At 36.9% G+C, this 124,875-nt stretch overlaps 1 protein-coding gene across 3 annotated transcripts; it reads right to left on the bottom strand.

Annotated features, from left to right (window-relative positions):
* Positions 1 to 8,223: 8,223 nt before the first annotated feature.
* On the bottom strand, positions 8,224 to 108,228 carry LOC149804470 (E3 ubiquitin-protein ligase FANCL-like). 3 transcript variants are annotated; one of them, XM_089940684.1, is made up of 14 exons: positions 108,200 to 108,228; positions 87,684 to 87,828; positions 66,519 to 66,638; positions 60,175 to 60,231; positions 44,906 to 45,006; positions 44,478 to 44,574; positions 41,638 to 41,706; positions 30,599 to 30,749; positions 27,729 to 27,812; positions 22,922 to 22,967; positions 18,899 to 18,980; positions 16,567 to 16,683; positions 12,927 to 12,998; positions 8,224 to 8,526 (listed from the first exon to the last, which is right to left on the bottom strand). In XM_089940684.1, exons 2-14 carry the CDS (start codon positions 87,762 to 87,764, stop codon positions 8,497 to 8,499), a joined length of 1,107 nt encoding a protein of 368 aa, XP_089796810.1. In that variant the 5' UTR covers positions 87,765 to 87,828; positions 108,200 to 108,228; the 3' UTR covers positions 8,224 to 8,496. The 3 variants fall into 3 exon arrangements, with proteins under 3 accessions (XP_089796810.1, XP_089796809.1, XP_089796811.1); XM_089940683.1 differs by having other exon boundaries at positions 108,119 to 108,208; XM_089940685.1 differs by lacking the exon at positions 60,175 to 60,231 and having other exon boundaries at positions 108,119 to 108,208.
* Between the last annotated feature and the right edge of the window lie 16,647 nt (positions 108,229 to 124,875).

Here is a 124,875-nt window from a genome sequence, read left to right as displayed (position 1 = left end):
TATAAAAAAACAATCCGTCTGCAAATAAACAGAATTTATTACAATAGGAAGAGTCCATCAAGGGGATTGGTTCCATATTTCATGAGAAGTTCACTTCTTCCCTCCTTTCATTCTCAACTGCTGAATATGTAAGCTATCTCAGATATTCATGAGAAACTGCAACATACCAGTTTGTTAACAAAAATAGTTTCTTGTATGTTTCAGTTAACATGTTCACAAAATAAATACAGAAATTTTTTTTTATCATGGTCTTTGACATTGAACCTGATGTAGATAAAAGTCGGTAATCAATTTGCAGATACTGTGAAAAAACAGCAATTTATTGAGCAATATGGCTATATGCAAATATATTCAAAATTTGTGTTATCATACAAGCCATTACAGATATAAAAAAATCTGCAAACCATAGATCCCAAAATTACTGTGTAAGTACTAAAAGCTATAAATGCAGTCTTGTAAAATTTTAATTGTAAACTTGCGAAAAACTGTTAATAAACTTTGACTTGATGCCAAGGTCAAATGGGTTTGCTTTTCACACTTGTTCACAACAGCAGAGACATGTTGGTGGTTAGATCTGCACCATTTTCATTCGGGACCAAGTACATATTGTGTTTAGTGAAAAACTTTTTGTGACAGCCATTATGCTTGCCGTTGATTTGACCCCAAGTCAGATCTGGTTTTCATACTCCTTCACAATAATATAGCCATGGTGTTGGTCAGATCTGCATCATTTTCTTTCAAGACCAGTTATGTATTGCAAAAGGTGTTGATAGAAAACCTAATGTAAATTTCGACATTCCTTAAGAGACAGCAGTGATAACAATAGAAAACCCTATATCAATGCTGCCATTCCTTCATAGAGAGTAGTGATAACAATAGAAAACCCTATATCAATGCTGCTATTCCTTCATAGAGAGTAGTGATAACAATAGAAAACCCCATATCAATGCTGCCATTCCTTCATAGAGAGTAGTGATAACAATAGAAAACCCTATATCAATGCTGCTATTCCTTCATAGAGAGTAGTGATAACAATAGAAAACCCCATATCAATGCTGCCATTCCTTCACAGAGAGTAGTGATAACAACATATTTTAGACCGCCAGTATGCTTGCCTTTGACTTGATCCCAAGGTCGAGCAGGTCATACTCATTCACAATAACCTGGACCGGTCAGGGCAGCCATTTTAGCTAGACCATTTTATTACAGGACCAAGTACATACTACAAGATTTGCCTTAGTGCAACACCAACCTTGCAGTCACAAGGAGTAGTAAAATTATTGTTGGGAGATCATACCACACCCTTTTCTATTGGTACAAACTGGTTATTGCAAGAAGTATTTTAGTGAAACCCCATGTTGATATAATGTACCTGTTCTAGATGAGACGCAAGAACAAGATTTGAAAGGTGGCCATTGTGTGAGGTCAGGTTGTCTCCATTTTCATTTTGGAAAAACTGCATATAAAATCCAGGTTTCCAAGCTTGGATGAAAAGCAGAAATAAAATCATCTCCAATTCCAAATATATAAATGAACATCTAAATGACCACTTCTCCAATTGTGCTGAATATATCCAAATAAATAACCCCACACAAAGCTCTACAAAATTAGAAGATATTTTGGTTCCAAATTTCAGAACATCTTGAAAATAAACTAGAAATACAGTAGTCCCCCTCTTGAACGGACCCCCTGACCAGCAACCACCTGCTCCTTACGGCCAGAATCCGTTGGCACCGTCGAGTTTGTGTTCAGAAGTACCCCTCATCGAAAGGCCACCTGGCTAACGCAGCCAGCATATTAGTGCAATAATATAAAATTTACCCCTCACAAGCGGCCACATTTTATTTTAATATGTATCCATAACCAGTATTTTATTCATAACGTGTGTTAAGCAATCCGATTTTTCTGTTTCCCAATGTCAGGTTTTCGTTACTGAAAGAAGTGTTGACTAAAGTACATGTACCACTAAGGTTAATATTATGTCATTTACACCTCATGAGAAGCCAAATTTATTCTATAAAAACCGAGAAAGACTCAAATTTTAATCCATACAAAAGGGTAAGTACATGTAATCCAATTAGCCTTACTGCTGTGTTATCATAAGATGTCCGGTTTAGTCACTCTGATAATTATTAAGATTACAATTATTTAATAATTATTAAGATTACAATTATTTAACTGTAATAACAGCTGAGAAGTGGCAGCATCGATGTACAATACACAAGTCAGCAGGAAAATGGTTTGATAGCCTTTATGGCTTCCCTTAGTAAGATGTTGAGCTTGTTCACTTTGATAATTAGTGGCTATTACTACTGACAATAATTGTCAAAATTACAAATCCTAACGGCCACAAGGTCAAATCTGCATGATTATAATGGTACATATCGAAGCCGTTTTGGCTTCTCTCACTTACTGTATTTGGTTCGTACGGTCTTTGAGAGTTTGGGAAAAATGAGGTATCATTTTCAAGGCCTTGAAAGTTTGGGAAAATCGAGCATATTACCCTGAGGTCTTTAAAAGTCTTTGAAAATTGAAATAAACCTAAAAATTTGTAATTTCTTTCCAGAATCACAAATAAAATTATCCGAGGTTGTTAGATTCGGATGTAATCTAGTTATCGTGGTTATGTTCTTTTGATGACCCGTTCAGTTTCATTGCCGCCGCAATAACAAAAGAGGCTTTGTTTGGCCATCCAAAGTTGCCTCGGCGGCAACTTCAGTAACACATGCACTCTTCATCAAAGCAAGACGGCTACACACTTCATCAAAGGAAGTCAGAAATAAAATTGCCTAAGGTCATTAGCTTCGGATGTAGCTGGTTTTCCTGGCTTCTTTCTTTTGACGAATCGTTCAATTTGATTGGACGAGTCCATCAGCTTTGGCCAGTCAAAATGTTCATTACACTAATTCACTCTACGTAGAAAGTGTGCGAAAGTATTACGCTCGAGCATTCAAAATTTGTTCAATCGATTTACATCTTCAGTGTTTAAAAATGCCAGGTCTTTGCTCTTTCAATGATATCTGGCTTGAACAAGAGAAATACAAGGAATGGCTGCAAAAGGATAAATTATGTAAATGAAAGGTGTTTTGTACATTGTGTAAAAAGATGATAAACTTGGCTTCAATGGGAGAATGAGCCCTTATAAGTCATGCCAAAGGTAATTGCAAATTAGTAACTACATACTGTTCATTTAGTGGAACAAAGATGCAGAAGTATAAGCTATTGGTAGTTTTGGGAAAAATAATGGTAACTCATTACTTTTTGGGTATAAAATAAGATATTGTTTAGTTTGATGATTTGGGAGATATGGCAAAAGAGGGCCCGTTTAAATTTACTTATACCGTCGGTTTATTTAACACGTTTGAGGGACAAAAATCATTTTCGAAATTTTTTTTCTACATAATAATGTTCCTTGGTTTAATATAGAAACGTCCATTGTAATAAATTCAATTCACGGGTAAACAGTTTCAGAGTGCGCATGCGTACACTATAGTAGAGTTAAGCAAGAGTTGTTGTTCTTGAATTGCGAGTAAAAAAAAATGGCGTTAACATGTGCTGTGAAGCTTTAACTGTAGGAAGTCAAGTCATTTGATTAGGCAAATAAAAAAAAAGAATGAAAAAATGTGTTTCCAGTTGACGGAATGTCCCCGTTTCTCATTGCCAACCGTCGACCTTTTTCCCCAGTGGTATAAAAAATTTTTTAAAAAAAAATCACATTGCCGAAATTGATTTGTGTATCTATAGTCTGACTATACATCCCCGTTTGTTTGTACCCCTATATTTTATTTCACTTTTTCAGAAGCCATTTTTTAAATGGTAATTTGTGTCTAAATAGCGTTTCTTACTAGTATGTAAAACCGAATTAAAAATTACTTTCATACATCATGAAGTTATTTGTTTTCATTTAGATTCATTAAAATTCTAGCAATGATAATTAATTTTGTTTCGTTTCTAGGATATAAGCACCAACAAAATAAAAAATTTGCAGAACAAGTCGCACCAGAAAAAAAAGCAAATATAATAATGCATTTAAAGCAGTGCTGATGCCTGTTAAGAGAACAATTTATTTTGTATTAAATCTGACACATATGTTACATATTTCTGAAAAAATAACAAATGTTAACCTATCTTCCAGATCATTATAATGCTATTTTAGGAAATTAATTATAGTTTGACTTTAATCAGTAAACAGTATTGTAGTATTTGGCATTCATTGTTTTCTCGTATAACCTGAATACACAATGTTAGCAAAAATAGGTCTTGGAAATCTCTGTGGTCTTTGAAAGTTTGGGAAAAGTCTTTGAATTTATCATTCATAGTTCAGTATGAACCCTTTATGATAATTAATTTTGTTTCGTTTCTAGGATATAAGCACCAACAAAATAAAAAATCTGCAGAACAAGTAGCACCAGAAAAAAAAGCAAATATAATAATGCATTTAAAGCAGTGCTGATGTCTGTTAAGAGAACAATTTATTTTGTATTAAATCTGACAAGTATGTTACATATTTCTGAAAAAATAACAAATGTTAACCTATTTTCCAGATTATTATAATGCTATTTTAGGAAATTAATTATAGTTTGACTTTAATCAGTAAACAGTATTGTAGTATTTGGCATTCGTTGTTTTCTCATATAACCTGTATACACAATGTTAGCAAAAATAGGTCTTGGAAATCTCTGTTTGTGGTCTTTGAAAGTTTGGGAAAAGTCTTTGGATTTATCATTCATAGTTCAGTATGAACCCTGCTGTAAAGAAATGTAAAAAAAACAATAGGGTACCAGACTGCGACTAATGAATGACGTGACAAAATCACTTCCTTTAAAAACACACAGCAATTTGTATAGATGCATAAAAGATTGTTTTATCAGTATTGTACTTGGCAACATGAATAACTTACTGCAAAAAGATCAACATGTCATCGAGGAAAAGAAAAATTCTCAGTTTAGAAGAGAAAGTGAAAGTAATTAAACTGACCAACAGGTGGGGGGGGGGGTCGAGGATCCTTGCAGAAAACTATGTCAGAAAGACTCAGATAAACAATATCGTGAAAGATAAGGAATGAATTCTGCAAGTGGGAAGGTGAAATGGATGGAGAAAGGAAGATTGTTTGAGCCAGGAGATGTTTGTATCCTGATGTGAATGACAAGAAAAAGCAACAATTTTTTCAGTTGAATTGGGATATGACATCTTTACCGCAAGCAACGGATGGTTGCACAGATTTCAAGTGCGACACAATATTAAGTGTTCTGTCCTTAGTGGAGAATCAGCTGATGTTAATAATGTAATTATCGAAGATTGGAACAAAAGATTAAACGTTATATGCATGGGATATGACAGCAAGAATATTTTTAATTGTGATGAGTCTGGTTTGTTTTTTTAGACTGTTACCAACAAAGTGACAGATGATGTGATCTGTAACGTAATTATAAAGACAGTTTTAAAACTATATCAGTGATTATTCATAACATTCTTTTGAAAATGATGAAACAGTTTGTTTCACAACATGCGATTTTTTAATGATTAAATGTTTTAGAATTGAATGTACTTGTGACTTTCTTCATATGTATTTACTATTCACATTGTCATCCCCCTCTAGAAAGGCCACCCTCATTATAAGGCCACTTTCCTGCTGCAATAGGGGTGGCCTTATCAGAGGGGGGCTACTGTAACTGAAACAACCAATGAAAATGAAGTTTATGGCACCATCCTAATTAAGTAGGTTAGTCATACCAAAAGTGGAAACATCCTTGTCAACATTAGGTATTTCCAAAGAGTATGCACCAGAGTGCAACTTATACTAGTGAGACAAACATCTAGCTGGCAACTGACTTAAGGAATAGACGGCTTTTGCATTACTGGGGTCATTAATTTTTCCCACAAAATGCCCAATGATTTCTGTACCTTTTAACAACTGAGGCAATGTTGTAAATAATAGACTATTAATGTTATAATCTTCATTCAAAGAGACTTTGACCTTGTACATAGTGATGATGGTAGGTGGAAGATATTCAGACAGAGGCAGGATACATTAGATTTCTTCTGTTGGTGCCCTAAAGCTATAGTCTATCTATTCCTTATTGTCAGATGATTCATACATTCCATTTCATCCTTTTCATTTAGCTGGGGACTGTCCCCCATCTGTACACCTTGGGTTCATGGGTAAAGCATTCCATGTGGCAATGATGATGCCATATGATTGGCATGCATAATTTAGCCTACAGGATATGCCATTAAGGAGGGTGGTATACTAGAATGCCAGTTCAATGCAGCCCATAGGATATGCTATTAAGGGGGTGTATACTAAAATGCCGGTTGAATGCAGCCCATAAAATATGCCATTAAGGGTGGTGGTATAATAGAATGCTGGTTGAATGCAGCCCATAGGATATGCCATTAAGGAGGGTGGTATACTAGAATGCTGGTTGAATGCAGCCCATATGATATGCCATTAAGGGGGGGTGGTATACTAGAATGCTGGTTGAATGCAGCCCATAGGATATGCTATGGGGGTACTGGTTGAATGCAGCCCATATGATATGCCGTTAAGGGGGGTGGTATACTAGAATGCTGGTTGAATGCAGCCCATAGGATATGCTCTGGGGGGAGTATAGTAGAATGCTGGTTGAATGCAGCCCATAGAATATGCCATTAAGGGGGGGTGGTATACTAGAATGCTGGTTGAATGCAACCCATTGAATATGCCATTAAGAGGGGTGGTATACTAGAATGCTGGCTGAATGCAGCCCATAGGATATGCTATTAAGGGGGTGTATAATAGAATGCTGGTTGAATGCAGCCCATAGGATATGCTATTAAGGGGGGGGGTATAGTAGAATGACAATTCAATGCCAGATGACTCTACGAATAAAGTCAGTTTACTATGAAGAGGCATGGTGATGTTTGGTCTGGCTGTGTGGTACATTTAGCATAAGATACCACAGCTATTAGAACATGGATGGCTGGCTCACCAGTTTGAGATAACTGACTCATGACCACTGTAGTCGTATATCACGGCTATGTTTGTTGTTGTAGGGTTTAATGCCATTTTTCAGCACATGATAGGCTATACACAGTGGCCATTATTAATGGTGGAGGAAGAATCCGGGAAATCCCTGGAAAGAACCACCAACCCTTGAGAAGCTACTGGCAAGCTTTCTCATATACCCACATTGGCCAAATCCGAGACTCAAACCAATGCAGACAGAGGTGACATGGCAGTGATCTGTAACAGAGAGCGCTTTAGACCACTCGGCCACTTGGGGCCCCCTCACATGTCTGTAAAGCTGGACCAGTTAGTCAACAGTTGCCAAGGCCATCTTTTATTTTTTTATTTTCAATGGTCACCAACTTCATTTAGGACACAGACTTGTGTAAAGTTTCATGGCAATCCACCTTGTAGTTTAGGTGTATTGACGATAAAAAAAATCTTGTGCTAACATATGGATGGATAACAAATGACAGTATATAGCATTAGATCATATGGTATTTAAACAGCAGACTTAAAAACGCCACAACTGCTATGACTCCAAGAAATATGCATTTATACTAAACATGCCCATTATGTAACAAAATTGTAAAACACCCCAAAACTTCAAATGTCCTATTCTAAAAAAAAATATATAGATATGAGCCTAATTAATTATTTTGTTGTATTCATAAAGATCTGATTAGGTCATCTGAATGTGCACAGCAAATATATTTAACAAATTTCATTTCCCTCAGCCAAGTGATTTCTTTATATTCGTGCAAACAATGTTTCCAAAAAAGGCAAAGATTAATAAAAAAGATGCAGACACAGCTTAAATGGCATAAAGCTCGTGTCAGTTCATCTACATGGAAACATGCCTACCAGGTTAAACAGATGGAACAAATATTTTCTTGTTGTAGGAAGGTAGGCATAACAGTGAACAAACATTGTATATCATACAGGGAAGAATGGAGAAGGATTTTATTTGGTATTTCAACTGAAAAGTAAAACACATGCATTACTTAATGGTCTTCAATTTCGCTTTGCTCATTTAGGCCATAGAATTGTCAAATTCTATCAAACCTGCAGCTCTTCTTTTTTTTTTAAGAAAAAAAAAAGAACCTACTAAGGCAACATGTACACATGAATTATCATTTTAAAACTCTAAAATGTTGCATTCAGATATAACAAAAACTTAATGTCACGTGTGAAATTTAGGATTAACAACAGTTTAAACAATACAACAGTGCTCACTTGATTCAAATATATTTTAATAAACAAAAGGCAGCTGCTGTTTTTACATCACAGTTCATTTGCTGATACAATGATAAAATCTGCATTTCATTAAACAATGACAGATTTCTATTCTATTCTGTAAGAAAATGCATTCAGAACTGGCAACTAAACATTTCAGAACACCACTTGCATCCTGGAATGTTAACTAAAGAGCCTGATGTCAGATACGATACTGATATATCATCCTGAAGCAAGTCCCACTGAACCATGAACCTGTAACAGCTCTCTATTCACTTCATTGGCATCTTAACAGTAATTGGCTGAAATAAAAAAGTTATTTTTTAGTATCAACTGTCTTAGAAGACTACTTAAGAATTTGGAACATCATTTGTGTATAGATAACAATACAAAATTATGATATTAACAAAAGAGATACAAAAGAAATGTAGTAATCACCATTCTACTTATTTCAATTATTGAAACTGAATACACAAATGTAGTATAAAATCACAGTTTATATGGGATTTTTAACCCAGAATAAAAATCCAAGCTAAATTTAATTTTAAGCTGTCAGACCAAGCCACAAGGCCAAGTGAACTTGTGGCATGATCCAGACATGCCTACCCCCGAAAATGTTTTTGAGGGATGCCACCACCAAAAATGTTTTTGAGGGATGTCACGACCAAAAATGTTTTTGAGGGATGCCACTACCAAAAATGTTTTTGAAGGATGTCACCACCAAAAATGAGGGACAGAAAATGAAAATTAACACAAGTATGTTAGTGTGAATAAACAATAAATTCTTTAAAAACATCACTAAATACTGGCAATGCATGTTTACAAGATTTATATATATAACCCAATACACACCTATTTATAAGATATAAATAATTCAAGTCCAGGACTACTCAGTTCATCTTAAGGGACCTGTACCTCAAAGAATGTCATGAACTTGTAATTCATTCTGTATTGGATTGAATATTTCTTCACCTGTTGCAAAGCCTTCACAAACAGGGATTGAGAGAATGTCTGATGTTACTGTTGATGATTCTGGATCAACAGTTTTGATAACAAGAGAAAAGTTTCCTTAATCATTGCTTCCAGCTGTATAAACAGTGACTGTCCAATTCCCCATTCTTTCAACTAATTTTAATGTAGTATTGGCTGCTATGTCTTTAACGATAGCAGTCCTTTTTGATCTACTATACTGAAAATAGCTAGCAATGTCAGAGTCACTAAACATAACTTTAAAAGCCTTTGACAATGGATAAAGTGCACTCATAGGCAGATTGAGTTAAGTAATAATATCCACTAAATTGATCAGCTCTAATTACATCAGAATTAGGTATAACAGATGCAGTTGCACTAGTTCCAGCTGATGATGAAAAAAGGTCAACAATTTTCTAAGAGTATTTAACTTCTTTATCGAGGTCGGAATGCCTTTTTCCTGAAAATGTGTCTATGTATATTGAACACTGCTCCAGACTTTATTGAAAATTCACAATTACAGATGTTGCAGAAACCATTTGCATTTTTTCCTGGCTTTATGAATTCATACTTGTCAGTGTAATGTTTATGAAAACATAATCTGTGAATGTAGTCTTGTAGAGTAGAACTGCCATGGAACACAGACATGTTTGCAGTGGCTATTTAACCATTGTGCATGCGCAGAGTAGATAATTTCCTGTTCACCAGTCAGTGATCACATATTTTATGACGTGGTTTTTTATACCCACTTTAAGAACTTTCAATGCTAAAAGCATACTTGCAGGACACTAAGGTAAATTTGGGCATTTTGCAGGACTAATATGCAAAATGAGGAATGGTAGGCATGTCTGCCATGATCCTGCCATCAGTTGTGCATTGTAACCAGTTTGGAAGCCATATTTCTGATCTGAATTCGATTTAACTTGGAATCTGGGCTCACATTATCAAGATCCCTGAGAAGTTCTATAAGGAACAAAATATATGCATGTTAATGAAGTGTTCTTGCATCTTGCTGGCTGAATTTGTTACCACTCTGGTGTCCAGATTTCAAATCTGATTTTGATCAAAGCTGGAATATGGCTTACATGATCAGATCTTAAAATCAAGATCTTCAATGTGCTTGATAATAAGCAAAACTGACACATATTAATGTGATCTTGCATCTGATTGATGGAGCTTGCTACCACCCATAAGGCCATATTTCTCGGATGACTTTCATCAAACTTGGAATATAAGCTTATGTCGTCAAATTCATTGCTGGGTTTGATAATGAGCAAGATCACACACTAATGAGGTCATCTGATTTGTTGAGCTTGCACCATTCATGGGATTATATTTCTGGTCTGATTGTAATACAAAGACTTACATTATCAACATTACTACTTTTTGGATAAAAAATTCCAAAAGGAAAGAAAGTATAAATATAAATACATTTCATTATAATCCAAGTAAATACATGAAAAGCAGAACCTGTTTGATTGGACAAATTCAGTAAAACTTCAAAGGATCAATTTTCAAACCTTCCACTATGCTGTATATACCTAGATGTAGCATGTTCTTATATTTATTAAGTTATATATCTACATTTAACTTATTACTACTTCAAAACTCCTTTGTACTATTTAGTATTAAGTTGTGTATTTTTTCAATTATTTTTTCCATCAGAGAGAAGAGTTGTATGTGCTTTTCTTTTCTTTAATACAACAACTGTGTTCTCCTCTTTAAATGCAGTCATTATTATTATTATTATTGTTAATGATATCCAATTAGTTTAATTATATTTAATTATATTAAGGAGGCGATCTTACATCAGATTGGCTAAGCTTCTCAACACTCTTGAGATTTCTGACCCAATTTTGACCAAACTTGGTAAAAAGGCTAAAATCATCAAGGTGCTGGATACGGTTTATTATGAGTGAGATCTATGGATATTATTGATAAGGTTTATTATGAGTGAGATATTATTGAGGATTAGGTTTATTGGGAGTGAGATCTATTGATATTATTGAGGATAAGGTTTATTAGGAGTGAGATCTATGGATATTATTGAGGATAAGGTTTATTAGGAGTGAGATCAATGAATATTATTGCAGGTAAGGTTTATTATGAGTGTGATCTATTGATACTATTGAGGATAAGATTCATTATGAGTGAGATCTATGGATACTATTGAGACAAGTTCAAAAATGAGCAAGATCCATGCATATTAATGAAGCAATCTCGCATGTGATTGGATCAGCTTCCTACTTTTTTGAAAGCCATATTTCTGATCTAATTTTAATCAAACATAAGCTTATGTCATCAAGATTTTTGGATGAGTCTGATGAGTGAGATTCAAATATATCAATGAGGTGATCTTGAGGCCATGAGGCATCCGACTGACTGATGTTGGTACCTCTCTAAAGACTTTATTTCTGGTCCAGTATTGATCAAGCTTCATCAAAAGACTTTTATCATCCAGAGTGTTATTATAAGCATGATTTATACATATAAATGATGTGATCTTACATCTGACTGGCTGAGATATGCACCACTTAATACATGGTATTTCTGACCTGATTTTGATCAGACTTGATAAATAGGCTGGCTGATACCATCAAAATGTTAGATAACTTTAATGATGAGTAAGGTCTATGGACATAATTAGCGTGATGTCACATTTGATTAGCTGAACATGTTATAAATGGTGTCCTATGCATATAAAAAAAAGGATGACCTTGTATCTGATTGACAGATACTGCTATCTCTTTCTAATTGGATTTTAATAAAACCTGGTAATTGGCTTATATCATAAATATGTCCAATGAAATTATACATGACTGAGGTCTGTTCCTATTAACATGGTTTAACTGCATCTGATTCACACAACATGTGAGACATTATTTCTGACCCAATTTGCTCAAACTATGCAAACAGGCTAATAACATCAAGATGCTGGACGAGTTTTTCTTATGAGCGAGAAAAAAACACATGAACGAGTTAGCTGATGCACCTGATTAACCAAGCTTATGAAAACTGTAGAAACAAATTTTTTTGTACGATTTTGATCAAACTCAGTATTAAATAAGCTTATATCATCAAGATTTCAGATGAATACAGTATGAGCAAGATCCACACATATTAATGAGGTGATCATGCATCTGATTGATTGAGCTCATCAACACTCTAGCTACTCTATTTCCTAACAGATTTTGATGATTAATGTTAAATGGTTTCAGATGATCAAGATCTAGATGTGTCTGATTAAGAGTAAAATCTACAAATCTTTATGACATAATCTTGCATCTAATATACTCATCCTGTCATCACTCATGAAATGAAATTTCAAACAGATTCTGCCCACATTTGTAAATAGGTTAATCTGGTCTTAGATTGAGTTCGAGTAATGCAAGCTCTATGCATATTATGTTTTTAAAGAAATATTATGAGACTGTAGTAAAATGAGTAAAATCAATATAGGATTGTTGTGTTTTCACAATGCTACATAAAGCTTGCTTTTTTTAAATGGTCAGCTGTTAAGGTACAGTATTTCTGCCATCATAACAACTGTGTGCCAGAATAATAAATTTGTCAAAATTCTTTTTATCAAGCATGGGCCTATCATCAAGCATGGGCTTACCATGTGATAAATACAGTACATATACAGATAAGCAATATAAGGGCCACTTGGGACCCTTCTTAATTCTTGCATACATTTTAAACAAATCCTGAGGTGACTAATTAGAGGAATTACCTTTTCACAATATGGGCACTCTCCAAAAATTGTGTTGAAGCTTTGTCTACTTGATGGTAGAGCTCTCAGCCACTGAAACAAAATATAAAAGACAGCTGATTGTTAAAACATGTCCATTAATCCCACTAAGCATATCTTCCTAATTACTTAAGGCTAGCAGGAGTGCTATCTGTCAACACCTGGTGCAAATAATTACACAAGTATAGTAGGAGTGCCATCTGTCAACACCTGGTGCCAATAATTACATGAGGCTAGTAGGAGTGCTATCTGCCAACAAATGGTACAAGTAATTAGACAAGGCTAGTATGAGTGCTATCTATCAAACCTGGTGCAAATAACTACATAAGGCTAGCAGGAGTGCTATAAAGACCTGGTGCAAATAATTACATAAGGCTAGTAGGAGTGCTATCTATCAAGATCTGGTGCAAATAATTACATAAGGATAGCAGGAGTGCCATAAAGACCTGGTGCAAATAATTACATAAGGCTAGTAGGAGTGCTATCTATCAAGACCTGGTGCAAATAATTACATAAGGATAGTAGGAGTGCTATTTGTCATCAGCTGGGTGGATCAACTTGCAGAACTACTTCTATATTGACAAAAGAATTGTCGTACAGAATATAAGTAGCACTGAACTGAATAACTCAAAAAATATTGTTTAAATTTGCTAAAACTTGGAAGTTGCCTATCAAGGCATCAAACAAATTTCATAAATTTTGATCCACTGTAAAAGGTTTTGTAGTGCAAATGAACACAGTATGTTTTGGGATTTTTAATGTAGCCTCAACAGTGTTAGTCGTATTACTAAGATGTCTGCAATGAGCCAGTTTACAGTGATGTCTATCTCTAGGACATCATGCCAGAGACATGTAGCGTCATGTCCCACCCAGCCACATTATCCTGACACCAGGCTGACTAGTCCCAACACTAACCTCTTAATGCTGAGTGACAAGTGAGGCAGATGTCTGTACCATTTTCACAAGTCTCTGGTATGACTCAGTTTGGGATCAAACCCACGACCTCCAGCATCCAGGGCAGATACTCTAACCACATAGGCTACCAGAGTGGTACAAATAAAAACAGAAGTTTGGAGCACATTTAAAAAGAAAACAAAATGGTGGAAGAATACATATTTTTGGGAACACCAAGAAGTGTACTGCATCATGATTAAATTTTCCTGTCTGTAACATGAGAATACTTTGCAACTTAAGGTTACTTTATCACAAATCTTAAGACTGTCTACAACGATGCTATCAATATTTAAAGATGGCCACTGTGGTTGCCATGTGGACATTATAAGAAGTCATTTGATGATAACCCCAAGTTGATAAGACCATCCATTCAGGAGAAGTAGTAATAATAATTTCAAGATGGTCACTATGGCATCCATACTGGACATCAAATTGGCACCATTTTCAGGATCAGCACACACATCATAAGTTTTCTTGTGAAAACCTCATGTCAACATGACTTTTTGTTTAGGAAAAGTAATGGTAAGATTTACCAGGTTACCACTGTAAACTAATTGCCAATTAGATGTCATAAGAAGTCTTTTAGTGATAAACCTATGTTGATATGTCCATATGTTCAGGAGGAGTAGAGATAACAATAGTTTTAAAATGGCCACCATGTCAGCCATATGGCAAGTCAAAGTGGCACCATTTTCATTTAGGACCAACTAGACTATAGATGAATGTGTTTGTATAGTTTCATGGTAATCTTCCAAGTAGTTCAGGAGGAGTAGTGATAACAAACTTGAGCTTACAGACAGATGGATGACAGGCGATGGACAACTGGCCATCCCATAAGCTCATCTTGTCTACGATCAATAGAGCTAACAATCACACATCATATTTTTACAACCTAACCTTTATTTGTTGATTAAATCCCTCCAATATACAAATATTTCCATGCAGTTTTATATAGGGGGTGAATTTTCATGCAAAACTGTACTATGGCACATGTATCAATTTATTGCAGTTACAGCTGCGATAGTGTTTAATATTAATTATGGCATAATTGAAGGAGAGGTGGACAAGAATTCCTAAAGCTCAATTTGTCCATTACATATTCAATACCACAAATATTTACCCCAAATCCAGATACATGATGGGCTTAATGATTTACAGTAAATTATTTTCCAATTAATTTAACATCTGTGTAATTAATACACTAAACAAATAAAGAAATCATTTGAAAGTTCTGACATTTATTTTGTCTGCCTGTTGGAGTCTCCCCATGTGTAAATCATTTACAGGAGCTTTCTAGGCTCCCCTTCTCTTCACACTAAATTTATGTTTGCATGACTGGTATAGGCTTCTTTTTACAATTATACCAATTCTTCCTTGTGTCAACCTGCCAAGTTTCTCCCAGCTAGATTTTGGCAAGCATTTACAAGCAACTGTAATTCTGTTTATGCAATACCTGCAAGGCTTCACTCAGGATTTAGAAACTTAGAAACTGGTTTTTGGCTCCAAGAAAAGTGTGTTAATTTTTAGACAAACATATATGAATGTTAATAACACAATTTTTAATTCTAATGTAGGAATTCATTTTGTGTATACACTGTATAAAGAGTGCTGTGTATGATTTTATCTTGATGCTCAATGAAGAGACTTCATACTTTTTACAGAGATGTGATACTCAAAAAATTGACTTGGTACTCAGTAAAGTGACTTGGTATTCAGTAAAGTGACTTTATGCTCAGTAAAGAGACTTGGTACTCAGTAAAGTGACTTTGTGCTCAGTAAAGAGACTTGGTACTAAATACAGTAACTTAATAAAGGACAGGCTGCCCAAATTTTAGTACTCTAACTTGAGTTTTAAGCTGAAAGTATCTTATGAATACAGCTGTGGAGTTATTAAACTCCCTAAGCATTGCTATATCATCATGGTAACCATCAAAGACTAAATTAGTGTCACCTGGGCAATGTGATATTATCATGGTAGTGTCACCTGAGTAATGCTATATTATTATGGTAACCATCAAAGACTAAATTAGTGTCATTTGGACAATGCAATATCATTATCGTAACCATCAAAGACTACATCAGTGTCGCTTGGGCTATGCAATATTATTATGGTAACCATCAAAGACTAAATTAGTGTCGCTTGGGCTATGCAATATTATTATGGTAACCATCAAAGACCAGTGTATCCCCTAGGGGTGCAAGATTGGGGGTCAAAAATCCCATTGGTGTCAAAAATAGGGGTCAGACTGAGTAAATAACAAACTTTGATATCAAAACTGGGGGTTATTTAAAAAATCAAATTTGGGGGTCTCTGAAGCACAAATGAGGGTAAAGGGAAACACTGAAAGACTAAATTAGTGTCGCTTGGACAATGCAATATTATTATGGTAACCATCAAAGACTAAATTAATGTCGCTTGGGCTATGCAATATTATTACGGTAACCATCAAAGACTAAATTAATGTTGCTTGGGCTGTGCAATATTATTATGGTAACCATCAAAGACTAAATTAGTGTCGCTTTGACAATGCTATATCATGGTACCATCAAAGACTGAATTAGTGTCACCTGGCTAATGTTATATTATCATGGTAACCATCAAAGACTGACTAAGTGTCGAAACAAAAGGCACATAACAGCCTACAGAAGCAAAACTTTTCTCTCTTACCTCATATAAACAAGACTGATGGTAAGGCTGGCCACATCGTGTATCGTTGCAGACCTCATTTGGGATTTCCATCTCCAATCTGTAGGCATAACAAATGCCACATTCCACACTAAAGTCCTGAAAAGACAAAAAACTGCATCTGCAACATAATTAAATTTTAATGAGATGCAATAGAAAATGTACTTTATATGATTGTGAACTTGGATATCATCAACTCTAGACCAGATACATTTTTCATAATTTTCCTTATGCTGACCTTTATGAGACAAATGAAGGTCACTGGTACCATTTATACCCATGTACAAGTCTGATCCTGCTGCCAACGAAAGAGACCCAGACAGCCATTGCATAAAGCCCTGGAAGATCAGGTTTTTTTTATTTATTTTACTGATTACTCTGAACAAGCTGCATAGACCCAGATTTGTTAACGCATAATGCAATGGCCAATCTGGGTTTATGTAGTTTGCATTTGGATTTAATTTTTTATGTTCAGATATATACAGTGGCTATAATTTAAAGCAAGACTGGGTTATATACATAACAAATCTGATTCCAGACCCCTTTGTTTAAAGAGAACATATGTTAATCTCACAAATTTCATGTGCTGACTGTTTTAGCATTTAAAAGTTAGAATGGAAATTGATAATTCATTTTTTTACTAATATGCAAGGTAATGCAGAATATTGCTCTGTGAATGTGCTGCTTTCTCCAAAGACACAAACTGAAAGTGACACTAGAATGTAATTTAGAATACAACAAAATGGCTTCCACCATCATTATTACAAGTGTACATCAAAATAGCATCCATCATTATTACAAGTATACATAAACAATGGCATACACCATCATTATTACAAATATACATAAAAAATGGCATCCACCATCATTATTACAAGTATACATAAAAAATGGCATACACCATCATTATTACAAGTATACATAAAAAATGGCATACACCATCATTATTACAAGTATACATAAAAAATGGCATCCACCATCATTATTACAAGTGTACGTAAAAATGGCATCCACCATCATTATTACAAGTGTACATAAAAATGGCATACACCATCATTATTACAAGTATAAATAAAAATGGCATCCACCATCATTATTACAAGTGTACAACAAAATGGCATCCACCTTCATTATTACAAGTATAGAAATCTGAATTCTTAAACAATAATGAATAAACTACATTTGTGTCACGTTATAATGCACCAAACCATTACAAATTTACAGATAAACAAATATCTGCTCTTGATCTGTAAGCAAACATGAATACTGATAGAATACTTCACTATAAGACTTATTGCTATAAAGAACCATTGGTGGGGACCTTAAGTTATTTGTTCAGCATTTAACCACTGAATTGTCAGCTAATAAAATATTCAACAAGAATTATACAAAGGACAATATTTGGGACAACCTCAATGAAACTTGTGGTTGATGTGGTGAGCATGGGACACAGACCTTGCAGCTGATATGGTGAACATGGGACACATGGGCCTTGTGGTTAATGTGGTGAGCATGGGGCACATGGACCTTGCAGTTGATGTGGTGAGCATGGGACACATGGGCCTTGTGGTTAATGTGGTGAGTGGTGAGGATGGGACACATGGGCCTTGTGGTTGATGTGGTAAGCATGTGATACATGGACCTTGTGGTGGAGCATGGGACACATGGGCCTTGTTTTTGACGTAGTGAACATGGGACACATGGACCTTGTGGTTAATGTGGTGAGCATGGGGCACATGGACCTTATGGTTGATCTGCTTAAGCATGGGACACATGGGCCTTGTGGTTGATGTGATAAGCATGGGACACATGGGCCTTGTGGTTGATGTAAGCATGGGACACATGGGCCTTGTGGTAGAACATGGGACACATGGATCTTGTGGTTGAGCATGGGACACATGTACCTTGTCAATGATGTAGTGAGCATGGGACACATGGACCTTGTGGTTGATGTGGTGAGCATGGGACACATGGACCTTGTGGTTGATGTGGTGTGCATGGGACACATGGATCTTGTGGCTAAGCATGGATTACATGGATCTTGTGGTTGATGTGGTGAGCACAGGACACATGGGCCTTGTGGAAGAAGTGGTGAGCATGGGACTCATGGACCTTGTAGTTGAAAAAGGGACACATATCTGGTGGCTGATGTTATGACCATGGGACACATGGACCTTGTGGTTGATGTGGTGAGCATGGGACACATTAATGCTTTACAAAAAGAAAAATTTCTAATAAATATAAACAAATTTTGTGGAGAGCTTCCACTAGATGACCTTACTGGATTTTGAAATAATCAGACATGTCTACCTACCTCCTTTTTGGAATTTGAGGGTGAAGGAAAGGTTATGCCAAGCAACATCTGAAGATTGTCCAACAAACTTTTATCTTCATTCCTGATAAGGAAAGAAAAGCCATAAAAAACAAATTCTCTCTCCAACTGTGGCTTTCTTTAACCGTTATCCTCATCAAATAACATGTCCTATGTAAGAAGTTTCAATACATGTATAATATAACCATTATCATCATAAAGCACAAGCCTCATCTGAGAAATTTCTATATATGTATAATGCAACCATTATCCTGATCAAATAACATGTACTATGTGAGAAATGTCTATACATGTATAATGCAACAATTATGCTCATGAAATGCATGCCCTATGTGAGAAATGTCTATACATGTATAATGCAACCATTATGCTCATGAAATGCATGCCCTATGTGAGAAATGTCTATTCATGTACACCTCTTCCTCAATAACTCGTGCACATCAGGGTCCAAAAACAAAGACCACTCTATAAGTGAGGGTGCAAGTTACCGAGGGACCTCCAAAAAATCTGCAAGACATAAAGACAATGTGGGATTTGGGGGTGGGGAACTGGACTGTTTAATGACTGAATCCTTGTTTTATAATCGCATTGAGAATAATTGTCAATAAAGTGCTTTTTCTGATGAAGTTGTTAGTTATTCTGTATAAATTACATTTATTGTCAAAATGTCCAACATCTGAAAGAACAGGTAACATAATTACAAGTGGTTTCAACAACCAACAAAGTACGTGAAAACATTCATGTATTAGATCATGACTGTTTGTTTTGTTGATTAGTCTGGTTCCCAGAGTGGTATTTAATAGTATTTTGGCAAACAATGAGCCTACAAAGCAGGGAACCAGACTAACTGTTGATACACAACCAAACAAGATTCCTTTTTATAAAAATACCACACAACATTTCATTATACAATCATCTACGTCAAAACTCAATTACTGAATTGTTCAATTAGTAAAATATTGATGCCGTGATTTCATTGCAAGGAACAGTGAAACTTCTTATCATCCTGGAAGATATCTCTACGTGTGAATTCAGGAATTCTCTGAAACTCGTTTTCCCCACAATGGTCCATATCTGTGAAACAAAGCCCTTTATTTTACGAAGTACTCATTTCCTATGGTTGCCTTGCTATCTTTAATTAGTTATGATTGAGTAGGTTAATTTAAGGTAGTTTAATTAGATTACATACACAGTAACATTTATAACTGTTTGATTGGTCAACTGAAACGAGTTACCAGACATATGACTGGGGCCACTGGTTCTTAAGCATGTAGGATTTTTATGCCTTTTAACTTTTGTTTTGTTTATTCCACCTCCTTTATCTGATTCAAAAGACACAATTAACGTGATAATAGAAAAGGAGGCCAGATTTTTATTTAGTGCAACAATACAACAAATGCTTCCACTAGTCCAATATCAAAACATGGTCAGCACTTGGTTAGGTTCTCAGAGAAATGCTCGCTGGCATAGCTGTTATGGTAGATTGACACATTTTACGTTTAATTACAAGGACACGTTGCATTTATGATGATTACACTTGAAAGGAACTAAAAGATCGAACTAGAACACAAATTTCAACTGATACAAAAATTATTTAATTGGTATTTATTTATTAAAGTACTGCCTCCACTAGTCGTGACTTTTTTTTATCAAAATTTCCTTGAATATCATTAATAAAAGTGTACTTTGGGAAGAAAATGTAACAAATCTTATGACTTCTTTTTAAATTTGATATTTCCTAAAGTTTATTAAATTTTCCAGGTCCAATCTTCTGTTTTCGATGATAAAATGAGCGAGATATCAAATTTTCCATTACCAGTTTTGATTATGATCTTATTCAAGTTCAACAAATGGGGATCAAATTTATTTTCTGCTTTAAAAAATGGGATCTATGCCCAAACCTGCATTATAAGTGGGTTCATGAGTTATGAGGGCATGAGTTATTGAGGGAGTGGTGTATAATGTAACCATTATCCTCATGAAATACATGCCCTATGTGAGAAATGTCTATACATGTAAAATGCAACCATTATGCTCAGGAAATACATGCCCTATGTGAGAAATTTCTATACATGTATAATGCAACCATTAAGCTCAGGAAATACATGCCCTATGCAAGAAATTTATATACATGTATAATGCAACTTGCAAAATGTCTTGAAGAATGATCAATTAATAAGAACCAACACTATAAGATGTTCTTGGTAATTTCTTCTTTTTTCCATCATGCTTTTTAACAACAGGTTCAACAAACTTTGGTGACTACATAGTTAAAATCACTGCTTTGTTTGTCTGGGTTATTGTATATATCAACTTTTAAAAAACTTAAAATTTATGTGATTTTAGACAGGCAACTAAAATTCACAAATTTTATTCCTTAAGTCAACAAAATTAATAATATAATAATTATTCTGCCTATAAATAAGCTGCAAATTTCTCTGTTACACATATGCTGATTTTACAATATTCATTGCATTTATTACATGTGACCATCTAATAAGTACAGTATGTTACTGAAAATATTATTAAAGGATGAAAAAAATGATGACTGTGATATTTTTGGTTTCTGGGACGTTGCCACCTTTTAAACAATGATTTACTGTGAAAGTTGCAAATCTGTAATCTTCTTTGTATGACTAACTGCTTAATGAATAGGATTTCATGCAAAGTAGTAGACAATAGCTTTGTATGACTAACTGCTTAATGAATAGGTTTTCATGCAAAGTAGTAACCAATAGCATTGTATGACTAACTGCTTAATGAATAGGTTTTCATGCAAAGTAGTAGCCAACAGCTTTGTATGACTAATTGCTTAATGAATAGGATTTCATGAAAAGTAGTAGACAATAGCTTTGTATGACTAACTGCTTAATGATTAGGTTTTCATGCAAAGTAGTAACCAATAACTTTGTATGACTAACTGCTTAATGAATAGGTTTTCATGCAAAGTAGTAACCAATAGCTTTGTATGACTAACTGCTTAATGAATAGGATTTCATGAAAAGTAGTAGCCAATAGCTTTGTATGACTAACTACATAATGAATAGGTTTTCATGCAAAGTAGTAACCAATAGCTTTGTATGACTAACTGCTTAATGATAGGTTTTCATGCAAAGTAGTAGCCAATAGCTTTGTATGACTAATTGCTTAATGAATAGGTTTTCATGCAAAGCAGTAACCAATAGCTTTGTATGACTAACTGCTTAATGAATAGGATTTCATGAAAAGTAGTAGACAATAGCTTTGTATGACTAACTGCTTAATGAATAGGTTTTCATGCAAAGTAGTAGACAATAGCTTTGTATGACTAACTGCTTAATGAATAGGTTTTCATGCAAAGTAGTAGCCAACAGCTTTGTATGACTAACTGCTTAATAAATAGGATTTCATGCAAAGTAGTAGCCAATAGCTTTGTATGACTAATTACATAATGAATAGGATTTCATGCAAAGTAGTAACCAATAGCTTTGTATGACTAACTGCTTAATGAATATTATTTCATGAAAAGTAGTAGACAATAGCTTTGCATGACTAACTGCTTAATGACTAGGATTTCATGCAAAGTAGTAGCCAATAGCTTTGCATGACTAACTGCTTAACAAATAGGAATTCATGCAAAGTAGTAGCAAATAGCTTTGTATGACTAACTGCATAATGAATACGTTTTCATGCAAAGTAGTAGACAATAGCTTTGTATGACTAACTGCTTAATGAATAGGAATTCATACAAAGTAGTAGACAATAGCTTTGTATGACTAACTGCGTAATGAATAGGTTTTCATGCCAAGTGGAAGCCAATGGTCACTAGATTATGTCAGCAGAAAGGAAAATTGACTAACTAATGGACAAGTGTAGAAACCAAAAATATTGTACTCCATGGCTCCAGCACCTGAGTGTAGATCTGTGACAGTAATTAAGATGGCACCATCATAAAAGAATCTATCAGTGTGGAGATAGCCAGTATCGATGTTGGATTACAGGACTCACTGGTAGCTATTTACTCACCAAAACTGTATATTTTTATCCATGCTATCTCGCAGTGGAGACACAGCTGAAAAAAATTAACTCAGTTTCAGAAGGCAATAACAACATACTGAAAACTCATGTCTAGTACAAGGTTGCAAAACTTGAATATAGTTCATTAAGGAAAGCATTGTGACCTGAAACCTAAATGGTCCTTCTTTATGCATGCCAGTTTCTGGGTTTAAACAACTGACTGGACTAAGTTCTGTCAGAAAAGAAATCCACCAATCCATCACTGAATCAAACACCAGCATACAAAAATCAAAAGTGGAATGTAAACAGTAAATGTTGCATGCATGAATCAAAATAAATGAAACAGCAATGGATGTATTGATAAAATGTAACCTGAAAAAATGAGATTAGTGAAAAAAAACAAACAAAACAAAATCTGCATCAAATATTTTTAGCAGTGAACAAGAAAGTAAGTTATGCTAGGTATCATATTTACTGTGTAAGTAGGCTCACTGTACACTATAATTCAGGTCTCCCTGTTAAGTCTAACGGGCCCATACATTATAAAGTTTTTTTTTTACCTTTATCTTTTTTCATGCTGAAGAAATTTGAAAATATGCACATTCAAAATAAATAACATAACAACACTCATAATAGTTTATAACGGTTTCTTGACATGGTAATCAAACAAGAGCTGGTCACTGCTGTGTGACGTATGCTGATCTTGCCAATTTTGCTTTGACATTAGTGTCTGTAAGTGTTAGGTCACTGACAATTTTACATTTTTTGTGTCCCTATAAATCTTGGGACACAAAAAATAATTATTTTTTCCTGTCCCTATACTTACCTTCAAGCACAACTGACACTTGTGCTTGATGGTAAGCCATTGTGCTTGACTTACCATCAAGTCAGTTGTGCTCGACTTACCATCAAGTCACAACTGACAGTCACACGAGTCATGATATTACCCAGACAAGATAAAAGGAACCAAATACATTTTCTTATGGAATAAAATCACCAAGCAAATCCAACAAAAGTGCTAACCTACCAGACTGCACTCTAGTTTCTACAAATCTAAATCACAAAGATAAAAGCTTGAGCAATCAATTGCATCTATTAGGCCTTGGAACACCAAATTCCATTCCAATGCAAGGCTTGCAAAGTGATCTCCAATATTTTTAAGGCATACTTGAATTTCTGAATTCTCAAAATATATAAAATTTACCTTTAAGTGTTGTTTGGATTCATCCCTTTGCCAGCAATTGTTTCTTCACTGCAGCTGATACTGGTTTGGTCTAAGAGCAGGTGCTGACAGCAAGACAAGTTGAACAGACAGTTCTTGTGATGCCTGCTTAATATGCATTTCCTCAATTTTTCTGCCAAATAGTAACACATGCCAAAGGGTGCTGATTTGCAGGGCAAAGGCCTGATGTGGCTTAAGAGTGGACACCTGCAGACAGGCATCTTGTCTCATGAGATTCAAGTTAACCAAATACATCAGGGTATTAGCCATCATGCTATGTGTGGCCATGTTAATCACCTTGGTAATGATTCCCATGCATGATCATTTCTGATTTTCCATCCAGTCACAAAATTGCCACTGAATCAGTAGCAAACATGTTTTGTCCTAACCTGAAGGCTGCATATAATACATTTTGTTCCCCATTTTAAAACAGAGGGTTGGTAAAACTGAGGTTGCTCTCATCAGGCATTCTGTCATTATCAGAATAAAAGATTCTGAGGATAGGGATAAGGTTTTCCATCATCAGTCTAAAGTTTGATATAGGATAAGCCATAAAGATATGAGCCAGCAGATGCATCTGTGCCAGGGTTTGTCTTGCTAGTACAAAATATGTGTTGACAGGTCAGCTAACCAATCAGCTTTGGTCATTGCTGAAGAGTAAGCTCAATAACTGTCTAGGTGATCTGTCTGGTGAAATGGATGGATCACTATCCACGGTGTGGCCAGCCAGTACATGGCACAGATCACCAGAGACATATTCCTGGTCACAGCTAGACTGGCTGGTCAGCAGTCAAAAAGGTGATATACAGCCTGGAATGATAGTCAAATGGATCATCTGCCTCATGCTCCCCATCTTAAAGGTCCCAAGGTCAGACATGTAGGGGAAATTTCACTTATTGGGCAGCCTAGAAAATGGAGGAAAATCTAATATATGTCAAACCATCATTGGAGAAATAAGACCTGGTGGTGAATAAATTCACACAATGCTAGTAACCATGTCATCTTTTGTACTAGTTGTCACATCTGTGACTCTGACAATGCATGTGGAGAATGTATGGGTTCTTCCATTTTCAGCTGACTCGATGCAACAGTAGCAGTGGGCTTTTGCCAAGATGCATCAGTTTTGATGGGGGGACTATCAGTGTGATGGGGGGGACTATCAGTTTTGATGTGGGGACTATCAGTGTGGTTCCCACTATGCTGGTATGTGAGGACAGCTTCAGATGGAAACTTAGCACATCACAGTCCATCTCTCAGGACTTGTTCCATCTCAGTATTGTTGACTATGTTTTCTGACCATGACAATGCATGATGTTGTTGTTGTTGTTCTAGGATTTAACACCATTTTTCAGCACAAGATACGCTATACATGGTGGCCAGCATAACTGGTGGAGGAAGAACACTGGAAAACTCAGGGAAGAACCACCGACCCACAAGAAGCTACTGGCTGGCTTTCCCACGTACCCATGCTAGCCGAGCCTTGGACTCGAACCCACGCTGACAGAGGTGAGATGGCAGTGATCCGGAATGGTGAGCGCTCTAGACCACTCGGGGCCCTCGACAATGCATGAAGCATTTGATGAATATCTGGTACACACAAGGAAGGAACACATGTCAAGGTCATCAAACAAATTCTTTCCCCAACTTGGGAAAAAGTATCTGATGTGGTTTTACATTTATTACATATCCTCTTTTTAGTCATAAATTCTTTCAAATTTTGTAATATATACTTTTAAAAAAATGAATTATGCATTTGGCATTTTACTAAAGATATTTCACAACCCTGTGAAAAATCACCATGTGATGGAGGTAACAGGGGCTAGGCTTAGATATATATATTGTGCGGTTGTTTCATCAGTCTGCATCAATTATATGGTGATTTACTGTTCAACATTAATTATTCTTAATGTTGTATGGGGCATAAGAATGGATTTAAGCTGCAGTCACAGGAAAGTGAATTTTTCCTCACTTATCTAACAGAACCTAGGTTTTGGACCAGTATGTGACCCTTTTTCATACATTCTTCTTACTAAATACACACCATACTTCCAATTTCATGCAAATTTCAAAGAACAACAGTAACTAAATACATTCAATTTTATACAGAAAGCTCATTTATTTACAGTACATTCAACTCTCTATTATTATGTTTTCATTATAAGAAATTATTAATGAAATAAACTTAAAGGTAATAATTTAAACATATATTTTAACAAAATGAAGATTCAATCTCTTTCTATGAAGTGGAGTATATTTGTAATAATCATTTGGAAATTTTTCATAAAAAGAAAATTCCAAGCAATATTGTTTTTTTCTCTTTATTTCTACATGAACAGATGCAAGAACTCAAAGTGTAAACAAACATACAATTCCCTGCCAAGTGATGAAAAAGTCTCAATGACACTGCAACAAGACATTATTCTTCTAATTTAAATCATCATCAAAGCAGCTGCTGCCATCTGTGTCTACCTTTATTTGCAAATGTTGTCAGTTTTATCCTCAGATTTACTAAATAAATTTGATTTCTACGAAGTATTAATAGACAAATTTTAATTTCCCCCATTTCATCTAACTCATTTAAAAAAATATAAAAAATATAAATAAAAACCAAAGTCCACAAACCATATTTCTGAAACTCTGATGCTTAAATGGTTTTTGAATTTGGGTTTTTAGATGATTTACATTGTGAAATGTATCTTCTCTGTGTCATCCATGTTGCATCTGGGAACGAGATCAATGGGTGAATGGTTCAAAAAGTTTTTTCCTCCAATTTCTTAAACCTTTCTGTAGAAGGTTGTTGTGCCCAGAATTCAGCACTTTGTGGCAATTAGCAAACTGATCTGAAGATGAAATAATGTAACTTAAATCCCTTAATTATCTGTTTATACTGTGTTGTATCTCCATCATGTTTGGTGTCATTCTACACATCAGATTCATCTGAAAACTCACTGTCAAACATTTTGTACAAATACTGTTGTCAACCTCAACTAACTCTAATTTCTTTGTGGAAGATACCATGAAATGCCCACAAACTGGTCATGAAATGCCCATAAACTGGTCCTCTTTACTTAATGGTACCCCACCATTATCCCCAGTAGAAAAAAGCAGCCATATTCTTCCAATATGACTATATGCTTTACAATTATAAACATGTGCTGACATTTCTGAATAGTTTAAATCATTCCCAATATTTTACAAGCAGACTATTATTAAATATTTCAAGCTGTAATATTTCCAGGCTGGGTGTACGATATGGAATTTTAGGTGTTTGATATGGGATCACAGAATAAACATCTGTATCAAATGCCAGATCAGCCATGCAAGATTAAAAGGTAAGTAATAAAATGCATGTTGTATCGAACAAAAGCCACAAGTAAACATCCCAACCTACTGAGCAGAAGTGAATGGAGGTAAGTAGAGGAGTTTCTTCCCTTTGTCCATATGGCATATTTTCCATCTGTCCACGTTTGCTAGATTCAAGAGATAGTAGAGCTTCTTCCTAACATTAATTGAATCAGGGAGTATACTAAAAGGAGGAACATTTATTTTCAGTACCGATATTGTTGACAGCATTAATGCTTTCTTGACACAAACCTTGGTCAGCTCCCAGAAAGCGACACTCTGGTAAAACCCTCGGGTGCTTTGGGTCAACTGCAATCTGAAGTGAAGCACTGGAACCTACAAAAACAAAACCACAACAGATATTAATTTCAACATAATCCAATCCAGCCGCTATAAATTTGTTCTAACACAGTAAAGCTTTTCTAGTCTGGAAATCCCCAGGACAAGAAAATTTATTCAGGATTACTGTTACATCACATGACTGGAATACAGTGCACAACCACGAAACAGCAAAGACCCAGATCTGAAAATACATAATGCACTACCAGATCATGTAGGGCTACACTGTTACCTGAAATAATTGAACAACAGCATAACATCTGATCTTCCCAACTTTGAACAACATAAATCCAGACCTACAACACACAAAGTGCCTGCAAAACAGGGTCTATTATGTTCACTGGAAACCTTAGAACTAATATCATTCAAGTAGACTCAGATCTGGGACAGATCAGGCCCCTCCATCATAAAACTGTACTCGACTCTAAATTTTACCAAAATATATTCTGGCCATTCAAAAGGGTGCATTTGTATATTTTGAGTGTTCTCCTTGCCTGGAGTAAAATTTGTTATACAAAATTACTGAGTAATGTTTGATGACAGACGGGACTGAGTACATGTTGTCTGCAGTTGGGACTCATGGTAAAAACTAGAAACTACAATAATAGTAAGTCAACCAGAAGAATACATTATATGTCACAGGGAACCAAGTACATGTTGTCTGCAGTAGGGACTCATGGTAAAAACTAGAAACTACAATAATAATAAGTCAACCAGAAGAATTCATTATATGACACAGGGAACCAAGTACATGTTGTCTGCAGTAGGGACTCATGGTAAAAACTAGAAAATACAATAATAATAAGTCAACCAGAAGAATGTACATTATATGACACAGGGAACCAAGTACATGTTGTCTGCAGTCGGGCCTCATTGTATAAACTTGAAAACATAAAAAAATAAATCACTGAGAACAATGTCCTTCCTTATCATTTATGCCAGGCCATGAATTAGTGAAATTCTTTTTAGTAATTAGCAAAGAACATTTTATAAATATGGATTGAAAACAATGAACCCCTGGCATGAGACAGCTGGGGTGAAACTTCTGTTAATGTGATGAGGAGCATAATCAGTGTTCAAAATTGAGATTTTACAATTAAACATTGACTATCCACAAACCAATTATCCACCATCTGAATTCAACTGGAAGAACTAAACATCAAGTGGACACTAGTTTATATTCAAGGGTTGAAAATTTACTATCCCAACTTAAAATGGCAAGTGAAAATTTCAGTGATTCTGAATTTACTAATGTATTGCTTAAATGAAAAGAATGTTCAGCTGAGAATATTGCTACGTCAGTTCATTAAAAGTCCAAATTTTCTACTGGAAGTTTGTTTTCTGTTTGTTTCATTCAACCGTATGCAAGTATTTCACTCCCTGTCATTAATACTAATAAACACTTACCAGAGGGAGAGCAGACTGGTCTCAATTTGAAATTACAGTCAAAACAGTCCGAGCAGTCACCTGTTTACAGTCTATTCCCCCCCCACCCCGTCTATATAGATAACCCTGTATGTAATGGTAACCTGCCTTCTGCACTCAGCAGCGAGGTGTTTCCAAACTAAACAATCGTTTCTCCATACCTTGAACAGTCACTGAAGCATATCTACAGTGACCACTCAATCTATGCAAACTGAATTTTTGCTTTATGAGAAAATACTAACATTAATAACAATGATAAAATAACAACAATAATGATATTCAGTGCATGTGAACCTGTGTAGAGAGGTCACCTGTTTACAATGGCTAGTTTTGCCTTTAACCATGGTGGCAGACGTTGATAGGTTTGACTGTACTTACAGCTGGTGTCAGAAAAGTCACAGAATACATTCCAGAAAACAGGATTTATTCTTATCTTTTATGATACCAAGAGTTTTGAATTCCTTATCATCATTTATCTGGAGAATCATTTACCAGGACAAAATCCACATCTCACATCTGGATAATAAACCTTTGACTGTAGCAACAACAAGAAAACAAATTGTCAAAAATAAAGACTTAATTCCACTACATTAAGGATATTTTGGGTATAGAGCATGCCCCCTGCCCCCAAATTTCAAGTGTAGATTATCACCTCTGAGCCCTATAATTCAAGTGTAGAGTATGGCCTCCAATCCCCCTAATTTCAAATGTAGAGTATGACCCCCAAATCCTCTGATTTCAAGTCAGGAGTACAGCCACCAAGCGATCTAATTTCAAATGTAGAGTATGGCCTCCAATCCCCTGATATCAAGTGTAGAGTATGACACCCAAGCCCCCAATTTTAAGTGCAGAGTATGACCCCCAATTTTAAGTGCAGAGTATGATCCCCAAATCCCCAAATTTCATGTGTAGATTATGACCCCACAAATCCCCTAATTTCATGTGTAGATTATGACCCCCAAATCCCCTAATTTCATGTGTAGAGTATGACCCCAAGCCCTCTAATTTAATGTGTAGAGTATGAGCCTCAAATCCCCTAATTTCATGTGTATAATATGACCCCCAAATCCCCTAATTTCATGTGTAGAGTATGACCCCCAAGCCCTCTAATTTCAATTCTAGAGTATGACCCCCAAGCCTTCTAATTTCATGTGTAGAGTATGATCCCCAAATCCCCTAATTTCATGTGTGGAGTATGACCCCCAAGCCCTCTAATTTCAATTCTAGAGTATGACCCCAGAGCCTCCTAATTTTATGTGGATGCTTATCAACTGTTAATTTGTCAAATGTGCTTGATTTGTTTATTATAGTGATGAAAAAATAACTTTTTCAATAAGACAGTTGTAATTCCTGCATACTTATTGCCATCCTGCGATGAACAGCACTGTAGTTTGGTTTTTCTGGCTCCAGGACCCAAGTATTCCTGTCAATTTCTCCCATCATATCCCAGAATTCCTGGTAAAGGGAGACAATGTGCTGAAACTGACTGTAGATGTCCTGCAAATGGCTCTATAAAGTTAAAAGAAAAGTTTTCATTGTGTACATGTATTAAAAGTATAAATATTCAGTGGAACTTGGCATCTCACCTGCTTCTTTAACACCTTTATCTCACTCTCTGAAACTTTCAAACAAACCCTTACCACTGTTGATCATGATGCAACAAATTTTCTGCTAAACCCATTACCTCATAACGTGTATGGCTCTTTAGCCCTTCAATATACATGCAGCAAAGTTACCCAGTGCAGTACACTATAAACAGAACACCTGTTACCTATTCGACTCCATACACATAAGCCTGCCTGTTAACTATTAAGCAGTGTAGCATATGTTACATTTAACATCAATTTTAACCATTTTACATTTTTGGTACACATATATTATGTATATAAAGATTTGAGAGTAAAAATCAGATCGTTATAGCTGTATAATTAATTTTCAAAGATGATTTTTTATGTGCTTTAAAATCTTGAGAGAACTCGTTCACCATCAAGTCAGAGAAGCTGCGTGACCAACTGTAGCTGCCATTTCTCATACTCTAAATGTACAAGTTCTCTGTCTGCGTCTACATCACTAAATCATCTGAATTTTATAATTTATAAAAACTAATTGCTGCCTACATCAATATCAGAGCTTTTACCTAAGTTATTAAAGCTTTCATAGTTGTAATTCTAATCAAGAAAACTCAAGTAAATACTGAATGAAATTCGCGGCCTCCATTATGGAGAGTGGAGAATACAACCCAGTTACTTTAAATAGCAGATTTTGACCAAATCTTAAACAGCAATCACGTGATCTGACATAATGGTTTTTCACACCAATGAATGCAGTATCTAATAGGGGGTTTTCCCCGAAGGTGGCACTATCTTACAGCAGGCATCGAATGGTGCTTCCATAAGAATGGTGTAGAGGCATCAAAAGGCACTTCAAGGCAAATCAGGTAGAGGTGTCAAAAGGCACTTCCATGAGAATGGAGTAGAGGTGTCCAAAGGCACTTGCATGAGGTAAAGGTGTATGCTAGACATGCAAGCAGAGAATTCCTCATATATCAGCACATATATTTTAGACCTTCAGTAATATTATTACAAAGTTTTATTATATAGCAAACTGCCATACTTACTTGCTAATAAGATGAGTCCAACTGCAACTGCACAGACCCAGACCCAGACCTGCTGTTGCATAATGCATTGGCAGATGTGGGTCTATGCAGTTTGCAAGAAGAAATCAGTAGAACATCATAGACCTTGATCTGTCAGCACATTATGCTCTGGCAGATAAGGATCCAGTAGTTTGCAGTTCTGACTTGACTTATAAGCAAGAATATGCTGTATTTTAAAGATATATGACTTTCAAAGTTTTTTATACAAAACTTGAACATCATTCACAATGATGAAAAATATTTTCTGCTTCAGTAAGCAGGTGAGACAATCAAAATAGAATAGCACATCAGCATGTTCACTTTAGACCCTTAGTAATATTATCTTAAAGTTAAATGCAACCTCTGATGTAGAAGATATGTGACTTTCCAAAATATGTATGCAACACTTAACAAAGTTTACTATGATGTTTAAGCATGTCTGACAGGTAAGACAAGAACTCCTAGCATATCATGGACAGGTACACAAGTACTCCTTGCATATCATGGACATGCAAGAAATAACTCCTAGCCTATCAAGGACAGGCAAGACAGGAACTCTTAGCATATCATGGACAGGTAAGACAGGAACTCCTAGCATATCATGGTCAGGTAAGACAGGAACTCCTAGCATATCATGGACAGGTAAGACAGGAACTCCTAGCATATCATGGACAGGTAAGACAGGAACTCCTAGCATATCATGGACAGGTAAGACAGGAACTCATAGCATATCATGGACAGGTAAGACAGGAATTCATATCATATCATAGTATAAACAATAGGACTATAATGATATTATGCCAAAGTTTCACTTTAATGTAGCTTACGATGTAGAAAATATATGACTTTCATTTTAATGTATCATATGGTGCAGAAAATATATAACTTTCACTTTAATGTAGCATATGGTGTAGAAAATATGTAACTTCCATTGTAACGTAGCATATGGTGTAGAAAATATGACATTCACTTTAATGTAGCATATGGTGTAGAAAATACGTAACTTTCACTTTAATGCAGCATATGGTGACGAAAGCAAATTTTTTTTAGTAAATTATGTTTCTCCAAGAATACTTACCCAATCACATTGCATTAGGAATATTAGATTTCTACCTCGCGAAGCCACCACCTATAAAAGTCGAAAATCATCTTACCCTCTCTATTTTTAGACAAAATGCAGTAACTCTGTCCCATTACCTCCCCTTGATACCACCAGGTCACAGGTTTTTAGCTGAGTGAGACATTAATGCAAATGCTCACATAGCAGGGTGGTTGGGAGGGGTTTAAGTAATGTGATTGTGTAAGCATTCTCGGAGAAACATAATTTACTAAGAATTTTGCTTTCTCCTTCGAATACATTCTCCAATCACATTACGTTAGGCAAACAACTAATAGAAGGAGGGGATGCTGAGCATCCAGCCTCTACCTCAGGTATCCTTCTGGAGACGAGTGGCTGGATTCCCCATATGAAAGATAACCCGTTCTCCTAATGATCTTCTCATCCACCAAAATTTTCACTGGTGAATCCAGCAAAGCTAATGGGCTGTGTTGATTGCTCTAGTTGGGTCTGGAGGCCATCTGTGCTGCTGCCACTGGTCCTACCAGATCCAATGTTTGTCTCTACGGCGCTAAATCTCTGAGGTAAAAGCTCGAGGAAGTTGACTCTACATGCAAGCCAAGAGCTTCTATAATATCTCAGATTGAAACACTGCATTTGAAAGTGAGGCTCACAGAAATGACTCTAATCTTGTGAGCTGTAATCCTCATGAGATGACTCTGATCTTGAGAGATCTCAGGGTATGCTGAAGGTATAACCCACTTCAGCCACTAAGCAATCACCTCACGGGTGATGTCTTGTTTTCTGGCCTTGACCGGGAGGAAAAGTCATTTCTATGAGCCCCGACTTGTCTCTGTGCATCTCAAGTAGTACTTGAGAGCACGAGCAAGATCTTGCATGGATGCTGCTCTTGATTTGTCTATGGAAGAGAGAGGACGAATGACAATTTGCTGATTACCAACTGATGGCAACCAATTCTTGGCAATGAAACCTGTTTGTGTAAGGAGGGAGGGCTACCAAACCCATCCAGTCTGAACTGAAGATAGTTTGGGTAAACTGAAAGGTCATGTAGCTCACTGACCCTGCATGCAGAGGCTAAAGCTATCTGGAAACAGGTCTTGTATGATAGGAACTTTAGTGAAGCATGAGCGAGAGGTTCAAACTTACCTGAGTTAAGACAAGTTAGAACCCAGGACAAAGTCCGTTTGGAAATGATGTTGTGATTTTGATCGCTGGAGATCAAAATTAGCTCACAGATCTGAGAGATTTTTATCATGTCCAATGTCATATCTGCTGCAATGATGGAATATATCCAAGATCATGGATCAATAGCCTTTGATAGTGATCGAAGCCAACTGTTTCTCATGAAAGTGCCCCAGAAAAAAGTCAGCCAACTGAGGGACTGAGGCACACAAAGAGACAATGTGATGGGTTTGGCATCAGTACATAAACACATGCCACTTCCCCTCATAATCCTTCAGAGTAGAAGGCCTTCTTGCTCTTGAGATTCTTTCCACAATTGACGGTTTGAATTGTTTCACCTGGTGTTTGAGAGGGGCAATCAGAATCATCATCTGAGTGACAGTCCAGAGGCTGAGGTTGTGAAGAAATTTGTGTGAAACAGGGTTAATGGGGATGTGAAAGTATGCGACGGTCATATCGAGACTGACGGCATACTCGCACCACAGACGGAGAGGCAGATCAACCTTGTTGTCTCCATTTTGAACTTCGGGGAAGGATAAATCAATTGAGGTGACTCAAATCGATTATAGGCCTTAGTTTGCCCTTTGTTTTTCGAATCAGGAACAGCCTTGAGATAAAATTCCCAGTAATTGTGGTTTTTGCAATCTCCACTGCCTGCTTGGAGAGGAGCTACTTAATCTCCTGTTGAAGTAAGGAACCCCTCTCCCAATCTGCCAGAACTTCAGTGAAGATTGGAGAGAATGAGAGGAGAGGGGGTTGACAAAATGAAACCTGAAGCTCTTCTGAAATGATCTGGATCTGGAAAGTATGTCAATGTTTGCGGTTGGGAGTCTTGAAGGTGGGAAAGTCTGTAAAATTCCTGCTGCTGTATGAACATTTAATTGTAGATTGTTGCTTCCTGATACTGGTTTTAGACTGGTACTGGGGCATATCATGCTGGGAGAGACCCCTCGTCTCCAGGTCGCTGAGCATCCCTTCACATGGGTGGGGTCTGAGGGGTCCAAACACCTGTGCGGGGGAAGGGGGATAGCAGTAATTTGGAGGGGTAGCTCCTGAGCTGCCTGACTCAGAGGATCTTCAGTTCATCCTCCAACTATCAGAGGAGACCCTAAAGGGGTCATCAATAAAGCAAAGCAGTTTAAGTGGAGCCGACCACGGACAAACATCACAATGGATCAAGATTGGCCGAAGCCATCGCAGCATTGACCATAGTATGAGGACCAACTCGATTGAAGACATGCAATCCTAGCTGTCGCCTCCCATGGATGGCCATTGTCAGATCGTTTGGCAAGTTGAAAGATTGCCATTGAGGCCATGTCTAACATGGAGAATATAACCATTATGTTCTGAACCTGCTTCAACGTGGCATGGAACACATTCTTATCTACTTTGTAAAACAGCAGAGTTGACATGTGAATGGCTGCCTTATTCTTGTCCAACGCCAAAAGGTCCATAATGAAGACATTGGAGTGCATCTGATACCAGCATGAGGTGAAGTTCACTTGAACCTGGCTCTCCAAAAAGAACGCCTTTGAGTTGCCAGGGTCGTGAATTCTAACTTAAAGCCGGTCATTAACCTCCTTAATTTTTGTCAATTGGGGAAGAAGCCAGAAAGAGGGTGTTTTCACCTCTTCCGCAACATCGACCGATGCCTTGACTTTGTAATCTTGTGAGGCGGGAGGAGCACTCCGAAGTGGCCACCACCCTATAAATTTCCTCAATGGTAGCTTGAGAGCTGAATTCAGTCTGCTCCATAGATGAGTTGGCATAAGATGGGTTTGTCGGTGACTCATCACACTCACTTTGCGCCAGGTCCTCATCCTGCTCAGTTCCAAGCTTGGCGTAACACATGTGGGTGGCTCTGATGACTCCATTCAGTCATATCTCTCCAAAATATGAGCATTCCCTAGAGGATAAGCCATCGAGCATCATCGGAACTGTAGGCATTGTTGGCACTGCTGGCCTTTCTGGTACTTCTGGCTGGTGAAAGTGGTGTGAGGTCAAGCCGTTGACTTGCTGTATATATGTTGGCCCAGCCAGTACATGTGCTGTTCTCTCCAGGCCACGGCTGAATGAAATCGCCAGTGAAATAAAATATGTTGCCTGTTGCCCAGCTAGACAGATGGATCTATCACTGAACATGGTATATTTGGCCCATTTCTGCCAAGCAGTCTCCATGCTGGGGTGGCAGCTTCTAGTGTAGGCTGGACGTCTGGTGTCGGTGCAGCAGTATTATTATTTTAGTCCAGCTGATCTGTCATTAATCCCATGCACCCTAACTTATCAACCCAAAGACCATGCTCTGACATGTGGGAAGGCTTACCCCATCTGGGTTGCCTAAAACTGGGGGAATATTCTCCTAAAGTATCCATAATAGCAAAAGATGGGAAGAGAGGGATGATTTGCTCAGATTGATGGAGTTGTATAATCGTCTGCTGTTTCAAGTGACACATCTTATCCAGCGACGAGTATTCCCCTCCTGTATCCTCTCTGTCCCTAGCTGTATATATTGGTTCCGTGCGACGAAACTTAGCAGGGGGGAGGGTCCCAGCATCCCCACAAGGCTTGCCACGGAGGCTGATACGGGGTGGAGACTAAGGATGTCTGAGGTATCCTGCCCTGACCTCAACCATCTCTCTTTCACCTTTGCTGCTTTCTTAAGCACCGCAGTCTATTTGTTTTCCATCCCAACACTGCATATTTTGCATGTTCATTGAGACATGCATTTTGCACATGTAATGCAGGGGTCATGGTTGTCCTTCCTAGCTTTAAATCTCTTGCATTTCATGCACTAAGATATGGCCCTGAAACAACACAAGAAAAAAACAAAAACAAATTAATGGTTAACGTCTTAACAGACTTAACAGACATATAATAAAGGTGTCATGACGTTATTTAAGGCCCTAATGGGCTTAATGTAATTAATCACTAGACAATCAAAACCTGAGTGCAGAGTGTGTGTGTGTGTGTGTGTGTGTGTGTGTGTGTGTATGTGTGTGTGTGTGCAAGTGTGTTTGTGTGATTTGGATTTTTTAATGTAGCTTTAACAATTTTTCAGTCATATCGCTACGATGTCTGCAGTGTGACAGTTTATAGTGATGTCTAGCACTGGGGTATCATGCTGCAGACATGTAGCATGATGTCCCCCACCCAGTCACATTATCCTGACACCAGGCTGACCAGTCCTAACCCTAACCTCTTAATGCTAAGCGCTAAGCGAGGCAGCTGTTAGTACCATTTTGTAAGTCTTTGGTATGACTCGACTGGAGATTGAACCCATGACTTCCTGCATCCGAGGCGGACGCTCTAACCACTAGGTCATCAGAGGGGTACCTGAGTGTAGAAAAAATAATATGGTCATAAATTCAAGCAAACAGTAATGTGTGTAATTACTACAACACTAAAGCTAAACAGATTTTTTATATACAAAAGCCCTATTGACTGAATATTAGTTAACCACAAGCTATCAAAACAACGTGAAAATTAATAACATGACCGTACATATCAGGCAACATTTAACTATATGTTAAAGCTGCTCCGCAATGAACAGAGTGAACAAAAAAAGTCCAATTCATGCTCAACACTGAATGGCCTTGTGTAGGTCAAGGATAGGGTGGTGGGATGGGGTCGTAGACACAAAGACCCAATAAGTATAAAAACCAGTCAAATTTTGCCTGAATTTGTAAAAATAATATATACAACCTGCAAGATGTGAATAAATCCAAACGCTTGATGATGGGCCTCTAGGCAAGTTGAGAAAGGCTGGATTGTCAGAGGCTATAGCACTGCATGCTCAATGCATGACAGCAAAGCTAAAAATTGGCAACACCTGGTGGTATCAAGGGGAGGTAATGAGCAAGAGTTACTGCCCTTTATAAATCTAAAAATAGACAGAATAAGAAGATTTTTGTCTTTTGTAGGGCTGGTTTCGCAAGGTAGTAGGCTAATATTCCTAATGTAATCTGAATGGGAAATGTATTCGAAGGAAAAGATATGTGACTTTCTCTTTAATGTTGTATACGGTGTAGAAAATTATTATTCTGGCTTTTTAGATGTTCTTGGCTTATAGAGTTCTCTATTTTTATTCAAGGATGACATGTGATTAGTTACATTCCCTTTTGTATAAGTACACATACATTTATATCACTAATTGAATTCCTTTTCATGCCATATGATGCTCGTGTTTCTTTTGAAATTTATAATGTACTTAAAATTAATGTCTTGGTATTTTTATATGTACTTCTTTCTAATGAAAAAGAACATATTTGCACAAAATATCTATTAATGATTCTTGATTAAATCACCTAAGGATAAATGGACTCTGATGCATAGATCAACATTTGGACATCTCATCATAGGTTAACTGGACTCTGATGCATAGATCAACATTTGGATATCTCATCATAGGTTAACTGGACTCTGATGCATAGATCAACATTTGGACATCTCATCATAGGTTAACAGGACTCTGATGCACATATCAACATTTGGACATCTCATTATAGGTTAACTGGACTCTGATGCATAGATCAACATTTGGACATCTCATCATAGGTTAACAGGACTCTGATGCACATATCAACATTTGGACATCTCATTATAGGTTAACTGGACTCTGATGCATAGATCAACATTTGGACATCTCATTATAGGTTAACTGGACTCTGATGCATAGATCAACATATGGTCATCTTATTATCTACATGAACTCTGACACATAGCTCAGTATATGGCCATCTCAAAATGTAAGCCAAGATAAATGACATAGTTATATAAATAATGATTTTTCTGCTTTAAACCTCAAAAATATTGTTTCTGTCAGTCTAATTCATCAAAGTTGTACAAAACAAGGCTCTTTAAGGACACAAACCTTTCTTTAAAATTCACAGTATGACATTCCTGGGCACAAATCCTCAGACACGGTTATATGAAAGGCCAATGCAACACTCCTAGTCTTACAATCCTGCATATGGGATTACAATCCCACATAACCATTTCGGTAGCCTAAGTGGTTACAGCATCTGCCTTGGATGAGTAGGACATGATTCTACATGTCTGCAGCATGATGCCCAGTGCTAGACATCACTATAAACCACCACACTGCCGACATCATAGTGACATGACTAAAACTGTTCAAGCTACATTAAAATTCCAAATCACACACACACAGAATCCTATGTAAGGGCTTACAACCCTACACTTGTGCTGCTAGTGAGTGATACCAACTGACAAAAGTTGGTAGTCAAGACAGGTAGCTTGCCATAAGTAATGCAAGCAAATTTTATTTCACTCAAAGGAGTTTGTTGACCAAGACCTGTAAGCTTAGGTTAAGAGAACCTAGATACACAGTTAATTTACCTTCAATATCACCTGCTTCACAAGTATTTAGATCTACATGCCCCAATGTATTTACTTAATACAAATTTTCTAAGGCATTGAATGTTAATTCGTTAATCTACGAGGATCATGGTTTAAAATTTTTAAAAATGAAAGCCATTCAGTAGAACCTGTGCTCCATGAGAACATTACACAACACTATCTTTACTATACACAGCTCAGTCACTTACTGCAAACTGCACACAATGATCTTATCACTGTACACAGCCCAGTCACTAACTGTAAAACTGCACACAATGATCTTACAGCCCAGTCACTAACTGTAAAACTGCACACAATGATCTCATCACTATACACAGCCCAGTCACTAACTGTAAAACTGCACACAATGATCTTATCACTATACACAGCCTAGTCACATACTCAAACAGTACACAATGATCTCATCACTATACACAGCCCAGTCACTAACTGCAAACTGCACACAATGATCTCATCACTATACACAGCCCAGTCACTTACTCAAACAGTATACAATGACCTCATCATTATACACAGCATAGTCACTTACTCAAACAGAACACAATGATCTCATCATTATACACAGCATTGTCACTTACTCAAACAGAACACAATGATCTCATTATTATACACTTCCTAGTCGCTTACTCAAACAGCACACAATGATCTCATCACTATACACAGCCCAGTCACTAACTGCAAACCGCACACAATGTTATGATTACTATACAAAGCCTAGTCACTTATTCAAACAGCTCATGATGATATCAAAACTATATACAGCCCAGTCACTTACTCGAGCAGCACACAATATTATCATTACTATACAAAGCCCAGTCACTAACTGTCAACTTCACACAATGTTAGGATTAACATACACAGCCCAGTCACTTACTCAAACAGCACAAAATGTTGAAATTACTATACACAGCCAAGTCAATACTCTCAAACAGCTCAGGATGTTGTCAAAACTATACACAGGCCAGTCACTTCAACTGCACACAATGTTATCAAAACTATACACAGCCCAGTCACTTACTCAAACTGCACACAATGATCTCATCAATATGCACAGCCTAATCACTTACTCAAACAGCTCAGGATGTTATCACAACTATCCACAGCCCTGTCACTAACGGCAAACTGCACAAAATGCTATCATTACCAGTCACTTAATGCCAACAGGACACAATTTGCTATCATTACTATACACAGCTTAGTCACTTAAACTGCACCCAATTTTATCATTACTATACAAAGCCTAGTCACTTACTGCAAACAGCACACAATGTTATCATTACTATACACAGCCCAGTCACTTAAACTGCACACAATGTTATCATTACTATACACAGCCCAGTCACTTACTGCAAACAGTACACAAGGCTATCATTACTACACACAGCCCAGTCACTTACTGCAAACAGTACACAATGTTATCCTTACTACACATAGCCCAGTCATTTACTGCAAACAGTACACAATGCTATTATTACTACACACAGCCCAGTCACCTACTGCAAACAGTACACAATGCTATCCTTACTATACACATCCCAGTCATTTACTGCAAGCATCACACAATGCTATCCTTACTATACACAACCCAGTCACTTACTGCAAACAGTACACGATGCTATCTTTACTACACATAGCCCAGTCACTTACTGCAAACAGTACACAATGCTATCCTTACTATACACAGCCCAGTCATTTACTGCAAGGATCACACAATGCTATCCTTACTATACACAACCCAATCACTTACTGCAAACAGTACACGATGCTATCTTTTACTACACATAGCCCAGTCACTTACTGCAAACAGTACACAATGCTATCCTTACTATACACAGCCCAGTCACTTACGACAAACAGTAACAATGATATCCTTACTACACACATCCCAGTCACTTACTGCAAACAGTACACAATGCTATCCTTATTACACATAGCCCAGTCACTTATTGCAAACAGTACACAATGCTATCCGTACTATACACAGCCCAGTCCGGTGCTTTGATGGTAATATTCTTCAACAGACAAATTATTGTGTTTCTAACTCCTGAAACTGAGAGAGACATGCAAATGTCTACAGCAATAATTTTCAGTTTTACAGTGAATGGTAAGTAACTGTGACTTACACTGGCTGTCCAATGGACCTCAAACTTGGCTGGTAGCTCCGTCAAACATTTTGGTCTTTCCTTTGGATACTTTAAATTAAATGGAAAAAAAGTTTATGAGATATTTATTAAACTATCTTTAGCTTTGCAATTATAATGACATATATATATATAAAAATTATGTCTTGCAGAGTATCTAAGTTAACAACAAATTAACCTCCTTCTAAAAAACAAAACCTTATCAAATATACTGGTGTCAATTCAAGACATCTAGACGTCCTACCTATAACACTCATTATAAAGGGGTTATCTTACAGACATGTGTCTAAACATGCACAAGTGTGAGACCAGGCCTGCCTATCAAAACAATCTGGCACTTAATTGATCAATCATGAACTAATATAGAGATATAATCACTGGCCAAAGAGAAATTTGACATAGCCAAGTTAATCCTCCTTTTCTTAGCCACGCATCATCTTCAGAATCCTAGCATTACACTATGACTTGTGTGTATGGTGTTATTGTATATAAAATAAACAAGCATACAATTTAAATAAGCATGTCTACAGTTTAATTCACATTTAAATATAATGATGAAAAGATGATGTGTGTGCTATAAATGTAGACATCTATCCAGACAAGACAATTTGGGGGGAAATTGACATTACATATTAGTATCTACCATTGTACATGCACCAGGTTATGCTAACAAAAGGGTAGACAGTCCAGTGAAAGTTGCTGTAATGACTTCTGTGACTAACATTTTGTGTACAGTTTTATTTGAGTGCTGCTTAATGTCAGCAGCAATTATGCTATTTTCAGTTTAAAAATAATCTATTATTGGAATAAATAAATTAAACTTGCAGTTTTTATTAACATACTGTATATATAAATATATATACTTGTTAGATCTAGATCTGCTGTCACATTATGTACCAGCAGATCTGGGTCTATGTCAACCGTTAGGAGTAATCTGTGGGACCAACAACACTGACCCTAATCTGTTCATGCATTATATGATGGCAGATCAGGTTTGTCTCATTTGCAGCTGGACCCCCATTGTATACACAAGTATATACAATAAGTTTGCTTGCAGAACCAAAATACCAAAAGCATGCTGCTGGAGACTAACTGAAGATACCATAAAGTGAACCACGTAAAGAATCTGTGTATTTTTTTAAGAGCTGTAATTGGTTGTGACACCTCACTTGCAGTCTAAGTGTATTAAGTGTATTTTTGTAGAGTTGTGATTTGTTGTGTTGTGTATATTTAATTTGTATTTGTTTCTTAGTTTTATTCTCCACAATTATGTTATGTATAATTTTTTTAAAACTTGGGATCTTGTCCAAAATTAAATTCATTGTGTACCTGACCAACTTTTATTTTGTAAAGAAATAATACATAGTTAATATTTCTCTACAAGTGTGGATTACATATTAGGATCATTATCAATGGAAGTAAACATGTTTATCTTAACCTGAGTTAAAGACATTTGAATTCTTCCATGATAAACCTGGTCTAACTGCTGTTTCCCATGTTCTTTATTATAATTTTAGTAATAGACCTTATCTTGCTGACAACTAAGAGTGCTTTGGAAATGAACTTTTGACCCTCATCCTGGCTCAAGTTTTGTGTCTTAGCTTTTTTTAAATAATGTTGTTTACTTGAGAAATCACTCATTCCTGCATTTAATATCTGAGGCAGAATCAGTCTTATTGTTGTGTTCAGTATTTTATTTGGGTGGAAATATTTATTCAAATTATTATTCAATGGGAATATAAAGAGCTCATTCTTGGACTGGAACATTAAATTTGACTTATAGTGATGTCAGACAAGAACATTTTTGGATTATTTTATTGTGATATATCAAAAGACTGTTAGCACACTGCCACACTACAGGCCACTTGCACAAATAGCATATTCAATACTGTAAGCATGTAAACACTCTCAATATTGGAACTTATTTGGAATACGACTGGAATTCAATAGGATCATTACACATTCGGACTTGTGATAAATCTTTTAGATCTATTTGGAAATTAATTTGCATTACTATAAGTTCTTTTTAAATTTTCACTTTGTATTCAAGAGAAATAAATTATTTGTTGAATTTAACCAAATTTGTTGGGTTTTGCTCTGTTACTTAGTTTAAGAGAAAAGTCATAACATTTGTGATACCTCACTTCCAATCCATGTATATTTTGTACAGCTGCAATTTGTTGTGATACCTCACTTCCAATCTATGTGTATTTTTTGTAGAGTTGTGATTTGTTGTGGGATCTCACTTCCAATCTGTGTCTTTTTGTAGATTTGTGATTTGTTGTGATACCTTGCTTCCATTTCTATGTGTATTTATGTAGCACTGTGATACGTCACTTCCATTTCTATGTGTATTTATGTAGCACTGTGATAAATCACTTCCATTTCTATGTGCATTTATGTAGCACTGTGATACATCACTTCCATTTCTATGTGTATTTATGTAGCATTGTGATACATCACTTCCATTTCTATGTGCATTTATGTAGCACTGTGATACGTCACTTCCATTTCTATGTGTATTTATGTAGCACTGTGATACATCACTTCCATTTCTATGTGCATTTATGTAGCACTGTGATACATCACTTCCATTTCTATGTGTATTTATGTAGCATTGTGATACATCACTTCCATTTCTATGTGCATTTATGTAGCACTGTGATACTTCACTTCCATTTCTATGTGTATTTTTTTATAGTTATAATCTGTTGTGATACTTCACTTCCAGTCTATGTGTATTTTTTTATAGTTATAATCTGTTGTGATACTTCACTTCCAGTCTATGTGTATTTTTGTACAGTTGTGATCGATTGTGATACCTCACTTCCAAGCTGTACTTTGAGCACATGCTTTCTGTTCCCATCATCCATGAGCTGTAGATGAATTTCTTGGAAACTGGGATCGATGTAAACTAGCCTAGAAAAGATATGGATAAAGCTGACAATAAAACCATAGTTAACATTGTGCCTTGAATGTTTCGTTTACTAAATATTGTCAAACTCACACTCGGTAAATACCTGATTATTCAAATACCAATTTTCTATTCAAACATTCTCAAAACACACATTCTAATTCAAATGTTCAGGTAGTTGTTTCATCTTTACTGAGTTTACATAATTCAAATGTAGTTATCTTGTTATAGTGAAAAGTGATAGTTCCCTGGAATGGACCATGTTCATGCCTTTAGAAAAAAACAACTACAACATAGTGTAAGACTGGACTTTAACCTCCCTACTAGGGCACACACCTCTCCCATCCCAGTTGCTCCAAGTCAGCCAGGAGCTGTCCACATACCCGGAACAATCCAGTATGTCCTACATCACTCTCTTCTTGTTCCAATTGCCTCTCCTGAAATTATATAAAACACTTGTACATCTCTCTGGATTACTACTCAACAGTGACCTGATTTGATGACATCTGTAGTGATCTCGCTTGGTAGAAATAGAGGGCCTAGAGGTGTTCCCCACCTCAGCCTTCAGTGCCCTCTTCTTTGCCCTCACCACCCTTCTAGTATCCCCTACACTGCCCTCCATGAACCCTCCCCTCTACCTCTCCTGAGATCACTAAAACACATTCTTAAATCTGTGTTGTTTTCTATTTATCTCACGTATTATTCTGTTTATAGAATGTACAATAAATAAATGTATGTGTTACTTCCAAAAAGATTAAATGCTAAGTTTTATTATGGACATGATGCCATTTATCACCAAAAATAATAATTTCTTCAACAAAAGCTGCCCTCATATCTCCCCTCTGACTGAAATACTAATTTGCATTTGTATATAGTGTGTATCTATAATTTTACAAGCATAGTATCAATCCTTTTAGAAGCAGCTGAATACTGCTACAAACAACATTATTTACAATTAGTTGCATTGAACAAATCCTCCTTATGGCCCTCTATTTTACACATGATTCACACACACACAATATTTATATACAGACAAAATAAACAAAAAATTTAAATGATAATGCTCTAACTTGGTACACTGTGTGTATACAGTACAAAAGTAGTGAGACAACAAAGTGAATGGTTAGTGAACCTACACCTTAAGTTGTAATGTATCTCTCAAATTGAACGGGTTCCACTTTTTATCTACTGGATTAGATTCCAATTAAATGCATTTATATTTGCACTTTCTCTAATTTATTTTGGGATTCCATTCCAAATTAGTGATTCTGAATAGTGAAAACTTAAAGAGTTCTTTATTTCGTTTTGGGATGGAAAGGTGGTTAGCTAAAACTTAAATTGGGAGTGTTGCATTGTTTTCTAGCATGAAATATATCATTGAGATATAATGGGGTCATCTTGTTTGAAACTTTGCACATTCAGTCTAGCCTTTCTCAAAAATATTCGTTCATAAGGTGTGTTGCCTGCAAACTGTACTATACTGTAACCTAAATGTTTTGGACTTCAGCACAAAATTTCACACAGAATCTTGCACCAACTCTCACATTGCACCAACAATTCATGAACATATACACGACTGCATATCTTGAGCTGAGATGCATCGGCTCCATTCATAAATATCTTTCAGCTGATGCCACTAAAACATTTGTGTGTTCATTAGTACTTTCAAGACTGGACTACTGTAACTCAATTCTGTCTGGTTCATCTCAATATTTACTCCAGAAACTTCAAAAAGTTCAAAACACAGCTGCTCGGATCATACTTAGAGTACCACGATCAGAGCACACCTCCCCACTGCTCTGTACCCAACATTGGCTATCCATTCGATCCAGAATCAAACATAAAATTTGTTCTCCATGCTACATTTCACTGACGGACTCTAGTCCAACATACCCATCTGACCTCACCGATGTGTACACACCAACAAGATACTTACGCTGCTCTTCTGACAATCATATACTCATTATTCCCACTATGAAAATGAAGTCATATGGACAATGTTCTTTTGCATACCAGGGCCCAGCAATGTGGAATCAATTGCCCACTGACCTCAGACACAAAGACACAGTGATCCCATTCAAGAATGCTCTTAAAACTCACTTATTTCGACTGCAAGAACAAACTTAAAGACCTAATAATGTTTCCTACCTTAAATATTTCAGCAAGTTTTTTATGTTTTCTAATTTCATGGTGTTTGTTTTTTGTAATCATATCATTATTTATGTTTTTCATCTTATAGGTGTTGTCTAATATTGTAAAGCACTTAGAGCTTCTAAAGATTAGATGCTATACAAAGTCCTCATTATTATTATTATTATTATTATTATTATTATTATTATTATTATTATTATCTTAAAAAGTCATTTTCTAGGAGATACAGTAGGTAATCCTGTTTGTTATGGAAAACTTGAGTACAGTAGGATTTTGCTAGGTTGATTGGAATTTAGACATGGAGTCATCACTGACTGGAATTTAAACTTGGAATCACCAATGTTTGGAATTAAACTTAGAATAGTCACTGATGGGAATTTATACATGGAATCATCATTATCAACTCAAAATATTAAGTTTCAAAAAAGTTTCAAAACTGGGAATTTTGCATGACATTTTGTTCTAATTTTGGAATTGCAGACTATTTTATTTCTAAAAGGTGAGGGGGGAAACATCACTCTCAAAAACCCAACTCTTCCAAAGAAAATCCTTTTACAGTGAATCAATATTCTAGACTCACTGGCAGACACAGAAACAGACAGTATAATCAGTTGTCTGAAGAAATCCTGATAATTTAAAAAAAGATCTGTAATTTTAGATGCCTCAGTGTGAACTTGGGAAAGGCATATAGCTCACATTTCCTCAGTATCAAAAGACTGATCACATGCATATCAATACTAATTCAGACACCAGGTACTTCTATGATAGGGTGATGCACTTTTTTGGAATGCATTCATATATCCAGTTTGATATACATAATTGTATAAGCAACAGGGTTCAAGAAACTCAATTAAAAATCAAAGGTATACATAATTAGTTTAGTGTCTAAGTAAGTCACAGTGTCCTATGTTTGATATCACGCAAGTCTTCAGCATGCATGCACATATCACATTTCACTAAAGTACCAGCAACACTGTCCGAAAACCTTGACTGTACATAAAAAATAAACTGTCATTACAGCTTCAAAAGCAAGTCATGGTACCTAATTTTAGAGGTGGAGTACACCATGAAAATAAATTAAGCATGAAGTTTTACGATGTATAAGCAACACTGTCAGCAAACCTCACCTACCTACAAAGTGTACATTCTCAGTGAAGTATGAAAAGCCATGATAATGAACTTTATGTACAGAGCTGCAAAATGCCCACAGCATAAACCATGTACAAGTCATATGACTGTAAGCAAGTGTCACAAAAACTGACCTAATATAAAAGGTGTACATTATTACATGAAAGGCTGGTCAAAGTGACATCCTTCTGACATTTTCATGTATTACCCCTCAGGATGCAAGTTCATATTCATAAGTATTTTTGTGACCTTACAACCGTGTCCCACAAGCAAACCAAAACATATAAAGTGTAGTATCAAAATCAGGCTGTGACCTACTTTTGGCACAGCTTTGTAGAATTCCTGAGGATGTATGAATGCATACAGCTGTGTATCTGTTTTAATGTTTGTACAAGCATGTGTTCCAGAGATTGATCTAAACTAAATGTTTAAATCAGTTTCTGTGACAATGAAGCCTGAAAAGTTGTCACTGTGACCCACATTTGGTATATTGGTTTAGAAATCCCCATAATATATGTACATAAAAATTCCACAACTGCAAAGCATCAACTTCTAAGAAAGTGATAAAAAAAACAAAGGCTGACATCTGTAAATGCCTACACTACCAGGAATATGATGCCAGGGTACAACATAAACACGTGTGCTTTACTTCACATGAACCCAAAAATGAACAATTTAGAGACCATTGTGCAGTTATGTTCTAGTGATGCAAAACAAAAAATATGACAGCATGGTCATATAATAACTGCAAAACCCATTGATTGTACCATCGCAAGCTACCAAGAAAACTATATTGTGGAACATCCAGCAATCAACAATGATGCTGATCTCTTTCCAAATACAACAGCACCTTATTATTGCATACATACAGTAATCTATATGCATATTCATAACAGAATATTGTTGCATATGCCATTCCTCAAAAGCAATTTAATAACAACATTAATTAAATCAACAATGTCAACAGGATTTATCACTCAATATTTACTGTGTCTTGGTGAGATGTTTATCTTTTGCCCATAACGTTTTAAAGTGATTTATGGATGTCATATTGCTCCCTAAAATGTTGGAATAGCAAAAAAGAGATTTATGTGATCTGTTAATGTCAAAATGGACTAAATAACCCCATAAAAAGGCAGAATTGATCAAAAGAACACTCAAAACCTACCAGCAATGTTTAATTGAAAGCTCATAAACTTTAATAAAACACTGCACTCAGAATGTTTCAATCCTGACCTTACAAAAAACATATTTTCTACATTAACAATGCATACCAATGGATCAGTGACTCAAAGGTTATCCAATATTTGATACTATGTGCAATTTCAACTGTTCCTTCTCTAAGTATGGTGAAGATGCAACCAAATATGATCTGTATTCCATAATTTACTGGAAGATCACAGTCTATATTATCTCAAACCATAGAACAAACAGTACAGACCCTGATCTGACCACACAGATGCTTATCTGGGTCTGAACCACACAGATGCTTATCTTGGTCTAGACCATTTGATGCAAGTTATACATAAGAAAATATCCTAATGTAGAGAGTCTGCTCCAGTTGCATTACAGAACCAGTTACCATATATACTAGCTTATAAGTCAGATAAACTGCAAACAACAGACCCTGCTCTGCTGACACATTATGCAATGGCAGATCTGGGTCTTTTCAGTTTGCAGTTGGACTCATAAGTGAGTATATAGAGTATCATACGATAAATACCTATTATTGATTCTTTGAGGTTTATTTTGAGCAGAAGGACAAGTTAATGCATAATTCAAGGTACATGTTATGTCTACTACTAACAAAAATTTTAAAAATTTAAAATTATTAACAACGTTATGTTTTCCATGAGGCAAATAGTGCAGAGCCTCTAAGTTTCAACATGTCACATCAATTTTATTTCATTCTACCAACATAGTAAATACATTTGAAAATTCTCAAGAAAAACAAAAATGCAGTGAAAACTGACTTTAAACACATGTAATAAATTTGTTTAAAATGTAGCAACACAATTTTAGCTTTAGAATTGATTATACCGAAGACTGAGTGAAAGCAAAGTTAATGGAATCACATGTCTGTCACTCAGTGAAATCTGTATGTACTAGATGCAACTGATTAAGAAGGCAATATCTTAATGTGTTATACTTTATCCATAAATGGAAATAGAAATCTTTCTAATGTGACCTTTCCAGCCAAGAGCTATGGGTGTCCTTCCAATACACAAGAAATGAATTCTTGTAATCAATAATTGTATACAATAACAAAACCACTGTCCCAATATCATTTTAAAGTCTGGGGTTGAAGGGTTGATTTTTGATGTGGTTTTACTGTAATGGTAACATAAAATCAATTGATTATACTGTCGCTTAATGCGAGAGCACAAAAGATCTGACTGATAGCATTGGTTTACATCTCGTCAATAGATTTACTCTCGCTCTTAAGTGGTCCCAAACATATCAGCAATCAGAATTGGTCTCTCATTAAGTGGTGCAAAAAGTATTCTAGTGTGCGTAGGATGCCTGAGGTTATTTACTGAAAATGTGCACTACTGATTTGATGAATGTATAATGATGTGGGATTTTCATGTTAAGTATTAGCACAAGGATTTCCATTATTACAAAAAGAACCCTTGCTGTGTTAGAATGGCATTGTTTTTCTTTGCGTGGGAGTAATCTAAATAGAACCAGGCAATCTACAAACTGCCGTGTTAAAATGGTATTGTGTTTCTTTGCGTGGGAGTAATCTAAATAGAACCAGACAATTTACAATTTGCCATGTCAGAATGGTACTGGTCTACTTTGCATAGGAAAGATCTATATATTTCCAGGGAGTGTTATGATGATTATTACATGCCTATTAATAACATAAAAGGTATGAAAAGTAATACAAACTTTGTTTTAGAAGCAAAATTAATTTGTAAAAGACACATGGTACTCCCACACTATAAGGCACTTCTGTAAAAGCCAGTCCCTTTTATAATGCCAGTATGTCCATGGATCTCATATCATTATTTAATGAAAATATGATGAATAAAATACCTCAATATAAAGTGAAAGCACCTATAAGCCAGTCCTGTTTATAATGCCAGTATGTCCATGGAGCTCATGTTATTATTTAATAAAAAATATCATGAATCAAATACCTCAATATAAAGTGAAGGTCAGTCCCTGTTTATAAGGCCATTATGTCCATGGATCTCATGTTATTATTTAATAAAAATATCATGAATCAAATACCTCCATATAAAGTAAAGGTCAGTCCCTCTTTATAAGGCCATTATGTCCATGGATCTCATGTCATTATTTAATAAAAATATCATGAATCAAATACCTCAATATAAAGTGAAGGTCAGTCCCTGTTTATAAGGCCATTATGTCCATGGATCTCATGTTATTAATTAATAAAAATATCATGAATCAAATACCTCAATATAAAGTGAAGGTCAGTCCCTTTTTATAAGGCCATTATGTCCATGGATCTCATGTTATTATTTAATAAAAATATCATGAATCAAATACCTCAATATAAAGTGAAGGTCAGTCCCTTTTTATAAGGCCAGTATGTCCATGGATCTCATGTTATTATTTAATAAAAAATATAATGAATCAAATACCTCAATATAAAGTAAAGGTCAGTCCCTTTTTATAAGGCCATTATATCCAGGGATCTCATGTTATTATTTAATAAAAAATATAATGAATCAAATACCTCAATATAAAGTAAAGGTCAGTCCCTTTTTATAAGGCTAGTATGTATATCCATGGATCCCATCTAATAATGTAACTGTTATACTGTGTTTAATATAGCTCAGTACATGGTGATATTGTAGTGACAAATTTTTATATATATTTCATGTTGTATTGCAGAGTGTAATATATACCAGTAAAAGATAATTTTCAAGAGCCAAATTTTGTTAATTGATATTGTACTGTTGTGTTAAATATATCTCAATATAAGGCATTACTGTAGTGCCAAATTTTGTTATTTCATGCTATTAACCTATTGTATGTCTGCATTTACCATTCATTTTTTTAATTTATTTTTTTATATCAATTTATTCTTAGCTCACCCTCACCTTACTGGGGATTGTTGCAATTAGTTGCGGAAGACCACTGAAACAAAATAAACCATTACATGTGGGAATACCACATTGCTGGCAGGAATAATACATTTTTGGTCAGAATAATACATTATTGGACAAAATATTACATTCAGAAGTTTGCAATAAATCACTTACATAAAATTTTCGTATATTCTATTGCAAATTAAATTTATAAATGAGTAAGTGGATGTATACTACAAGGGTAATACATTAGCACTTTGTAAAACTAAACTTCTCTGGGGGCATAATCAGGTCATTTCAATTCAAATTTGGGAAAATAAGTTTTGGATTGTGAATGGGTCCCATATCTGGCCCCAAAAACTGACCTAGGAAAACTTTTGCCTATAGAAATACAAAATCTGCCTGAAATGTCACCTACAGGCACAAATAATTTAGGTTTCTCAGACTTTATTATTATGTAAAGAAACCTCTTTCCTGCAACCACCTGTATTAAAACATCATTTTTCTTACATCATACAGGTGGCTGCTTACATCAGCTAGGACTGTAATAAAAAAAATAAGGTGTGAAAGTTAACTTCATACTGGGTTTTCTCAAAACCAATATCCAACAAATCTGTTGCTAAATAAGCAAGAAACTTTAATTTAAAAAAAATGTATTTATCCTGAAATAAGCATTAGAAGTACTGATTGTTTAAAAATTCGAAGATCACACATTTTTGTGAGTTCAAAAATTCTAAAACTTTATGAGATCATACATTTTTGTAAAAGTTCTAAAACTTAGTGAGATCATACACTTTTGTAAAATGCATACACAAAAAAAATAAAACATTAAAATTCAGTAAATTTTGATGAATATAGTATGAACAGATAATTTGTGCAAGGCTCCAGTAAAACTGATCTGACCTTGATCTCTATTCATATACCCCTCACCCTGGAGACAGCCCTGCCCTTTTTTTAAGAGGATATGAAAAGAAAAAGCATGCATTAGATAAAAATAAGACTCGGGTGAATATTGTTGATCAACTGGGATGATGGAATACTTTGAAGGGCAAACATGGGTTGAAGACAAACCCAGCTGTTGCAGACTTCCATGCTAATTGGTAAGCATATGACACAGACATGCAAAACACAATGTACATCAGGTACACCTTTGAAGAATAAATACTTGTAAATGCTAGGTCTAATACTGCATCATATCAAGTGCAAAAATTACATGTATATTTATTATTGACTATTTAGATTCCTGTAACATAAATGGGCAATTCAAACAGACAACCCTGTTTAGATTACTGCTATACAATATGGGGTGCTCCAAATGATACAACTCTACCTATATTACTGCAATAATTTAAATCATACAACCCTAATTAATGTAATACAGTATGGGGTAATTCAGATGATACAACTCTATTTAGATACTGCAATACAATATGGAGTAATTCAAATGATACAACTCTTTAGATTACTGCAATACCATATGGGGTAATTTCATTCATACAACCCTATTTAGATGAAGGTAATACAATATGGATTACAGTCGAACTCACTTATCTCGACCTCGGTTAACTCGCCAACCCTATTAAGTCGACGTTTTTGAAGTGGAACCGCAAAATTCTCTCTTTGTCTTAGCATTTTCTCATCGGTTATGTCGATTCTTTTATGTCGCCGAACCCTAATATCTCAAGCACAAAAGAGGGCCAAATTTGCCACTTAACGTCGGTTATCTCGATCCCCATGACCAATCGCCGGCTTTTGAAAATGTTAGTTATCGATGCCACTTCACCATCTCACTACCGTATTTTCGAGTATATAAGATGCGTCTTATACAAAGTTTTATGTACCCCTCACCCAGGGTGCGTCTTATACTAGTGGGCGTCTTATCCAACCAATGGACCAGGGGATAATCCAAGTGCTTAAGGTGTACTACAGGAAAATGTTGATGCGCCAATACCTGCTCCATGATGAAAAGAAGGCACAGTACACCCCTTCCCTTCTAGATGCAATGAACTTCCTGAGATCAGCCTGGAATGACGTGAAGAAGGAAACAATCTCAAACTGCTGGATGCACTGCGTCATTCAGGATATTTCCGATGATGAGTTTCAGGCACAGTGCCGTGCAGCCACAGAAGAACTCATGGAAGTGGCGGAAAAATCAAGCCTTACAGATGCTATCTTGGAAGAGGAGGCACAGGAGTTAGCCATCACTGTCCAGGAATTCCGAGATTACATAGAAATCGACAAAGACGTCGTTACTGATGGCGTGATCACCGATGAAGACATTGTATCAAGTGTGCAGTCAGCACAGGCAAGCACATCTGCATGCGGCAATGACAAAGAAGATGAAGAAGATGCGGCCGAAGATTTGGAACCAATTCCCTCAGCTGGTGAGGTGGTAGAAATGCTACAGAAAATTTGACGGTATGGTTCTTTTGTAGGAGATGAAACTGTTTTAGACAGCATAAATAATATTGAAGCATTTGTTTTCAAGCAGACTGTTAAAGGCAAAAAGCAACAAAGCATTTTAGACTTTGTAAAGAAACCATAGTAACCGCGTGTACGATACTTTTCAGAGCTGTGTCAGAGTGAAATGACTCGCGAATTTAATTTTGACACTGGTTAGCTTTTTGTAAAAACGAACTACACCCTGCACGTTTTTTGTGATTTTGTGAGCGATCTTTGTGTTTGCAATGTTGGGGAATATAATAAAGGTTTGTATCGAGAATCGACGGTGGTTTGTATTGTATACTGGTAAATCTCTGCTGTTAGTTGGTGCACATATGCCTTTTGTTGTTAGCAAACATGTATGTACATTTTTATAGCATGCCGATCGCTTCATCAAACAAATCGCGGCAACGCTGTTGTGTAAGAAAACCTCCAAAAACACGTGCATCTACATTCTCATTTATTAACGCACATCATGTACATAAAGAAATTTCAAGCACATGTTAATATATTGCTGCCATATTGGTTTTCGTTTATCTCGATCATTGGTTATCTCGACGCTTTTTGGCAAACCCCTAGGCCGGCGACATAACCGGGTTCAACTGTAATTCAAATAATACAACCCTACTTAGATTACTGCAATACAGTATGGGGTAATTCAAATGATACAACCTTATTTAGACTACTGTAATACAGTATTGTGTAATTTAAATCATACAAATATAATGGGAGTTCATGATTTTCATCACAGATAAAAAACAAATCTTGACAGTGATAAACTATGTCTAATACGGAAGTATATAAATTTGTAAATGGTCTGTCATGATTGAATATTTTATCAGTAGAAACTGTTAATTCAAGTCTATAGCTTCTCAGAAGGATAAGACATTTTCTCCCAGAAAAGAGCTAGCCTCCCACAGCAGTAAACATGTGGGTTCGGAGCAAGCAGAATATCTATAAAAAAAACGGCTTGGATGACAACTATTTTCAACTGCATCAGCCTGTTTAGTACACACTGTTTTGCAGAATTATCATATAGGAAAAGAGCTTGTGTTTGCACTGTGAGCATCATATGGTGTCAAAAATGACATTCGGACATGAAAATTGCAGGTATAAATTTTGGGTTTAGGTGCAAAAACTACGTGTTATGAACTGCCATTGACTTCTCTGGTCAAGTGGATAATATTCTTATGCTTTGTTTTAATATAGCTATCCCAAAATATGGACCTTTTTGACCTGACTTGTGTTTTATTAATTTTTATGATATTTTTATACTAGGCTGGTGAATGCAGCATTAAATTTGTTCATAAAAACTGTCCCCTGTCCCCTAACAATATGTTAGTAAGGTTATAACAATGATCCTTTGATGACTGCATACATTAATTCCCCTTGTAATGCCAAGACTATGCAAAGCATGATTAACATTTTCATGAGCCAGACATGATTGTCATCAATTATGTATGATTGTCATCAGCTATGCATGATTGTCATTGTCATTAACTATCCATGATTGTCATCAGCTATGCCTTAAAATATCGAAAGCAAGAGATCCACTGAGGGAAATCTGACATATTGTGGTGTTAAAAACAATAAGAAAAAAACGAGAGAAAAAATAAACTAAATTAACTAGTGCAGATTATATCTTAACCCTAAGTAGGGCAAATTAGCGTGCCCTTATCATGAATCTGCACCTGATAGAAACTGTTGGTGATCATTTATCTATTAAGATAAGGTACATTCATTTTGTGGTACAAGTGTTTTTCAGCAATTTTTAATAAATGCTGGAAATTATATCACAGTACCCCAGATTTAGTGCTGTGATGCATATCTATATTATGCTGAACTTTTGTCCATGATTGTAGATAGTAACAATCATATGTAACTAAAATATTACATAGTTACATTTTGTCCATGATTGCAGATTATATTTTAAGATAATGATCATTTGGAAGTAACATGTTTACTTGGACTGGAGTTCAAAACATTGATTTTTCCCCTGGAAAAATATATGGTTTATCTAATTTTTGTCAGGCTAATTCGCTAAAATTTAAGTAGCCAGACCTGACCTTGTTCAGCTTTCTTTTTCAGAAAAGGGTATTGCAGCATAGGCCAATATGGGATGTATATAATGTTGTTTACATCAAAAAATTTAATTCCCATCTTAACATCAGTCTTTGTGGAATCGATTATAGTTATGATCAGTTATAATTTTAAAGGAAATATTTATCTAAATTAGTCATTGGAATTACAAAGTGCTTATTCATATTTAGGATAAAATAAAAATTTGGGATTATAGCGAATTCCTTCAAAGACATTCTGGATTATATCGCTGTGATATATCTCAAGAATACTGGCACATCAGCACATTCAAGATTTAAATTGATTCAGAACACCACTGGAATTCATTTGGAACAGTATACCTTTGTACATGTGATAGAGCTTTTTGGATTGTGATTTAATTCACAATATTGTTTCTTTAAGAAGTTCACCTTGTATTCTTGGGAAATAAATTATCTGTTATGAAACTCTTTGGTTTTGCTTTTTCTGTTACTTAATTTAAGACCACAGATGTTTAACACAGTACACAATGTATGTTCATCTGCATTTACACTGCAACTTTGTAGCTATAGATTGAAAGTTATTTTGAATTAAATTCTAAACACAATACTGATGAACCCTTGGAAAAGAAGATCAAAGGAAGGGACTTGCTTTAAGTGTAGGTGTGCAACACATCTTTCAGAGATATGGACATGTTCATGGACAAAGAGAGGCATGGGCACATACATGGACAAAGAGAGGTATGGACATGTACAGGGAGAAAGAGAGGTATGGACATGTGCAGGGAGAAATAGAGGTATGGACATGTGCATGGACAAAGAGACGAATGGACATGTGCATGGACAAAGAGAGGCATGGACATGTGCATGGACAAAGAGAGGTATGTTGTTGTTGTTCTAGGGTTTAACGCCATTTTTCAGCACAAGATAGGCTATACATGGCAGCCAGTATTAATGGTGGAGGAAGAACCCTGGAAAACCCAGGGAAGAACCACCGACCAGCAAGAAGCTACTGGCAGGCTTTCCCATGTACCCATGCTAGCCGAGCCTTGGACTCGAACCCACGCAGACAGAGCTGAGATGGCAGTGATCTGTAACGGTGAGCGCTTTAGACCACTCGGCCACTCGGGGCCCCCAAAGAGATGTATGGACATGTGCATGGACAAAGAGAGGCATGGATATGTGCAGGGAGAAAGAGAGGTATGGACATGTGCAAGGATAAAGGGTGGCATGGACATGTGCAGGGAGAAAGAGAGGTATGGACATGTGCATGGACAATGAGAGGCATGGAAATGTGCATTGACAAAGAGAGACATGGACATGTACATGGATAAAGAGAAGCATGGACATGTGCATGGTCAAGAAAGGCATGGAAATGTGCATGGACAAAGAGAGGTATGGACATGTGCATGGACAAAGAGAGGTATGGACATGTGCATGGACAAAGAGAGGCATGGACATGTGCATGGACAAAGAGAGGCATGGACATGTGCATGGATAAAGTGAGGCATGGGCATGTGTATGGACAAAAAGAGGCATGGTCTTGTGCAAGGACAAAGAGAGGTATGGACATGTGCAGGGAGAAAGAGAGGTATGGACATGTGCATGGACAAAGAGAGGTATGGACTTGTGCATGGACAAAGAGATTCACTGACATGTACATGGATAAAGGGAGGCATGGGCATGTGCATGGATAAAGGTAGGCATGGGCATGTGCAGGGAGAAAGAGAGGCATAGACATGTACATGGACATAAGAGTGGCATGGCCATGTACATGGAGATAAGAGAGGCATGGCCATTTGCATGGACAAAGAGAGGCATGGAAATGTGCAGGGAGAAAGAGAGACATGGACATGTACAGAGAGAAACATAGGCATGGACATGTGCAAAGACAAAGAGAAGCATGGAAATGTGCAGGTAGAAAGGGAGGCATGGACATGTGCATGGACAAAGAGAGGCATGCACATGTGCATGGATGATGAGGCATGGACATGTGCACATATGATGAGAGGCATGAACACATACATGGACATAAGAGAGGCATGGACATGTGCATGGATAAAGAGAGGTATGGACATGTGCATGGACAAAGAGAGGCATAGACATGTCCATGGACAAAGAGAGGTATGGACATGTGCACGGATAAAGAGAGGCATGGACATGTACATGGACAAAGAGAGGTATAAACATGTGCATTGACAAAGAGAGGCAAGGACATGTGCATGAATGATGAGAGGCATGGACATGTGCATGGATGATGAGAGCCATGAACATGTACATGGACATAGGAGAGGCATAGACATGTGCATGGATAAAGAGCGGTATGGACATGTACATGGACATAGGAGAGGCATGGACATGTGCATGGATAAAGAGAGGTATGGACATGTACATGGACACAGGAGAGGCATGGACATGTGCATGGATAAAGAGAGGTATGGACATGTGCATGGACAAAGAGAGGCATGGACATGTGCATGGACAAAGAGAGGCAGAGACGTGCATGGGCAAAGAGAGGCATAGACATGTGCATGGACAAAGAGAGGCATGGACATGTGCATGGGCAAAGAGAGGCATAGACATGTGCATGGACAAAGAGAGGTATGGACATGTGCAGGGAGAAAGAGAGGCATGGGCATGTGCATGGATTAAGAAATGCATGGGCATATGCAGGGAGAAAAGAGGCATAGAATTGTGCATGGACAAAGAAAGGCAGTGACGTGTGCATGGACAAAGAGAGGCATAGAATTGTGCAGGGGGAAAGAGAGGCATTGACATGTACTAGAATAAATGGAGGCATGGGCATGTGTATGGATAAAGGGAGGCATGGGCATGTGCAGGGAGAAAGAGAGGCATAGACAGGTACATGGACATAAGAGAGGCATGGACATGTGCATGGACATAGAGGGGCATGGACATGTGCATGGACAAAGAGATGCATGGATATGTGCATGGACAAAGAGAGGCATAGAAATGTGCATGGACAAAGAGAGGCATGGACATGTGCATTGATAAAGTGAGGCATGGGCATGTGTATGGACAAAGAGAAGCATGGACATAGGCAGGGAGAAAGAGAGGTATGGACATGTGTATGGACAATGAGAGGCATGGACATTTACATGGACAAAGAGAGGTATGGACATGTGCATGGACAAATAGAGGCATGGACATGTGCAGGGACAAAGAGAGGTATGGACATGTGCAGGGAGAAAGAGAGGTATGGTCATGTGCACAGAGAAAGAGAGGTATGGACATGTACATGGACAAAGAGAGGCATGGACATGTGCACGGAGAAAAAGAGGTATGGACATGTGCATAGATAAAGTGAGGCATATGCATGTGTATGGAAGAAAAGAGGCATGGAAATATGCATGGACAAAGCGAGGCATGGACATGTGCAATGACAAACAGATATGAACATGTACAGGGAGAGTGTGTTGCAAAAGTGTTCACTATGTTGAGCTTTTGCTAAGGCAGGCTTATAAACATAATGTTGATGTAAATATTGTCCAGTGATAGTGCCAATGGCAAAGTAAATCACATGTAAATATGTTCAATATTAGTGCTAATAACAAAGGGAATCACATGTAAATATTGTCATATTGGTGCTAATGACAAAGTAAATCACATGTAAATATTGTCAATATTAGTACTACTGACAAAGGGAATCACATCTGTCAATATTAGTACCAGAAAATGAAAGCTTAAATACTTAATAAAGCAGCAGACAGAATATACCAAGCCAGATAAAAATACTCACAATAATACTCCGTAGTTCTATGAGGAAGTCACATAATGTTGCACACTGTTGCAGACGCTGGAAAGAAAATGCACTTTTACAGAATCTAGCTGGTTCCAGATGGTAAATAGTGTCACATATACTCATGGAAAGCATACACCCAACTGCAAACTGAGAGTGTAGACACAAATCTGCCAAAGCTAGAATACACTTGCTCTTTCACAATCGGCATTAAAGAAAGTGCTTGCCTTATGCAGTTCTTCAGGGTCATAACACACCTTGCTATAACGTGATTCTGGATATAAAGTGATATATTTATAGAGTAACATGAGTAAAATCATACTAATGTATGAAAAGAAGGGTTGAAAGAAAAACAAGGTGAAACGCGATCTTGTAGCTCCATTTCCTTTTTAAAACACCATTTTTTAACAAATTTTGACAGTACTCTCTTTGTAATGATTTGATATATTACATTATTTTCAATATACTGCAGTTCTGTACATAACATGTAGTCTCCATACATGTACATGAAATCTACTTAAGAGAGATCCATACGTGTTCAGTCTCTTTCCAGACATGTTCAGTCTCTTTCCATACATGTACAGTCTCTTTCCAGACATGTTCAGTCTCTTTCCAGACATGTACATGAAATCTACTTAAGAGAGATCCATACATGTTCAGTTTCTTTCCAGACATGTTCAGTCTCTTTCCATACATGTACATGAAATCTACTTAAGAGAGATCCATGTGTTCAGTTTCTTTCCAGACATGTTTAGTCTCTTTCCATACATGTACATGAAATCTACTTAAGAGAGATCCATACATGTTCAGTCTCTTTCCATACATGTACAGTCTCCAGACATGTTCAATCTCTTTCCATACATGTACGTGAAATCTACTTGAGAGAGATCCATACATGTTCAGTTTCTTTCCATACATGTACAGTCTCTTTCCATACATGTTCAGTCTCTTTCCATACATGTACATGAAATCTTCTTAAGAGATCCATATATGTTCAGTCTCTTTCCATACATGTACATGAAATCTACTTAAGAGAGATCCATACATGTTCAGTCTCTTTCCATACATGTACATGAAATCTACTTAAGAAAGATCCATATACGTTCAGTCTCTTTCCATACATGTTCAGTCTCTTTCCTTACATGTACATGAAATCTGACAGATCCATACACATTCAGTCTCTTTCCATACATGTGCAATCTCTTTCCATACATGTTCAATCTCTTTCCATACATGTACATGACATTTACTTAAGAGAGATCCATACATGTTCAGTCTCTTTCCATACATGTACAGTCTCTTTCCATACATGTACAGTCTCTTTCCATACATGTACATGAAATCTACTTAAAAGAGATCCATACATGTTCAGTCTCTTTCCATACATGTACATTAAATCTACTTAAGAAAGATCCATATATGTTCAGTCTCTTTCCATACATGTACATGAAATCTACTTAAGATCCGTACATGTACTGTCTCTTTCCATACATTTACATAAAATCTATGTAAGAGAGATCCATACATGTACAGTCTCTTTCTATACATGTACAGTCTCTTTCCATACATGTGAAACTGATCAAGATCAAGAGTGATGATCACATAATAATAATGAAGCAAGAAAGGTGCACACCTGACTTACAGTTGAATAAAAAATGAGAAGTGGTTTATGACAAATCAGCACAGAGTTCTGTAAAGTATGCATTTCTGAGGAGATTGCATGAAATATGGAGGTAATGATATATGCAAGTGGTATAGTTACAGATACAGCTTACAAAATTCCAGTGTTGACTGACAGGTAAAACATCTTCCTTAAATTCTGACCTAAATACAACATACAAAGTACATACTGAACATGCAATTCAATATGATATTAATCCTCATCCTGTCACATGACTTTTTTTTTGTATTGAAAGTTAGTCTACATGTATTATTCATCTTTAAAAGAGTCCTCTCCTATTTTTATTGCTGATTTTAGTTTGTTTTAATTTTCCTTAATATTCTGTTGGCAATTTGCATGTTCCCTTACTTCATTTTAAAAACTTTTTATATCATTTTACCAGCTGTAATTAACATATACCAGATGTACTCACTTATAAGCCAATCTTTTGCTAAATAAATGTAACAATGCAAAGTAGAGGTCATCTAATAAGTAAGATATAAAAAGATAAAACATAACTTTACCCTCTTAGCTTGTAAAGGCAAAGTTGCATTGTTTTCAATTCAAAATATTTTGATATCACTGCTAATTAGATACATATGACCTTAATCCTTTAGCATGTTAGAGAGGCACTGCTTTATTGTCCCCAGTGGACAATTGTCTGAGTGTGCGATAAATTTGTTCATTGCCATGTTGAGTCCCTCTGATCGTACCATGCAACTGACACATGTTCAGTTGCCGCAATCCTTTGATGAGATTTCAAAGACTGTATGATCAAATTATCTCTTACAGACCCTAAACTCTACCTCTACATAAATAACGGTCCAACTTTATGAATAGTCCATGGTTCATCAATACGTTGTACCTTGTCACTTACATCGTGAATTGCTAAACTTAGGTACTTTCACCAAAGTTGGGAAAAGAAAATGGAATGCATGGAGCATTCAAGTTAAAGCTTACAGACTTTGCAGAGTTGATGTTGCTGTTGTAGAGTTTAACGCCATTTTTCAACACAAGATAGGATATACATGGCAGCCAGTATAAATGGTAGAGGAAGAACCCGGGAAAACCCTGTAAAAAACCACCAACCCACGAGAAGCTACCGGCAAACTTTCTCACATACCCACACTGGCCGAGCCAGAGACTGGAACCCACACAGACAGAGGTGAGATGGCAGTGATATGTAATGGTAAGCACTTTAGACCACTCAGCCACTCAGGGCCCCATTTTGCAGAGAAAAAACAACAATATATACTTCATATGTGCATTTGGTGTCTTGGAGAAACAGCTGCATGACTGGCAAAAGAAAAAGTCAGTTCTAGTTGACAATGCCAGACATATAAAGAAAATTTGAGCAATGGAATGCCTCTTTGCTGATTGGGAGTTTAGTTTGAACAAATGGGTTCTGGAGGATCACAAACTCTTCAATGATTTCATTTTGAGATTGATTTAGATAATCAGATGAGGAATCTGAGTAGGATGATGTTTACGATGACCAAATGACAGTGGAGGAAATCAGAACTTTATTTGGTAACTCTGATAATGAAGATAATTTAATCTGCTTTGAACCAGATGATATGAGACAGTGACATTTACAGGATACAGTAAATCACAAAATTGTGTACTTTACTTTGTTTAAAATAATACTTTTGGAATTATAATATTACGTGATAAAACGAATAATCATTCTGGATTGCCATTTTTATTCCTGTTTATGACATACAAATCAATACATGGATTTATTATATAAATGGAGTAAAAATGTTAAGCATTGTGGATTTAATTACATAAAGATGGACAAAATGTAAGTCTTTAATTTATTTGTACATATTCAACTTAATCATACAAATGTATTTATTCTACACTGTCTTGTCTTTATTTGTCTTATCTCTATGTCTATCTATCTACCCAGTTTAACTTGTATAATTTTTTCCCAAGTCTAACTCCAACTCACTAACCACATGTCACCCATTGCTGATGGATTTGACTTGCAAAACAAACCTCGACTTAGGAGGGTAATAGAGAAATTTGCTTTTTGCAGCCCTAATATTAATGTGGGGACTAAATTTGTAGTTGAATCGACTTATAAAAAGAGTATATACGATATTCATTTCATTCAAAGAAGTATGAAAATACTGTGATTGTACAATATCAATAAACCTGATGATTTTGTGTGATAAAGTGTCTCCTTATTAATATGATGAAATCTTCAGGAAAGAACCCAAAGAAATGAATTAGCAATATGAATTTTAAACAATATTTTAAAACATATAAAGAAATACTGCAAACAAATTTCATATTTCTCCATAAAATAAAGTCTAGCTTGTCTCCCCCCAACCAACTGGAGGTTTTGCCCCCTCCAACCACTCAGAGTACTTGCTAATTAATTTCTTATTGACACAGCTGCCCCCATATTTATAAAAGCCCTGCATTTTCAAATTGAGAGAGGATTTGGAAAATCCATACTTTTCAAAAGTGGAATGGGGGATTTGGAAAATCCCTACTTTTTCAAATGGAGAGGGGGATTTCCTGGTTATATATTAAGTCCAAAATAGACCATGAACAGAACATGAATCTGAGTCCCATTATACACCCAGTAAATGAAACTCCATTTATTAAAGCATTCAAAGTATTAATTCCTTGAAGTCAAGACTTCTTCATCAATTATTATAACTTCACATAATGCCTTGAAGCTAGGACTTCTTCATCAATTGTTATAACTTTATATAATGCCTTCAAGCCAGGACTTCTTCATCAATTGTTACAACTTCATATAATGCCTTCAAACCAGGACTTCTTCATCAATTGTCATAACTTCACATAATGCCTTCAAGCCAGGACTTCTTCATCAATTATTATAACTTCACATAATGCCTTAAAGCTAGGACTTCTTCATCAATTGTTATAACTTTAGATAATGCCTTCAATCCAGGACTTCTTCATCAATTGTTATAACTTCACATAATGCATTCAAGCCAGGACTTCTTCATCAATTATTATAACTTCACATAATGCCTTGAAGCTAAGACTTCATCAATTGTTATAACTTCACATAATGCCTTCAAGCCAGGACCACTTCATCAATTGTTATAAATTCACTTAAATTAATGCCTTGAAGCCAGGACATCTTCATCAATTATTATAACTTCACATAATGCCTTCAAGCCAAGACTTCTTCATCAATTATTATAACTTCATATAATGCCTTGAAACCAAGACTACTTCATGAGTTGTTATATCTTCACATAATGCCTTAAAGCCAGGACTACTTCATGAATTGTTATAAGTTATAACTTCACATGTCTTCAAGCCAGAACTTCTTTATCAATTGTTATAACTTCACATGCCTTCAAGCCAGAACTTCTTTATCAATTGTTATAACTTCACATAATGCATTCAAGCCAGGACTTCTTCATCAATTGTTATAACTTGACATAAAAATGGTTAAAATTATACAGTTCCCAATAACATTATCTTGAGGAAACCAAACTGCTGAAAGAATTTCCTCTGGGTGTATAAACAGCTGTACTTATAAACAATTCTGGTTTTAAAAAATATAAATATACATGATGAACATCCATATTATACAGTCTACCATGTTGAGCAAAATTGGTTCATGATGATTATTTTGCTGTGCAAATCATAATGATAACCAGTACAGATTATTATTACAAGTGACAATACATGAATTAATGAACATAAAGTATCATCCTGTTACCTTGACAATAAAGTCAAAGTATGATAAAGCAAGTTAGGTCTTGTGGCCCAGTCATTGCATCTAATCGGCCTTGTTTGGCTCAGTAGTAAAAACCAACATGTCTCACTCCCTGGGGTGGTGTGATGGGGGACAACATAACGATAAATTTTGAAATGCAGCTTATACTGAAAACCTAATATCTGTGCATGTGTGTGTTGGATTTTTAATGTACTTGAACAATGTTTCAGTCATATCACTACAATGTCTGCAGTGTGGCAGTTTATAGTGATGTCAAGCACTGGGGCATCATATCACAGACATATAGCATGATGTCCCACCCAGTCACATTATCCTGACACCAGGCCGACCAGTCCTAACACTAACCTCTTAATCCTGAGCGCCTAGAGAGGCAGCTGTAAGTACCATTTTTTTAAGTCTTTTGTATGACTTGTCCTGGGTTTGAACCCATGACCTTCAGCATCTGAGGCGGACACTCTAACTACTAGGCCATCGGTGTGGTCTCCTAATATATGTAAGCTGGGCCAGTGCAAGCTATGTGCAAGCAGTGTGCTTGCACAGGAAGACGTTTTCAGAGAGGTACCAACTCATAGATGAAACGGGATGAAAAATCAGACAAAGGAGCTAAAATGAAACAAATCTTTGTTCTTTTCTTCATCTGGAAATCTTTTTATCTAGTCGTAACTTACATCAATTTCTTACGAGCTTTCTTATTGGCAAATATTTTAATGATGGGGGTGGGGGCACAAAATGTCTTATAGGATTATATATGGTCATAGTAGGAAGTAGTGAGACACCAAAAGCTTTAGTACTATTTAGGTAAATGTAATACAAATATAATTAATGTAGAACTAGGTTACAGTGAAATGTAATAAATTAAGGAAAGAATGCATTAATATTCTTTCTGACCTATTTAATGACATGTTCATATCTTTCAACTTACTGAATTATATGTTCATATCTTCTTACCTGTTTAATGATATGTTCATATCTTTTCAAGATCTGTTGTAGCTTCCAGTCACAACTGACACTGGCTTCAGAAAGCTGACCTGGTCCATGGAGATTAATCCGTATACGGTAATGTTGGTTCTGTGGTCAAAAACAAAGGGAAAAAGGTGAAAATTTCAGCCATAAATCTACAGCAAATCAACACTTGGGTTTATTTTGTAATTATCCATTGTATCCTTAAAGTTCCATTACATTCAGTACTACACACCTCAACCCTAATATGGAGGGTGAAATAAAGTACTTAATCATTATCCATACTGAGTATAATAAAGCACCAAACCGTTATCCATACTGGGTATTTATAATAACATTTATAATAAAGTACTAAACCATTATCCATACTGGGTATAATAAAGATCTAAACCATTATCCATACTGGGTATAATAAAATACTAAACCATTATCCATACTGGGTATTTATAATAACATTTATAATAGAGTACTAAACCATTATCCATACTGGGTATAATTAAGTACTAAATCATTATACATACTGGGTATAATAAAGTACTAAACCATTATCCATACTGGGTATTTATAATAACATTCATAATAGAGTACTAAACCATTATCCATACTGGGTATAATTAAGTACTAAATCATTATACATACTGGGTATAATTAAGTACTAAACCATTATCCATACCGAGTATAATAAAGTACTTAACATTATGCATACTGGGTATTTATAATAACATTTATAATAAAGTACTAAACCATTATCCATACTGGGTATAATAAAATACTAAACCATTATCCATACTGGGTATAATAAAATACTAAACCACTATCCATACTGGGTATAATAAAATACTAAACCATTATCCAAACTGGGTATAATAAAACACTAAACCATTATACATACTGGGTACTTACATTCATTACACTACATGTATAATTCAAAGTTTGAAGTCTCAATCTCTCTCATCTTGTGTACAAGAACGTACGTATCAATAAAACTGCATGGAAAAATGCACCTTTCACATAACTGCCATACATTCTTTGAAATGTCTGGGTATGGTCAAATACTCTATTTCCATTACAGTCCAGGTCATTTTATCCAATCACATACAGACAGAAAAACAATACTTGATCTTTTAGATGAAAATGACTTTAAACATAAATCTGCCATACATACAATCAAAAGCTTGAATCTGCCTTCCAATACAGAGCTTGAACTTCTATATATACAGTAAAACAGTGAATAACATGATTTTGGAATGTAAAGCATGTATTTGTCATGTGTGTGGGCAATATACTGGGATAAATATTTCCAATATTCTACGTCCATCCAATCAGCTCTATATCATTTTTGCAGCATACTTATGATTGACAGTATATAATGTCATGTGGGCAATACCAGCATTCCTCTGACTGTCAATATGTCATGTGGGCAATACCAGCATTCCTCAGACTGTCAATATGTCATGTGGGCAATACCAGCATTCCTCTGACTGTCAATATGTATCATGCAGGCAATATCAGCATTCCTTTGACTGACAACATATAATGTCATGAAGGCAATATCGGCATTCCTTTGACTGACAATATATGTCATGAAAGCAATATCAGCATATTTGTGTGTGTGTGTGTGTGTGTCTGTGATTTGGATTTTTAAAATAGCTTTAAAAAAAATTCAGTCATATTGCTACAATGTCTGTGGTGTGGCAGTTTACATTAATGCCTAGCACTGGAGCATTCAGCTACAGACATGAAGTATCCTCTCCCACCCAGTCACATTAACCCGACACCAGGCCTACCAGTCCTAACCTCTTAATGCTGAGTGCCAAGCAAGGCAGCTGCAAGTACAGTACCATTTTTGCAAGTCTCTGGTTTGACTTGGCTGGTGTTTGAACCAAAGACCTCTCCCATCAGAGGCAGATGTTATAACCACATAGACCACATCATACTTATGACTGACAATATATAATGTCCTGTGTACAATATACCATGGCAAGTATTTCCCGTATTCTATGTCTATCCAATCGGCTTTATATCATTTCCTCAGTATACTTATGTGATACAAAATTAAGGATATACTGACTTCAATAAAACTGCAAATATGGCACGGCTATTAAAATTTTCTGAAGAGTTCTAGATACACAGCACATCTGCATCTTTTATGCAAATAACAAAACAAAACATATATCTGTTCAAATTATCCAAAACTATTTAATATTAAAGCAATGAGTCTAAAGTTTTCAGAATAAAGTTCATGCCATATGCAAAGTCCAGGTTTAATGAAGGCACATTCAATCAAAATAAACAATAATATTAGGAAATGTTCTGATATTCCATGCAAATTCTAAATAATAGCACTTGATAACTGAGAGGACTCACTCAAATGGAGGTATAATATTAAACAATGTGAGCTGAATTAGTCTGGAAAACCAAATTGCTAGAACCATTCTAAAACCTGAATTATACTATACCAACAAGTTGTTGGAACCATTCTAAAACCTGAATTAGTCCAGACCACCAGTTGTTGGAACCATTCTAAAACATGGATTACTGGTAGTGTGTGTGCGTGAATAATGAAGATATTAAGCATTGGCAATTCAAAGTTTATACATAATGAAGATCATAACCATTGGCAATTCAAAGTTTATACATAATGAAGATCATAACCATTGGCAATTCAAAGTTTATACATAATGAAGATCATAACCATTGGCAATTCAAAGTTTATACATAATGAAGATCATAACCATTGGCAATTCAAAGTTTATACATAATGAAGATCATAACCATTGGCAATTCAAAGTTTATACATAACGAAGATCATAACCATTGGCAATTCAAAGTTTATACATAACGAAGATCATAACCATTGGCAATTCAAAGTTTATACATAATGAAGATCATAATCATTGGCAATTCAAAGTTTATACATAACGAAGATCATAACCATTGGCAATTCAAAGTTTATACATAATGAAGATCATAATCATTGGCAATTCAAAGTTTATACATAATGAAGATCATAATCCTTGGTAATTCAAAGTTTATATATAATGAAGATCATAACCATTGGCAATTCAAAGTTTATACATAACGAAGATCATAACCATTGGCAATTCAAAGTTTATACATAATGAAGATCATAATCATTGGCAATTCAAAGTTTATACATAACGAAGATCATAACCATTGGCAATTCAAAGTTTATACATAACGAAGATCATAACCATTGGCAATTCAAAGTTTATACATAATGAAGATCATAACCATTGGCAATTCAAAGTTTATACATAACGAAGATCATAACCATTGGCAATTCAAAGTTTATACATAACGAAGATCATAACCATTGGCAATTCAAAGTTTATATGTAATGAAAATCTTAAGCATTGGCAATTCAAAGTTTATACATAATGAAGATCATAACCATTGGCAATTCAAAGTTTATACATAATGAAGATCATAACCATTGGCAATTCAAAGTATGTACATAATGAAGATCATAATCCTTGGTAATTCAAAGTTTATATATAATGAAGATCTTAAGTATTGGCAATTCAATGTTCATACATAATGAAGATCATAACCATTGGCAATTCAAAGTTTATATATAATTAAGATCATAAGCAAAGTCTAAGTCAGCTGGATTGTTAATTTCCCAATATATTTGTTAATTTCCCCTTCCAATCTAATTCTAGTCCATTCCTAAACTTCACACATACTTGACATGTGAGTCTTGATGCAACTTTGCAATGACATTTTAGTCTTAACACAACTTTGATATCACATGTGATTCTTGATACAATTTTACTATGAGTCTTGATACAACTTTGTTATGACATGAGTGTTGATGCAACTTTGCTATGACACATGCCTTGATACAACTTTACTATGACATTTTAGTCCTAATACAACTCTGCTATGACATGCAAGTCTTGATGCAACTTTGCTATAACATATGAGTCTTGATACAACCTTGCTTTGACATGTAACTCTTCATATAGGTTTTCTATGATGTGAGTCTTGATACAACTTTGTTATGACACGAGTCTTGATGCAACTTTGCCATGACATGTCAGACTTGATGCAAATTTGCTATGAAATGTTAGTCTTGACACAACTTTGCTATCACTTGTGAGTCTTGACACAACTTTGCTATGATATGTGAGTATTGATATGGCTTTGCTATGATATGAGTCTTGATACAACTTTGCTATGGCATGTGTCTTGATACAACTTTGCAATGACATTTTTTGTCTTGACACAACTTTGCTATGACATGTGAGTATTGATACAGCTTTGCTACGATGTGAGTCTTGATACAACTTTGCTATGATGTGAGTCTTGATACAAACATGCTTTGACATGTAAGTCTTGATGCAACTATGTCAAGACCATGAATCCTGCCACAACTTTGCTATGTAATACAAACAAGCATTGATGCAATATCGTTATAATATACCCTCTAAATTCTACTAAAAGATTTATCAGAGAAATGCAATTGCAAGCTTACATATTCTTCTTTCCTCCTGGAAATTTTAATTCTTGTAATTCACCATGAACACCAAAATTTGGTAGATCTGATGGTGTACCACTATAGTTCACACTGAATACCAAACTTTGATAAATCTCTTACACCAATTTTTGGTAAACCTCATGGTAAACCATCATAATTCACACTTAATACCAAACGTTGGTAAATCTCATGGCAAACCATCATAATTAATGCTGAATACCAAATTTTGGTGTGAGTGTATGTGTGTGATTAAGATTTTTAACGTAGCTTTAACAATTTTTCAGACATATCACTATGATGTCTGCAGTGTGGCAGTTTATAGCAATGTCTAGCACTGGGGCATCATATCACAGACATGTAGCATGATGTCCCATCCAGTGACATTATCATGACACCAGGCCGACTAGTCCTAACACTAACCTCTTAATGCTGAGCACCTAGCAAGGCAGCTGTTAGTACCATTTTTGTAAGTCTTTGGTATGACTCAGCCAGGGTTTGAACCCATGACCTCCCGCTTCTGAGGCAGATGCTCGAAAAACTAGGCTACTGAAGCAGTCTCAAATTTTGGTAAATCACATGATAAACCATCATAATTCACACTGAACACCAAAGAAACTTTGATAAATCTCATAATTCAAGCTGAATACCAAACTTTGGTGAATCTCATGGTGAACCATCATAATTCACACTGAACACCAAACTTTGGTAAATCACATGGCAAACCATCATAATTCACACTGAACACCAAACTTTGGTAAATCACATGGTAAACCATCATAATTCACACTGAACACCAAACTTTGGTAGATCTAATGGTGTAACACTATAGTTCACACTGAATACCAAACATTGGTAAATCACATAGCAAAACGTCATAGTTAACACATTAACCCCTGGGTTTTTTGGTCGTTTTTGCCTGAAATTCGAGTAGGAAACACATTTTGAAAGTTATTTCTGAATACATCCTAATACATCAACTTCCAGGTGATTTTCCCAATAACCTAATGCCTATGGTTTTCACTGGCTATTTGGATCGCGCATGAGCAAAAGGGTAAAAGTTAGAATTTTAAATTTTTTTTTTTCTTAATGGCCCCTTTTTTTTTTTTTTTGCTTAATGAACCCATTTTTTTTATATCGAGACCACTCCTTATTCCAAATGCCTATCTTATCCTACTTTCTGCAAAGGTTCATCTGTCTGTTTGCAGTTCATACCGGTCTGCCTTAGATCTGAAACCAAACTTTGGTGAATCTCATGGTAAACCATCATAATTCACACTGAACACCAATCTTTGGTAAATCTCATAATTCACACTGGATGCGAAACTTTGGTAAATCTCATGATGTACCATCATAATTCACACTGAATACCAAACTTTGGTAAATCTCATAATTCAAGCTGAATACCAAACTTTGGTAAATCTCATGATGTACCATCATAATTCACACTGAACACCAATCTTTGGTAAATCTCATAATTCACACTGAATACCAAACTTTGGTATATCTCATGATGTACCATCATAATTCACACTGAATACTAAACTTTGGTAAATCTCATGGTATACCAACTTAATTCACACTGAATGCCAAACTTTGGTAAATCTCAAGGTGTACCATCATAACTCACACTGAACACCAAACTCTGGTAAATCTCATAATTCATGCTGAGTACTAAACTTTGGTAAATCCCATGGTAAACCATCACTGTTCACACTAAACACCAAACTTTGCTAAATCCCATGTTAAACCATCATAATTCAAGCTGAATATAAAACTTTGGTATACCATCATAGTTCACAATGAACACCAAACTTTGCTAAATCTCATAATTCTAGCTGAATATCAAACTCTGTAGACCATCAAGCTGAATACCTAACTAAACCATCATAATTCATGCTCAATACAAAACTTTGGTAAATCTCTTGGTAAACCATTATAATTCACACTGAATACCATGCTTTGGTAAATCTCATGGTGTACCATCATAATTGAAACTGAAAATCAAACTTTGGTAAATCTCATTGTGTCATTGTGTACCATCATAATTCACATTGAACACCAAACTTTGGTAAATCTCATGGTAAACCATCATAATTCACACTGAACACCAAACTTTGATAGATCTAATGGTGTAACACTATAGTTCACACTGAATACCAAACACTGGTTAATCACATAGTAAAACATCATAGTTAACACATTAACCCCTGGGTTTTTTGGGTCATTTTTGCCTGAAATTCGAGTAGGAAACACATTTTGAAAGTTATTTCTGAATACATCCTAATACATCAACTTCCAGGCGATTTTCCCAATAACCTAATGCCTATCGTTAGAAATTTTTTTAATTTTTTTTTTTGCTTAACGGACTTTTTTTTTTTTTGCTTAATGAACTCATTATTTTCATTTCGAGACCACTCCTTATTCCAAATGCCCATCTTATCCTACTTTTTGCAAATGTTCATCTGTCTGTTTGCAGTTCATACCGGTCTGCCTTAGATCTGAAACCAAAAAGTCTAAAATCTGGACACAAAATCGGATTCTGGCCATGGGTGAATTTCGGGTGGAACAAAAAATTGGGTCCCAAAAATAAGGTTTTTCCCTCTGTATTTTGTAGTGCAGCTAGAACTTCCAGATTATTTGGCATCAATGTAGAATTACATCTGTCTACCTTTCTAAATACCACCCACTTTAGTGTATCATACATGACCTTGATGCTACAGAGCTCGGCAGTAGGCTACTACCTCCTGCCACATAAACTCGTTGCCAGGGGTTAATGTGTTAACACTGAATACAAAACTTTGGTGCATCTCATGGTAAACCATCATAATTCACACTGAACACCAAACTTTGGTAAATCTCATAATTCACACTGGATGCGAAACTTTGGTATATCTCATGATGTACCATCATAATTCACACTGAATACTAAACTTTGGTAAATCTCATGGTATACCATCATAATTCACACTGAATACCAAACTTTGGTAAATCTCAAGGTGTACCATCATAATTCACACTGAATACTAAACTTTGGTATATCTCATGATGTACCATCATAATTCACACTGAATACTAAACTTTGGTAAATCTCATGGTATACCATTATAATTCACACTGAATACTAAACTTTGGTAAATCTCATGATGTACCATCATAATTCACACTGAATACCAAACTTTGGTATATCTCATGATGTACCATCATAATTCACACTGAATACTAAACTTTGGTATATCTCATGATGTACCATCATAATTCACACTGAATACTAAACTTTGGTAAATCTCATGGTATACCGTCATAATTCACACTGAATACCAAACTTTGGTAAATCTCATGGTATACCATCATAATTCACACTGAATGCCAAACTTTCGTAAATCTCAAGGTGTACCATCATAATTCACACTGAACACCAAACTTTGGTAAATCTCATAATTCACGCTGAGTACTAAACTTTGGTAAATCCCATGGTAAACCATCATTGTTCACACTGAACACCAAACTTTGCTAAATCTCATAATTCTAGCTGAATATCAAACTTTGGTAAATCCCATGGTAAACCATCATAATTCAAGCTGAATATAAAACTTTGGTAAATCTCAGAGTGTACCATCATAATACCAAACTAAACCATCATAATCCACACTCAATACAAAACTTTGGTAAATCTCTTGGTAGACCATCATAATTCACACTAAATACCAAACTTCGGTAAATCTCATGTTCTACCATCATAATTGAAACTGAACACCAAACTTTGGTAGATCTAATGGTGTACCACTATAGTTCACAGTGAATATTAAACTTCAGTAATTCTCACTGTGTACCATCACAATTCACACTGAATACCAGACTTTGGTAAACCTCATGGTGTACCATCATAATTCACACTGAATACCAAACTTTGGTAAACCTCATGGTGTACCATCACAATTCACACTGAATACCAAACTTTGGTAAACTTCATGGTGTACAATCATAATTCACACTGAATACCAAAGCAAAGGAGAAAGAATGGCCAACAATATACAAAATGTGTAAATATGTCCATTCATTGGATCAGATGGGGAGCTAAACAACTCTCAACCTCTTTCACCAAACTTTATGACACATAAAACAAGTATTGTTCTGATTCTCTTTTGTTAGTTTAGTGCTTTACTTGGAAGTATGACAAGCCACATTGTTGTTTACTCTAAAAACAAGAGTCCCTCAATGAGACTGATGGTGTACTGGCTGAAAAGAATTTAAAGGAACTGAAGATATGACCATTTCTTCATTTTAACTGCTGAGCACTGAAACCAACTTTTTCATTCTTAAGATAGAATTTTAGAACCAACTAAACATGGAAGAGGTCTTCTGGTGAAAATCCAATACTAATATGATCATCCATCCTGGAGTAGAAAAATAAGATTTTCAAAATGGCCATCCTGGTGGCCATGGTGGAGATCAGATCATCACCATTTTAATTTAGGACTAACCAAATGTATGTACCATAAGAAGTCTTCTGGAGGAAACTCCATGTCATTATGACTTCCAACTGAGGAGCAGTGATAATAAGATTCTCAAAATAGCAGCCATTGTGGACATTAGGACCAACTAGACAACTAGTCTTCTTGTGAACGTCACATGTCAATACGATATTCCATTCAGGAGGCATATCAATATGGCTTTCCATTCAGGACACATCACAACAATATTTTGAAGATGTCTGCAGTGCCAGTATATTGCACACAAGTTTTATCATTGTGATAGTGTTATGTATATTTAATTTGTCTTTCATGATTAACATTTGTCCATAAATGAGAGAGTTTGGGCTTACATGAATGGTTTGTAGGGCAAATATGTTTAATTGGTTTTAAGTTCTAGATACAGCCTTGATTCTGACCCTAGAAGATTCCAGAAACAAATTTTGTTTACAGTTTGATGGAAATTTCCATTAAGATTACTCTCATCCTGGTCTTCTTATTGTGACTTAGGTTTTTACATTAGAGTTGTTTGTATTAGAATTACTTATTCCTACTTTAAGACCTGACTAGTAGAATCATTTTTTTTTAGTTGTGTGCAGTTTTAATTTGAGGGTTTATTTAAATTATTCACTGGAACTACAAAGTGCTCAATAATACTTTCAGACCTTATCACTATTTTGGGATTATTGTGAATTCATTTCAAGGCATTCTGGATTATATTATTGTGATACATCCAGTATGTAAGCACATCAACACTATTCCAAGCTACTGGTACATAGGTACTTTTAAGATCTGAATTTATTCAAAACACAACTGGAATTCATTCAGAATATTCAATACTTCTGGACTTATGATAGAACTTTTGGGACTATTTGGGATTTAATTCATAATACTGTAAGTTCTTTTAAAATTTTCACTTCGTGTTCAAGAGAAATAATCTATTTGTTGAATTTTACAAAACTTTTGGTTTCACTCTTTTCTGTTACTTAGTTTAAAGCCACAGAGTCATAACAATATGATCTTCCGTTCTCTGTTCATCAAAAGTTGCAGTAACAAGATTTTCAAGATGGCTGCTATACTGGACTTCATATCAGTTTAAAAGAAAGTTTAAAGAAGTTTATTTCTCATCAATTTTAGCAGTGAGTTTTGATCAAAACAATGTCTGACGACTCAGCAGAAGCTACTTCTGACTTGGATGATTAAACTTCAAAAATAGCAAAAGCATGAGTAGGGTATTGTCTGCATCAATGGTTTATTCTGTCAGCAAAGAATCACAAATACTTTTTCATTTCTAATTAACCATCTCAAAATTCAAAACTGTGTTTGAAAACAAGAACAGATATTTGTACATATATATGGATTTACTAATGAAAATCTGACACGTCTGGTTTATGTAACATTTGTCAGTTTCAGCTAGTGTCATTGCTCACTTTTCAATGATCTGTACACTCTACATCCATTAAGATTGAACAGTATGGTTACTATAAGTCTATTCAGCAAGACCAGTAATTTTGACTAGTGACATTGCTTACATTTCAATGACATGTATACTCAACATCCATTAAGCATGAACAGTAGTTCTGACTAGTGCCATAGCCTACCATACTGTATACTCTACATCCATTAGGCATGTACAGTACAGTTCCTCTATGTCCATTAAACCTGTACAGTACAGTTTTAACTAAAGACATTACCTTACTTTTCAATAACTTGTATACTCTACATCCATTAAGACTGTACAGTAGTTTTGACTAGTGCCATTGCTTACCTTTCAATGATCTGTATAATCTACATCTGTTAAACCTGTACAGTAGTTTTGACTAGTGCTATTGCTTACCTTTCAATGATCTGTGTATTCTACATCTACGTCCATTAAACCTGTACAGTAGTTTTGATTAGTACCATTGCTTACCTTTCAATGACCTGTATAATCTACATCCAATAAGACTGTACAGTAGTTTTGACTAGTGCCATTGCTTACCTTCCAATGACCTGTATAATCTACATCCAATAAGACTGTACAGTAGTTTTGACTAGTGCCATTGCTTACCTTTCAATGATCTGTATACTCTACATCCATTAAGTCTGTACAGAAGAGTTACTCTATGTCCAATAAACCTGTACAGTACAGTTTGATTAATGTCACTGCTTACCTTTCAATGACCTGTATACTCTATATCAATTAAGCCTCTATAGGACAGTTTTGACTAGTCCCATTACTTATTTTCCAATGACCTATACAGTCTACACCCATTAAAAGCATATACAGTAGTTTTGTAGTACCACTGCTTACTTTTCAATAATCTGAATACTTTAGATCCATTAAGCTTGTACAGTACAGTTCTGACTAGTGAGATAGCTTACCATTCAATGACCTGTATACTCTACATCCATTAGGTCTGTACAATACTGTTACTCTATGTCCATTAATTATGTACAGTTCAGCTTTAACTATAAACATAGTTACCTTTCAATGGCCTGTACAATCTACACCCATTAAGCCTGTACAGCACAATTACTTCATGTTCATTAAGCCTATACAGTATAGTTTTGACTAATGCCACAGCTTACTTTTAAATTACATGTACACTCTAAATCCACTAAGCAAGTACAGTACAATTTTCGACTAGTACCAGTGCTAACCTTTTAATGGTCTGTATATTCTACATCCATTAAGCCTGTACAGTACAGATAATATATGTCCAATAACCTGTACAGTAACAATAATAACAATAATAATAATAATGATAATAATAATAATGCTTTATTTATGGAGGGTGACTCATTAGTCAAGAACTATTCTCCCTTGAGGCCCTCTTAAGGAGAGTGTAACAATGCACATTATATGAAGATAGCAATAATTACTTTTTTATTTTAACATGTTTAGTATTAAAATACTAAATTCCGTTATCTATTAGAAACACATACATGCTCATGATATCTTTTCTTAAATACTCTAATATTTTCAACAGATTTTACATGTAGTGGAAGCTTATTCCATAGAACTGTACCAGAGTATTGAAAACTCTTTTTAAATTGCTCTATTCTTGGTCTTGGTATTAGAAGGTTTCCATGTGATATTGATCTCAACTGGTATTGTGTTGAAAAAGGCCTGAATAAGTCCTGAAGATACTATGGTGAAGTTCCATGTAGACATTTATATAAAAGAACTGACTTGTGAAAATCTATCCTGTCATATATTGTGAACCATTTGAGTTCTGTAAATAATGCTTTTGAATGATGAACAATACATGCATCTAAAATTACACGAGCTGCTCATTTTTGAAATTTATAAATCCCGTCAAGCTCAGATTTAGCAGCTTCCCCATACATCAGAACAATAATCCACTGTTGGAAGAATATATGACTTGTAGTACAGATTGCGAGTTTCCATTGGTAAATATTTCTTGATTCTGATGAGAAAGGCAATTTTGGATGACAGTGTTTAACAAAGCTTATCAATATGGTCATTCCATAATAAATTATTATCTACAGACACACCTATAAGCCTTTCATGTTTGATATTTTCTAATGGATGATTATTTATTGCAAGAGATAGTTTGGGGTTCCCTCACTTGTGTAGCTTTTGTGATGTCCCCAAGATCATACATTTTGTTTTACCTTCATTAATTATCATCCTATTTTGTTGTGCCCAGTTTTGGACTCGAATAAGGTCTGAGTTTAATCTTGTTTGGATTTCTTCAGTATCAGAACTAGATGTATACAAGGTTGCATCATCTGCAAACAAATCTGTATTTGTGGATTCATTATTTAATGGTAGATCATTGATATAGATAAGGAAGAGGAGAGAGCCCAAAATGGAGCCTTGAAGGACCCCTGAGTGAATAGTGCGAGTTTTGAGAGCTAATATTGCCAATGCTTAATTGTTGAGACTTTTGGTTTAGGTATGATCTAAACCAGTTTAAAGAAGGATTGTCGAACCTGTAACAGTTCAACTTTTGCAGCAGGATTTCATGATCAACAAGATCAAAGGCTTTCTTGAAGTCAAGAAAAACAAACCCAGTCATATGTCCATTATCCATTTCCTTCAGCCAAAGATCAATTAATTTGGTAAGTTCTGTTTGGCACGAGTGGTACTTTCTATATCCTGATTGCCCATTATGAAATAGAGGGTATGTTTTAAAAAATTTATAGACCTGAATGGCTACATGCTTTTCAAATAGTTTTGACAATACAGGTAGAACTGATATTGGTTTGTAATTTCCTGGATCCTCCTTTTCTCCTTTAAATGAGCATGTTGAAGTAACCAACATGACTACCTGAACCAAAACTCTGAAAGTAATAAAATAAGCCAACAACTGAAATGAAATGCATTTGGGTACTGAATGAGTAGTTTAGTCACTAAAAATGTGCAAGTTTTGCATAAGTTCCAGTATACATGTATATCATAAATCATGGCCTTTATCTCTTACACAGTATACTCACTTTATCTACATCAAATATAGTTTAAATATCTCATTAAGATTTTTATTATTAAATCTTATTTTTATAAGTAATCAGAATTAAATTATACCAAGATAACTTTTTTTTAAAACTTTGTCGAAAATGAACTGAATGCATAAAAATAGCACATATTTTCAAGCCTTATTTCTATTTCTTCACTGAATAAATGTTCAGAAAATTCAACCGTTTTTGCAGAAATAATGATATTAATAATGCTCTTTTACAGAGGCTGACTCATTCTTTCAAGATATCATATTTATTGAGGCCCTCTAAGGAGAAGTGTAACAAGCTGCATCATACAAAAGATAAAATCAATTACTATTATTTTTTCATGTCTTTAGTACAATAAATACTAAATTCTACTGTAATCTATTAGTAACACATGCATAATCATGGTGTCTCTACTAAAATACTGCAATATTTTGTGCAGATTTTACATGCAGTTGACGCCTGTTCCACAGAAATGTACCGGAGTATTGGAAGCTTTTCTTCTTCATTTGTTCTGTTCTTGTTTTTGGTGGATGAAGGTTTCCATGTGATGTTGATCTCAACTTGTAAAGTGATGAATAAAGCTGAATAAGTCATGATGATACCCTGGTGCAGCTTCGTATATATATTTATGTACAAGAACTTCCTTGTGAAAGTCAATTCTTTCATATGTTATGTATATTTGATTTAATTTATATTTGATTTAATTTAATTGTTTGTCAGTTTAAAAAAAAATTATTTCATTACTTGCTACTGTAATGTAACTTTATTTAATGGAATAGAGTTCAGTTCTGACTGATTTTCTAAATTTTTTGGTACACAACTTTTTAGAGACATTGTACCAAATGCTGATCTAGTTCCTGACCTCGATTCAGAACCAGTAAGAGTTGTAGCAAACTTTTTAAAAAAATTCTTTCTCAGAGTAAGATTCATAAAGTGGAATCGAGGCCATACTTGGAGTACGTGACAAATAACATGTATCAATTAGGTTTCTCCAGAGGATTGACCCGCATCCAGTCATCTGTTTTGCATTGTAGCTAGATGTATTGTTGATGTTACTGCCTTAACACTTGAGGTGTTAAAAGTGTTTTACTTTGTGACCAGTTTTGGCCTAATTATTTTATTTTCTTCAAATTATTTGGATTTCAAGATTGTTTTCCTTGGAAATACTAGTGCTCTAAATTAATTCTTGGACAAGGACAGTTATCGAAATTTACACAGAATTCAAACACTGGAATAATATTTTCTGTGATTCAACAAAGAACTGTTGACACATCAGTATGATGCTGACCACAGCATATGTCATACCTTTCTTTTTGGATTTCATCAGGATTCGAACTCAGTTTCATTACAACTTTTCTGTTTCTACAACTTCTATTTTTTAATTATTGGATTTTTTTTGGATTTGATTCATAAAACGTAAGTTCTTTTTCTCATTTTTGACTTGTTTTTCGAGAGAAATAAATTATTTGTTAAAGTTTATAAAGCTTGTTGTCTTCACTTTTTTCTTGTTATGTTTTGTAAGAGCCTAAACACGTAACACATATATTATAAACAGTTACAGTTCTGTAAACAATGCTTTTGATGAATAATTAATTTAAAATAATGCATTCTGCCCATTTCTGAAGTTCATAAATCCTGTCAAGCTGAGATCAGGCATTGTTTCTCCCTACAACTAAAGAGTAATCCATTGTTGGAAGAAAATGTGATCTTGAGTATAGAATGCACATTTTTTAGGCAAATATTTTTTTATTCTGCTGAGTAGGACAATTTCGGATGACAGTGTTTTACAAAGCTTGTCAATATGGTCTTGCCACTGTAAATTATTTTCTACAGAAACACCTAAAAGCTTTTCATGCTTCATATTTTCTAAATGATGATTATTTATTGTTTGGGTTCCTTAACTTGTGTAGTATTTACTTTACTTTCATGAATTACCATCTTACTTTGTTGTGTCCAACTGTGAACTCTTACAACGTCTGAGCCAAATCTTGTTTGGATAACATCAGTATCAGAACTAGATGTATACAGGGTTGCATCATCTGCATCTATTTGTGGATTTATCATTTAATGGAAGATCATTAACATAAAAGCCTAACCATAGCCATGAGGGATCCCTGACTGAATAATGTGAGTTTGTGAGCTAATATTTCCTATGGTCATTTGTTGAGACCTTCAATTGGCCATTCTTTGCAGCTAAAGATCTGTTGATCTGGTGAGTTATGTTTGATATAGGTGATATTTTGTCAATCTGAATATACCCAACTGCAAGACTCAAAATAATCAAATAAAAAACTGCTAAACTACATGCTTTTCGAATAATTTTGAGAATATAGGTACTTTTTCTCCCTTATTAAAGACAGTTCTAACCTTTGCACACTCCAAAGTATCTGGAAAGTCACCACTAATTGTTCTTAAATTTATAATATTCATTTAATGACTTTGTTTTTTCTGGTACATGTACTTCAACAATTTAAGAATTCATGGACCAATACCATCCAGTCTAGAGGATTTTTTGACTTCTTGAAAATATACACAAATCTCAGCTTCAGTAACACTAACTATTAAAGATATTGATCATGAGGAATTTTAGCTCTTATAAGTGACCAAAGGACTTATAGCTCAATTGGGATGTTAGTCTGGTTCTGAACACAGTGGAGATGCCTGTGAAGAAATTATTGAACGTTTCAAGAAAAACTTGTATAGCTTGTTGTTATGTCATCATTTAGCCTTTGTCTGGAGGGGGGAAATCAGATGTTCTCTGATGAGTTCAGATCTTATACGATCTCCACAATATCTTGGTACTCTTATATTTATCAACAACCTCCTTATACTATTCTTATTTTGCCTCATCAATAAGGTATTTAACTTTATTACTCCATTTTCCACAGCTTTCCGTGTCTTTCTTTCTTTGGAATTTACCCTTAGGTGCCTAGCTAAAAATGATAAGAATTCTTTCAATGGAAGCCCCAGATCAATATGACCATCTGTTGAAGAGAAACAACAATAACAATATTTTTTAAATGGCCACCATGGCAGTCTAACATGGTGTCTGATCAACATCTAACATGGTGTCTGACCGGCACCATTTCATTTAGGACCAACTATGCATTATAAGAAATCTTGCAGTCAACCCTCCATGTCAAAATAAACATCCATTTAAGAGTATTAGTGAGAACAAAATTTTTAAAATAGACATACTGGTGGCCATATTGGATGTCTTAGAGCGCCATATTCACGTAGGGCCAACTAGATCATGTGATGAATGTGTTTGTTAAGTTTGGTGGCAAACTTCCTAGTAGTTTATGATTAGTAATATTTAATTTTTGCTAGCAGATGCCAGACACTAGATGTAGGGTGCCAAACAAAAGTCATCACATCAGCTCTTCGGGTCTATTACCAATAGAGCAAAAAAATGACAGCATAACAACTAGACAAAATAACAACTATACAAAATAACAACTAGACAAAATATAAAAATGTTCCCTCTGGACCATGAGCTGTATAACTTATCTAGTATTTAAATTAACCACCTAAACTTCTACAAATCTAATCATTTTCAGATAAAATTATGAGCTGGATCTTTTTCATTCAATCTTTTGTTTTTCTAAATCATTTCACCAATGACAGGTATCACTATCAAGTGAATTGCTAGATAATAATACTAATAATAATAATAATAATAATAATAATAATAATAATAATAATAATACTAATAATAATAATAATAATAATAATAATAATAATAATACTAATAATAATAATAATAATAATAATAATAATAATAATAATACTAATAATAATAATAACAATAATAATACTAATAATAATAATAATAATAATAATAATAATGAGGACTTTGTATAGCGCCTAATCTTTAGAAGCTCTAAGCGCTTTACAACATTAGACAACACCTATAAGATAAAAAACATATAATAATATGATTACAAAACAAACACCATGAAATTAGAAAACATTAAAAAAAACATGCTGAGAATATTTAAGGTAGGAATCATTATTAGGTCTTTAAATTTGTTCTTACAGTCAAAATAAGTGAGTTTTGAGAGCCCTCTTGAATGTGATCACTGTGTCTTTGTGTCTAAGTTCAGTGGGCAATTCATTCCACGTTGCTGGGCCCTGGTATGCAAAAGAATGGTGTCCATATGACTTTGTTTTCATAGTGGGAATAATGAGCATACGATTGTCAGAAGAGGAGCATAAGTATCTTGCTGGTGTGTACGCATGGGTGAGGTCAGATAGGTATGTTGGACTAGAGTCCGACAGTGAAACATAGCACAGAGAACAAATTTTGTGTTTGATTCTGGATCGAATCAATAGCCAGTGTAGGGTACAGAACAGTGGGGAGGTGTGCTCTGATCGTGGTACTCTAAGTATGATCTGAGCAGCTGTGTTTTGAACTTTTTGAAGTTTCTGGAGCAGATATTGCAATGAACCAGACAGAATTGAGTTAAAATAGTCCAGTCTTGAAAGTACTAATGAATACACAAGTGTTTTAGTGGCATCAACTGAAAGATATTTGTGAATTGAGCTGATGCATCTCAGCTCAAAATATGCAGCCTTGTATATGTTCATGACATGTTGGTGCAATATGAGAGTACTGTCCAGAGTAACAACTAGGTTTTGTACTGATTGTGTGAATTTAATGTTGATGTTGCTGATATTTATTGTTTGAGGTAAAGGATGTGAATGGGAAAGTCTTTGTGTAGTGATCAGAATGGCCTCAGTTTTATCATAATTCATCTCCAGCTTGTTACATGTCATCCATGATTTCACATCAGAAATGCACCTTTTTTTTTTGTTGTTGAGTTTAATTATAGTGGCATGTGCACAATTGTGCATGTGCCACTTTTATCTGACTGCACCGCAGTCTGCTAGTTGTTCCTGGGGAAGGGGATGGTGCCACCTCCCCAGGCTTTTATGGATTCAAGGAACCCTGATAGTTTGGCCTCAATCTGTGGGTCCATAAAGGTCCCTACAGTTGAATGGTTGGCTGTCATGAGTGGGAAGGAGAGCTCGGGAACAGTCCTGCTTGCTTTACATCGCTGGTTTCTTGTTGCATTTGCCTGGTGTTTCTTGCGATTTTTTTTTTTTTTCATTTTTTTTTTTTTCCTTATTCAAAATGTTCTAAAAGGAGGGGGGATGTTCTATGCTGTTTATAGAGGTTCTTAGTAGAAATCATGTATGAAGAGAGATTTTCAACGTTATAGAAATGCACCTCTCTACACCTTGGATGGTAGCATCAACTTCAGTTGGGTGGCTAGATTTGTATATTTGGGTGTCATCAGCGTACAATTCGTGAGACACTAGATGATGATCTATGACACTTGAGAGCGACTGAGTGTACAGAATGAAGAGAACAGGTCCAAGAACAGATCCCTGTGGAACACCACAACATAGATCAACTGGGCTGGAGTGTATTCCATTTGCAGACACAATTTGTGTCCTGTTGACCAAGTAGGACGTGAACCACAGTAAGGCTGTATCATGAATGACAAATACATGCTGGAGACGATGAAGTAATAAATCATAGTCTATTGTGTCACATGCTGCAGACAAATCAAGGAGGGTGAGGACTGTAATCTTTCCACTATCCAAAGCAGAGAGAATGTCATTAACTACTTTTAGAAGAGTAGTTTGAGTACTATGGCAAGGGCGATATGCAGATTGTACATTGCTAAAAAGACTGTTTGAATTTAGATGTGCAGGTTCTTGTACAGTAGTACTTGTTTGTCTATAGAATATGCACCAGTTACCAAATGGAATCAGTTATTGCACAATCATTTTACCATTTCTGTTTGTGACAAATTATTCTTTTGTTAGCTGCAAAATATAAAAAATGTTTCTTACCTTTAATGTTTAATAACTTTTAACTGCGCTTGTTATAAAAATACTGCACAGAATAAAGAGCCAGTACCTATTGTGCAGTAACTGATCAGACTCTCTATCTCTACAAGAAGAGCTGACGTAAGCAAAAAGAATTTCAAGTTATGTATTTGACACAATTTCAAAGACAAGGAAGCAGGTCCATCATCTTGAGATGTTTTTAAGATGTCACACAAAAAAGTCTGCAAGAGATAATTGATTCCTCTGACAATTGTCACCTTTTTCAATGAAGATCTGACAATTAAGTATATTTCAAGTTTAATAAACAATTGGATCATTGAAGTGGTCTCCAAAGTGGTATCAAGCTCAGTCAAACAGATCTTGGTCATATTTGAACTTACCTAAGATGCTGATTACATAACATATATTTCACATTTGATTAAAAACCTTCTCCAGAGTGGTAACGACTACATGCTGATGGACTGATGACAGACAACAGACACAAGACCACAAAGTAAGCTCATTTTGAGTTACAACCAGGTGAGCTAAAACTCAATTCAGCTGCCGTAGTATCATTTTGTTCACGAAAACATTACTAGTGAAAACTGAAATAGGGGTTTATATTTATTATAGAATATATATATGGATTGTAATAAAGATATTACTCTTCAGTAAAAACAAAACAGCTGACATCAATGCTAATATCAATGCTGACACCAAAATAGTAGACAAAAGGATTTTGCAAGTTTAGTTTTTCTCCACCTTCAAAGAAATGAAAGTAACAAAAGTGAGGCATAATTCTACCACAGAAGAAGACATAAATCTTCCCCAGTTGTTTGATTAAATGTGAGCTACGTGTAAAAAAAATATCTCACTAACCATGTGAAGCTACATGTACAAAAAATGCTCACCTACCAGATTCCTGCATCTTTGTTTGAACTGTTATTTGACTAAATGTGAAGCTAAAAGTACACAAAAATCTCACTAGGTTCTGCATTCTTATTTGAACTGCTGTTTGACTATATGTGAAGCTACATGTAAAAAAAATCTCACTAACCAGGTTCCTGCAGCCTTATTTGAACTGCTGTTTGACTATATGTGAAGCTACATGTAAAAAAAATCTCACTAACCAGGTTCCTGCAGCCTTGTTTGAACTACTGTTGGATTAAATCTGAAGCTACATGTACATAAAATCTCATTAACCAGGTTTATAAAGCCTTGTTTGAACTCTTAATAACTGTGACGGAAAAATGAGTTTACTTGTTTACTGTTAAAGCTTTACGTAGTGAAAAAATATGGGGTACCCCAGGTGATCAAGTGGTCTAAAGTGCTTGCCTTTACTAATGACTACCATCACACCGCCGTCAGCATTGGTTTAATTCTTGGACTTGGCTAAGTTGAGTATGTCACAAATCATGCCAGTAGCTTCCCATGGGTCGGTGGTTCTTACTGGGGCTTTCCCAGGTTCTTCCTCCACCACTTATACTGGCTGCCATGTATAGCCTATCTTGCACTGAGAAATGGCATTAAACCAAAACAAAAACTAGTGACAATGGTTTTTTAACTTCAAAACAAAAACAAAACACTTTGCAGTTTGCAACTTGGTGATGTTGCAATTAAATGATTTTGTTGAGCTTTGGTCACTTTCAGTTAAATGTTCTAGCAACAGAATACAATGTCTATTATGGATTTTGGTTAAAATTCAGTTTTGCACATTTCTGCTTTTTTGGACTTCAGGCTATTTAAAAGAACTGCTTCTGTTTTGGCAGGACACTGTATGGACAAATTAACTGCTTTATTAACTGATCAATGATTTGTTAACTTAAACGGTTGTACAATTATAACATTTTATCTATTCCAAACACTAATATGCCATGTACTCACATGAACGGAGATGAATCCATCATATTCTGTTCCTTGTCTGTTCTGTGGCAGAAAGTGAGGGAATTCTGTCAACAACTCCATGACAACACAGTTACCATGCCAATGATGGAAAAGCAAGCATGACTAAAAAACTTCTTTATGTCCCCTGAGAAAAAAAGTGCAATCAATGATTAAATAGCTCATCTCAACAAAGATTTAGTAGACTAAAGAAGCCACCATAATATTAACATGCAAACAATAAATTCATTCTAAAGTAATCTTGACAAAGAAATATTGGCAATGTGACTGGGCATAAAGAACATAAAACAATAAAAAAGAACATCTTTTTCTATGCCAACTTAAAGGTACTATATTAAGTTTATAATAAACATATTCATTCTGCTTCTCTTTTTCCTAAACATCGCAGTAATTAAATCTCTTTCTACAGCTATTATTAGAAGTTCATGCAACAGTAATTATCTTGATTAGCCACTATAACTGAAGCCTCACAAAACTGCCTGCAGTTCATTCATCTATTTACCATATGTATTCACCAGTACAATACACAATCAACATGTTGAGGGTTATTTTGAATGATATAATGGCAGACAAAAGGCAATTTAAAGTGATATCGCATGCTTGATATAATGGAAAAAAATTGGCAATATCAAATGATGTGCAATGCATGCATGATATAACGGCAGAGCATTAAGAAATCACTTATTTAACCCCAAGTGTATGAAGTTCATTAATATCTGCTTCACCTGATACTACGTTCCTTTAATTAACCCTTTATCTCCTCAGCTTTGGAATAACATTATACAATGTTTAGTCATAAATATAGAAAGTTTACCATTGATAAACATATTTATCTCTGATTTCACATTTACTGATCAGAGTTGTATATAGCATGGAACAATGTTTTTGATCATGATCTACACTTACATTTAACCTGAAATCATAAAATACTGATCAGTGGCCTAATTTGGTTGTGATGGTGTAGCACTAAAAGAGATGTATCCAATTTTTTTATTTCATGATACTAATATAAACTGTACCCAATAAGTGACTTTTTAAACACAAAATTTCAAGGTCATTAAGCATGAAATTAAGTTAAAGAGACCTTTTGCAATAAGGTATTTACCTATATGATTATGAGCTAAATGCAAAAAATTTATCTAGTCAGTAAAATTTAAAATGCAGGTCACAGTGACATTATTTTTGGTGTAATGGTGTGGTCCTAAATGACATGCATCATCTGATGATTCTAGCATTTATTTACCAGAACTTGAGAATTAAATTTGAACCAAAACATTTAAGCAAAGACAACTAAGCATCAAATGTTGGTCACAATGACCTATATTTGTGTAACAAGTGTAGTACTAAAAGAAGATGCATCCTTCACAAAGTTTAAAACTCTTAAGTGTAACAGTATTTATCTAGGTAACTTTAGACAAAATTTCAACAAAGTCACTTCAGCATGAAATACAGAGACCCCTTTTTTTCCAATATAGGATGAAAAGGGTTCAGTTCTGGATAAGGAAAAAAGATTGGTCAAGTAGGTCACTGTTTGTCTACAAGATCCAAAATACATTAGCAACTAGTATTCTACTCCAAGAAATTAAGCCAATAAGTACATATACAATATTTTCGCCCTTATCCCCCTCCCTTGGAAATGAATCCCACTCCAAATTGTTTCCATGGACAAATGCCTAGAATGAATGAAATGCATTGAAGCTGTATATATCTATACGTGTGCGTGATTTGGATTTTTAACGTAGCTTTAACAATTTTCCAGTCATATCGCTATGATGTCTGCAGTGTGGCAAATAGTGATGTCTAGCACTTGGGCATCACGTTGCAGACATGTAGCATGATATCCCACCCAGTCACATTATCATGCAACCAGGCCGACCAGTACTAACACTAACCTCTTAATGCTGAGCGCCAAGTGAGGCAGCTGTTAGTACCATTTTTGTAAGTCTCTGGTATGACTTGGTCATGGTTTGAACCCACGACCTCCCGCATCCAAGGCGGACACTCTAACCATTAGGCCACCAGAGCGGTATATATATCTATTTTTTTTTTATATGCGTGCAGACATGGATGCCACAGATTTTGGTGGATACAGACCCATCTGGTTGCCTCTGAAAAATATCTGTTCAATGAATAAGCAAATGCATGTGACGGCAAAGAAGCAATTAAGTTCACTAGAAGCAGAAAAGAAAAGGAAAGGAAAATCAGTACAACAGAGTTCAAATAGGTATTAAATAAGGCTGGCAATAAACACACATCAGTCATCATGAAAGACTGAAACACAAACTTTGCTCATATCAATGCTGATGATGCTGATGTCAATATCAATACTGACAATGCTTACTCAAATACTGATAATGCTAACACAAATGCTAACATTGCTGATACCAATGCTGACACCAATACTGACAATGCTCGCTTTGCCGATATCAATACTGACAAATGTTGATATCAATACTGACAATCCTGACACCAATACTGATAATGCTGATACCAATGCTGACACCAATACTGATAATGCTGACACCAATGCTGATTTCAATGCTGACAACAATATTGGCAATGCTGACACCAATACTAGCAATGTTGACACCAATGCTGACAACTGTGATATCAATACTGTACTGACAATGCTGACACCAGTACTAATAATGCTAACACAATTGCTGATAATTCTGATATCAATGCCAATATCAATACTGACCATGCTGATACCAATGCTGACAATACTGATATTATAGCATAAACTCTTATGTACTTCATGCAGATGAGCTTTAAGAAAATGCTGGCTAAAAAACAGCTTTAACACTGAGGTTAATCTAGGCTGTTGAGTGATGGATGTACAAGTGAATGTGTACACAGGTGACAAATTGATCACTATTAAATTTGTCCTGTACTTTTCACTCATTTTCAATTCTATGGATAGTAAATATGCAGTACACTGACAATAGGTTCAACACAATATGTCCCTTTTAACATCCTTCTGTGGTTTATATGAATATACATTTGAGGTCCAAATAATACAGAATCAAACTGGCAGTAATTTAGGCCATGTCTTATAAACGCTTAGATTAACTGCAAGATGCTATACTAGACAAAACCTTGAAGAACAGCTGTTTTCAGTTTTATCTGCTGTGAAAAACCAATTGTTTTAAATAAACTTGCAATTATCTGGTCACTATTTTGAATGATATAATGGCAGACAAAAGGCAATTTAAAGTGATGTGTAATGCATGTATGATATAATGGTAGACAAAAGGCAATATAAAGTGATATCGCATGCTTGATATAATGGAAAAAAATTGGCAATATCAAATGATGTGCAATGCATGCATGATATAATGGCAGAGCATTAAGAAATCACTTATTTAACCCCAAGTGTATGAAGTTCATTAATATCTGCTTCACCTGATACTAGGTTCCTTTAATTAACCCTTTATCTCCTCAGCTTTAGAATTTCAATGCAAAGCAAAAACAAACTCTCTCTCTCAATATGTATGCATGTATGTGTGTGTGTGTGTGTATATATATATATATATATATATATATATATATATATATATATATATATATATATATATATATATATATAAAGAGAGAGAAACAGACAGACAGACACACACATACTCCATCTTCAAATAGCAATTAAAGAGTCTGCATTTTGTGAGGGCACCTTATGCCAAGATATATACCAACAGGCTCTGTCCAGATTGTACATTAAAACACAACAGATCTGAGTATCTGATTATGTAATGTCACCTCACTGGTTTTTTATTAGCCAAGAACCAAAACAAAGTAAATTTTAAGCAGCAATAATAAAACAAAATTTGACCAATTCAATGGGATCCAAACCAATAACTGTTATAAAAGGGACAGATGTATACTGTGGAAACCCAATAACTGTGTTATAAAAAGGACAGTTGTATACTGTGGAATCTATGCACATTTTAAAAGGGAGAGCTGCACACTGTGGGATTTATGCACATAAATGTGTCATAAAAGGGGCAGTTGTATACTGTGGGATCCATGTACATATGTGTGTTATAAAAGGAACAGTTGTACACTGTGGGATCCATGCCATTACCTGTTTTATAAAAGGGACAACTGTATATTGTGGGATCCATGCACATGCCTGTGTTATAAAAGTGACAGTTGTATACTGTGAGATCCCTGCACATACCCGTGTAATAAAAGTGATGGTTGTATACTGTGGGATCCATGTACATACCTGTGTTATCAAAAGGACAATTATATAGTGTGGAATCCATGCACATACCTCTGTTATAAAAGGGACAGTTGTACACTGTGGGATCCAGGCACATACGCATGTTATAAAAGGGACAGATGTATACTGTGAGATCAATGCACACACCTGTGTTATAAAAGGGGCAGTTGTATGTTGTGGGATCCATGCCCATACATGTGTTATAAAAGGGGCAGTTCTATACTGTGGGATCCATTCACCTACCTGTGTTATAAAAGGGACAGTTGTATACTGTGGGATCCATGCCCAAATATGTATATTAAAAGGACAGATGTATACTGTGGCATCCATGCACATACTTGTGTTATAAAAGGGGCAGTTGTATATTGTGGGATCCATGCCTATACATGTGTTATAAAAGGGGCAGTTGTATACTGTGGGATCCAGGCACATACCCATGTTATAAAAGGGACAGTTGTATACTGTGGGATCAATGTGCATACCTGTGTTATAAAAGGGGCAGTTGTATGTTGTGGGATCCATGCCCATACATGTGTTATAAAAGGGGCAGTTGTATATTATGGGATCCACACACCTACCTGTGTTATAAAAGGGACAGTTGTATACTGTGGGATCCATGCACGTACCTGTGTTATAATAGGGCAGTTGTATACTGAGGCATCCATGCACATACCTGTGTTATAAAAGGGACAGTTGTATAGTGTGGCATCCATGCCCATATATGTATTATAAAAGGGCAGTTGTATACTGTGGGATCCATGCACATACCTGTGTTATAAAAGGGAGAGCTGTACACTGTGGGATTTATGCCCATAAATGTGTTATAAAAGGGACAGTTGTATACTGTGGGATCCATGCACATACCTGTGTTATAAAAGGGACAATTATATAGTGTGGGATCCATGCACATAACTGTGTTATAATAGGGACAGTTGTATACTGTGGGATCCTTGTACATACCTGTGTTATTAAAGGGACAGTTGTTACTGTGGGATCCATGCCCATACATGTGTTATAAAAGGAACAGTTGTATACTGTAGGATCCATGTACATACCCCTGTTATAAAAGGGAAAGTTGTATAATGTGGGATCCATGTACATACCTGTGTTACAAAAGGGACAATTATACAGTGTGGGATCCATGCACATAACTGTTATAAAAGGGACAGTTGTATAGTTGTATACTGTGGGATCCATGTACATACCTGTGTTATAAAAGGGACTGTTGTTACTGTGGGATCCATGCCCATACATGTGTTATAAAAGGGACAGTTGTATATTATGGGATCCATGCACATACCTGTGTTATGAAAGTGATGGTTGTATACTGTGAGATATGTGTGTTATAAAAGGGACAGTTATACCATGTGGGATCCATGCCATTACCAATTTTATAAAAGGGGCAGTTGTATATTGTGGGAGCCATGCACATGCCAGTGTAATAAAAGTGACGGTTGTATACTGTGGGAACCATGTCCATACCCGTTGTATAAAAGGACAGTTGTATACTGTGGCATCCATGCCCATACGTGTGTTATAAAAGGACAGTTGTATACTGTGGCATCCATGCCCATACGTGTATTATAAAAGGACAGTTGTATACTGTGGCATCCATGCCCATACGTGTATTATAAAAGGACAGTTGTATACTGTGGCATCCATGCCCATACGTGTATTATAAAAGGACAGTTGTATACTGTGGCATCCATGCCCATACGTGTATTATAAAAGGACAGTTGTATACTGTGGCATCCATGCCCATACATGTATTATAAAAGGACAGTTGTATACTGTGGCATCCATGCCCATACATGTATTATAAAAGGACAGTTGTATACTGTGGCATCCATGCCCATACATGTATTATAAAAGGACAGTTGTATACTGTGGCATCCATGCCCATACATGTATTATAAAAGGACAGTTGTATACTGTGGCATCCATGCCCATACATGTATTATAAAAGGACAGTTGTATACTGTGGCATCCATGCCCATACATGTATTATAAAAGGACAGTTGTATACGGTGGCATCCATGCCCATACATGTATTATAAAAGGACAGTTGTATACGGTGGCATCCATGCCCATACATGTATTATAAAAGGACAGTTGTATACGGTGGCATCCATGCCCATACATGTATTATAAAAGGACAGTTGTATACTGTGGCATCCATGCCCATACATGTATTATAAAAGGACAGTTGTATACTGTGGCATCCATGCCCATACATGTATTATAAAAGGACAGTTGTATACTGTGGCATCCATGCCCATACATGTATTATAAAAGGACAGTTGTATACTGTGGCATCCATGCCCATACATGTATTATAAAAGGACAGTTGTATACTGTGGCATCCATGCCCATATACATATTATAAAAGGACAGTTGTATACTGTGGGATCCATGCACATATACATATTTTAAAAGGACAGTTGTATATTGTGAGGCTTCATAGTGGTGTGAGACGGGCATGGTATGTGAGCAAAATGTTTTGTTAAAAAGCAAACACCGCCATTTCTGTCAAACTGATTCCTCCTAGTTTGTTCAGCTTGGCATAACTGATGATATTCACATCTATAGTTCTGTGAATTTTCATGTGAGCATCTCAAAATGAAAGTAAAATTATGCAGCTGATTTCATGCATGAATAATTTCAGTGCTATCTGTATGGCCATACAGGCATGTTGTTATGGGTAAGTGCTATCTGTATGGCCATACAGGCATGTGGTTATGGGCAAGTGCTATCTGTATGGCCATACAGGCATGTGGTTATGGGCAAGTGCTATCTGTATGGCCATACAGGCATGTGGTTATGGGCAAGTGCTATCTGTATGGCCATAGAGGCAAATGGTTATGGGCAAGTCAATGTTTCATACACAACTAAGTGATTATCAAGCCTTCACATGCCACAGGTCATCCACACCATCTAGCCTTCATTAAAAACATTTAAACTTGTACTAAATGTCTGCTTATTATATGATTTTTCTAATGAGTATACATTGTGTATTTACCTGTGGCACAAAACAGCTTCCAAAACCTATCAGTCCTGTACAAACAATTGACTCTACCATAGCTCTAGCACCAACATGGTTGAAGACATATACTCAATATGCATCTTAGAATGCACTGAAATTCATGTTATCAGTAGTTCTGATTCACATTTCAAGCTGTACATTTTTTTAATAAGCCCTGAAATTCACATCGCTTCAAACATACATTTCAAATTCTGGCTGTAAATAACTCTATAGTGGCTAATATACATATACCATTGGACTGCACAGAGCAATTTCAATGATTTTCTCCAAGGCACCCACCCACCTCTCCTAATGTTATTATACTTAATACAATTTAGTGAAATCCACTGATGGAATACAGAACAAGTGCTGTTGGGTTATCTGACCAAAATGCAAAATCCTTTTCCAGTATCAGCATTTTTGTTTTCTTTGCATGAAATAGGATTTGGCATTTTTTGTGTTGTTTTAAATAAATTCCTACCTAAATACATGTAAAGATGCCTACATAACCCAAGAAGGGCTACAGATCACGCCCAGCTAAGCATAGACCAATTTCTTCTCCATGCTGTTAAGGTATTGATAAAAGTATTTTCATGTGCACCATCCATTTCTTGATCAATAATATTATATATTCACAATCTACTTTCAGTGAGAGAGTGGCTGTAAAACGGCTTTAACAAAAAATGACCACATCTGTTGCAAAAACTTATCACACATTTTCAGCCACCCTTATTTATGAACAATATGCAAATACAGGCCTTTCCCTGATACAAGCATCATGGTTTACAGTTTGATAGTAACAGACAATGGCATAATTGCATACATTTGAATAAAAAGTGAAAACTTCATATCCTTGAATGATTCAGATCCAAATTACAAATTTAGAAGCAAATTATACTTTTAAGGCAATAACATTTATTTGACCTGGTCAATCTATGTACAGCTTAAATATTTTAGAGTCAACTAACCCTAACTTTGTTTTAACTTAAGAAAAAAAATACAAACAACTTGCATATGTATACTTAATGCAATGAAAATTGGATTGGTTCCCCATTTTAAACAAGATACTGTGATGACGTATAAATTCATATATCATTGCAGTGAAATTCAGATGCTGAAGCAACAGTATTTTTGCTGTTGCAACAATAATTTGATAATGTTTCAACAATACTTGGATATCATTGCCACGGTTTCTGCCATTTTGACCCTTTTCACACACCGGAGTAACAAGAGGAAAATCATCAGTAGAGGTTATTCTTCTGGAGTTTAAACACCCATTTCTCTGCAACCAGATATCCTATCTGAGTGAATATTTTGCTTTGTCACTTTTGTTAAACATGAATTTAATAGAAAACAATTTCCAATTGGATTGGATAATTGGAATAAACTTGACAAAGTCATTTATTTAGATGATGGCATCCTTTCTATTCATTGATCAAGAACAAGGCAAATACTTCAGGAAAATGATATTAATCAACAGACAATGCAATGGAAACAACGTTGTTGGTGGTGTATACATAGTGTAATTTTAGAACACAGGCAAAAAATTTGCTTCTCTAATAATAATAATAATAAATACTTTATTATAAGGGTAACCCGGTTACAATACACCATTCTCCCTAAAGCCCTCTGTAGAAACTACTGTACATGAAACATAGTAAAGCATGCTTAAAAACACTAAGTATAAAAGCACAAAGTGAAATGCATTAACAGAATTTAGAGTGCATGTATTTCAATATTTACAATGAAAACTGCCATTCAACTAAGTCCAACGCCTACAAGGTATACACTTCCAACCAATTCTCCATTGTCCATTGCAACCATTCATCAATGAGTTTTGTAAGCACAGACAGGAGTGGTTTCATATAAATCTGGGTTGGGATGGTACTTTAATAGGTAACCATAGAGATGTTTGGAAACATGTCTTTCAAAGAGTTTAGATATGGTTTGCAGACTGATCTATAATTACCTTGATTTGATTCTGAACCAATTACATCAACATAATCAGGCATAACCTTGTCTGCCTTCAGTTGAGATGGGAAGATTCCCTTAGTAATGCTTTGATTGATTAATTATGAAGTGAAGAGATGGAGCAATAAAATGAGCACATTTGTTTAAGATGAAAGGACCTAATTTCATTCAAACCAGTCACTTTTTAAGAAATTAACTTTTTCAGTTCACTTACTACATCAGCATGAAACAAATAGAATAGTGAATTATTGCATTTTCAGGAATCTGACATTTACTAAAATCTTGTAAATTGTTATTTTTCACATTATTATCTGAGATATTGGAACTGACATTATTATCTGAGATATTGGAACTGACATTATTATCTGAGATATTGGAAATGGCATTATTATCTGAGATATTGGAATTCACATTTGTTAATGAAGTGCTCATTAAATCTGTTAACAATATCAAGCATATCATCTTTTACTGCAGACCAATTATTATTTGACCTGGGGTCTAAACTGCATCTATAGAGTAAAATCATTCAGAATTTTCCACATTTTATTTGGATTTTGTGCATTTTCAAGAGATATTTTATAAAAATTTCTTTTTAGCAGACTGAATCATGGAAGTACATGTTAGTTTTAGCTGTGCCAACTCTTGATTTTATGAAAATAGTCCATTCTGTCTGTCATCATTTATTTCTGCTGCACGCCATGCCGGTTTCTAAGAGTGTTTCATTCTTGTTGTTTTTAAATAGTTATGTTGATTTAAAACAGAGTTCATAATAATGTTCCAGACAGACTGTTTACTTTGTGTTATACTCTGCATCACATACATCCCAACTATTTACTTTGGGTTTAATACTGATGAACAAGGGACCTGTATTTCAATGATATTCTCTGATTTATTATCAAAAACATGATCAATTAAGTGTACTTGATGTGTCAGTGACTATTGTATGTGAGGTACCAAACTGAGAGAACCCAAAAGATTCAATTATGCTTAGCCATCTTGCATCAAACTGAGAGAACCCAAAAGATTCAATTATGCTTAGCCGTCTTGCATTTTTACAACCTAAATATCCCATGTCATCACAATTACTTGTAGATCAGAGCTACTCCTAGTTAAGTTTCAAAATTTTCATTCCAAGAGACAGGTGGATCAGGTGACCTGTAGACATAATATAATAATATTACATTTGATGCAGCAAGACTAATTTGTGTCTATGCTGTCTCAAGCTGACTGACTGCAAGGTCTTTTCTTCATTCATAGGAAAACATACTTTCATATATATATATATATACATACATACATACACACACAATTAACCTTCCTCTTTCATCAATATTTCCTATGTTTTCTTCAATTTCATATCTGTCTATACTACACTCATTATTTTATACATCTATACCAAAGAAGGCTCCACATAGGTTTAACACATGAAATGTTCTATTCTAATTTAGTATCAGCTTTACCGTATCAGGTTGTGGCAAGATGTGTCTAATACTGAATCTTACTATGTAAAGCCCTTTCTTTATCATACTTACTAAAGCAGTTGTGGATATAAACTTTGACAGTTCACTTTTAACATTCAGTGTAGTACTTAGATTTGAAATCAAAGATAGTACAAAAATCAATACTAACGGCAATATATATATATATTCACAAAGTCTATCAACTAAATTATGCAATTATAAGGCCTAATGGGAGGTTTCAATGGAATAGCTTCTATCTACATCTTCATTTGAAATCTGGTTCCACTGAACCAGTGACTTGTCAAAAGTTTCAGCAGAATATGCACAATTTGATATTTGTGCAACAAACTTAATATTTGAATAGTTGCTTTCTGTTTTTCTTTCAGGATCATAGTGTTGTTTTTGACACTTAAAACGTTAACTGGTGATGTGCATTTACACTTAGTTTCATTGCACTGTGTGCATATTTCTGATAACACATGAAACTTATTAATGATTATTTTGTTTGTGGGCTTGTAGAAGGCCATACTGCTGGCATGTTAGTGGGCTTGTAGAAGGCCATACTGCTGGCATGTTACTGGGCTTGTAGAAAGCCATACTGCTGGCATGTTACTGGGCTTTAGAAGGCCATACTGATGGCATGTTAGTGGGCTTGTAGAAGGCCATACTGCTGGCATGTTAGTGGGCTTGTGGAAGGCCATACTGCTGGCATGTTAGTGGGCTTGTAGAAGGCCATACTGCTGGCATGTTACTGGGCTTTAAGAAGGCCATACTGTTGGCATGTTAGTGGGCTTGTAGAAGACCATATTGCTGGCATGTTAGTGGGCTTGTAGAATGTAGAACAGTATGTTGGCATGTTAGTGGGCTTGCAGAAGACCATACTGCTGGCATGTTAGTGGGCTTGTAGAATGCCATACTGTTACACTTACTTTCATTGCATTGTGTGCATATTTCTGATAACACGTGAAACTTATTATTGATTATTTTGTTTGTGGGCTTGTAGAAGGCCATACTGCTGGCATGTTAGTGGGCTTGTAGAAGACCATACTGCTGGCATGTTAGTGGGCTTGTAGAAGGCCATACTGCTGGCATGTTAGTGAGCCTGTAGAAGGCCATACTGCTGGCATGTTACTAGGCTTGTAGAAGGCCATACTGCTGGCATGTTAGTGGGCTTGTAGAAGGCCATACTGCTGGCATGTTACTGGGCTTGAAGAAGGCCATACTGCTGGTATGTTAGTGGGCTTGTAGAAGACCATATTGCTGGCATGTTAGTGGGCTTGTAGAAGGCCATACTGCTGGCATGTTAGTGGGCTTGTAGAAGACCATGCTGCTGGCATGTTAGTGGGCTTGTAGAATACCATACTGCTGGCATGTTAGTGGGCTTGTAGAAGACCATACTGCTGGCATGTTAGTGGGCTTGTAGAAGGCCATACTGTTGGCATGTTAGTGGGCTTGTAGAAGGTCATACTGCTGGCATGTTAGTGGGCTTGTGGAATGCCATACTGCTGGCATGTTAGTGGGCTTGTAGAAGACCATGATGCTGGCATGTTAGTGGGCTTGTAGAATACCATACTGCTGGCATGTTAGCGGGCTTGTAGAAGACCATACTGCTGGCATGTTAGTGGGCTTGTAGAAGGCCATACTGTTGGCATGTTAGTGGGCTTGTAGAAGGCCATACTGCTGGCATGTTAGTGGGCTTGTAGAATGCCATACTGTTGGCATGTTAGTGGGCTTGTAGAAGGCCATACTGCTGGCATGTTAGTGGGCTTGTAGAATGCCATGCTGCTGGCATGTTAGTGGGCTTGTAGAATACCATACTGCTGGCATGTTAGTGGGCTTGTAGAAGACCATACTGCTGGCATGTTAGTGGGCTTGTAGAAGGCCATACTGTTGGCATGTTAGTGGGCTTGTAGAAGGCCATACTGCTGGCATGTTAGTGGGCTTGTAGAAGGCCATACTGCTGGCATGTTAGTGGGCTTGTAGAAGACCATGCTGCTGGCATGTTAGTGGGCTTGTAGAATACTATACTGCTGGCATGTTAGTGGGCTTGTAGAAGACCATACTGCTGGCATGTTAGTGGGCTTGTAGAAGGCCATACTGTTGGCATGTTAGTGGGCTTGTAGAAGGCCATACTGCTGGCATGTTAGTGGGCTTGCAGAAGACCATATTGCTGGCATGATAGTGGGCTTGTAGAATGCCATACTGTTGGCTTCTTAGTGGGCTTGTAGAAGGCCAAACTGCTGGCATGTTAGTGGGCTTGTAGAAGGCCATACTGCTGGCATGTTAGTGGGCTTGTAGAAGGCCATACTGCTGGCATGTTAGTGGGCTTGTAGAATGCCATACTGCTGGCATGTTAGTGGGCTTGTAGAAGGCCATACTGCTGGCATGTTAGTGGGCTTGTAGAATGCCATACTGTTGGCATGTTAGTGGGCTTGTAGAAGGCCATGCTGCTGGCATGTTAGTGGGCTTGTAGAAGGCCATGCTGCTGGCATGTTAGTGGGCTTGTAGAAGGTCATACTGCTGGCATGTTAGTGGGCTTGTAGAAGACCATACTGCTGGCATGTTAGTGGGCTTGTAGAAGGCCATACTGATGGCATGTTAGTGGGCTTGTAGAAGGCCATACTGCTGGTATGTTAGTGGGCTTGTAGAAGGCCATATTGCTGGCATGTTAGTGGGCTTGTAGAAGGCCATGCTGCTGGCATGTTAGTGGGCTTGTAGAAGGTCATACTGCTGGCATGTTAGTGGGCTTGTACAAGGCCATACTGCTGGCATGTTAGTGGGCTTGTAGAAGGCCATACTGCTGGCATGTTAGTGGGCTTGTAGAAGGCCATGCTGCTGGCATGTTAGTGGGCTTGTAGAAGGTCATACTGCTGGCATGTTAGTGGGCTTGTAGAAGGTCATACTGCTGGCATGTTAGTGGGCTTGTAGAAGGCCATACTGCTGGCATGTTAGTGGGCTTGTAGAATACCATACTGCTGGCATGTTAGTGGGCTTGTAGAAGACCATACTGCTGGCATGTTAGTGGGCTTGTAGAAGGCCATATTGCTGGCATGTTACTGGGCTTGTAGAAGGCCATACTGATGGCATGTTAGTGGGCTTGTAGAAGGCCATACTGCTGGCATGTTAGTGGGCTTGTAGAAGGCCATATTGCTGGCATGTTAGTGGGCTTGTAGAAGGCCATGCTGCTGGCATGTTAGTGGGCTTGTAGAAGGTCATACTGCTGGCATGTTAGTGGGCTTGTAGAAGGCCATACTGCTGGCATGTTAGTGGGCTTGTAGAAGGCCATATTGCTGGCATGTTAGTGGGCTTGTAGAAGGCCATGCTGCTGGCATGTTAGTGGGCTTGTAGAAGGTCATACTGCTGGCATGTTAGTGGGCTTGTAGAAGGTCATACTGCTGGCATGTTAGTGGGCTTGTAGAAGGCCATACTGCTGGCATGTTAGTGGGCTTGTAGAAGGCCATACTGCTGGCATTTTCTTCATCACAATAACCTTAAAGTTATCATTTGTTAAACAGCTTTCTTCTTGCGACCATGTTGTTACCTGTTTAGGCTCAAATAAACAGTAACACAAAAAAAGCAAAATCAAAAAGCTTTTTAAAATTTAACAAATAATTTATTTCCCTGGAAAAATTCTGTAAAAGTAAAAATAATATGAACTTACAGTTTTATAGAATCAAATCCAAAAATAATCCATGAATTAAATTGCAAAAGTCCTAGTAATAAATGTTCTAATAATTTCAAGTTCGAATCCTGATGGAAAATCCAAGATGGATGACAATGTCGTATGCTGTAGTCACTACTGTGCTTATCAACAGTTCCTTGAAAAAAATACAAATAATGGCACTCCGGTGCTGGAAATTCAGATTAAATTTGTAAGCAATGTCTTTCCAAAATTTCTGTGTAAGCACTCCTCAAAATATTTCCAGAAAAATATTAATCCTTTTGAAATCCAACTGATCTGAAGAAAATTATAACTCAAAATCTGGCTGCAACAAAATAACCCAACATCAGTGTAAAAAAACCCAAACTGAGAAATCTCTCTCTATGCATCTCTATTAAAACTAAAAAATGTGCAGATTTCTTGTTAATAAAACAGTTCATTTTGCATTCAAGAGAATTTTGTACTTAAAGTAGTTTTAGGTTCACTTTAATACCTGTGTTTCCCATGTTATGTATATTTATTTACATTGTTTGTTAGTTAGCTTTTTAATTTTTTATTTCATTGTATGCAATTGAAAAATATATGTTGGACATGACCTTGTTCAAAATCAAACTCATTTTTGACATCACCTGAATCATTGATTTTTTTAAATTCTGTAAACAACTAATACATAGCAAATAGTTTCCTATGAGCATGTGTTAACTATTAGGATTACTACCTTAGCCTGAGTCACAGTTCATATTCTGATTAAAAAAAATTATAACTAAGATTTTATTTTGTAAACATTAGGAACCTTCTAGAAGGTTATTTTCCCTTTGGTATTATGTATTGTTTTTTTGGTAGAAAATGCAAATTGTGAGGCAAGGTATATAATCTTGTTTTTCTAGGAATTATTTATTCATGCATTAATATCTCTGCAGAATCAAATGTATTATTATTGCGACCAGTAGTTACATTTGGGCTGGAATTTTATTTATTCAAATAATTGTAACACTGGAAATACAAAGTGCTCATCAAAAATAACATTCTTTGAAATAAAGACAAGAATTTATAGTAAAGTTTCAAATAAGTATATATTCTTCAGTTGTATTATTGTGATCCAACAAAAGATTTGGCACATCATCACTACACGGGCCACCACAGGCACATCAACATGTACAATATTAGACTTAATTTGGATTTCCACTAAAGTTTATTCAGAACTTTAATCATTAGGACTTGTGTCTGTAATTCTAGCATTATTTGAGATTTAATTCACAATACCTTAAGTTACCTTTTTTATATTTTCACTTTGCATTCAAGGGAAATAAATTATTTGTTGAATTTTACAAAGTTGTTGCTTCTACATCTTTTCCAGGGATCGTCCTGGGCTTCGCCAATGTCGCAAATTGCGATTTTTTTTCCTTATTGGCGACAAAAATATCCCATCTGGCGATTTTTTTGGCGACATACTTTTTGGTTATTTAATGTGTACATACAATCATGGATTTGGACTGAATAAATTTAAAGCCAGAACGAAAGGAAGCCATAAACTTGACTAAGCAATGCATTGGAATCAATCTGTTACACAAACGATCCTTTGTTCTTATTGACAACCCTATCTTTACAGTGCATTGTTACATCATAATCTGCCTATGCTGACATCTGGGCTGAGTACTTATGTTGCGATACAGTCAATCATGCTACCGCACTATACCTACAACTGACCGACTTCTGAAGACGCGAATAGAACAGATATAATTAATTGTATGGCTAATCATTCTGTTTTTTTTTTATACATATACCAATACAATAGTTTTGCTGAACCTTCATAGAAAACTGATAACCTTTGAAGTACCGACTACTGTGTATAAATACAAAGCAAATGGAAAAAATCTCAATCACAATTACATCTGTCGCCAGTGCAGCATTTTACTCATTGATCTTTTTCTTTTGTCATCAGTCCCGTGTTACGGCTGCAGAGACTTAAACTCCGCAACAAGAAATAGCAAAAAAAAAAAAAACAAACCAGTTTTGCATAATTAATAATAATTATTTATTTCTCAAAATACAGGAGTGAAAGAATCCCTAAATTGGGTGTGAATTTATGCTTATATATACGGTCCAATATTGCCAGGTGTTGACTCGTGTAAGTTTCATTCGTGGGAATGGAGATCCTATTTTTCTTGTCGAGAAAATTTATACAGCATTCAGTGATCATTCTTGGGATTTAGGAAGCAATTCGCTACAAGCTTTGTGAAGCTAGCCATAAGGGGGTGGGGGGGCTGCTGAGAGACTACTGGTGTCACCTGTCAGCACTGAGGACTGTGAACGTGGATTCAGTAAGATGAACCTCATAAAAACTGACATCAGAAATAAGCTCTGCATCTCATCTCTCGAGAATTTAATGAGAATCAGCATGTACAGATGTGAAAAATTAGACTTTGAAACTGCATTCAACAAGTGGGCAGCCCTAAAATCGCGACGGATCTTCATGTAACACTTTGTAACATTTTGTTAATGCTTGTTGTAATTAAAGTATTAACTAATCCATCTTTTGTAATTTTCATTGCCTGTTACATTAATAGACTAAATTAACACTTGGAAAAATGTACACTACTTTTTTTGGCGACACTTTTTGAAAATTGGCGACAAAATATTGAGGTTGGCGATTATTTTGGCGACAGCTTTTTGAAAGCCAGGACCATCCCTGTTTTCTATTATTTGTTTTAAGACTATAGAATCACAATATCCAAAAAGAATGAAGGATACTGGTCTATATAATATAAATAAAACAGTTCACATTGATCAGTAAGTACTTCATTTACTTGACTCACCTGTGCATCAATACAAGGAGGTATCACAGATTGTATTGTTCTTTGTACATTGATAATGCAGTGTAAAGAAGACCTTTGTTATCATCTTTGATTTCATCAAGGCTATAACTATCACAATCATCGTTTCCACCAATCTGATCTACTATTGGTTTGTAAGGTGTGAGATCCATGTTCAATACTCTGTTACAATCATTATTTTTACCCTCTTTGTGCCTTTACATGTCTCTGTCTGCTCCTTCATTCTTTAACAATCGAGGAACCAATAATTAAAGTTCTTTCATCATCTGTGTGTGTATGTCCATTGTTTTTATCATGTCTTAGTTTTCTCTCCGCTGTGAAGAGTCTTACAAATTCTTCTTGAATGGGTGATGCACAGGCATGATGAAACAGTTCTGTGCTTCATGAACCATTTTGTCAACATCATCTTCCCGTGTACTGGTATGCGTGCTGACTGAAAACTTAGTTTTGGCAAGTAGTGCAGTGGTCTGTATACATAAACTTGCCATTTCTGAGTTTTCTGTTTGTATAGCATTATCACTGGTTAAGGTGACCCTCTTTTCTGAATAGGCCTTAATAAGTGCCTCAGTTCTAATTGGGCCTTCGGGTTATTAACACTCACTGAATGTTTATCAGTATATAATTCTTTATAATGATAACTAGGGGTTTCATCTCCTTCACTGTGCTTATTGTTCTCCACATCTAATTCTTCTCCCTGGCCTTGGCTATATGGATGTCAAGGAATTTAGGCAATGTTTGACTTGTATCTATCAATGTAAGCTGAGGTGTGAAAAATGGGTATTGCCTGCTTGGCACATCCTGGGGTAAAAGTTATTGGTCTGGTGGTGGATGACTTGCTGATACAATGCTGGTGTTTTTCTTTATCATGTCACATCATTCAAGGGTAATGAAATATCTAATGCAGTGCCATAAATATACCCTCAAAAATCTGACTTTACATTACTGATGAAATGTAAGAATAAACTGGTGACTTATAAAACTCGTTAATGTCAAAATTATCACTCTTAATGAAGATGATCTAAGGTGTCATCACTAGTTTACTAACATATACAGTTACCAGTAGTTTATGTGTCTGAAACTTGTTAGCCACTGTGCAACTGTAAACAACCCCTAATATTGACACCCACAATGTCGCACCCAAATTTGCATATTAAAAGGGTGCTACTGGTTAGCATAAAGACAGTAGGGGTGTTGCCAATCAATTTTATGTCTTTCATTTTAACACTACCCTTACTGTCTTGTATTAGCCACCTTTGGAAAAATTATACAGACACCCTCTGTATTACCTTTTCTTAAGATCACAAAATAAAAAAGATCCCGTCTGTATTAACTTTCTTAAGATCATAAAATACCAACATTTGCATTCTTTAGTCACAAAAAAACATCAAAGTGGATTTACTATCCCTTATGAATACTGCTAAATTATTGTGGATGTGTTGGAATATGATGCATGAAGGGGTAACAGGCTGATTCTGCTAATGATTCAGCCAAGATTATGAACTTAAACTATTATATTGATCATTATTTCCCAGCTATGATGGACAGTTCAAATCTGAATTTAAGGAAACAAAACCCAATATTACGAGATAATACCATTGTTATATACATGTAAGACTCTATATCTACAATTCAAATTTAATAGTGAAAGATTTTCAAAGCAGCTCATTCAAAAAAAGCCATATAATTAAACATTGTATTATCATCATTTGTTTAATACTTTGTTTGATCAGTGTGTCCCTAATTTGGTTTAATATTTTGTTTGATAAATCCATCCTTAATTCAACTGCAAATACATGTACTTATAATGGCAATATCTGACCATGAATTGGCAACACCTGTCTGATCAATGCTACTATAATTAAAGCACTTTTTATGTCATTTACCAAATTACAGAATTTAATTCCATTCTAGAACACAAAATAAAATGCAGACTTGAAATAACTTTTGTAACCTTTGGTTACATGGAAGGGTTATTACATGTATATCATAAATGTGTTATTATATTATAAATGTGTTAATACAATAAAATATCTATTCAGAAATCTATATTTAACAGATTTAACATGTGCTTTAAATATTTTAAAATGTTTAAAGATTACAATGAAAACAAGATGTGGCTTAGTGGTCTGAAATTTAACTAGAACCACAGAGAATGAAATTAAGGAGAAATAAATATATATAAAAAAAAAACAACATGCACTAATAATACAATACAAAATGTTTTTCTCTCAATGAAACAGAGAAAGAATCTCACATATCTGATCCAGGGCAGGCCCATCCCAAAACACAAAAAAGGGTTTTATATCCCAAAACAACAATTGTAACTTATGCATATTTTAAAAGGGACAAAAAGAACAAACAAAATCATAATCAAATGACATTCTGGGCAGATGTCATCATTAGAAACTTAGAAAATGAAAGGGAAAATACATAAATGCCAGAAAAAGGGTCGAGGGGGATAATAATACACCCACCCATTATTTTTTGATAAATGATGGGGCATCCTTAAAGCTCTAACCAGTTATATATCCTGGGACAGGGCCTTGAATTTCCACAAACAACTCAAATGGTACCAATTCAATGATAACTGTAAAGTATATAATAATATTGAATTACTCCTCAACAACTCTTTACAAAATTTTGGATGGGTAAATACATCGTGCAGCACGATTTGCAACTGAAATCCATCACACACAAAAAAACAACAAAAAAACATGGTACATTTATAAGCACTACACTTGTGTAGTGTTGAAAGTTGCCCATACTGGCCGGATTTATGAAAAGTTTCTAAAAGTTTTTACAGATATATTAATTCAAATAATACTTATATTTTCTTTATTGTAAATACTTAAAAAGGTATTTCGTTTTTTAATTCAAACCTAAAAGCTATTGCTCATATCTACTTTGATCCGATTTCGGCTAGAAGTTTGCTAATTATCTAGCTAACTTATGTACTGGTTAGAGCTGAAAATTAGCCTTTAACATTCTCTTACTCAGTTACTATGCTTGCGAAAATGATAATTACTACTCAAATAAAACAGGTATATGTGTTCCATTACTTTTCTTATAATATTTCACATGTTCCGAATCAACCTGGCATTTGAGTCTAATCAGTATCTAATTTTGGCTGAATCGGCCATAGTGACCCACAAGAGGGACATACGACTATATCTACATTAAACTACGGGCAATCGTATCTGTCAGTAAAAACGAAAATTATCGACAACATGCACTCCCTTCTACGTACTAAACTTTAACTGAAAAAGGGAGTGGGTGAGTGCTGTTCTGTATTTACTGATAGAACCAAGTGTGAGTGCATTAAACATACCGCCATCAATGTTGTTGTAGATAAAACCCTCCGTTTTTACTTCAGAGCACCACAGTTAACTGGGTACATGCACATGTCCGTTGTAATCAACTATACGAGCCTCTGTGGGTGGTAACGGGTTTTTGTGTACTCGAACAAACATGCTTCTACGTAAATTTAAGAATTGTTAATTGAATATCAAAATTAGATTATTCAAATAGTATTGCTGCACTATGTATTGTGCTCCTCTGACAAACTTTAGTGAGTGTGTGAAAAGAAAACTAGTTGTTGGTTATACTAATAGTCTTCGTCTTCTATTAGGTCTTCCTAGGTGGAAGAGTGCCTCCAACATGTTTGTAAATTATAATGTATTCAGTTTTGATGAAGTAATAATAACAATAATGAAGACTTTGTATAGCGCCTAATATTTAGAAGCTCTAAGCGCTTTACAACATTAGACAACACATATAAGATATAAAAAAAACAACATATAATGACATGATTACAAAAACAAACACCATGAAATTAGAAAACATTAAAAAAAAAAAAACATGCTGAGAATATTTAAGGTAGGAATCATTATTAGGTCTTTAAATTTGTTCTTACAGTCGAAATAAGTGAGTTTTGAGAGCCCTCTTGAATGTGATCACTGTGTCTTTGTGCCTAAGTTCAGTGGGCAATTCATTCCACGTTGCTGGGCCCTGGTATGCAAAAGAACGCTGTCCATATGACTTTGTTTTCATAGTGGGAATAATGAGTATACGATTGTCAGAAGAAGAGCGTAAGTATATTGCTGGTATGTACACATGGGTGAGGTCGGATAGGCATGTTGGACTAGAGTCCATCAGTGAAACGTAGCACAGAGAACAAATTTTGTGTTTGATTCTGAATCGAATGGATAGCCAGTGTAGGGTACAGAAGTAGTTAAGGGGGGCACTTTACGGACAATGGGAATTAGCATTACAGACCCCCCTGGGTTAGATTACGGACAATGGAAATTTAACATGGCGAAAAATCGTGGGTCAGATTACGGACAAGGGGAATCAACATGGCGATAAATCGTAGGTCACTCTACGGACAAGGGGAATTTAACATGGCGATAAATCGTGGGTCACTCTACGGACAAGGGGAATTTAACATGGGGAATAGTTTGGGCTTGTTTAGGGACAAGGGGAATGGAACATGGGATTTTTTTCTTTTTTTTAAAAAAAATTTTTTAAAAAAGGGGTAGGCAATTCAAAGACTATCTCTTTTCGAGAAATATGGCTGGCCCTGAAAAGGGCCTTTGGTTTATGTTAATATGCCCTTAACATAAAGGGCATTTGCGACATCTTCTTGTCCTCAAACTTCGTCTTACAGCAGGGCCGTACATCAGAGTCCTCTTGAGGCAACCTTGTCTCTCTATATAGACTCTTCTTATCCACAGGCTGCTGCTGGTCCTGTGGACAACGGTCCACTTGGATCGGACATACATGAGCATGTCCGTCCTGAACATCATTGTTGACACAAGGGTTGAAGATTCAACGTCGGTCCACATGTTGAGGCTCCTACAATAGGTGAATCAATGCAGTGAACTGCGCTTATTTATAGGGACAGAAAGGATTGAAACGGATTGAGTTCATTCACCAATCCGAACACGCGTTACAGAATTCAGTCAGCCCGCATCCAATCCGAAGAGAGCAGTCTGTGACGTCACGTAGTCTATATAGATTCGCTAGCGCTTGTGTGCAGTCAATCTATGCGACAGTGATTCAACATGACGGAAACTCAGAAAACGATCCAATGGGGTGCACCAGCAGGGGAGACCGCCCAAGGGAACCCGGACTTACTTTGAGAAGAGGTGAATTGGGATTTTGTCGATTTTCTCTCCTCGCAAGAATTTGTTCCGGAACCTTCGTTACCTTCTTCATTACCGCAAGTGGAGAATTTTAGACAGAGACAGAAAGAAGAATTGGAGAAATTTATACAACGACAAAAGGAAGCGGAACAGGCTTTTCTCTTACAGCAACAGCAACAAGAAGAAGAGGTAAGAAAAAAACAACAGCAAGAAGAAGTAGCAGCAAAGAAACAAGAGGGTGAAAATCAAACGGTCACGGTACTGTTGGACATTTTAGCGGAGTTAAGAAGTCTGAAACAAATGTATCAGACTTCTTTATCACGACCGAAGAGAATACGACCTTCCCGAGCTAAACACGTCAACCCTGTGACTAAGCCTACCGTACCACCCTTAGTGACTTCAACCCAATCATTATCATCATTACGCAGTCCAGAAGTAGGCCTTGGCCGTGGCAAAGGCTTAAGGCAGTTAAAATTGATTGCTTAAACTCACCCCTGCACCATAAAGAAAAAAGGCCCTTTTCAGGGCCACCCACATTTCTCGAAAAGAAATACAATTTCAGTTTGCCAATAAGTCACAAATAAACCCCACCCATTTTACCCTTATAGTACGTGTCTGTGTATGAGTGCGTGAGTGTAGCTTCTTATTTTAAAATCAAAACTCAAAGACTCTTACCTTATATCATTCATTTATTCTTTTCTCCATTTTTTACAATCCAATTCACAATTCACAACTCAACACTTTAATAAAAAGTTCATTGATTTTTTCTTTTCTCCTTGTTTAGTCTCTCTGTTTTTTGAATTTCTTCACCGTCACACTCTTTTCCTCTTCTTCCTCCTCGCTTTCTTCCCTTCTTCTTTTTTTCTCCAGTTTCTTTTTCTTCACCTGTCTTCTTTCTTCCTCAGAAGAATCCCTCTCTTCCTCTGAAGAATTCCTCTCTTCTTCTGAAGAATCCTTCTTTTCTTCTGACTCCTCTTGTTTCTTTTTTGGGCAATCTGGAGACCAATGTCCTTTTTCTTTACAATAATAACAGGTATCTTGACTTTTGTCTTTTTTAGTCCCTGTTTTTGTTCTTTTTTCACGGTCTGGACACTCTGAAGACCAATGCCCTTTCTTCTGACAGATATAGCAAGTATCTTGACTTTTATCTCTAAAGGAAGGAGAGTAGTCCGTAGGCTGGTCTGAAGAGAATTTTCTAATGACCCCTCGCAAAGCTCTGACGAAACGTTCCATCTGGTTAGTCTCTTCCATCGTTGTGCTCGGCTTGAGAGTGAAATGAATAGTGAAAGGACAAGACACACACCCTTTTATATACGCTGGTCTGCTATGACTATAAAGTAGCTTATGGTGTTTGAACTTGAGTCATTTGACTTTTTGATTTCAAGATGAAACGATCCCATTCATTCGAGAAGAAAGAAGAAGAAAGAAGTAAGAGGCAGAAACGTGATCTATCGCCTCGTACCAGGGCTGAAATCTTGGCACAAATTCATGCCAGTGATTTTGAAGAGGACATGAGTGAACCAGAATTTGAAACCTCTAAACCAAGTTTACCACCCTTAGTCAACCCTGAAAAATACTATTCCATTCGAGAGACGGAAAAGCGCTCCTCTAGAAAATTTAGAACCACGGCTTACAAATACACGGTGAAGTTTAAAGATTTCAAGTCCGAAGTGCCGTTAGAGAAAGCAGAAGGGTTCATCACCGGAGTGTGGGATTCTCTGCTCACTGCACTTAAGCGACAATGTCAACCCAAAGAAGACGATCGCTTGAGACTTTCCATACAACACGACGGTTTGAAATCCCCTGTTTGGATCGAGTTTAGCACCCCTGCAGAATTGACTGCTTCCAAAGTCATGGACAAGATTCAACACGTACAACAATCTAATGATCAGTTTGACATCACCGATGGTAAAGCCACACTGGACATGACCCACGTCTCTCCTCCTCAAGGGACAGGACGCAAAAAGATGTTATTGGTGGACGACCTTCGCAACACCAAAAAGAGTCTCGTCCGAATTGACAACCCTCATGACCAGATGTGCTTAGCCCGTGCCATCGTGGTGGGACGAACCTATGCCAACAAGAACGACACGGTAGAATGGAAAAGAACCTGGGACACTATTCAACGTTCCGACCGAGCCAAACAACGAAATGAAGCAGAACTCCTGTTACAACAAGCCGGACTGCCCAAAGACACACCCTGCGGCATTCCTGAGATGCAAAAATTGCAAGATGTCCTAGCTCCACGATACACCTTGAAAGTGCACCCTCAAGAAGTGCGCGGACCTCTATTGTTTCGAGGGCAAGACTTTAAGGACGGAAAATACATTCATGTCTATTATCACGATGACCATTTCGATACGATTACCACTATCACTGGATTCCTGGGATACAGTTATTACTGTGAGAAATGTGACCATGGTTATAACAATCGAGAGCAACACAAGCATTGCGGATCGAAATGCACAGGATGTTTGGCCTCTTCACCCTGTCTGAGCGAAGAACCAGTGCCTTGTTCAACTTGTCTGCGCACGTTTGTCAGCCCTACCTGTTACCAACAACATTTGAAGACGCAAGGTTCACAGAAGAAATGCGCTTGTCAACTGCTGAGATTGTGCTCTACGTGTGAACAAGTCATACGTACCAATAATACCAAGGCACACGTATGTTCAGGAAAGAAAAAATGTCACATTTGTCACCGCATCGTGGACTTGGAACACCAATGTTACGTGCAAAAATACCAACCCCCACCAGAGAAAGAGGACGGTCACAAGAAGAAAGGCAATTTCATCTTTTTCGATTTCGAATGCATGCAAGAGACCGGCATTCACATTCCTAATTTCTGCGTGGCTCATCGAGCGTGCGAGAAGTGCATTCAAGAACCTATCTTCAGTCATTGCCCTCACTGCAGCAAGATTCCCGGAGGACGTGAAAAAATCTTTCGGGGGCCAAACACGTTAGCCGATTTTGCCCAATGGGTCTTAGACCCCATCGACAAGACGTGGAGCCAAGAGGATATCGAACGTTACGGAGATTGTCATCGTCATGCCACGGTGATGGCTCACAATTTCTCCGGATACGATGGACAGTTTCTTTTGAGGTACTATACGGAACAAGGCACCGAGCGTCCTAAAGTGACTTTGAACGGAGCCAAAATCATTTTCATGCAAGTGGGACAAGTACAGTTTAAAGATTCGATGAGTTACTTGGCCATGCCTTTGAGTCGAATGCCTAAAACGTTTGGAATGACAGAAATGGCTAAAGGGTACTTTCCACACTTTTTCAATACGGAAGCCAATCAACACGCCGTTCTACCCCATTTACCTGAGGCTCACTATTACGACCCCGACAACATGCGTACCGAACAACGAGAAGCTTTCTACGCTTGGTACCAGGCTCACGCCTCAGACCCTTTCGACTTTCAGGAAGAAATGCTAAAGTATTGTCGTTCCGACGTGGACATTTTACGGCGTTGCTGTGGAAAATTTCGAGAACTGTTCATGGAACACGGAGGGGTCGATCCTTTGAAAGAAGCTTCCACCATTGCCAAAGCGTGTTCCTTAGTGTACCGCCAACGATTCATGCCTGAAAACACCGTGGCTGTCATCAGCCCTCAAACGACCCACTTTGTCAAACGTCAATACTCGGTCAAAGCCTTACGCTGGTTACATTACTTGTGTGACAAGGAAGACAAGTGGATTCAGCATGCTCGCAACGGAGGGGGCGAAAAGACCATCGGAACGTATTCGGTCGATGGCTGGGACTTAGAAAACCCCAAGATCGTGTACGAGTTTAACGGTTGCTTATTTCACGGATGTCCCGTCTGTTACCCTGACCGTGGCACTAAAAATCAGTTTTTGCAACGAACCATGGAAGACTTGTACCAGGACACTTGTCAGCGGCGCCTAAAGTTAGAACAGCAAGGATACCAAGTGTTGGAAATGTGGGAACACGAATACGATCACCGTTTGAAAACAGATCCCGAGTTTAAACGCCTCGTGGAAAGTTACCAGTTCATGGACCCGCTGAACCCGAGGGATAGTTTGTACGGAGGAAGGACCAATGCCACCTGTTTGCTGTACCAAGCCGACGAAGAGAAAGGAGAAGAAATCAAATACTTGGACGTGTGTTCGCTGTATCCCTACGTGTGCAAATATTGTCGCTTTCCTGTAGGGCACCCGCAATTGCTGACGGAACACATCGACCTGAAAAACATTCGACAATACGAAGGCTTGATCAAGTGCAAAGTTTTGCCTCCCACGAACCTATGCCATCCCGTCTTACCTCACCATTGTCAAGGCAAACTGATGTTTCCCTTGTGCCGTACTTGTGCCGAAACGTGCAACCAAGACCAACCTTGTCAGCACAGCCAGGAAGAACGGGCCTTGACGGGAACCTGGGTCAGCGTAGAATTGTTCAAAGCTCTGGACATGGGATACCAACTGTTAGAAGTGTACGAAATTTGCCACTTTCCCAAGACACAACATTACCACAAGGGTGACCCTACTCAGAAAGGCATTTTCGCCGACTACGTGGATGCCTTTTTGAAACTGAAGCAAGAAGCCAGCGGCTATCCTTCCTGGTGTCACACTCCCGAAGACCAAATAAAATTCAAAGAGAAATATTACGAACAAGAAGGCATCACTTTAGACCACATCGAGAAAAACGAAGGCAGGCGATCGTTTGCCAAAGTGATGTTAAATTGCTTGTGGGGTAAAATGGCACAACGACCGTGTTTACCCAAGACGGAATATTTGACAGAACCTTCCCGCTACTTTCAGATGATTCACGACAAAACCAAATTCATGAAACACGTGGACGTCGTTCGCGAGGATTTGATCTTAGTCAATTACGAAGAAGATCTGGACTTTGTACAAGACGACCCCTTTGGAAATGTCATCATTGCGGCTTACGTGACAGCCCATGCTCGCTTAAAATTGTACGAAGCTTTAGAACTGTTAGAAGAACGCGTCCTGTACTTTGACACGGACAGTTGCATTTACATCCATCACCCGATTCAACATCACCCTGACATCGAAGGAGACCGTTTAGGAGCCTGGACAGACGAGCATCCCGACGACAAGATTCTAAGTTTCGTCAGTGGCGGTCCCAAAAATTACGGCTACGAATACCGGGACAAACAAGGAGAAGTGCACACGACGTGCAAAGTGAAAGGACTGACTCTGAATCATCGTACCAGTCGAGTGGTCAACTTTGGGGTATTGAAAGAAGCCTTGCAATCGGAAGAGGATGGAAACTTTAAAGTGACCACTTACGAACCGAACAAGATTGTACGTTTACCCACTCACCACATCGTCAGTCGACCTTTGGAAAAAGTTTATCAAATCGTGTACCAGAAGCGAGTGCGACTTCCCAATCATTTCACCTTACCGTACGGTCACGTCGGTATTGGTCTGTATATAAAAAGGAACCCTAGGCAAGATCGATAGTTCATTGGGACTACCAAGACCGAGCGAACAAGATGAATACTTTGAAAGAGACATCGTTCCAGTTTGGGGATTGTAAAAAAGTTGTATCTTCCTCTAGTGTGACTAATACTTGATGGATGAGACCCAGGCATTGCGACGGAAAATGTCCAGAAGGAAACTGCGATTGTCCATGTGGTTACCATTGTAATTGCGTAACGGAGTTTGCAGACGAGTGCGATTGTGAGCCTTGCGATGGATACGATGCTGTACGTTGTGACCTGAGCGATGCCGTAAAGCATCATGGGAACTTTGTTCTCACTGCCCCTGTCATGGAAAGTGATGCTGTGCGTGTCAAACCTGAGGGATGCGAAAGTGATGCCGCTCGTCCTCTTAGACATTTTACCGGGTTTAAAGGGGAATGTTCACCTTCACGTCTACCCCCCTACGGATGTCATCCAGCCTTGAGCAAACTCCTACCCATGTCACTCAACCCTCATCGAAACGAACCTGTGAAAGACGAATATTCGTTTCCTGTGCGTTTGTCGGAATACTGCGACTTTGAAAATCGTCTTCAATCGTTCAAAGGAAAATGGCCAAAGTATCTGGGAGGACCGACCCCCGAAGAATTAGCCAGAGCCGGATTTTTCTACTTGGGCGAAGGAGATAAAGTCAGGTGCTTCAGTTGCGATGTGACACTTCACCACTGGGAACCGCAAGATTCGGCCTACGTAGAACATGCTCGATGGTCACCGAATTGTCATTACTTACCCTTAGTGGGACCGAGACATTGAAGTAACTTCTTACCATAATAATAATCTGTTCATGGATACTTTACAAGAGAACATTCGTGCTTTGCCTGTGGAGTTGAGAGAACGCATTTACCGAGAGCTGGTCAAAATACAAGTGAAACGTAAAGAACAATTGCATCCGTTACGTCACCGGTGTTTGAACCACTGGTACCTGAAGGCTATACAAGGATTGATTCAATTGAAAGTGTTCCATCGGACAGACATTGATCAACGATCCTCTAGTTTTAAAAAGGATTGGTTTGGTATGGACGATTCTACCTACATCATTGTAAACGTACTGCATCGAATTCCAGAGGAAGAGTTAACGAATTACCAACATCTTGAACACAATGTCAACTTAGTGAAAGAGGAAACTTCTGAACGAATTGTAATGTGTAGATTAGTGACTCAACGATTTAAATTCGACACTGAAGTGAAACCATGTTTGTGCAAAGAGTACATTTCTTGTGTCAGACCAAAGAGGATTTAGTATGACCTATTCATGGATACTTTGCTAGAGAACATTCGTGCTTTGCCTGTGGAGTTGAGAGAACGCATTTACCGAGAGCTGGTGAAAATACAAGTGAAACGTAAAGAACAATTGCATCCGTTACGTCACCAGATCTTTAACCACTGGTACCTGAATGGTATAAGAGAACTGATTCGTCAGAAATTGTTTCAGTGGTCAGACCTTGTTCAACACTTTGAGTTAGTGAATGATCGAAATGTTCATTATTTTGGTTACTTCGAGATTCACCTACAGCAATACATTGAGGAAGACAAGTTAAAGGATTATCAACATATTTTACGTGGAATCTACTTAGAGGAAGAGGAAACTTCTAAACGAACTCTGAAGTTTCGGTTACAGTATGCAAGATTTAGATTCCCTACTGGAGAACGAAGATCTCTGGCTAGAAAGTACGTGTATTGTTTCCGAAACAAAGAGACTATAAAAACAGGCTGCCATGCCACGACTTATGTCACATGTCATCCAACAGATTCCGTGGAAGGAACTCAATGACCATATTCAAACCGTGGATCATTACCATCGATTATTACAAGAACTGTATCCATTCAATTTGGGACGACAAGTGGTGTGTGTCTTAGTGACTTGTTTTCTGGGATTTCGTTTACCAGCCGATTCTTTGTGGACTCTTTACGATCAGTACTTACCACCTCCATGGCCTTAAATGGTCACGAAAAACTCCTTTTGCTCAAAGCCTTGCGGTTTCATCTGGATACTTCTCGACCTCAACAGGAAAAAAAGATTCGTCAACTTTTAGCTACCCAAGACGTGTATGACGATGTGTGTGTAGCTTGTGACTTACACCCTCATTGGACAGATGTTCGTGACTGGAAAAAGGGGGGTTTTGAGGCTTGGACCCAAGAAGTGGCCCAGTATGCACAAGAGTTGTTCAAGGAATAAAGTTACTTTTCAACCTGTGTTAGTGACGGTGCCAGAAGAACCCGTCACCGAGAACAACCACTCGCTTCAGGACAGGACTGTCATGGACATTCCTGAAAGGTCCTTCCGGGAGGACACTTGTGTGACAATACCTCATGTAGAGACTGTAAGAACATTACACACTGTCCCTAGGACATCTTGGTTACCCAAAACATGTTGTACAGACACTTGTTTATATTCCACTTTGATCGCTTTGCTGTGTTTTATATTCCTGTACATCACTATTTGGGTTGTATGTATTTTTGTCTTTCGTGTTCATATTTGAAACATTCAATAAACGTGTTCTGAAAAAAGTATATAAACTCTTGTCTTGTTTGTTTTTCGTGTCACAAGTGACATTTCTCACACCATGGCTACCTCTGCTGTCTCTGCTCCCTCTTCCTCTACTGTCAAAGTCATCGACGAACACTTAGATCGTGCCAGTTGGGAGGCTTTGTATCTTCGCCATCCCTTTAACATGCTCATTGCTGGACCTAGCGGTTCTGGCAAAACCGAATTCGTCAAACGTTTGATCGAACATAAACATCATTTGATCGATCGGCCCCCTCAACGGATCGTGTGGTGTTACAAAGAGTGGCAATCGGCGTACAGCCTCTTGCGAGAAAGTCAAGGCGATTCCATCGTGTTTGTGGAAGGCATTCCTAAAGAAGACGACGGCATCGTCTCTGACTCCCGTCAAACCCATTTGGTCATTTTCGACGACATGTTAGGAGAAGACGAAGAAGAAATTAAATTGTGGTTCACGCGCAAAGGGCATCACCGTAATGCCAGTGTCATTTACATCACCCAAAATTTGTTTCAACAAAGTAAAGCCCATCGCACCATCAGTCTCAATGCGCATTACGTGGTCTTGTTTAAAAGCCCTCGAGATAAATCGCAAGTGCAAGTCTTAGCCAAACAGTTAGGAACGCCTTGGCTGACTCAGGCGTACGACGATGCCACTCAAACGCCACACGCCTATTTACTCGTCGATTTGAAACCTACGACCCCCGAGGATTTGCGATTTCGTACCCACTTGTTTCACCACTGGTGCCAAGAAGGAGGGCCTGTCCTGTACACGTCTCCGTCCTCGACTTCATTTCACTCCCCATGAAAAAATCTATAAAAACCTCAGACCCTTTTTCGTCTGTCTCACACAGTGTGAACATGACGTCCCTTCAGTCGCATCTTCCCGTCAAATTGATTCGTGCCTTGTATGGCATCAGTCGAGAAAAAGATCCACAAACACGAGCCCGTGTCTTAGAAGCTAGTCTCAAAGAAGTCTTACGATGGTTCACGGTGACGGCACGTCAATTACTCCAAGGAATCATTCAGATTCCTCATCAAACCCAACGCTTTTTCGATCGAAACAAAGTCGCTTTGGTCCAACTGGCCGATCCCCGCATCGACACTCAAACCAAAAAACAAATCATTTTGAAACCTGGAGGGAGCGGTACTCTAGGAGGGGTCATCATTCGCTCACTCTTAAGATGGGATCCTAATGCCCCCAAAGTTATCCCTAAGACAAAAGTCCAACGAAGCCCCAAGAAGAAAAAGACCAAGTCCCCAAAGAGAAGAACTTCTCCAGTGGCGGGACCCTCCTCTTACCAGACACCACCCCGGAAAAAGAAAAGAAGCCCCCAGAAAAAGAAACAGAGAAAAAGTCCTCAGAAAAAGAAAAGTCCACAGAAGAAAACTAGTCGCAAGAGAGGCACTGCGGCCAGGACGCAGCCTTACACTCGCAAACCACGACCTGCCACAGCGTCTCCGACAGCCTCACGTTTGTCCACTTCTCCGTTGATGTCACCAGGAACTGAAGAGTACTTGGAGACGTTGATTACACCAAGAACTTCTCCGTTGATGACCCCCAAAAGAACTTCCCCAGTGGCAGGACCTTCCAATTTAGCGGCAGTGGCTGCTGCTCACAAAGTACCTTCTCCCAAAATCAAAGTCCATGAAAGATCGGGCATGTTACAAAGTTTACTGGATTTGTCCAAGCAAGAACTGGCTCGATTTAGTCCGTTACGTACCCTTGCACGACGTGTCATGCCTGTCCTCAAACTGATACGACGTAAAGACAATCAATGGCGACGCGTTCCAGTATAAAAAAGGCCTGTGACCGAGTAGGATATCAGTGTTTTTTGGTGCTCCTGAAGACTCAAAGATGTCACCCTCCAGAAAACCCCAAGGAATGAAAAGGAAAGGACTGCCACCACGTTTAGCCAAACATGGGGACATGTTATCTGTCCTGTCCAAAGCTTCTCCACCCCTACGAAAAAAACTCATTCAAACGGCCTCCAAAGAGGTCATCGATACCGTGTGCGAATGTTGTTTGAACGTTTTGAAAGGCACGATCCCTTTGTCCAAACACCAGAAACAATGCTTAGGCAAACATCGTCACGTTCTTCGCCAAATGGTTCGAAAGAAAATTCCCATTCGTCAAAAAAAGAAGATGTTGGTCCAACGTGGAGGCATTTTACCTCTCTTGTTAGGCCCCATACTGAAAGGAGTCTTGGGAACCATGTTGGGAGGACTGATGGGAGCAAGATAAAAAGGCCTTCGAAAGTCCCAAGATCTCAGAATCGACCGCTGACAACCCCATGGAAGGACGAAAACTAGCTTTAGTGCCTTACAAACGATGGATGGAATACCATCGGTGGCAAGAACAACGCACCCCGCATTTACCTCCCAATCCCAATTTGAGCGAGATGTCCCAGTTACAACACGAATTGCAGTCCTTGATGGATCGCCAAGATTTGTCCGAAACAGAAAAATCGCAAAAGTACGGTCAACTCTTGCAACGACTGCAACTCTTTCACCAGAAAGCTTTAGACGAAACAGCTTTACCCACTCTGAAAGATTTTAAGACCTTGATGAAAAGTCCAGCACCATCATCATCATCATTACCACCACCAATACCATCCCCAAGGGTCACCAGAGATGCTACCCCACAAAGACCTGAGGAAGAAGAGATGCACGAAGTGTTTCAAACACCGTCAGCAGCTCCCATTTCGAGTAAGATTGCAGCATCCTTGTTGACCCCGTCCCCCACACCCCAACGAGAAGAAATGAAAGCTTGGGTTAAAAAGATGATGTCCACACCTCCTTCGACAGAAGTGAAAAAGAAAGAAGGGAAACCAGAAGTGAAAAAAGAAAAGAAAACCAAAGCCATTCCATTGCCACCTCCACCACTACCTTCGACTTCTACTCCCGTAGCCCATCGGACACGTAAATCTGTTTCCAAACCACCCTTTCGACCCACCCAAAGTAGCATCACCGAAGAGTGGGTGACTTATTAACACAAAAAATGGAAAAACTCTTAGCCAGCATTTACTACGATCCCTCGCATCCTGCAGGTTACGCAGGAGTTCAAAAATTGTATCGTGCTGCCAAAACGCGACTGAAAAGTCTCCGTTTACCTCAAGTGCAACGATGGTTACAAGAACAAGCTACCTACACTTTACACAAACCCATTCGACGCAAGTTTGCCAGAAGTCGCACCCGAGTGGAAGGCATCGATCATCAATGGCAAGCCGATTTAGCCGATGTCTCTCATTTGGCCAGCCACAATCGTGGCTACAAATATTTGTTTTGTGTCATCGACGTCTTTTCCAAATTTGCCTGGGTCGTGCCCTTGACTTCCAAATCGAGCAGCGAGTTAGTGCGAGCCCTGCAACGGGTGTTGAAACAAAGCGGTCGTCGCCCTCTTCGATGGCAAACGGACAAAGGCACCGAATTTCTGAACCAAGCTTTCCAAAAAGAATTAAAGAAACGTGACATTCATTTTTTTACCACCGAGAATCCCGAAACCAAAGCCAGCATCGTGGAACGTTTTCAACGCACTTTGAAAGAACGCATGTGGAAATATTTTACGCATCACCACACTCTGAAGTACATCGACATCTTACCGCACCTAGTGCAAGCGTACAACCAATCTTACCATCGAAGCATCGGACGTGCCCCGCAAGACGTGACTCCCGACAACGAAGTGCTGGTGTTTGAGCGCCTGTTCGGTACGTCCCCGACGAGGGCTGTCCCCAAGAAAAGTGGAGAGTTGGTCGTAGGAGATTGGGTGCGCATTGGCAAAACCAAACGCACTTTCGACAAAGGTTACTTACCTAACTGGACGACCGAATTGTTTCGCGTCACTGGACGAGTGCATGGCCGTCATCCTGCCGTCTATAAATTGGAAGACATGAACGGAGAAGTACTCAAAGGAACGTTTTATTTGCCCGAGTTACAACGTGTCACCAAAAAAGAAGACGACGTGTACGACATCGAAAGCATTCTCGAGCGCAGAACCCGTAAAGTGGGCAAACGACGTGTCAAAGAAGTCAAAGTACGTTGGAAAGGATATCCACCCAGTTTCGATTCTTGGATCGACGCTTCGCAAGTCATCGACTATAAAAAGAAGAAGTGACCATCATGCCCTTTCACACAGCAGACGCAGCTACGTCGACCACTCCTTCTTCCCCTAGTTCTTCTGTGCAAGATTTACAAAAACAACCCTTGTGGGTGTGGTGTGGAGAACGTGTGCCTAAAACGCAAATCGTCTTTTTCTGCCAAATCTTCTTGGTGTATTGTGTCATCGGGGCAGCCATTGCCAATTTGAGTTTGCAACAAGGAGACAAACAATTGTGGACCATTTTATTGAGCAGTTGCATCGGTTACCTGCTTCCCAATCCCTCCCTGAAATTCTCCTCGAACGGAAACGTTGTGTCCAGTGCCAGTGTCAGTCACCACTCCAACAACCACAACCAGAACCCCATTTTGGGCGGAGACACGCCTCTGACGTCCACTAACCCCTCGGACAGCCACAGAACTCTGGAATTATGAGTCACGAAAACCAATTTTACTTAACCTTACCCAGTGACAGTTCCATGGAGGTGTTTCCCCACAACACGTTGTGCTGTTACACGGCCACATTACCTCAAGCCATCCCCTTAGATCACGAAGCCCATTGGGAAGTGGCTTTGGTAGAAATGATTCACCCTACACAAATCAAAAACATCACTGAAACGCAAAACACTTTTGAGGTCGAAATCCTAAACCAACAATTACAAGACACCATGAATGAAATCAGCGGGTTTTCAGGGATCACAACAACATCCACCAGCAATTCAAACTTCAAAATCTACACCTTGAAAATTCCAACAGGGTTTTATTTTAGCGGCCAACATTTGGTGGACACCATTGCGGAGAGGTTCGAGTTAGTCTTTGGCAAAGCCCTGAACAGAATCAAAAAAAGTGTCACCCTGGAGTACCATAAAGTGGCTCGTCGCTTACTGATGAAATTTCAGGACACCCAAACGTTGTCCATCAGTTTTAATCGTGACTTGTTTGATATTTTAGGTGGAGACACAAACATGGCTCCAAATTTTAAACCGAAGATCAACAGCAATACGGAATTTTACAAGTTCTTTCGATTCCCTGTAGAACTGAACCAAGGACTGAATTTGATGTTCGTGTACTCCGATGTGGTGGAGTATAACGTGGTGGGACACACCTCCGTGCCATTACTGCGTGTCATTCCTTTCAAAGTGGATAGTACCACGACCAATGACCAGGAAGGTGGAAACACTTACCACGTCCACCGGGAATTGTCCATCCTCACTATTTGCCTGTCAGCAAGTCGTATTTGGACACGGTCAACATTGCTATAAAAGGAGATTTGGGACAAAATATTCCATTCACCAAAGGAAAAGTCACGGTGAAACTCCATTTTCGAAAACGGTTCTCTCAAGACTCGTAAGTAAGTCATGTATCCAGTGTACCGAGGGGTGGCTCGACAACGAGGACACGGTTTAGGAGATATGTTAAAATCGGCCTTTCGTTCGGTGGCTCCGGTGTTGAAACCGATGGTGACACGCGGATTGCACGCCTTGAAAGATGCGGCACTGACGCAAGGCAAAGAATTTCTCCAAAATGTCATCATCGACAAACAAAACCCTAAAGAAGCCTTCATGAGGGCAGGCAAAAATGTCTTGCTGCAAACGGGCAAAGACATTTTAGGCCGACGAGACACACCTATAAATGCCCTGCACGCTACCGAGTCAGCCATTCAACAAGGACAAGGCAGAAAGAGACGACGACGAAGAAACCACCCTTTCACCAGACTTCAAGCGAGAAAGGCCAAGAAAAGAAGAACCGTTCGAGACTTAGACGTTTTCGATTATTGAGACACAGCAACAAAAAATGATGCACCGAGAGTCTTGCGCCTGTTCCAAGACGGAACTGGATCTGTTTGCCATGCCCCCCACCATGATGACCATGCAAGAATCCCAATGGGTGGAATTTTACCCCGTCTCCTCACTGATCGATTCCGCTCCCATCGAGTTTGAAATCAAAGGACAACCCGAAGATTACATCGATCTGAATAGCAGTTACTTGTACTTGAAAGTCAAAGTTCTAGATAAGAATGGAGGTGGTATAGACGGTGACGAGAAAGTGGCTCCCGTCAACAATTTCATGCATTCCTTGTTCAGCTCAGTGGACTTGTACTTGAACAACAAACTGGTTAGCAGCAGCATGGATACTTACCCTTACCGTGCCTACCTGGAAAATCTCTTGACGTACGGAATAGATGCCAAGGATACTCATCTCGATGCCTGTGTGCTGTGGCAACCTGACGAAGCGGGCGAATTTGATCAAACAGGTCTTGACCCTGACCCCAAATTAAAAACAACCGCCAATGAGGGATTTGTAGAACGAAGAAAGAGAATCACGGGAGCCGACAAAAGTTTAGAACTGATGGATCGTTTGCATTTGGACATGTGGTTGCAAGAGAAATATTTGCTAAACGGAGTGAATGTCCGCCTGAGACTGAATCGAAGCAGTGCCGCTTTCCATTTGTTGACTGATGTTGATGCTACTACTGGTGGCAATCCCAAAAGCAAAATCCTAGAAGCCAAACTCTACGTACGACACGTAGAAGTGTTACCCAAAGTAGGTAACGACATCAGTCAAACGTTGAGCAGAACAACCGCCAAGTATCCCATCCGACGCGTAGAAGTGAAAACGTTCACCATTCCCCGTAACAATCAATCCATAATCGAAGATCATCTGTTTCAAGGACAGTTACCCAAACGTTTGATCCTTGGTATGGTCTCGAATGAAGCCTTCAACGGAGCCTTCGCTAAAAATCCTTTCAACTTTCATCACTTTGGCGTGTCCAAGATCGAAGTCAGTCGCGATGGCAA

This window comes from Sinohyriopsis cumingii, chromosome 2, assembly GCF_028554795.1.
Source record: "Sinohyriopsis cumingii isolate HCF-2022 chromosome 2, ASM2855479v2, whole genome shotgun sequence".
NCBI classification, from domain to species: domain Eukaryota; kingdom Metazoa; phylum Mollusca; class Bivalvia; order Unionida; family Unionidae; genus Sinohyriopsis; species Sinohyriopsis cumingii.
Note: the sequence above shows the minus strand (reverse complement) of the source record. Positions and strands in the feature narration are given on the sequence as shown.

What these genes read in the sequence shown, in the direction of transcription:
- LOC149804470 (XM_089940684.1), bottom strand. Translation starts at nt 87,764, where the DNA reads ATGGAGTTGTTGACAGAATTCCCTCACTTTCTGCCACAGAACAGACAA. An exon ending in TAGAACTACGGAGTATTATT is followed by an intron (nt 45,007 to 60,174) that starts GTGAGTATTTTT and finishes ATATAATTTCAG; the next exon opens with GAGAGGCAATTGGAACAAGA. An exon ending in TCATCGCAGGATGGCAATAA is followed by an intron (nt 27,813 to 30,598) that starts GTATGCAGGAAT and finishes TTGTTTTTGTAG; the next exon opens with GTTCCAGTGCTTCACTTCAG.